The sequence below is a fragment of the Myxocyprinus asiaticus genome, chromosome 25 (assembly GCF_019703515.2).
Source record: "Myxocyprinus asiaticus isolate MX2 ecotype Aquarium Trade chromosome 25, UBuf_Myxa_2, whole genome shotgun sequence".
Taxonomy (NCBI): Eukaryota; Metazoa; Chordata; class Actinopteri; order Cypriniformes; family Catostomidae; genus Myxocyprinus; species Myxocyprinus asiaticus.
The window spans coordinates 787,289-910,851 of NC_059368.1; the positions used below are offsets into that span (position 1 = coordinate 787,289).

Consider the following 123,563-nt stretch of genomic DNA (forward strand, 5'->3'; position numbering starts at 1 on the left):
CAGTTCCGCGCAAAGTCATGAAAAGTCGATCATGACCGCTTATGTGTGCCGTCGTAACAATGACGTCATTCGGCAGAAACAGACTGTATTTTTGTATCGTTCATCAAATAATTTAACATTGTGCAGAAGAAAAACACTAGTTACAATAGTGTGTAGCGTCTTACCTTGTTCTTAGTGCGTTACGTCGGTCAGATCTGATTATCTCCGTCAAGCAAAACACGCTCACAGATTACACGGTGCTGTACACGTGACCTGAGCGAGACTCACGGACAATGGACCGCCCACTTTCCGACAAACCCCGCCCCCAACATCACTACACCACGCACTGCGTTTTTATACATTGTCAATGTAAACAATATATTTGAAATTGTAACGTTGCGTTTGTTTGTTTCGCTACATTTACACGGAACTTTCCTCGACGCGATGACATCGTTTCAGTCTGCTACATGAACGACTTCTCAACTGTCCAATCACAGACCAACAGGTCACCCTCGTAGCCAATCCTGTCACAGGAGGCGGGACTTGTCGAAACTCTGAAGAGGGCGGAAAAGTACGCTGTCTATTTGTCTCAGGGGATTTCCCTTATTTGGGCAGAGTGGGCGGGTCTGTCTGCGGAAGTGGGATTGCGTCATTATCCATGTTGGATTTGCATTGGTTATCGAAACGATCACTTAGATATACAGTAAAACGTGACTGTATTGTACAGTAGAACATTGTGTTTCAACCGCAACACGTCGTGCACGTCAAACCTGCAGAAAGCCAAACAGCCTCAGAGTCACTTGTGTTATGTAATAATGTAACACTATCTGAAGGCAAATTTTGGGGCAGAGTTCTCACATGATGCCGTTACATTCAGTGATGTAGTAGTGAGGCTAGGCCTAAATTCAGTTCACTGTTGCATAAAATGTGTAATTAATTTTCTGTTTGTTTATATGTTCTATTTATTACTACTAGTAATATGGGTAACACTTAATTATGAAACAAATGCATAATACAAAATAAACTGCTGAGCTTTGTATGACATAATAGTGTGCAGTTATGTTCGTGTTATTATAAAATAACTATAATCTGATAATCAGTGGCGTAGCCAGAAAATAACATATGGGTGGGCCACAATAAAATTTTTAGAGGGGGTGTACCTCTTTTTATGCTCACACCTATGTAGGTGTAGGAAATGAGGCAGTTCTATACCTCTCCCATCATTCCAAACAGCACCAGGTTCTGCCACTACCAGTCTGTAGGAGCACAGGGGGTCTTTCCACCTTCCATCCTTAAAGAGCTAAAAAAAACGACCTCCTGGGTCCAGTCCCATCTCTCCGCTGTCCTCTAATCCCTGGGTATCCCGGGGGATGTTGTGGATTATGGAATAGCTGGTGGAGTTCAGGGCGCCCACTTGTGTGTGTGTGGTCGTCTCGTGCCGCCACCGGCAAGCAGCCCATGTCACCCATGCCTAAATCCGCCACTGAACAGAGGCTAGCAAGGCTTTTGCTCCATCAAATGACCACTTAAAGGGAACTTTTGGGCTAAGTAGGTTTGACAGTTGGGTATTTTTTAGAAGAATATTTCAGCTCTGTAGGTCCAATCAATGCACGTAAGCGGTGGCCAAAACTTTAAAGCTCAAAAAAGCACACAAAGGTAGCATAAAAGTAATCCATAAGACTCCAGTGGTTTAATCCATGTCTTCAGAAGTGATGTGATAGGTGTGGGTGAGAAACAGTTCATAAGTTATTTTTACTATAAATTCTCCTCTGTGCTCAGTAGGGGGCAATATGCACAAAAAATGTGAATCGCAAAAAAAAAGAAGCAAAAAACAAACAAAGTGAAAGTGAAAGTGGAGATTTATAGTGATTAAGGAATTATATTTTGATCTGTTTCTCACCTACACCTATCATATCTCTTCAGAACACATGGATTTAACCACTGGAGTCTTATGGATTATTTTTATGTGCTTTATGGAGCTTCAAAGTTTTGGTCACAATTCACTTGGCATGACGGTGGGTAAATGACAAGAGAATTTTCATTTTTGGGTGAACTACTCCTTAAAGATACATTTGTTCCTTATCAGTTTCTTGATGCTCTTTGTGCACATCATGACAATGTCAAGTACTAATTTAACTAAATCAGTTGTCCAGTTATCTTTTCTAAATAAAAAAAATCATACAACCTCAAAACTATTCCTTGCTTTGTCATTTACTGGCAGATTAACACTCTGATGACGTTTCTAGATGATTTCACTGACAGTCAATTAGATCACATTGCCATTTATTTATTCAATTATTTTATCGTATTTAATTTTCTCAGTTTTACAAATTTGTTACGATTTGTTTAAGAACAGATTTTCAGGGGGCCTGGGTAACTCGAGTAAGCGAGTACTGACGCTGACTATCACCTCTGGAGTCGTGAGTTTGAATCCAGGGTGTGCTGAGTGACTCCAGCCGGGTCTCCTAAGCAACCAAATTGGCCTGGTTGCTAGGGAGGGTAGAGTCAGATGGGGTAACCTCCTCGTGGTCGCTATAATGTGGTTCTCGCTCTCAATGGGGCGTGTGGTAATTTGTGCGTGGATGCCGCGGAGAGTAGCATGAGCCTCCACATGCTGCGAGTCTCCGCGGTGTCATGCACAACGAGTCACGTGACAAGATGCACGGATTGACGGTCTCAGAAGCGGAGGCAACTGAGACTTGTCCTCCACCACCCGGATTGAGGTGAGTAACCGCGCCAACACGAGGACCTACTAAGTAGTGGGAATTGGGCATTCCAAATTGGGAGAAAATAATAATAATAATAATAATAATAAAGGTTTTCACATATTAGAATTTTCAAAGTCAGAGAATAATCGTTAATATTCTGGGTAGGCATGAGACCAGTTAGGCCCACCCGTGGCTACACCCTTGTACATAAGTGCTTGTTTTTTGTTTTTTGTGAAGCTACCATGATGTGCTTTGTTCTCCATTAAGTGGGATATTTTATTCCAACTAAGAAATATAAATAAATCCTGATATAATGTGAAATATCACAAGAAAAAAAAAGACACTTTTGTCAGTAGTAAAAGGCACTGAACAACTCAGTACACTTGGCCATCATCTGCAAATAACATCAAAATCCAGCACAGGCGCAGTCAGTGCAGTCAGTATTTTTAACAGTTTCATTGCATAAGATGTTTGCCTGAATAAATATGTTAATATTTTCATATAGAGAAATATAGGTTATTTACAGTGCAAATTATGTCTCGAGCTGTTCGCACATCAGCATTTCAGTGTAATGCTAGAAATGTCCCGCCTCCTTATCTGACACGGAACATATGATTGGTTGGAAATATCCCCTCGCGGCTGAAATTAGTGTTCTGACTGGTTGGCTGCAGCATCACTCTGCAGTTTGAAAAGTCTGGTGGCCTTGTTTACGTTCATTGTTCATGTTTAGAAGCCAAAAGACTAACAGTCAGAAACATTTTGTAATGTGTAACTGGGTCATTCCTTCTGTTGCAGTACATTTACATGTCCTCATCATATGTCTTAATATACTGGACAAACATTAAACACAACTTTATGAAGACTGAAACCATTTTAGTTTTTTTTCATCATAATGTCACAATTAAATAAGCACATTTAATTGGTTTGAGCTGATTTTGATCATTTTGTCATGTTCCGAATGATATGCACGAACATCTACAATAAAAAACTAGCAATTTAAAGTAGATTCAAAGCGTTTCTTTATTTTAACTTTTTTCTAGTCCTCATTCTAGTCTTATTTTGTTTTCTAATATGTATAAAAATGTTGCCGACAACATTGTGTTCTTGGAAATATTGGTAGTCAGTTTTTCCTGTGTCCTCAATATCACTTTCCATCCTGTTAGTCTTTTAAAGTGCCTGAGCTTGACCAGAACATATTTAATAAAGTCTGCTTTACGCTGTAAAATTAATGTTTTGAGAAGTTGTGTAATGCAAGAATAACATTTTTGCTGAACAAAAGAAATGAAAGTAATTGCCTCAAAACACAAGGTGTGGAAATCACTGCTGAAAGTTTCCCATTAAAATAAACAATATTTACCGCACAAATTAATTGTGTTCAGTCAATATATTAACTGAGAAATCTGTGCTCAAATCTTCAGGTTCGCTCTATAGAAAATATAAATAATTCTGATAATTACAACACAAGCAGATTCACAGTTACAGGATTTAAAAGGTACTGCCGAACAGAAATGGCCCAGTTGTACAAGTGTTTTGTTTTGCTTTACAATTTCATTCAAAAGTAACCAACTGTAATAAGCTAGACTGTTTAATTTATGTAACATAGTGTATAACTCATGAGCAGCACACCAGATATTTGAGATCTGCTCACTTTTCTACATTCCGAAAACTGCAAGAAGCCTCATTGCTTCAGTTTATTGTTACATTTGTCACTGATAATCCAAACAGACCCATTTATAACGTGTAATATGTGATTGATCCACCTCACAGGAGTGATGTGTTTCACTGTGTGTTGTTCTCCTTCTGCCCTAAACATCAGATCTCCATGGAGACGTTCCATCACAGTCATTTCAATATAAACCCTGACACATTAAATGAATGCCACAGCTGCAGACGGCCCATCCACACAGGTTCAGTCCCAACAAGTGTACAGCCTGATCAGGTGAGGGTGATGCATATAATGTCCAGAAGTGCTTGAGTGATGGATGATAAAGGAGAATGAATGGCACTTTCTTTTGCCTTATTGATCATCACATCTACAGGACACACAGACAATAAATGCACAATTCAAATTTCACTATGGATTTCGCTATATGATTTCACTATGCATGTCACTATATATAATTTCACTATGCATTTCACTATATAATTTCACTATGCATTTTACTATATAATTTCACTATGCATGTCACTATATAATTTCACTATGCATTTCACTATATAATTTCACTATGCATTTCACTATATAATTTCACTATGCATTTCACTATATAATTTCACTATGCATTTCACTATATAATTTCACTGTGCATGTCACTACATAATTTCACTATATAATTTAACTATGCATTTCACTATATAATTTCACTGTGCATGTCACTACATAATTTCACTATGCATTTCACTATATAATTTCACTATGCATGTCAATATATAATTTCACTATGCATGTCAATATATAATTTCACTGTGCATGTCAATATATAATTTCACTGTGCATGTCACTACATAATTTCACTATATAATTTCACTATGCATTTCACTATATAATTTCACTATGCATGTCAATATATAATTTCACTATGCATGTCAATATATAATTTCACTGTCCATGTCAATATATAATTTCACTGTGCATGTCACTACATAATTTCACTATATAATTTCACTGTGCATTTCACTACATAATTTCACTGTGCATTTCACTATATAATTTCACTGTGCATGTCACTACATAATTTCACTGTGCATTTCACTACATAATTTCACTATGCATTTCACTATATAATTTCACTATGCATTTCACTATATAATTTCACTATGCATTTTACTATATAATTTCACTATGCATGTCACTATATAATTTCACTATGCATTTTACTATATAATTTCACTATGCATGTCAATATATAATTTCACTGTGCATGTCACTACATAATTTCACTATATAATTTAACTATGCATTTCACTATATAATTTCACTGTGCATGTCACTACATAATTTCACTATATAATTTCACTATGCATTTCACTATATAATTTCACTATGCATGTCAATATATAATTTCACTATGCATGTCAATATATAATTTCACTGTGCATGTCAATATATAATTTCACTGTGCATGTCACTACATAATTTCACTATATAATTTAACTATGCATTTCACTATATAATTTCACTATATAATTTCACTATGCATTTCACTATATAATTTCACTATGCATGTCACTATATAATTTCACTATGCATTTCACTATATAATTTCACTATGCATGTCAATATATAATTTCACTATGCATGTCAATATATAATTTCACTGTGCATGTCAATATATAATTTCACTGTGCATGTCACTACATAATTTCACTATATAATTTCACTATGCATGTCAATATATAATTTCACTATATAATTTAACTATGCATTTCACTATATAATTTCACTATATAATTTCACTATGCATTTCACTATATAATTTCACTATGCATGTCAATATATAATTTCACTATATAATTTAACTATGCATTTCACTATATAATTTCACTATATAATTTCACTATGCATTTCACTATATAATTTCACTATGCATGTCACTATATAATTTCACTATGCATTTCACTATATAATTTCACTATGCATGTCAATATATAATTTCACTATGCATGTCAATATATAATTTCACTGTGCATGTCAATATATAATTTCACTGTGCATGTCACTACATAATTTCACTATATAATTTCACTATGCATTTCACTATATAATTTCACTGTGCATGTCAATATATAATTTCACTGTCCATGTCAATATATAATTTCACTGTATAATTTCACTGTGCATGTCACTACATAATTTCACTATATAATTTCACTGTGCATTTCACTACATAATTTCACTGTGCATTTCACTATATAATTTCACTGTGCATGTCACTACATAATTTCACTGTGCATTTCACTACATAATTTCACTATGCATTTCACTATATAATTTCACTATGCATTTCACTATATAATTTCACTATGCATGTCACTATATAATTTCACTATGCATTTCAGTATATAATTTCACTATGCATTTTACTATATAATTTCACTATGCATGTCAATATATAATTTCACTGTGCATGTCACTACATAATTTCACTATATAATTTAACTATGCATTTCACTATATAATTTCACTGTGCATGTCACTACATAATTTCACTATATAATTTCACTATGCATTTCACTATATAATTTCACTATGCATGTCAATATATAATTTCACTATGCATGTCAATATATAATTTCACTGTGCATGTCAATATATAATTTCACTGTGCATGTCACTACATAATTTCACTATATAATTTAACTATGCATTTCACTATATAATTTCACTATATAATTTCACTATGCATTTCACTATATAATTTCACTATGCATGTCACTATATAATTTCACTATGCATTTCACTATATAATTTCACTATGCATGTCAATATATAATTTCACTGTGGATGTCACTACATAATTTCACTGTGCATGTCACTACATAATTTCACTGTGCATGTCACTACATAATTTCACTGTGCATGTCACTACATAATTTCACTGTGCATGTCACTATATAATTTCACTATGCATTTCACTATATAATTTCACTATGCATTTTACTATATAATTTCACTATGCATGTCACTATATAATTTCACTATGCATTTCACTATATAATTTCACTATGCATGTCAATATATAATTTCACTATGCATGTCACTATATAATTTTACTATGCATTTCACTATATAATTTCACTATGCATTTCACTATATAATTTCACTATGCATGTCAATATATAATTTCACTGTGCATGTCACTACATAATTTCACTATATAATTTAACTATGCCTTTCACTATATAATTTCACTATGCATGTCACTATATAATTTCACTATGCATTTCACTATATAATTTCACTATGCATGTCAATATATAATTTCATTGTGCATGTCACTACATAATTTCACTATATAATTTAACTATGCATTTCACTATATAATTTCACTATGCATGTCACTATAATTTCACTATATAATTTCACTATGCACTTCACTATATAATTTCACTATGCATTTCACTATATAATTTCACTATGCATGTCACTATATAATTTCACTATATAATTTAACTATGCATTTCACTATATAATTTCACTATGCATTTTACTATAATTTCACTATATAATTTCACTATGCATTTTACTATATAATTTCACTATGCATGTCACTATAATTTCACTATATAATTTCACTATGCACTTCACTATATAATTTCACTGTGCATGTCACTATATAATTTCACTATATAATTTCACTATGCATTTCACTATATAATTTCACTGTGCATGTCACTATATAATTTCACTATATAATTTCACTATGCATTTCACTATGCATTTCACTATGCATGTCACTATATAATTTCACTATGCATTTCACTATATAATTTCACTATGCATGTCAATATATAATTTCACTATGCATGTCAATATATAATTTCACTGTGCATGTCAATATATAATTTCACTGTGCATGTCAATATATAATTTCACTGTGCATGTCACTACATAATTTCACTGTGCATGTCACTACATAATTTCACTGTGCATTTCACTATATAATTTCACTATGCATTTCACTATATAATTTCACTATGCATTTCACTATATAATTTCACTATGCATTTTACTATATAATTTCACTATGCATGTCACTATATAATTTCACTATGCATGTCAATATATAATTTCACTATGCATGTCAATATATAATTTCACTATGCATGTCACTATATAATTTTACTATGCATTTCACTATATAATTTCACTATGCATTTCACTATATAATTTCACTATGCATGTCAATATATAATTTCACTGTGCATGTCACTACATAATTTCACTATATAATTTAACTATGCCTTTCACTATATAATTTCACTATGCATGTCACTATATAATTTCACTATATAATTTCACTATGCATTTCACTATATAATTTCACTATGCATGTCACTATATAATTTCACTATGCATTTCACTATATAATTTCACTATGCATGTCAATATATAATTTCACTGTGCATGTCAATATAAAATTTCACTGTGCATGTCAATATAAAATTTCACTGTGCATGTCACTACATAATTTCACTGTGCATTTCACTATATAATTTCACTATGCATTTCACTATATAATTTCACTATGCATTTTACTATATAATTTCACTATGCATGTCACTATATAATTTCACTATGCATGTCAATATATAATTTCACTATGCATGTCACTATATAATTTTACTATGCATTTCACTATATAATTTCACTATGCATTTCACTATATAATTTCACTATGCATGTCAATATATAATTTCACTGTGCATGTCACTACATAATTTCACTATATAATTTAACTATGCCTTTCACTATATAATTTCACTATGCATGTCACTATATAATTTCACTATGCATTTCACTATATAATTTCACTATGCATGTCAATATATAATTTCATTGTGCATGTCACTACATAATTTCACTATATAATTTAACTATGCATTTCACTATATAATTTCACTATGCATTTTACTATAATTTCACTATATAATTTCACTATGCATTTTACTATATAATTTCACTATGCATGTCACTATAATATTTCACTATGCACTTCACTATATAATTTCACTGTGCATGTCACTATATAATTTCACTATATAATTTCACTATGCATTTCACTATATAATTTCACTATGCATTTCACTATATAATTTCACTATATAATTTCACTGTGCATGTCACTATATAATTTCACTATATAATTTCACTGTGCATGTCACTACATAATTTCACTATGCATTTCACTATATAATTTCACTATGCATTTCACTACATAATTTCACTGTGCATGTCACTATATAATTTCACTATATAATTTCACTATGCATGTCAATATATAATTTCACTGTGCATGTCACTACATAATTTCACTATATAATTTAACTATGCATTTCACTATATAATTTCACTATGCATTTTACTATAATTTCACTATGCATTTTACTATATAATTTCACTGTGCATGTCACTATATAATTTTACTATATAATTTCACTATGCATGTCAATATATAATTTCACTGTGCATGTCACTACATAATTTCACTATATAATTTCACTATGCATTTCACTATATAATTTCACTGTGCATGTCACTACATAATTTCACTATGTAATTTCACTATGCATGTCAATATATAATTTCACTGTGCATGTCACTATATAATTTCACTATGCATGTCACTACATAATTTCACTATGCATTTCACTATATAATTTCACTATGCATTTCACTATATAATTTCAATGTGCATGTCACTATATAATTTCACTATGCATTTCACTATATAATTTCACTATGCATTTCACTATATAATTTCACTGTGCATGTCACTACATAATTTCACTATATAATTTCACTATGCATTTCACTATATAATTTCACTATGCATGTCACTATATAATTTCACTATGCATTTCACTATATAATTTCACTATGCATTTCACTATATAATTTCACTATATAATTTCACTGTGCATGTCACTACATAATTTCACTATGTAATTTCACTATGCATGTCAATATATAATTTCACTGTGCATGTCACTATATAATTTCACTATGCATGTCACTACATAATTTCACTATGCATTTCACTATATAATTTCACTATGCATGTCACTATATAATTTCAATGTGCATTTCACTATACAATTTCACTATGCATGTCACTATATAATTTCACTATGCATTTCACTGTATAATTTCACTATGCATTTCACTATATAATTTCACTATGCATTTCACTATATAATTTCAATGTGCATGTCACTATATAATTTCACTATGCATTTCACTATATAATTTCACTATATAATTTCACTATGCATTTCACTATATAATTTCACTGTGCATGTCACTATATAATTTCACTATATAATTTCACTATGCATTTCACTATATAATTTCACTATGCATGTCACTATATAATTTCACTATGCATTTCACTATATAATTTCACTATGCATGTCAATATATAATTTCACTGTGCATGTCAATATATAATTTCACTGTGCATGTCAATATATAATTTCACTGTGCATGTCAATATATAATTTCACTGTGCATGTCACTACATAATTTCACTGTGCATGTCAATATATAATTTCACTGTGCATGTCACTACATAATTTCACTGTGCATTTCACTATATAATTTCACTATGCATTTCACTATATAATTTCACTATGCATTTCACTATATAATTTCACTATGCATTTTACTATATAATTTCACTATGCATGTCACTATATAATTTCACTATGCATGTCAATATATAATTTCACTATGCATGTCACTATATAATTTTACTATGCATTTCACTATATAATTTCACTATGCATGTCAATATATAATTTCACTGTGCATGTCACTACATAATTTCACTATATAATTTAACTATGCCTTTCACTATATAATTTCACTATGCATGTCACTATATAATTTCACTATGCATGTCACTATATAATTTCACTATGCATGTCAATATATAATTTCATTGTGCATGTCACTACATAATTTCACTATATAATTTAACTATGCATTTCACTATATAATTTCACTATGCATTTTACTATAATTTCACTATATAATTTCACTATGCATTTTACTATATAATTTCACTATGCATGTCACTATAATTTCACTATATAATTTCACTATGCACTTCACTATATAATTTCACTATGCATTTTACTATATAATTTCACTATGCATGTCACTATAATTTCACTATATAATTTCACTATGCACTTCACTATATAATTTCACTATGCATTTCACTATATAATTTCACTATGCATGTCACTATATAATTTCACTATGCATTTCACTATATAATTTCACTATATAATTTCACTATGCATTTTACTATAATTTCACTATATAATTTCACTATGCATTTTACTATATAATTTCACTATGCATTTCACTATATAATTTCACTATGCATGTCACTATATAATTTCACTATGCATTTCACTATATAATTTCACTATATAATTTCACTATGCATTTTACTATAATTTCACTATATAATTTCACTATGCATTTCACTATATAATTTCACTATATAATTTCACTGTGCATGTCACTACATAATTTCACTATGCATTTCACTATATAATTTCACTATATAATTTCACTGTGCATGTCACTATATAATTTCACTATATAATTTCACTGTGCATGTCACTACATAATTTCACTATGCATTTCACTATATAATTTCACTATATAATTTCACTATGCATTTCACTACATAATTTCACTGTGCATGTCACTATATAATTTCACTATATAATTTCACTATGCATGTCAATATATAATTTCACTGTGCATGTCACTACATAATTTCACTATATAATTTAACTATGCATTTCACTATATAATTTCACTATGCATTTTACTATAATTTCACTATGCATTTTACTATATAATTTCACTGTGCATGTCACTATATAATTTCACTATGCATGTCAATATATAATTTCACTGTGCATGTCACTACATAATTTCACTATATAATTTCACTATGCATTTCACTATATAATTTCACTGTGCATGTCACTACATAATTTCACTATGTAATTTCACTATGCATGTCAATATATAATTTCACTGTGCATGTCACTATATAATTTCACTATGCATGTCACTACATAATTTCACTATGCATTTCACTATATAATTTCACTATGCATTTCACTATATAATTTCAATGTGCATGTCACTATATAATTTCACTATGCATTTCACTATATAATTTCACTATGCATTTCACTATATAATTTCACTGTGCATGTCACTACATAATTTCACTATATAATTTCACTATGCATTTCACTATATAATTTCACTATGCATGTCACTATATAATTTCACTATGCATTTCACTATATAATTTCACTATGCATTTCACTATATAATTTCACTATATAATTTCACTGTGCATGTCACTACATAATTTCACTATGTAATTTCACTATGCATGTCAATATATAATTTCACTGTGCATGTCACTATATAATTTCACTATGCATGTCACTACATAATTTCACTATGCATTTCACTATATAATTTCACTATGCATGTCACTATATAATTTCAATGTGCATTTCACTATATAATTTCACTATGCATGTCACTATATAATTTCACTATGCATTTCACTGTATAATTTCACTATGCATTTCACTATATAATTTCACTATGCATTTCACTATATAATTTCAATGTGCATGTCACTATATAATTTCACTATGCATTTCACTATATAATTTCACTATGCATTTCACTATATAATTTCACTGTGCATGTCACTACATAATTTCACTATATAATTTCACTATGCATTTCACTATATAATTTCACTATGCATGTCACTATATAATTTCACTATGCATTTCACTATATAATTTCACTATGCATTTCACTATATAATTTCACTGTGCATGTCAATATATAATTTCACTATGCATGTCACTATATAATTTCACTATGCATGTCACTATATAATTTCACTATGCATGTCACTACATAATTTCACTATATAATTTCACTATGCATGTCAATATATAATTTCACTATGCATTTCACTATATAATTTCACTATGCATGTCACTATATAATTTCACTATGCATGTCACTACATAATTTCACTATATAATTTCACTATGCACTTCACTGTATAATTTCACTATGCACTTCACTGTATAATTTCACTATGCATTTTACTATATAATTTCACTATGCATTTTACTATATAATTTCACTATGCATGTCACTACATAATTTCTCTATATAATTTCACTGTGCATTTTACTATATAATTTCACTATGCATGTCACTACATAATTTCTCTATATAATTTCACTATGCATTTCACTGTATAATTTCACTATGTATTTCTCTATATAATTTCACTATGCCCGCTCCCCTTTCCTGAAACCAAAAATATTACTATTTGGAAATTATCCCATCCTGGCTGAAATGAGTGCTCTGATTAGTTGTTCAGCTCCTGTATCAGTTCAGTGTGTTACTGGTGACCAACAGTAGAGGGCAGAAGAGATTTACCGGACACAGTGAGTGGCTCTATTGCGTCGTTTCCGGCCTCTTCTTCTCCTCCTGCCTTTACCGTTCCGCCTCCTTTTGCTGATGTTGATTAAAACAGTAGTTATTTCTGTCATCCAGACATGTGACATTTCATTTAGATGCAAGAAACAGCACGGGCAATCAAATAAATCAATAAATCAATCAATACTCACTGCTGATTTCTCAGGTGATGCCGTCTGCGCCTGAGTGTCAGAAAGTACATTAGATTAATGAAAGAAAAAAAAACAAAATAAAACAATGAAATCATAACAGTTCGTCAGTCTCTCGTACCTGCACTCACAGGTGCGATGCTCTTGAAACGACAGCAGCACGTATTCTCTGCTTCTCTCTGCTGGAGTTATTCTCAACAACTGATGAGAAACACACAGACAGAAGAAACATGACTAATCAAACATGCACTACTAAACTGCTCTCTCATAAGAATCTTTAGAATGTCAGATTCATTTAAATACAGTGGGGTGGCAAGAGTCGAGTAAGTGGTGGCATCCAGTAAGTTTGTCTGACCGGGTGGGTTGTTGTTTGGGTTTGTCTACTGAAGCAGAATGCCGCCGTGTCACGGGTGGAAAGTTCTTATGGATCTTGCGTGACACAAACGGGTTAAGCCATTGTGCACAGACTCCAGGATGCGAGCGGGGTCCAAGTTGGGGTGGCAAAGCTCACTTTAGGGTGGAAGCTGCCACCCCATGCCATCCTTCTGGCCCCACCCCTGGTTTGTTTGGACAATACACGTATATGAAGCTTTCCTAAACCGTCCTCTCCCTCTTATATGAAGCATTGGCCAGTTCGATTTATTTTAGTGTATCAGTTTGTTCTGAGGATTCATGTACATGAACCGTATTAAAGGACAATTCATTTGAGTTTCATGCAGAATACCCTACTAAGTATTATTTCACATTGCAGTGTTCATTAATGCCTAAACGATCCCAGCAAAGGGAGAAAACGCAACAGGTTCCAAAACTAATGAGCCAGATGAAACCCTAAAAAATGCAACAAATGTGATTTGAGAGCTGCGAAGGGTATGATTATCAGTGAATAATGGCTTGAATTTCAATATGTTCCTCACTCAAAGCTATCGAGTGATTTCAGAAGACTTGGTATATGCCAAACGAGTCATATGAACTACTTTTATAATATTTTTTTGGAGCATGACGGTACAATATAAATCATAAACCATTTTAGTTGCATGGAAAACAGAAGCTCAGACAGTCACATTTTGTGTTTTAGTATTTTTTTCATTTTTGGGTGAACTATCCCTTTAAATATTGCAGTTAAATGTATGCATGAAGACGTGATCTGTTCTTGCCTGTATGGTGATGTTGCGTGTGCTGGTGGGGTAGCAGGTGAGTTTTTCATCATTACAGCAGCCAGAGCAGCGCAGCAGCGGCACACAGCCGGGACTGTAAATGTGCTCCACTCCTCCTGGATACTCCTGCTCCACATCCACCATACGCTCCATAGAGCGACACTGACTGCGACCCCATGCCTCATGAAACAACATCACTAGAGCCACAGAACAATCGACAGCATAAACATTACATACAGTTGATAAACTAGGATTATGGTGAAAATTATTTTGGCTTTGTTTTTATACTTCCACTATGACCAAATAATTAAGCTTTTCCTGCTATAGAGCTCAACAGTATCCAGACTGATTTCACAAAAACAGGAGGATTGAGTGTTTTGTCTGCTAAAATTAGTGTATGCTCTCTGAATGAACCGTCTGATCTGCTGCTCCCAGTGTCTGAAGCTGGTACTACAGTTGCAATGCACCGCGCTTACACAAGAACTTACTCCTTTGAACGTAAAGGGGCACATTGCGTCCAATTTTCTAAAACATTTGAGCAGTGTACTCCTATACTCCTAATCCTAACTATATGGAGACAAAAATACAACCTAGTCTCATAGAATGAACGGCAGTATAACCAGTGACTTTTACATGCTGTGTTCTACGTTTCTCGGCAGTTTCCTGGTGAAATGAACACTAGAGGCGCTACAACAACTGTGCATGAGTAAAACAGCTGAATGTGAGGTTATAAACACTTATTTTACTATTACTCGCACACTGCTGTTATCGAAACACTTGTACTGTAACACATCATATGAAAAAGTACTTATTTTAACGCTTGTATTACAGACTCACCTACATTTACACATTTATTCCAATGTGATTAGCTTCCGCGGTAGCTCATCTGATAGAGTTTAGACTTTAAGCCCAGCCAAACACGCAAGCTGACTCTGTCAGAAGGTGAGGGGAGACAAAGGGACCCAAACGCAGAGGGAAACAGTCAATGAGTTTATTAACAACAACATTTGTAAACAAGGACAGGCGCACCCGGCACCGGCTGCAGTGATGAGCAAAGTCAAAAGCTATAGCCGCTCAGCAGGCTAAGGAATGAGTGTGTTAGTATGATGAGTGCATGCATTGTGGAAGTCAGGAGCAATCCAAAGAGAGTTTGTTGAAGCTGGTGTGATGTGAAGCAAAGCTCAGGCGAGTTTCTCCCCTGACATGCAGGCAAAGACCGAGGAATCCTCCTCCAAGGGAACTGGGTGACAATACAGGTGAAGGTGAAGACAAACAGGAAGGTAACCACACCTCTAGAGACAGACAACCAACAGACACATGAGCAATCGTCAACTAAACAAGTGAGCACGTTTAACACTTGACAGCAAACAATAAACTGGCAAAGAAAGAGGGGAAACACAATGAATAAGTAGGGAGTGCAATCAGTGAGAAGCAGGTGGAACGGGCAAGTAAATCATTGCCACGATCTGCACCTCCCCGGGAACGATCAGCGTTCCCATGGAAACGCTGATCACACATGCCAGCTCCACCTGTGAGACACGAGGGAGAGAAAAAAAAACAAACAACAGTATGACGCGAAAGTGTCATAGAGGCAACACAAAATGACATGGCTGCTTCAGAAAATGTGCTTTTCATCTTGCATTTGACACTATCGATTAGGTTTAGGTTAAAGTTTTATGTTAGGGAGGTACTTTTAACTCATCTAATATTCACCTTAAAAACCTCGTCTGATTCCAACACCATTTCGCTTGCTATTAGCGCCCCCCGCTGGACATTTCACTGGGAAACTGCAACAAAACGTGTAATGAAGCACGTAATTTCATTTTGCAAAAATGTTGCCACTGTCAAGTAATGTTCATGAGATCAGGCTGCGGAAATAGGTTTCTTTCACTTCTTTGCAAATGTAGTATATGGGATATGACGTAAAAAGGCACAGCGTGGGTGATTTTTGAGGCATTAAGACATGGTGGCACTTGACAGGAATTCGCACCAGGGGGCAAAAAATCATTTATAACAAAGGATTCCAGGATTATCAAGTTGAGATGATTTTTAGCAATAGTGTCTAAATCTTTCAACACAGACCTAACATGAGCTCTGCAATCACACCCTATATATGCTTCGGTACTTAAAAAAAAAAAAAAAAAAAAAAAAAAAAAAAAATACACTAGTGTCAATCCTGAAGGAAATTCCATCAGTAAGAGATGTTACCATGGCAGCAGCCAGACATTTGAGTATTGGCATGAAGTCTGATCCATATAGCAGCTTATTGTCCACTTGGTCAGTGAACGGACTGTGGTTGGTCCAGGAGTGTGCCGTCTGAGGATGAGACCTCGCTAAATTAAATACGGTATATAGTAGCATTACAGCCTAACAGACAGTAGATGTGTTTTCTGTTAAAACAAACAAACAAAAAAATACTTCCAGAAACTAGGCTGCAGTGGGCACTTTCTGTTGAGCTCTATTACAATAAATGTGATACTTAAGGACAATCACTGCATACAGTGGCATGCAAAAGTTTGGGTTTAGTTTCTGTTGCTGTGAATAGCTAAGCAAGCAAAAGATGGCCTGATTTCCAAAAGGCTTGAAGTTAAAGATGACACATTTCTTTAATATTTTAAGCACATTTTACTTTTTTATATTCATCTTTTACAGTTTCAAAATAACAAAAAATGAAAAGGGCCCGAAGCAAAAGTTTGGGCACCTACATGGTCAGTACTCAGTAACACCCCCTGGCGAGTATCACAGCTTGTAAAAGCTTTTTGTAGCCAGCTAAGTGTCTTTCAGTTCTTGTTTGGGGGATTTTCACCCATTCTTCTTTGCAAAAGGCTTCTAGTTCTGTGAGATTCTTGGGCCGTCTTGCATGCACTGCTCTTTTGAGGTCTATCCACAGATTTTTCATGATGTTTAGGTCGAGGGACTGTGAGGGCCATGGCAAAACCTTCAGCTTGCACCTCTTGAGGTCAGACCATTGTGGATTTTGAGGTGTGTTTAGGATCATTATCCTGTTGTAGAAGCAATCCTCTTTTACAGATGGTGTGATGTTTGCTTCCAGAATTTGCTGGTATTTAATTTAATCCATTCTTTCCTCTACCAGTGAAATGTTCCCGTGCCACTGGCATCAACACATGCCCAAAGCAAGATCGATCCACCCCCGTGCTCAACAGTTGGAGAGGTGTTCTTTTCATGAACTTCTGCACCCTTTTTTCTCCAAACATACCTTTGCTCATTGCGGCCAAAAAGTTATATTTTAACTTCATCAGTCCGCAGGACTTGTTTCCAAAATGCATCAGGCTTGTTTAGATGTTCATTTGCAAACTTCTGATGCTGAAATTTGTGGTGAGGATGCAGGAAAAGTTTTCTTCTCATGACTCTTCCATGAAGGTCATATTTGTGCAGGTGTCACAGTGCACCACCACTCCAGAGTCTGCTAAATCTTCCTGAAGGTCTCTTGCAGTCAAACAGGGGTTTTGATTTGCCTTTCTAGCAATCCTATGAGCAGTTCTCTCTGAAAGGTTTCTTGGTCTTCCAGACCTCAACTTGAACTCCACCGTTCCTTACGAACTGAGGAAATGGCTACCTGAAAACGTTTTGCTATCTTCTTATAGCCTTCTCCTGCTTTATGGGCATCAATTATTTTAATTTTCAGAGTGCTGGGCAGCTGCTTAGAGGAGCCCATGGCTGCTGATTGTTGGGACAAGATTTGAGGAGTCAGAGTCTGTATAAAGCTTTGAAATATGCATCACCTGGCCTTTCCAAACGATGATTGTGAACAAGCCACAGTCCTAACAAGCTAATTAAGGTCTGAGACCTTGGTAAAAGTTATCCGAGAACTCAAATCTCTTTGGCGTACCCAAACTTTTGCATGGTGCTCCTTTCCTTTTTTTCACTCTAAAATTGTACAAAATAAAAATAATACACTAATATTGCTTAAAATTTTGAAAAGAATGTTTCATCTTTACTTTATGCCTTTTGGAGATCAATTCATCTTCTGCTCACTTAACTATTCACAGCAACTGAAATTTTGACCAGCGGTGCCCAAACCTTTGCATGCCACTGTATATATATATATATAATTTTACATATAAAATAGTCTTACCTTTGGAGTTGGGATTGCCCAGAATGGTTGAAACCTGTTTTAAAAAATTTAATTGAGACAAACTCTATGAAAGAAAACTACACAGGGTAATTCAAATTTTTGTTTTTGTTTTTTTACAATGTATACGTCATAGACAACAAGAGATGAGGCATTTAAAAAGCATTTGAGATTAAATGTGAGCTTTTTTGTTTCCTCAACTTAAAGAGGATATGTATGATTTATTATGACTGGTCAGTGGCGGCATTCTGTGGTCATATTTGTGTAATGATAATGATGCTAAATTGACTGTTGTCTCATAGTTGTGCTAGTTTCATATCTGTCGTATCGGGTGATTCTAACGAAATCTGTCCAAAAAAAAATAAAAATAATAAAATTCATATTTAACCCCAAATCAGTAAAAATGAAATTATATAATGCATAAAGAATGTCAAATCTACATTTTTTTTAATGCACAATCATTTTTTGCATTATGACATTATTTTCAGGACCCTTTAGCACATTTAATATATATTTGTTTTCATGTATTTCTTCCGGTATCCCTTCACCTCCCTATCTCCACCTTATATTTCATATTGTGAAATAGTTAATTGGACAGCACACCAAATCTGTTTACCACAGTGAACTCATGAAAATAAGAGAGAAAAGAAATGCAAGGCAGTACTGCTATGATGCATAAATACTTTACAGTTAAAATAATATATAACTTTTTAACATTGCGGTAATGAGAATATCATAATGACCATTTTTATGCTTTGTAGAATAAGGAGAATTGAGGGGTAAAATGTGTGTAAATAATGTCACAAATAAAAAATGTAAATGGGCTTAAAAATAGGCTTCATTTTCTATACACAAAATATAATTTCTGATTGGTTTCTTTTGATTTTGGAGTAGGAAAATTTTTCACTTAGACTCAATATAGTATGCAAACTCAATATACCCATTTATTTTTTTAAATAGCCATGTGACAAGTGGGACAGTGTGCAGTCATAATTGCAAAGTAAACTGTGAGAGGACCTTATAAAAGCCTGACACAACAGAAGGCTCTTGTTTCACCCAGTCAGGTTTAAAGATGATTGTATATTATTATCTTTCACATATTTTAGGTTAAAAGTGATTGTTTCACCCTTTTAAAACACGGCAGTTCATTTAATATATAATTTAACTCAATATGAGCAGTATGCATTAGCACGTAGAGTGTTTCAATCAGGTCTGGCTCATTTTCATACAGACCAAAAAACTGTGGGCAACAGCTCTGAGGCCGGCGCATCTGTTCTGAACTACAGCACGTTTATTTTTGTAAGCATGGACATGCAGACTGCGAGAAAGGCACGTCTCACTGAGTCCACATGAAACGCTCTGAGCGGCAGAAAATGGGTGAAATTATGGGGAAGATCGCAGTCGGTTCGTGCTACAGAGTGAGATCACCCGACTGTGTTTGTGCACTGAACCAAACCTGACTCGAGGGCCCGGGATGTTAGCTAGTGGGCAAACTTGGCTGCCGTCCATTGTCAGGGCGATTTGTCCGCCTACATGTTGGAGCTGTACATTAATTAGGGTGCATGGAGTCTCAGATCTCCATAAGAGAGGTGCGAGAGGGGGCCGAAACTAACTTTAGCCAAGAGACGTGCAACTGCTCACTACAATAATGAGGAGGCTTTGGGTTTCATTTATTTATTGGGCAAAACTGCCTTACAGCTAGTGAGGATTCTGATTGGTCAGTGGAAAATAAAACTCTGCCATCATTTACTCACCCTAATGCCGTTTCAAACCCGTATGCTGCTATTTGTTCCGTGCAATTCAGTGGGAATTAAATAACTTAAGGAATATTCTGGGTTCAATACAAGTTCAGCTCAATCAGCAGCATTTGTGGCATAATGTTGATTACCACATAAATTAATTGACTCGTTCCTCATTTTCTTTAAATGTGTGTTCCAGTGAGACACTTACAATGGAAGTCAATGGGGTCAATAATCTGTTAACATTAAAATACTCACTGTTTCAAAAGACACAAGACATAAACAATATGTGTGTTAACATGATTTTACTGTCATACACTTACTAACCACATCTGTGGAAAGTTATAGACAATTTTACAACTTTGTTGCCATGACGATGTAACACTGCAAACCCTAAAATGACTGTAAAAATGACAATTTAAACAACTTTACAGCTGAAATAATACACAAGTTTTAACAGAAGAATTAATGTAAGTGCTTTTATAAAATTATAAGCTTCACATTTCTGTCTTTAAACCCTCCAAAAATTGACCCCATTGACTTCTATTGTAAGTGTCTCACTGGAACACACATTTAAAGAAAAGGAGGGATGAGTCGAAACATTTTTTTGTGGTAATCAACATTATGTCACAAATGCTGCCAATTGAACTGAACTTGTATTGAACCTGGAATATTCCTTTAACTCAGAATAGAGAATTTAATTATTATTTTTTAAATCAAATATAGCCTAATATATAACATTGCGTTGATATTTTTGGACTTTGAGGATGCATGGAGTTTTAAATTGTTCTTTTACATCTTTTTAAACAATTATGCCTAATACAATGACAAATTGTGCGTAATAAAAATTATGATAATTTTTGGCACAATATTTCCTTTTGTTATTTCTATTTGTTTATGTAAGTGAAACAAACAAACAAACAAACAAACTAGTAGCCTATAAAGAAGAGTGAAAGTGCAATGAGCCGCTTGGACAAAAAATAAAAGCTTGCCAGTATTCTTTACATACTATTACAATTAACGCTTGTGTACCATTTTTACATATTCTTTCTCACTGATTTATAAATAAGCAAAATCAACTATTATTCCATTAGGAATAATTATTCCAAGGTTTTTATCCTTTTAAATGTGTCAATTTTTGTAAAGTTTTTCTTCATTCCATTTTTGGGCATTTAAATGGACTATTATAGGCATACTGAATAAATTTGTCATGTTAACAATATAATTGTTAACAATTGCCTAAATACCGTTACTATTGTCAATACAATAAAACTATGGTAATTTACTCTAGCCAAAAAATAATACAACTAAAATAAAAGTGCATATATCTTTAATATTGTTTTTTTATGTCAGTGGCTAATTAAAGAAGTTAAACACAATGACAAAGGTTCTGTAAGCACTGTTTAAAGCAAATATTAATTTATAATGGTTTAACACTACTAACTAGAATAACTGTATTAGGTGGTATTTTGGTGGAAATTGTTTACTAAGGTAAACGTCTGTAAGGGTGCCTTTGGGAGACATCTCATTACCTGTATGTACAGCAGTAATGCAGCGATGAATCTCTTCATGTCGAGCGGGCAGAACACATCACCCGAGCCACTCTGCTATGTTAATCCACTGCAGTGACACACTGTCTCCAAAGTCCACTGCATCTTCTTTTATCCACCAGTAAACAGCCCTTTAATGAGATGAGGCAAGAGTTATAGGTAAGTCAAGACACTCCACAGGTGTTAAAACACTCCAAAACGAGTTGTTCCACAACTTTTCCTTGTTGGCAAACGTTTTAAGGTTAGTGGCCTTTGTTTTGAGTGAGTCACCCCACCCTCTGTGCCTTTCCCTCAGCCCCCCAAAAACCTCTAGTTAGGCCCACCACATGATTCATGCTGTGTAATTGGGTCATCAGGGATGTGAAAGACTGCACTGACTGCCACTTTCACCAGTACAACTGAATCTCATGAAACCTGTCAAGAGCATGGCCTAGTCAGATTTTACTTCAAAAACTAAAGGCAAAAAAATCACATTTGCATTTTAAGAAAATGACCCCTAGGTTATTTTATAGGACCATTAAGATTTTTTGTATTGTGACATTATTTTCATACTTTTAATAATAATTCCAGTCACATTTATTTTACTACTGCAATTCTAAAAACATCACATTCTCAATACTGTAAAGGGAAAAAAAAGATAAGTTATTTAAATTGTAAAATATTTAGACATCAGTATTTCTGCTGATTAAAAACAAACAAACATTGTATTTCAATAATAGTAAAAAAATTAAATAAAAAAAAAACAAAAACAAACAAAAAAAAAAACCCCCGACTGTATTCCTATAAGAATCTAATGAGAGTCACATTTGAGAATGAGAACTACTTAAAAAAAAAAAAAAAAAAACATTTCACCAATGACAGTTTGGAGGCAAAATTTAATTTCTAATTATTTTCCTTTGACTTTACAGTGAAATATGACCTGGGCAAGATTCACTCTATGCCTTTATATAGGTAGATAGAATTCCAGACTAGTATGGGTCAGGCTCTTTCATCTTCAAATAAGTAAATAAATATTTCAGTCGTATTGACACAAAACTCATCCTCCTAAAATTCATACCAGTTAACCCATAACCCCAATCATGACATGTTGACAAAACATGCCAGCCAGAGTCGGTTTAGTGCGTTGTGTTGTTTGGAACAGCAGCTGGTGATGCACTGTGAGATTTCATGGATTCAGAAAAGGCTCTATACATATAAGAGAATTCAGGACAAATAGGCTTGAATGACACAGAGAGGGGCTTGTGCTGCCTTCATGTCATGTCAGAATGATCGTATTTACAAGATGAGCGCACATGAACAATGTTGTCATTTCCAGTGGGAAACCTGGGATTTTCTTTGAGGCCCAACTTGGAAAGTTGGGGGAAGAGTCAATTAAATAATCATCGCAAAATCTAATTGGTATTGATCATTATTAGTTAGAATTGTACATGGTGACTGTTCAATTTAGTTCGTACACATTTCATGTAAAGCTAATGCTGATGAAAAATAAAGCTTGCTAGATCTATTAATTTAATAATACAAATCGATAATTATATCATTCATTTGTACAGCGCCTTTCAAGGACCCTAGGATGCTTCACAAAGCATAGGCAAAAAAGAAACAATCACGTGAAAGGAAACAGATGCTTGACAGAGCAAAGGCAATGGGAAACAATCACATGATGTAGTAAATATAAAAACGTCCCTTTTTCAGGACACTGTATTTTAAAGAATTTTGTACAAATCCAAATAACTTCACAGATCTTTATTGTAAAGGGTTTAAATAATGTTTTCCATGCTTGTTCAATGAACCATAAACAATTAATGAACATGCACCTGTGGAACGGTCATTAAGACACTAACACCTTACAGATGGTAGGCAATTAAGGTCACAGTTATAAAAACTTAGGACACTAAAGAGACCTTTCTACTGATTCTGAAAAACACCAAAAGAAAGATGCCTAGGGTCCCTGCTCATCTGCGTGAACGTGCCTTAGGCATGCTGCATGGAGGCATGAGGACTGCAGATGTGGCCAGGGCAATAAATTGCAATGTCTGTACTGTGAGACGCCTAAGACAGCGCTACAGGGAGACCGGAAGGACAGCTGATCGTCCTCACAGTGGCAGACCACGTGTAACAACACCTGCACAGGATTGGTACATCTAAATATCACACCTGCGGGACAGGTACAGGATGGCAACAACAACTGTCCGCGTTACACCAGGAATGCACAATCCCTCCATCAGTGCTCGGACTGTCCGCAATAGGCTGAGAGAGGCTGGACTGAGGACTTGTAGGCCTGTTGCAAGGCAGGTCCTTACCAGACAACACCGGCAACAGCGTCGCCTATTGGCACAAACCCACCTTCACTGGACCAGACAGGACTGGCAAAGTGCTCTTCACTGATGAGTCGTGGTTTTGTCTCACCAGGGGTGATGGTCGGACTCGTGTTTATCATCGAAGGAATGAGCGTTAAACCAAGGCCTGTACTCTGGAGCAGGATCTATTTGGAGGTGGAGGGTCCGTCATGGTCTGGGGCGGTGTATCACAGCATCATCGGACTGAGCTTGTTGTCATTGAAGGCAATCTCAACGCTGTGAGTTTCAGATTTCAAATAGGTTTTAAAGGTCTGGAGAGATACTGGGGGAGAATGTTTGGGAGGTGACAGGCTTGTGCTGTGAAACTATATTTCCCATCATTCTCTGTAGCACAAGAATATCAATACCAAAAGCTTAAAGCTTAAAGCTTCCTGTGTTTTTCAGTTAGTGAAAGAGAGAATGAAATATTAAATTGTCCAAAATGTCCATTCTATTTCTGACCACTTCTCTCCCTAAAGAGCACTTAGATCGTGTAATCAACTTCTCTTATCTGTCCCTTGATGTCGCTGCAAAACTAAGGGTGGTTGGGCCTTCTCCCAAACTTTGGAACAGCCTGCCCTTTCACGTGAGGTCTGCTCCTTCACTAGCTAGTTTTAAATCTGTTCTTAAATCTTATCTGTATTCTCTGTCTTTTGATAATTCTTAGCTTAAGTGTTATGGTTTAGTTACACAGACTGTATTCTGTTTATTGCGCTTGTTGTTTATTAATGTTGTCACTTGCGTATCTGCTCCTGGATTTTTTTTCTTGACATGTTTTATATTTTACTGTATAGCACTTTGGTGCAACACTGTTGCTTTTAAATGTGCTCTAGAAATAAATCTTGACTTCCAAACTATCGGAACTTCCCAGGAGGACTTGAAAGGTATCAAGATGAAGTTCAGAGATGTAGTTAGTCCTCCTGACATAATACAGTGATAGATGGTGGCCCAACTCTCAACCATTGATCTCTTAAGTTTGTTTAAATGAAGAACTTGACACCAGTGGCGATTTCTCAGGGCCAGCAAAGCTGCCTTTGCTGGCGTAACATGCCTAATAAATATTTTTCCATCCTTTCATTCTCATTGACATTTTTGCCTATGTATTTTCAATTGCTTTCAACTCCTAATTAATCTACAAACGAATAGCAAAAACATTTATCCAATCAAAATGTATTCCTTGATGCTTGCAAGCAAAGTGGGACGACTGTTTCACAAATCGCATGCCCAAAGCCATGCTCATTAGCCGAAGCAGCGCACGATTCTTAGCTCTATCCTGTCAGGCCTTCAGAATTTCCACAGAATCCCTCAACACTGCAGTGAATAGGCATCTAAAGTCAGATTGTCAGATTCATCAGCCAATCAGATTGATTTATTTGTTCTTGGTAGGTGTGGTCTTTAGGATATGTCCCAGTCCAGGCTTTCTAGCTGGCCTTGAGTGATGCAATCACGCTTTGATGTACGCAATTTGAAAGTGAAGAGTGCGAGATCTTGCTGACGAGTCGGCTGTCATCACTACTGGTATTGCCGTTGAGAAAGGGATTCTTATGGATTTAAAATCCTAAGTTCTGCATGATCGTGCAATTAATTAAAGAGGAAAGGACTAATTTTCACTTCAAGTAAATTGGTAAATGCTTTTTGCATTGTTATAGCAACATCAGGAGTTTAAGTGTAAATTAGGCTGCTTGAACATGACAGTGTCAGATCAAGTTTTGAAAAGTAACTGTGTACCCTGACAAAACATAATTGAATGCAAGCAAAATTTTAAATCTCAAATATTATTAGAGATTTACTTTTTCTTGGCATTACACCTCCTTGGTTCTGGCTTTCGTGCATGGACGTGTTGTTAAAATGTCAATTGGTATTACTAGTTGACTGCCACGTAATGTATGATAGGCATACGATGTCTTATTCATTGTGAAACTGTGTTTTGCCTAGACTTAAAATGCACGGGCCACGGCTGCTTGACACTAATCTCTGAGCGTGTCTGCCATTTAACTGGTGTTTCCCTCTCAGCTATCTGACTGAACAGAGATTCCCCAGGATCACACTGACACAAAGATTATTCTCTAGTGAGATTCTAGCAGCTGTGGAATGGAGGAGGTTTCTCCACTGGCATTTGGCTTGAAGTCAGTGACGTGATAAGACTGCTTTTAAAAACTCGCACAAAGAATGCTCACGCATGTAAACGACCACCACAACAAAAGGAGAATTTGTTCACACATTGACAGTCCAGACACAACAGTGGTTAAGCTCCTGAAAGTACAAAACCATAGTCTACACAACATGCTATATTCAATGTCTTCTGTAAGCTTTGCAGTCCCAGATTTGACAAGAGAACAAGCATTGCTTTCATGTGTGCTGTAACCAAATGTGACATGCCAATGGAAAATGCACAGAGGACAATTGAGAGTTGCAATCAAGGATAAGACTGGTTGAATTTTCAATCATGACTTCGTTAGTCTGTTTCCTTAAAGCTGTGCTACTTTAGATGGAGCCAAAATCATAGACTAGTTGCCCTTTCAGGAGCTCTACAGCCATGGGGTCTTATGAACTGTATGCTGGAAGAACAGCATTCAAGTTTGGGGATGACATGACTATTCAATAAGACATACGTTTTATTTTAGGACATCGTGCTCATTTGTACGAGTAATAGTTGACCTGGAGACATCAAAATTAACTAGGTACAGATGTAGTATGTGAAAATTAGATGGCCAAAGACAAATGCAGTTCAATCTATTGTAAATAGAGTAAACATGCCCTTGTCAGGGATAAAGGCAGCCAACATGTGTACTGTTAAGGGTTCCAGCATGGTAGGAGTCAAGCACTGAAGAGAGAAGTACTAAAAGCAGGTAAGGCGAGGGTGTAATGTTCCATCACAGACCCTACATCTTAGCAAATGTCATATTTATCAGTGCAGATGTAGAAGTTACCACTACCAAAGTAAAAAGACCAATCTGAAAAGTTACCCCTCCCAGAAACCAGGTACTAACTCCTTTTACTCCCTACTGTAAGTTTAATGACAAACAGGTGACTAGCTTAACCAGGCAGGGTGGCATAGATCAAAGTTATAACAAATCCATAAACAAGAGTCAAGGTCTCAGGCAATGGCACACTGCTGTACTGCAATGGATGAAGATCTGACCAAGAAAAAAAATGGATTAACCAAGCGGTTAATTAGAACAAGCAATATTAAGGGTTCAGGCATGCTTTGCTAGGTTAGATGGGGATCATACGAATTGCTGCAGAGGAGCTAGTGATGCTGGATCCACAAACGTGAACTTCTTCACAATAAAGCACTTATAGTGGGTTGGGAACTGAAGACCAGAGGAGCCATCCACAGGAACCAGTGTGGTGAGGTAGTGGTCATCCTGGTAGGGGCATCTGGAAGGCACAGTAACAGTCAGGGCTAGCTCAGAACAGACCAATTACACAAATGCTGGAGTTATACTCACCCATTAACTAGAAGGTCCCACTGAGGTAGGCTGAGAGGATCAGGAGCTGATGTCGCCCAGTAATGTCCCAGCATCAGGACAATATTGGGGTCAGTCCTCTCCAAAAGGTGCACCAACATACACAGGTTGTCGTAGGACTTTGACAGGGTAATCAGCATCACTGTAGTAGGATGTGTATGCAGCATCCTCTGCAGGACAAAATTTTATAAACCCTGGTTACACTTTCAAGATAGCCATCTAGAGAAGCAGTACATTACCTTCTGCACATTCTTTAGTGACACATTGTCCATTTGCCAGGTGAAGCCCCACTCTGAGGGGTCCAGGAGCAGCTACAGGTGGTGGAACAGTGTTGACCTCCACAACCAGAGCTAGAACAGCAGTGCCAGAATACCTACATGGAACAAAGTGGTCCAATCCCCACTTCATAGGATGAAGTCATTCTGTTCTCATACACCACATCCATTGTCCTCCTGCAAACAGCAACAACATGGTTAACATCCACTCATTTCTGGTGCTTTTAGCAAGTCTAAAAAGCACCAGTACCAACCATCATGCTTGTGCCACAAGCAGTGACAGGGAATTGATAAATGGCAAAGGAAGGTGTAGACCCAACTGGAGCACAAGGTGGGCCATTTCCACAAAGCAGACAGACTGTATCCAGACTTGAAGACAGTGTAACATCTCTAGCCACCACAACCACAAACTGGCCATCTCGAATACACTGGACAGTCACTGTTTCAAGTGAGAGAGCAAGTTACCACAGAGAATCCGTTTAATAAAAACGGCTTTAGTCACTCAGCGCCCTTACATGCTTTCCCATAGTAACACTGCTGTCCATTAAAGAAGCAGTTAATAGCTTCACACTCAGCAGCACCAATACCAGGTTGTCCACATTGGATCTGCTCATAATCAGCTACAGCACACTTGTCAAGAGGCTTGGCCTGTGCCACTGGCTGCTTGAGAAAATGGTTGTAGAGTCTGCTGGAGGACTGAAGCCTGAGGATTCTGGGCTGGACCACACTCTTTTCATCGAGTCTGCTGTTGCAGAGCCTGTTGAGACAAAAACTGTTGATCACTTGGCTGGAATGCACTAGCCTGAGGACTCTGGGCTAGAATCCCCCCCTTGTGGAGCAAGCTTGTTGTACTCGCTGTTGAGGTAAAAAATGATGACTTGGCTGGAACACAACATCTTGAGGATTCTGGGCTAAAATCCTTCGAGTTTGCTGGAGGACTGAAGCTTAAGGATTCTGGGCTGGACCCCACCCTTGAGTTTGCGGTTGCAGACCCTGTGGAGCCAAAAACCGCTGATCACTTGACTGGAATACAAGGCCTTGAGGATTTTGGACTGGATTTCCCCCTTGTCGTCAAGTCTGCTGTTGCAGAGCCTGTCGAGTCAAAAACTGTTGATCACTTGGCTGAAACACAAGAGCTTGATGACTCCGGGCTAGAATCCCTCCTTGTTGTTCACTTTGCTGGAAGACTGAAGCTTGAGGAACCTGGGGCAGATTACTCCACTGTGGAACAGCATGACAGAAAGCCCAAAACAACACACAAAGTGCCAAAAGATGAAATGTACTCATACTTTCTGCCATTACTCCACTACTGAACACATCAGTCAAGTGGATCCCTTTTTGAATCCTGCAGAGTGCAGTTCATTAACGATGTCACTCCCTGTTCAATTAACAGTCTTCATTCATCAGACTGGGCGTTTACAAATAAGGTGATACTAATTGATTCTAAAAAGTTAACCTGAAGATTTTGTGTGGCCACATTTAGTCTAAATAACATGTTAATCTTCACACAACTTAATTAAAACAATTCACAACAAATTATGAAACGTACAGAAGCCAATATGTAGACCAAAGCATATGTATATCAGTAAAAGATTTACTAAAGTATTTTTATTTAGTTTATAAGTCACCTTTTATTTAAATATTACATTTACTATAATGTGCAAGACATATTTACCCACTTAAAGTACTTTTAGTAGTAAGAATGTGCCCTGCAGTATTTTCTCACGATGATGGCAAAGGAAGGCGTGGAACCAACAGGACCAGAAGGTGATTCATTTCCATCAAAAATATTATCATAATCAAATTCATCTGATTATTTTCTGCTTTTGATGTCAAAATGTAAGCGGGTTTCACCCTGGGCGCCATACAAGCTAGAACTGCTACTGTTAAAAACAGAAATAACACATTTTTAAATCTTTATAAACTAACAACATCCCTACAAATGTTTTAAAGTTCTAAATTTTAATTTCTAATTATCTACAATTCTGAACTCAGCCCCTGAGTTTAACGGGACAGTTCACTCAAAAATGAAAACTCTCACATCATTTACTCACCCTCATGCCATCCTGAATGTGTATAACTTTCTTTCTTCTGCAGATTATTACACAAATTATTGGAGATTATTCTTTGACTTCAAATATATATTTAGAAAATAGTAAAAAAAAAAAAAGGAGGCATGAATTCGGATTTCTGAAAGTGTGAAAGAACTGTTTGAATGTGCCGCTTCTCTGTTGTTAACGAAAATTTGGTAAAAAAAAAATTGGACGAAAACTTGGCCCATCCATTTTTATTGGGGCCCACCCAAAAATAAGTTCCTGGCTACGCACTTGTATTTCAGTCCTTTTCACAATAATTGTTTACTTCCGGTCATATATAAATACATATTATACATGCTTTTTCTTAGGGTGGCACTGATGTTTCAGTGATTGACATTGCTATTTTATGTAACAACATAAAAGTAAACTTGTGGAGGTGAGGGCGTGGTCAAGCGCCACTCTGGGGTGAGGGAGAGCGGTAAGGATATCCACCTGCGATGAATTGTGACTAATTACCATTTCCATGTTCATAGTGAGAGTCGGGGAAGATAAAAGACGACCCAGTCCACCGAAAGGCAGAGAGAGCACGGCTGAGAAGTTTCACTGGTGCACTTTAAGCGAATGTGTTTATTTTCTGTTAATAAAAAGTGACATTCCTGAGTTGGAATCGCCGTGTCCTGCTTCCTCATTTTGACCCAAATATGAATTTCTGCTACAAAACTATAGCAAGTTTAACACATGAACAGTATGATATGACTATTGTCATTTGGGTGTACTAGTGAAATTATATTGTGCATCTATTTAGACTCAATAAGTGGCTGAGAAAATATATACAGTATGTGTTATCAATGTGTAACTTATGTGTAGATCATGTGTATCTTGTGTTATGCATAGCTCAATATGTTTTTGACAGCCAGTTGTGTCTCATGAAATTTCAGTGTGAAAGTAATGAATCCTGTTGTAGATTTGTAGCATTATCTCTTTGTCCCCACTCACCTAGCCCACTACATTTTTGAACTGTTGCCTTCTGCTGGTGCTACTGAGCACCAGAACCATCAGGCACAGGAGCAGTTTTTTCCCTCAGGCTATCCATCTCATGAACAGTTAAAACTGCCCCATTGGGAGTCGTTTGGCACCATGCCAGGTTCAGACGCGTTAACGGCGAGCTCTGCGCACTTTGCAAGTTTGAATACTTTTTGTGTCATAAACCGGTGAGATTCGATACATCCTGTTTCATAACTGTTCTATGAAGACATTATGTCAAAGAATTCAAAATCCTCAGGCTCTGGAGACATTAAAAGACACTTACGTGCTCAAGCTGATACCCCTGACAAGGCCACAGACCAGGGACTCAGTTTGGCCATTGAGGTGAAAGAGATTCAGCGTCAACTGTTGAACACGATGGCAATGCTGACGAAGGTCATTGCTGACTTGGAGGATCTTGCTGTAATACGTCGATCGATCACTGCCATGGAGACGGAATTCGCGGTGTTGGTTACAAGAGTGGGGGATGTCGAGAAACAGATCAAACAACGTCCGAACTGTTGGAATTCCTGAGGTCAAAGAAGGCCAAGATATGGTGAAATTCCTAGACGAACTATTCTCGAGTCTGCTAGACATAACAGGCCATAAGCTGGAAATCGAGCGAGCTCACAGAGTTCCGGCTCGGAGATCTGCTGAGAGAGACAGGCCCGATCAATTCTGGCCAAATTTCTGAGATCATCCGATAAAGATCTTGTGTTACGCAAGGTGAGGAGTAAAGGAAGGCTTTCTTGGAAGAACCACAGTATTATCTTGTTCCCAGAATTTGCGAATCAACGCAAACGTGATCAATTCAAGGAATGCAAGAAACACTTACATCAACGGAAGGTCGCTTTTGAACTGATGTTCCCGGCCAAACTGAGAATAGATGCTAAGGATGACTGTAAAATATTTACATGCCCACAGCAAACGATGTCCTTCATAAAGTCAGTGGAATGAGTGGGTCATTGTGCGATGCTCTCGATGCAGCCGAGTGGTCCTGACTCACTGAACATTCTCTTGACTGTCTGAGAAAGCTGAGCACCTTTTTTGTTTCTTTTTGTGTTGGTTCTGCCTAGCAGCTGGAGTTTGTTTTGTGGAATAACACTCCTTTGGGACAGTTTGTGGAAGAATCTGCACTTCTTTGTGCTTATGCCTCCTATTGGGTGGAGTTTGTTTTGTGGAATATTTCTTTCAAACATTGGTGTGATTAGGGCATTTGTTGCACTCATGTAACAGCCGAGTGGGCCTGACTCACTGAATATTCACTTGACTGTCCGAGGAAACTGAGTGCCTTTTTGTGCTGGTTCCGCCAAGTGGCTGGAGCTTGTTTTGTGGAGGAACACAACTTCTGGACAGTTTTGTGGATGAATCTACACATTCTTTGTGCTTATTCCGCCTATTGACTGGAGTTTGTTTTATAGATTATTTTCTGTTGTGTAATTCTGTCTCAAAAAATTTGTATAGAAGCACCAGACTTGAGCAATCCGACGGCAAAGTTGAAGCAGGGACTGTCGTAAGCGTACATGGACTGTTTGAGTTTAGAAGGATGGACGCCGGTTGGTGTCGTCATGTGTGGGATTAATGCACATGTTTTGTTTTTTTTTTGTTCTGGGGGATGTTCAGGGGTTGATTGTTGCACCAATGTTTGAATGTGGTCTTTATAATTTTATTTTTTACACACAATCTATTTTTTCTCATATGTCAAATGTTAATATGAACGGACCGTCTCTCTCCATGTGGAATGTGAATGGGTTGGGGCACCCCATAAAAAGAAGGAAGGTTATTTCTTAAACGTAATAAATATGATATAGTGTTTCTTCAAGAAACGCATCAAGATATGGGGTTTTCTTTAGTGCTGGCTCAAGTAAGAGCAGTGGAGTCATTACACTGATAAGTAAACATCTACAATTCAAATGTCTCAAACAGATTAAAGATAAATTAGGAAGAGTCATTATTGTTTTAGCACAAATTCAGGGGCAAAGTTTGATTTTGGCTAATATTTACACACCTAATGCTGTTGATCAAGGCTTTTTTATAGATCTTGAAGGGATGTTGCAAGCTGTTGGCACCCCTCATGATATAATATTGGGAGGAGACTTTAATCTTTTGATGGACTCGGTCCTTGATCATAGTGAAGCAAAAGTGTGTAAGCCCCCTAGAGCAACACTGATGCTTCACAGGGTGTGTACAAATCTTGGTCTTACAGATATTTGGAGACTTTTGAACCCATCCAGTAGGGACTATACATTTTTTTCATCAGTCCATAAGATTTATTTTAGAATAGATTTTTATTTTTTTTTTTTATATCTAAGTCCCTCATATCATCTGTTGTGGATTGCTCAGTTGGAAACATCTTAGTCTCAGATCACGCCCTGGTGCATTTAGAGGTGTTGCCACATATGGAGAAAAAGAAATCATATAGTTGGCATCAATGTTTATATGGAGATCAACTGGTCCTCAGTATCCTCTGTGGGCATGGCTTGGGAGGCACTTAAAGCGGTTCTTAGGCGTCGGATCATACAGTATGCCTCATTCATCAAAAAATCCAAAGCACGAGAACTCGTGAAGTTGGAAGGGAATATTAAAAGTGCTGAGGCAGAGCTGAAGTGCTGAATGTCATCTGATGGCCTCAGAGAATTGACTCGATTGAAATACAGATATAATACTATTTTGTCACGGAAGGTGGAGTTTTCGCTATTCAGGGCAGGACAGTCATACTTTGAGTCGGGGGACAAAGCAGGAAAACTTCTTGCTAGATATATAAAGCAGAGAGAGTCTTTTTCTACCATTCCCTCTGCTGGTGGTGAAATATTTACCTCAGCCACTGCTATTAATAATGCTTTTAAAGAATTCCATCTTGATCTCTATAGCTCCACGTCTTCGTCTACTGATGAAGATATTAGAAATTTTGTGGAACCATTCGAACTCCCTAAACTGACGGCTGAGCAAAAAAATTCTCTTGATTCTGAGATAATCTTGGAGGAGCTGGGCAAGGTAATAAAGGCCTTGCCTATAGGCAAGGCTCCAGGGCCAGATGGCTTTGCCACTGAATTTTTTTAGATCTTATGCTACAGAACTGGCTCCACTTTTGTTAGAAGTTTATACGGAATCATTCAAGAATGGAAAGCTTCCGCCAACCATGACATAAGCCCGGATCAATCTGATTCTTAAAAAGGAAAAAGATCCAAGTGAGTGTAAGAGTTACCGTCCAATTTCCCTGATCCAGCTGGACGTAAAAATATTGTCAAAAATTCTGGCTAACCGATTAAATAAAGTCATGACATCTCTTATACATATAGATCAGGTAGGGTTTATTCGGGGCCACAGCTTTTCTGATAACATTAGGCGTTTCATCAATATCATGTGGTCAGTGGCGAATGATCAGACTCCGGTCACTGCCATCTCACTTGACGCCGAAAAGGCGTTTGATATGGTAGAATGGGATTATCTTTTTAAGATTTTGGAAATATACGGGTTCAGGAATACTTTTATTGGATGGATTAAGTTACTTTATAGACATCCGGTAGCGGTGGTACAAACAAATGGATTAATTCAGATTATTTTACTCTGGATAGGGGCACCCGGCTGGGTTGCCCTCTTTCCCAATTATTGTTCTGTCTTGCCTTGGAACCATTAGCAGTCACGATAAGAAAGGAAGATGAATTTCCAGGGGTGGTGGTGGGAGGTATGGCGCATTAGCTTTTGCTTTACGCAGATGATATTTTATTATTCGTCTCCGACCCCATTGGATCTATGCCTTGCCTCCACATAATTATTAATTCCTTTTCTAAGTTCTCAGGATACAGAGTCAATTGGTCTAAATCCGAAGCTTTGGCTCTGACAGTGTGCTGCCCAGTAACAGCTTTCCAGCCAGGCGCCTTCCAGTGGCCCAAACAGGGCATTAAGTGTTTGGGCATTTTATTCCCAGCAAATTTGTCTGATTTAGTTAGAGTTAATTTTGACCACTTAATAAAAAGGTTTGAGCGCGATGTGGGCAGGTGGGCTTCATTACATTTATCTATGATTGGGAAGGTTAATGTTATTAAAATGAACTGTATTCCAAAATTTAACTACCTGCTACAGTTTCTCCCTGTAGATGTCCCTCTCTCTTATTTAAAGCAATTTGATAGCATAGCGAAGTCCTTCATTTGGAATGATAAGCATCCTAGATAACATTTTAATAAGTTACATAGGCCGATTGACAAAGATGGGCTAGGCCTACCCAAGATTTTGTTTTATTATTATGCATTCAGTCTTAGACATTTGGCTCATTGGTCACTTCCACCTGAGAGAGCCTTTCCCTGGTTTTGTATTGAACAGGAAGTTCTTGACCCTATTTTGCCATTGCAAAGCCTTTCTATCAAACTAACCGGAGAAGATATGTTACACCCTGTTATCTCGCATTTTCACTCGGTATGGACAAAAGTGTCCAGAGTGTTTAATTCGGACATTTATTTAAATGTTGCCTCAAGCATATGGCTGAACCCTAAATTATGTTAATAAGTCCCCTTTCTTCTGGTCAGAGTGGATTGTGAGGGGGGTTACTGTACTCGGTGACCTATATATGAGTGGAGTGTTGAGATCTTTTGAAAATTTGGTTCAACATTTTGGGATTCCCAGATCTCAGTTCTATAGGTATTTACAGCTGCGCCACCTGCTCTGTATTGTTTTTGGGAGTAGCACACACACCCCTAAAGCGGCAGATACTCTGGGAGTGGTGATTACTGCTTTTGGAAAAGGTCATGAGGCATCAGTGTATTACTCCCTGCTAATTCAGAGTCTGGGAGACAGAGCTTTAACTTCCATCAAGAGATTATGGGAGAAAGATTTAAACTTGGTATTGGAGCAAGGAGTGTGGACTAGGATTCTAAAAAATGTCAAGTCTGTATCTAGAGATGCAAGGGTGCACCTTATGCAATTCAAGATTTTACACAGATTCTATTGGACCCCCTCTAGATTGTATAGGCTTGGTCTTAAAGACACACCCACCTGCTGGCGATGCCAATCAGAAGATGGAGACACAACCCATGTTTCTTGGGGGTGTGTTAAGATCCTAGAATTTTGGTTGAAGGTTCAGAGTTTTATATGTGACGTTTTAGGCACTCAAATTTCATTCTGCCCCAGACTCTGTATTTTGGGTGATGGGCCGGTCATAAATTTGGGGGATAAAAATATAAACAATTGGGTTCTGACCAGTATTGTGATTGGAAGTCAAATTATTTTAAGGGGATGGAAGTCAGATGGAGTGCCCTAATTTCCGGAGTGGTGTGCAGAGATGGGAGGGTGGCTGCTTTCGAGGAGATTTCAAGCAGAAGGCTGGGGGTTCGGAATTCGTTTGATAGGAAGTGGGGCAATTACTTGGGGGACTCTCGGGGAGGAGCTGTGGAGAGCGATGTTTGTTTTTAATTACATACGATTATATTTTCTTTTTTTTCTTGTGTGTATTCTATTTGTGGCCACAGGGGTGTTTGTTGGGGGGTCAGGGTGGAGTTGGTGATTGGGGAGGGGTATTAGGGGGGTTAAATGTTAATTCAATGTATAGATGTGCTTTGTTATGTCTATGAATCAATAAAAATATTAATTGAAAAAACAAACTGCCCCATTGAGCAATAATTCATGTGCAATACACGGCTTGGTCTATTTCTATCCAACATGTCACACCTCTTCTGCCATTACATTCCCTTGCTACTGTATATACATATTGTCCATTTCTATATACACACACACACACACACACACTATATTTTCTATTCACTTCATTTTTATCATCGCGGTGTTGTTGCCGTATTGTTTGTGCACTAGAAGCTTCCATCCCCAAGACAAATTCCTTGTATGTGTAAGCATACTTGGCAATAAAGCTCATTCTGATTTATGAAAAGTAAAAGCAAAGCAATATATTTTGCAATTGTTTTGAAAATTGTACACTGGGCATTTGTGATATACACACAGTACGTTCTGGTTCTCTGAAGACCCAAGTATGTAGGAGTGTTTAGGAACAATCCCAGGCATAAGGGTTAAATAGTTTAATACAAGTCACAATTTATTGCGACGTGTACTGGCTTTTAGCGGACCTAAAGACTACACTGAAGATTAGAGGAATGTTCATAATATAACCATCAACACACATGTCTACTAGAAAATAGACTAGTAATTCAACAAATTTATCTGGCACAATACAATGTCAATCAGTTATGGTGACAAAAAGGGTGGCAACATGTTCTCAGAGCACATACACACTAGGGAAAGCTTCAACTAATAGGAACTGAACCAAGTGTATTCAAACTTGCTTACACCAGCTTTCCACTCAGTCTCTCTTGGGATGTCCAAGACAGTCAAGAGAATTGGTTTGCGTCAAAGGTTATGTAAATGAACCAGTTGAAAGACACAGATTCAGTTAGTCAGCCCCTGTATAGAATTGTTGATTTCATCAAGTCTTACATTTGAAGTAAGATGTTTTGGTACATGGAGCTGTTTGATCACTGTAATATAAATTTTTTTTTTTATTGGTTCATAAGGGTGGTTCTGGCATCTGTGGAAGTCCAATGTTTTTGTAGACAAACACAGCAAGTTGAGCCCCTTTAATTGCCAATTTCTATGTACCATAAACGTTCAAAGCATAAAGCAAACATGTGAATGATGGATCACAACTGACAAAGCAAACGGTGCATTCGTCACCATGCAGTGCAACTTTGACCCTCTCAGCTTTATGATAGTGAGGTTGAGGACAGTGGAGGGAACCCCCCCCCCCAAAGAATTCAATGTATACTTGATCCTGAGGAAGTCTTAAACGGTTTATAGTAACACCTTGGTTTGAGCACGTCCCTTCTGTACGGTCAGCTGCACTTGGAGCAAACTCACAGGAGATAAGCATTTTGGTTATCAATTGCATAACCTTCTGTACTAATTGGCACACTTATAATGGTCATAGTATTGCTTGCAACCTCAGTGACTTGTTACACCCCACCTCATTAAAACAGCTTAGACAGTTGTTCTTGTCTAGCAACTTTAATTTACATAAAGAAAAATGCCTCCACTGGAAACAACAGCCTTCTCAACAGTCTCAACAACACCCCTTTCTGGAATACAAGAAGGCAGAGGTTAAAGTGGTGTACAAGCTGGGGGGGGGGGGGGGGGAAGAGAAAGATAAAACCCCACAGTAAAAATACACCTACTTTGCCTGAAGCAGCTCTGCTCACAGGAGCCAGAGGGAGAGGGATGGCACACAGATGTACTACAGTGGATGAAGACCTGAGCAAGAAGGGGATTAACCATAGCATTCAGAAGAACCATTAAGGGATTAGAGGTGTTGAAGGTTGGTAGTCATACCATTCCCTGCAGAGGAGCTAGTGATGCTGGATCCACAAACGTGAACATCTTCACAATGAAGCGCTTGTAGTGGGTTGGGAACTGAAGACCAGAGGAGCCATCCACAGGAACCAGTGTGGTAAGGTAACGATCATCCTGGTATGGGCATCTGGAAGGCACAGTAACAGTCAGAGCTAGCTCAAAAACAGACCAATGACACAAATGCTGGGGCTATACTCACCCATTAACTAGAAGGTCCCACCGAGGTAGACTGAGGGGATCAGGGGTTGATGTTGCCCAGCAATGTCCCAGCATCAGGACAATATTGGGGTCAGTCCTCTCCAAAAGGTGCACCTCAACATACACAGGTTGTCGTAGGACTCTTGTGACAGGGTAATCAGCGTCACTGTAGTAGGATGTGTACGCAGCATCCTCTGCAGGAGGACAATGTTTTATAAACCCTGGTTACTTTCAAGACAGCCATCTAGAGAAGCAGTACATTACCTTCTGCACATCCTTTAGTGACACATTGTCCATTTGCCAGGCGAAGCTCCACTCTGAGGGGTCCAGGAGCAGCTACAGGTGGAGGTGGTGGAACAGTGTTGACCTCCACAACCAGAGCTTGAACAGCAGTGCCAGAATACCTACACTGGAAGAGAAGCCTGGACAACAAACAAGGAGCTTGTAGCACAAGTCAGAGAGCATGCAAGCTAAAGCATAGATCACCTACTCAAAGTGACTGTCCCTTGTGATGGAACCAAGTGGTCCAATCCCCACTTCATAGGATGAAGTCATTCGGTTCTCGTACACCACATATCCATTGTCCTCCTGCAAACAGGAACATGGTTAGCATCCACTCCTTGCCAAGCAAAGGAAGTCTAAAGCACCAGTACCCACCATCATGCTTGTGCCACAAGCAGTGACAGGGAACTGGTAAATGGCAAAGGTAGGTGTGGACCCAACTGGAGCACAAGGTGGGTCATTTCCACCCAACAGACGGACTGTATCCAGACTAAGTGAAGGCAGTGTAACGTCTCTAGCCACCACAACCACAAACTGGCCATCTCGAATACACTGGACAGTCACTGTTTCAAGGTAGAGCAAGTTACCACAGAGAATCAGTTTAACAGGGAAAGCTGTTCATTGGCTCAACACGCTTACCGGCTTTCCCATAGTAACACTGCTGTCCATTGAAGCAGCAGTTTATAGCATCACACTCAGCAGCACTGATACCAGGTTGTCCACATTGGATCTGCTCATAATCAGTTACAGCACACTTGTCAAGAGGCTCTGCCTGTGCCACTGGCTGCTTGGGTGGAAATGCTTGAGAAAACTGAGTTTGCGGTTGCAGGGCCTGTTGAGCCAAAAGACGCTGATCACTTGGCTGGAACACATGTTGAGGATGCTGGGCTAAAATCCCTCCTCGGGTTTGCTGGAGGACTGAAGCTTGAGGATTCTGGACTAGATTTCCCCCTTGTCGTCGAGTCTGCTGTTGCGGAGCCTGTTGAGCCAAAAAACGCTGATCACTTGGCAGGAACGCAAGAGCTTGACGACTCCGGGCTGGAATCCCTCCTTGTTGTTCACTTTGCTGGAAGACTGACGCTTGAGGAACCTGGGGCAGATTACTCCACTGTGGAACAGCATGACAAAAAGCACAAAACCACACACAAAGTGCCAAAAGATGAAATGTACCCATACTTTCTGCCATTACTCCACAACTGAGCTCATTATTCAAGTGGATCCCTTTTTGAATCCTGCAGAGTGCAGCTCATTAACGATGTCGCTCCCTGTTCAATTAACAGTCTTCATTCATCAGACTGGGCGTTTACAAATAAGGTGATTCTAATTGATTCTAAAAAGTTAACCTGAAGATTTTGTGTGGTCACATTTAGTCTAATTAACATGTTAATCATCACACAACTTAATTAAAACAATTCACAACAAATTATGAAACGTACAGAAGCCAATATGTAGACCAAAGCATATGTATATCAGTAAAAGATTTACTAAAGTATTTTTATTTAGTTTACATGTAACCTCTTATTAAATATTATATTTAGTATAATTTGGCAGACATATTTACCCACTTAATGTACTTTTAGTAGTAAGAATGTCCCCTGCAGTATTTTCTCACAATGATGGCAAAGGAAGGCGTGGAACCAACAGGACCAGAAGGTGGTTCATTTCCATCAAGTAGTTAGACTGTATCTAGGCAATAATCCAAATTAGCATAATCAAAATCATCTGACTATTTTTTTGCTTTTGATGTCAAAATGTAAGCGGGCTCCGCCCAGGGCGCCATACAAACTAGAACCGCTACTGTTAAAAAAACAGAAATAACACATTTTTAAATCTTTACAAACTAACAACATCCCTACAAATTTCTTTTTTAAAGTTCTAAATTTTAATTTCTAATTTTCTACAATTCCGAACTCAGCCCCTGAGTTTAACGGGATAGTTCACCCAAAAATGAAAATTCTCACATCATTTACTCACCCTCATGCCATCCTGAATGTGTATAACTTACTTTCTTCTGCAGAACACAAATGAAGGTTTTTAGGGAATATCTCAGCTCTGTAGGTCCATACAGTGCAAGTGAATGGTGATCAGAACTCAGAAATCAAAAAGCACATACGATCATAGTAAAAGTAATCCATTCAACTCCAGTGGTTAAACGAATGTCTTCTAAAGTGATACAATTGCTTTGGGTGAGAAACAGATCAATATTTAAGCAGTGGCATAGCCAACGGTGGGCCTGGGCCCACACAAATTATTGGAAATTATTCTTTGACTTCAAATATATATTTAGAAAATAGTTAAAAAAAAAAGCATGAATTCGGATTTCTGAAAGTGTGAAAGAACTGTTTGAATGTGCCGTTTCTCTGTTGTTAAGGAAAATTTAGTAATAACAATTTGGGTGAGAACTTGGCCCATCCATATTTATTGGGGCCCACCCAAAAGTAATTTCCTGGCTACGCACTTGTATTTCAGTCCTTTTCACAATAATTGTTTACTTCCGGTCATATATAAATACATATTATACATGCTTTTTCTTAGGGTGGCACTGATGTTTCAGTGATTGACATTGCTATTTTATGTAACAACATAAAGTAAACTTGTGGAGGTGAGGGCATGGTCAAGCGCCCGTCTGTGGAGAAGGAGAGTGGTAAGGATATCCACCTGCGATGAATTGTGACTAATTACCATTTTCATGTTTATAGTGAGAGTCGGGGGAGATAAAAGATGGCCCGGTCTATAGAAAGGCAGAGACAGCACGGCTGAGAAGCTGTTTGTGTGGTTGAATTGAAGCTTCACCATTGAGCTTTAAGTAAACGTCTTTATTTTCTGTTAATAAAAAGTGACATTCCTGAGTTGGAATCGCTGTGCCCCGCTTCCTCCTTTTGACCCAAATACGAATTTATGTTACAAAACTATAGCAAGTTTAACACATGAACAGTATGATATGACTATTGTCATTTGGGTGTACTAGTGAAATTATGTTGTGCATCTATTTAGACTCAATAAGTGGCTGAGAAAATATATACAGTATGTGTTATCAATGTGTAACTTATGTGTAGATCGTGTGTATCTTGTGTTATGCATAGCTCAATATGTTTTTGACAGCCAGTTGTGTCTCATGAAATTTCAGTGTGAAAGTAATGAATTTTGTTGTAGATTTGTAGCATTATCTCTTTGACCCCACTCACCCAGTCCACTAATTTTTGGAACTTTTGGCTTCTGGCAGGCGCTACAGAGCACTGAGCATCAGAAACATCAGGCACAAGAGCAGTTTTTTCCCTCAGGCTATCCATCTCATGAACAGTTAAAACTGCCCCATTGGGAGTCGTGTGGCGCCATGCGAGTTTCAGACGCGTTAAAGTTTTAATACTTTTTGTGTCATAAACCGGTGAGATTCGATACACCCTGTTTCATAACTGTTCTATGAAGACAATATGTCAAAGAATTCAAAATCCTCAGGCTCTGGAGACATTAAAAGACACTTACGTGCTCAAGCTGATACCCCTGACAAGGCCACAGACCAGGGACTCAATTTGGCCATTGAGGTGAAAGAGATTCAGCGTCAACTGTTGAACACGATGGCAATGCTGACGAAGGTCATTGCTGACTTGGAGGATCTTGCTGTAATACGTCGATCGATCACTGCCATGGAGACGGAATTCGCGGTGTTGGTTACAAGAGTGGGGGATGTCGAGAAACAGATCAAACAACGTCCGAACTGTTGGAATTCCTGAGGTCAAAGAAGGCCAAGATATGGTGAAATTCCTAGACGAACTATTCTCGAGTCTGCTAGACATAACAGGCCATAAGCTGGAAATCGAGCGAGCTCACAGAGTTCCGGCTCGGAGATCTGCTGAGGGAGACAGGCCCCGATCAATTCTGGCCAAATTTCTGAGATCATCCGATAATGATCTTGTGTTACGCAAGGCGAGGGGTAAAGGAAGGCTTTCTTGGAAGAACCACAGCATTATCTTGTTCCCAGACTTTGCGAATTCGACAAGAGAGAAACGTGATCAATTCAAGGAATGCAAGAAACACTTACATCAACGGAAGGTCGCTTTTGAACTGATGTTTCCGGCCAAGCTGTGAATAGATGCTAAGGATGACTGTAAAATATTTACATGCCCACAGCAAACGATGTCCTTCATAAAGTCAGTGGAATGAGTGGGTCATTGTGCGATGCTCTCGATGCAGCCGAGTGGTCCTGACTCACTGAACATTCTCTTGACTGTCTGAGAAAGCTGAGCACCTTTTTTGTTTCTTTTTGTGTTGGTTCTGCCTAGCAGCTGGAGTTTGTTTTGTGGAATAACACTCCTTTGGGACAGTTTGTGGAAGAATCTGCACTTCTTTGTGCTTATGCCTCCTATTGGATGGAGTTTGTTTTGTGGAATATTTCTTTCAAACATTGGTGTGATTAGGGCATTTGTTGCACTCATGTAACAGCCGAGTGGGCCTGACTCACTGAATATTCATTTGACTGTCCGAGGAAACTGAGTGCCTTTTTGTGCTGGTTCCGCCAAGTGGCTGGAGCTTGTTTTGTGGAGGAACACAACTTCTGGACAGTTTTGTGGATGAATCTACACATTCTTTGTGCTTATTCCGCCTATTGGCTGGAGTTTGTTTTATAGATTATTTTCTGTTGTGTAATTCTGTCTCAAAAAATTTGTATAGAAGCACCAGACTTGAGCAATCCGACGGCAAAGTTGAAGCAGGGACTGTCGTAAGCGTACATGGACTGTTTGAGTTTAGAAGGTTGGACGCCGGTTGGTGTCGTCATGTGTGGGATTAATGCACATGTTTTTTTTTTTTTGTTCTGGGGGATGTTCAGGGGTTGATTGTTGCACCAATGTTTGAATGTGGTCTTTATAATTTTATTTTTTACACACAATCTATTTTTTCTCATATGTCAAATGTTAATATGAACGGACCGTCTCTCTCCATGTGGAATGTGAATGGGTTGGGGCACCCCATAAAAAGAAGGAAGGTTATTTCTTAAACGTAATAAATATGATATAGTGTTTCTTCAAGAAACGCATCAAGATATGGGGTTTTCTTTAGTGCTGGCTCAAGTAAGAGCAGTGGAGTCATTACACTGATAAGTAAACATCTACAATTCAAATGTCTCAAACAGATTAAAGATAAATTAGGAAGAGTCATTATTGTTTTAGCACAAATTCAGGGGCAAAGTTTGATTTTGGCTAATATTTACACACCTAATGCTGTTGATCAAGGCTTTTTTATAGATCTTGAAGGGATGTTGCAAGCTGTTGGCACCCCTCATGATATAATATTGGGAGGAGACTTTAATCTTTTGATGGACTCGGTCCTTGATCATAGTGAAGCAAAAGTGTGTAAGCCCCCTAGAGCAACACTGATGCTTCACAGGGTGTGTACAAATCTTGGTCTTACAGATATTTGGAGACTTTTGAACCCATCCAGTAGGGACTATACATTTTTTTCATCAGTCCATAAGATTTATTTTAGAATAGATTTTTATTTTTTTTTTTTATATCTAAGTCCCTCATATCATCTGTTGTGGATTGCTCAGTTGGAAACATCTTAGTCTCAGATCACGCCCTGGTGCATTTAGAGGTGTTGCCACATATGGAGAAAAAGAAATCATATAGTTGGCATCAATGTTTATATGGAGATCAACTGGTCCTCAGTATCCTCTGTGGGCATGGCTTGGGAGGCACTTAAAGCGGTTCTTAGGGGTCGGATCATACAGTATGCCTCATTCATCAAAAAATCCAAAGCACGAGAACTCGTGAAGTTGGAAGGGAATATTAAAAGTGCTGAGGCAGAGCTGAAGTGCTGAATGTCATCTGATGGCCTCAGAGAATTGACTCGATTGAAATACAGATATAATACTATTTTGTCACGGAAGGTGGAGTTTTCGCTATTCAGGGCAGGACAGTCATACTTTGAGTCGGGGGACAAAGCAGGAAAACTTCTTGCTAGATATATAAAGCAGAGAGAGTCTTTTTCTACCATTCCCTCTGCTGGTGGTGAAATATTTACCTCAGCCACTGCTATTAATAATGCTTTTAAAGAATTCCATCTTGATCTCTATAGCTCCACGTCTTCGTCTACTGATGAAGATATTAGAAATTTTGTGGAACCATTCGAACTCCCTAAACTGACGGCTGAGCAAAAAAATTCTCTTGATTCTGAGATAATCTTGGAGGAGCTGGGCAAGGTAATAAAGGCCTTGCCTATAGGCAAGGCTCCAGGGCCAGATGGCTTTGCCACTGAATTTTTTTAGATCTTATGCTACAGAACTGGCTCCACTTTTGTTAGAAGTTTATACGGAATCATTCAAGAATGGAAAGCTTCCGCCAACCATGACATAAGCCCGGATCAATCTGATTCTTAAAAAGGAAAAAGATCCAAGTGAGTGTAAGAGTTACCGTCCAATTTCCCTGATCCAGCTGGACGTAAAAATATTGTCAAAAATTCTGGCTAACCGATTAAATAAAGTCATGACATCTCTTATACATATAGATCAGGTAGGGTTTATTCGGGGCCACAGCTTTTCTGATAACATTAGGCGTTTCATCAATATCATGTGGTCAGTGGCGAATGATCAGACTCCGGTCACTGCCATCTCACTTGACGCCGAAAAGGCGTTTGATATGGTAGAATGGGATTATCTTTTTAAGATTTTGGAAATATACGGGTTCAGGAATACTTTTATTGGATGGATTAAATTACTTTATAGACATCCGGTAGCGGTGGTACAAACAAATGGATTAATTCAGATTATTTTACTCTGGATAGGGGCACCCGGCTGGGTTGCCCTCTTTCCCAATTATTGTTCTGTCTTGCCTTGGAACCATTAGCAGTCACGATAAGAAAGGAAGATGAATTTCCAGGGGTGGTGGTGGGAGGTATGGCGCATTAGCTTTTGCTTTACGCAGATGATATTTTATTATTCGTCTCCGACCCCATTGGATCTATGCCTTGCCTCCACATAATTATTAATTCCTTTTCTAAGTTCTCAGGATACAGAGTCAATTGGTCTAAATCCGAAGCTTTGGCTCTGACAGTGTGCTGCCCAGTAACAGCTTTCCAGCCAGGCGCCTTCCAGTGGCCCAAACAGGGCATTAAGTGTTTGGGCATTTTATTCCCAGCAAATTTGTCTGATTTAGTTAGAGTTAATTTTGACCACTTAATAAAAAGGTTTGAGCGCGATGTGGGCAGGTGGGCTTCATTACATTTATCTATGATTGGGAAGGTTAATGTTATTAAAATGAACTGTATTCCAAAATTTAACTACCTGCTACAGTTTCTCCCTGTAGATGTCCCTCTCTCTTATTTAAAGCAATTTGATAGCATAGCGAAGTCCTTCATTTGGAATGATAAGCATCCTAGATAACATTTTAATAAGTTACATAGGCCGATTGACAAAGATGGGCTAGGCCTACCCAAGATTTTGTTTTATTATTATGCATTCAGTCTTAGACATTTGGCTCATTGGTCACTTCCACCTGAGAGAGCCTTTCCCTGGTTTTGTATTGAACAGGAAGTTCTTGACCCTATTTTGCCATTGCAAAGCCTTTCTATCAAACTAACCGGAGAAGATATGTTACACCCTGTTATCTCGCATTTTCACTCGGTATGGACAAAAGTGTCCAGAGTGTTTAATTCGGACATTTATTTAAATGTTGCCTCAAGCATATGGCTGAACCCTAAATTATGTTAATAAGTCCCCTTTCTTCTGGTCAGAGTGGATTGTGAGGGGGGTTACTATACTCGGTGACCTATATATGAGTGGAGTGTTGAGATCTTTTGAAAATTTGGTTCAACATTTTGGGATTCCCAGATCTCAGTTCTATAGGTATTTACAGCTGCGCCACCTGCTCTGTATTGTTTTTGGGAGTAGCACACACACCCCTAAAGCGGCAGATACTCTGGGAGTGGTGATTACTGCTTTTGGAAAAGGTCATGAGGCATCAGTGTATTACTCCCTGCTAATTCAGAGTCTGGGAGACAGAGCTTTAACTTCCATCAAGAGATTATGGGAGAAAGATTTAAACTTGGTATTGGAGCAAGGAGTGTGGACTAGGATTCTAAAAAATGTCAAGTCTGTATCTAGAGATGCAAGGGTGCACCTTATGCAATTCAAGATTTTACACAGATTCTATTGGACCCCCTCTAGATTGTATAGGCTTGGTCTTAAAGACACACCCACCTGCTGGCGATGCCAATCAGAAGATGGAGACACAACCCATGTTTCTTGGGGGTGTGTTAAGATCCTAGAATTTTGGTTGAAGGTTCAGAGTTTTATATGTGACGTTTTAGGCACTCAAATTTCATTCTGCCCCAGACTCTGTATTTTGGGTGATGGGCCGGTCATAAATTTGGGGGATAAAAATATAAACAATTGGGTTCTGACCAGTATTGTGATTGGAAGTCAAATTATTTTAAGGGGATGGAAGTCAGATGGAGTGCCCTAATTTCCGGAGTGGTGTGCAGAGATGGGAGGGTGGCTGCTTTCGAGGAGATTTCAAGCAGAAGGCTGGGGGTTCGGAATTCGTTTGATAGGAAGTGGGGCAATTACTTGGGGGACTCTCGGGGAGGAGCTGTGGAGAGCGATGTTTGTTTTTAATTACATACGATTATATTTTCTTTTTTTTCTTGTGTGTATTCTATTTGTGGCCACAGGGGTGTTTGTTGGGGGGTCAGGGTGGAGTTGGTGATTGGGGAGGGGTATTAGGGGGGTTAAATGTTAATTCAATGTATAGATGTGCTTTGTTATGTCTATGAATCAATAAAAATATTAATTGAAAAAACAAACTGCCCCATTGAGCAATAATTCATGTGCAATACACGGCTTGGTCTATTTCTATCCAACATGTCACACCTCTTCTGCCATTACATTCCCTTGCTACTGTATATACATATTGTCCATTTCTATATACACACACACACTATATTTTCTATTCACTTCATTTTTATCATCGCGGTGTTGTTGCCGTATTGTTTGTGCACTAGAAGCTTCCATCCCCAAGACAAATTCCTTGTATGTGTAAGCATACTTGGCAATAAAGCTCATTCTGATTTATGAAAAGTAAAAGCAAAGCAATATATTTTGCAATTGTTTTGAAAATTGTACACTGGGCATTTGTGATATACACACAGTACGTTCTGGTTCTCTGAAGACCCAAGTATGTAGGAGTGTTTAGGAACAATCCCAGGCATAAGGGTTAAATAGTTTAATACAAGTCACAATTTATTGCGACGTGTACTGGCTTTTAGCGGACCTAAAGACTACACTGAAGATTAGAGGAATGTTCATAATATAACCATCAACACACATGTCTACTAGAAAATAGACTAGTAATTCAACAAATTTATCTGGCACAATACAATGTCAATCAGTTATGGTGACAAAAAGGGTGGCAACATGTTCTCAGAGCACATACACACTAGGGAAAGCTTCAACTAATAGGAACTGAACCAAGTGTATTCAAACTTGCTTACACCAGCTTTCCACTCAGTCTCTCTTGGGATGTCCAAGACAGTCAAGAGAATTGGTTTGCGTCAAAGGTTATGTAAATGAACCAGTTGAAAGACACAGATTCAGTTAGTCAGCCCCTGTATAGAATTGTTGATTTCATCAAGTCTTACATTTGAAGTAAGATGTTTTGGTACATGGAGCTGTTTGATCACTGTAATATAAATTTTTTTTTTTATTGGTTCATAAGGGTGGTTCTGGCATCTGTGGAAGTCCAATGTTTTTGTAGACAAACACAGCAAGTTGAGCCCCTTTAATTGCCAATTTCTATGTACCATAAACGTTCAAAGCATAAAGCAAACATGTGAATGATGGATCACAACTGACAAAGCAAACGGTGCATTCGTCACCATGCAGTGCAACTTTGACCCTCTCAGCTTTATGATAGTGAGGTTGAGGACAGTGGAGGGAACCCCCCCCCCAAAGAATTCAATGTATACTTGATCCTGAGGAAGTCTTAAACGGTTTATAGTAACACCTTGGTTTGAGCACGTCCCTTCTGTACGGTCAGCTGCACTTGGAGCAAACTCACAGGAGATAAGCATTTTGGTTATCAATTGCATAACCTTCTGTACTAATTGGCACACTTATAATGGTCATAGTATTGCTTGCAACCTCAGTGACTTGTTACACCCCACCTCATTAAAACAGCTTAGACAGTTGTTCTTGTCTAGCAACTTTAATTTACATAAAGAAAAATGCCTCCACTGGAAACAACAGCCTTCTCAACAGTCTCAACAACACCCCTTTCTGGAATACAAGAAGGCAGAGGTTAAAGTGGTGTACAAGCTGGGGGGGGGGGGGGGGAAGAGAAAGATAAAACCCCACAGTAAAAATACACCTACTTTGCCTGAAGCAGCTCTGCTCACAGGAGCCAGAGGGAGAGGGATGGCACACAGATGTACTACAGTGGATGAAGACCTGAGCAAGAAGGGGATTAACCATAGCATTCAGAAGAACCATTAAGGGATTAGAGGTGTTGAAGGTTGGTAGTCATACCATTCCCTGCAGAGGAGCTAGTGATGCTGGATCCACAAACGTGAACATCTTCACAATGAAGCGCTTGTAGTGGGTTGGGAACTGAAGACCAGAGGAGCCATCCACAGGAACCAGTGTGGTAAGGTAACGATCATCCTGGTATGGGCATCTGGAAGGCACAGTAACAGTCAGAGCTAGCTCAAAAACAGACCAATGACACAAATGCTGGGGCTATACTCACCCATTAACTAGAAGGTCCCACCGAGGTAGACTGAGGGGATCAGGGGTTGATGTTGCCCAGCAATGTCCCAGCATCAGGACAATATTGGGGTCAGTCCTCTCCAAAAGGTGCACCTCAACATACACAGGTTGTCGTAGGACTCTTGTGACAGGGTAATCAGCGTCACTGTAGTAGGATGTGTACGCAGCATCCTCTGCAGGAGGACAATGTTTTATAAACCCTGGTTACTTTCAAGACAGCCATCTAGAGAAGCAGTACATTACCTTCTGCACATCCTTTAGTGACACATTGTCCATTTGCCAGGCGAAGCTCCACTCTGAGGGGTCCAGGAGCAGCTACAGGTGGAGGTGGTGGAACAGTGTTGACCTCCACAACCAGAGCTTGAACAGCAGTGCCAGAATACCTACACTGGAAGAGAAGCCTGGACAACAAACAAGGAGCTTGTAGCACAAGTCAGAGAGCATGCAAGCTAAAGCATAGATCACCTACTCAAAGTGACTGTCCCTTGTGATGGAACCAAGTGGTCCAATCCCCACTTCATAGGATGAAGTCATTCGGTTCTCGTACACCACATATCCATTGTCCTCCTGCAAACAGGAACATGGTTAGCATCCACTCCTTGCCAAGCAAAGGAAGTCTAAAGCACCAGTACCCACCATCATGCTTGTGCCACAAGCAGTGACAGGGAACTGGTAAATGGCAAAGGTAGGTGTGGACCCAACTGGAGCACAAGGTGGGTCATTTCCACCCAACAGACGGACTGTATCCAGACTAAGTGAAGGCAGTGTAACGTCTCTAGCCACCACAACCACAAACTGGCCATCTCGAATACACTGGACAGTCACTGTTTCAAGGTAGAGCAAGTTACCACAGAGAATCAGTTTAACAGGGAAAGCTGTTCATTGGCTCAACACGCTTACCGGCTTTCCCATAGTAACACTGCTGTCCATTGAAGCAGCAGTTTATAGCATCACACTCAGCAGCACTGATACCAGGTTGTCCACATTGGATCTGCTCATAATCAGTTACAGCACACTTGTCAAGAGGCTCTGCCTGTGCCACTGGCTGCTTGGGTGGAAATGCTTGAGAAAACTGAGTTTGCGGTTGCAGGGCCTGTTGAGCCAAAAGACGCTGATCACTTGGCTGGAACACATGTTGAGGATGCTGGGCTAAAATCCCTCCTCGGGTTTGCTGGAGGACTGAAGCTTGAGGATTCTGGACTAGATTTCCCCCTTGTCGTCGAGTCTGCTGTTGCGGAGCCTGTTGAGCCAAAAACGCTGATCACTTGGCAGGAACGCAAGAGCTTGACGACTCCGGGCTGGAATCCCTCCTTGTTGTTCACTTTGCTGGAAGACTGACGCTTGAGGAACCTGGGGCAGATTACTCCACTGTGGAACAGCATGACAAAAAGCACAAAACCACACACAAAGTGCCAAAAGATGAAATGTACCCATACTTTCTGCCATTACTCCACAACTGAGCTCATTATTCAAGTGGATCCCTTTTTGAATCCTGCAGAGTGCAGCTCATTAACGATGTCGCTCCCTGTTCAATTAACAGTCTTCATTCATCAGACTGGGCGTTTACAAATAAGGTGATTCTAATTGATTCTAAAAAGTTAACCTGAAGATTTTGTGTGGTCACATTTAGTCTAATTAACATGTTAATCATCACACAACTTAATTAAAACAATTCACAACAAATTATGAAACGTACAGAAGCCAATATGTAGACCAAAGCATATGTATATCAGTAAAAGATTTACTAAAGTATTTTTATTTAGTTTACATGTAACCTCTTATTAAATATTATATTTAGTATAATTTGGCAGACATATTTACCCACTTAATGTACTTTTAGTAGTAAGAATGTCCCCTGCAGTATTTTCTCACAATGATGGCAAAGGAAGGCGTGGAACCAACAGGACCAGAAGGTGGTTCATTTCCATCAAGTAGTTAGACTGTATCTAGGCAATAATCCAAATTAGCATAATCAAAATCATCTGACTATTTTTTTGCTTTTGATGTCAAAATGTAAGCGGGCTCCGCCCAGGGCGCCATACAAACTAGAACCGCTACTGTTAAAAAAACAGAAATAACACATTTTTAAATCTTTACAAACTAACAACATCCCTACAAATTTCTTTTTTAAAGTTCTAAATTTTAATTTCTAATTTTCTACAATTCCGAACTCAGCCCCTGAGTTTAACGGGATAGTTCACCCAAAAATGAAAATTCTCACATCATTTACTCACCCTCATGCCATCCTGAATGTGTATAACTTACTTTCTTCTGCAGAACACAAATGAAGGTTTTTAGGGAATATCTCAGCTCTGTAGGTCCATACAGTGCAAGTGAATGGTGATCAGAACTCAGAAATCAAAAAGCACATACGATCATAGTAAAAGTAATCCATTCAACTCCAGTGGTTAAACGAATGTCTTCTAAAGTGATACAATTGCTTTGGGTGAGAAACAGATCAATATTTAAGCAGTGGCATAGCCAACGGTGGGCCTGGGCCCACACAAATTATTGGAAATTATTCTTTGACTTCAAATATATATTTAGAAAATAGTTAAAAAAAAAAGCATGAATTCGGATTTCTGAAAGTGTGAAAGAACTGTTTGAATGTGCCGTTTCTCTGTTGTTAAGGAAAATTTAGTAATAACAATTTGGGTGAGAACTTGGCCCATCCATATTTATTGGGGCCCACCCAAAAGTAATTTCCTGGCTACGCACTTGTATTTCAGTCCTTTTCACAATAATTGTTTACTTCCGGTCATATATAAATACATATTATACATGCTTTTTCTTAGGGTGGCACTGATGTTTCAGTGATTGACATTGCTATTTTATGTAACAACATAAAGTAAACTTGTGGAGGTGAGGGCATGGTCAAGCGCCCGTCTGTGGAGAAGGAGAGTGGTAAGGACATCCACCTGAGATGAATTGTGACTAATTACCATTTTCATGTTTATAGTGAGAGTCGGGGGAGATAAAAGATGGCCCGGTCTATAGAAAGGCAGAGACAGCACGGCTGAGAAGCTGTTTGTGTGGTTGAATTGAAGCTTCACCATTGAGCTTTAAGTAAACGTCTTTATTTTCTGTTAATAAAAAGTGACATTCCTGAGTTGGAATCGCTGTGCCCCGCTTCCTCCTTTTGACCCAAATACGAATTTATGTTACAAAACTATAGCAAGTTTAACACATGAACAGTATGATATGACTATTGTCATTTGGGTGTACTAGTGAAATTATGTTGTGCATCTATTTAGACTCAATAAGTGGCTGAGAAAATATATACAGTATGTGTTATCAATGTGTAACTTATGTGTAGATCGTGTGTATCTTGTGTTATGCATAGCTCAATATGTTTTTGACAGCCAGTTGTGTCTCATGAAATTTCAGTTTGAAAGTAATGAATTTTGTTGTAGATTTGTAGCATTATCTCTTTGACCCCACTCACCCAGTCCACTAATTTTTGGACCTTTTGGCTTCTGGCAGGCGCTACAGAGCACTGAGCATCAGAAACATCAGGCACAAGAGCAGTTTTTTCCCTCAGGCTATCCATCTCATGAACAGTTAAAACTGCCCCATTGGGAGTCGTGTGGCGCCATGCGAGTTTCAGACGCGTTAAAGTTTTAATACTTTTTGTGTCATAAACCGGTGAGATTCGATACACCCTGTTTCATAACTGTTCTATGAAGACAATATGTCAAAGAATTCAAAATCCTCAGGCTCTGGAGACATTAAAAGACACTTACGTGCTCAAGCTGATACCCCTGACAAGGCCACAGACCAGGGACTCAATTTGGCCATTGAGGTGAAAGAGATTCAGCGTCAACTGTTGAACACGATGGCAATGCTGACGAAGGTCATTGCTGACTTGGAGGATCTTGCTGTAATACGTCGATCGATCACTGCCATGGAGACGGAATTCGTGGTGTTGGTTACAAGAGTGGGGGATGTCGAGAAACAGATCAAACAACGTCCGAACTGTTGGAATTCCTGAGGTCAAAGAAGGCCAAGATATGGTGAAATTCCTAGACGAACTATTCTCGAGTCTGCTAGACATAACAGGCCATAAGCTGGAAATCGAGCGAGCTCACAGAGTTCCGGCTCGGAGATCTGCTGAGGGAGACAGGCCCCGATCAATTCTGGCCAAATTTCTGAGATCATCCGATAATGATCTTGTGTTACGCAAGGCGAGGGGTAAAGGAAGGCTTTCTTGGAAGAACCACAGCATTATCTTGTTCCCAGACTTTGCGAATTCGACAAGAGAGAAACGTGATCAATTCAAGGAATGCAAGAAACACTTACATCAATGGAAGGTCGCTTTTGAACTGATGTTTCCGGCCAAGCTGTGAATAGATGCTAAGGATGACTGTAAAATATTTACATGTCCACAGCAAACGATGTCCTTCATAAAGTCAGTGGAATGAGTGGGTCATTGTGCGATGCTCTCGATGCAGCCGAGTGGTCCTGACTCACTGAACATTCTCTTGACTGTCTGAGAAAGCTGAGCACCTTTTTTGTTTCTTTTTGTGTTGGTCCCACCTAGCGGCTGGAGTTTGTTTTGTGGAATAACACTCTGTAACACTTCTCAATGGAAGGAGGAGGCAAGAAGCAAGGTTTCCTGATTCAGGTATGTGTTTAATTGAGCACCCTGTCGCTTACAGTTCCACACACTTAACAGTTTCACAAACAAATAGTTCCTTAGGTCGTGTCACTTCATTACATCAATTGCATAACATATCACGCTGTGGCCTTTCTTGTGCCAATCTCTCTCTCTCTCACCGCATCTACAGGTGGTGTGGCCCTTTTATGCCACTCTCCCCGTGCTCACTGAAATTAGAGACAGGTGTTAGACATAATTTAGCTCAGGTGTAAGTGCCCTTTCCGCTTTCTCTCTCTCCGGAGAAATGCTTGACCACGCCCCCGCTGCCACACACTCCTTCGGGACAGTTTGTAGATTAATCTGCACATTCTTTTTGTTTATGCCTCCTTTGTTTGTTTGTTTTGTGGAATATTTCTTGCAAATCATTAGAGTAATTAGGGCATTTGTTATACTCAGGTAACAGCCGAATGGGCCGGCTCACTGAACATTAGTTTGACTGCCCGATGAAGCTGAACAGCTTTTTTTTTTTTTGTGCTGGTTCCGCTAGCGTCTGGAGCTTGTTTTTTGGAGGAACATACCTTCGGGACAGTTATGTGGATGAATCTACACGTTCTTTGTGCTTATTCTGCCTATTGGCTGGAGTTTGTTTTATAGATTATTTTCTGTTGTGTAATTCTGTCTCAAATTTCTATATAAGCACCAGACTTGAGTAATCCGATGGCAAAGTTGTAGCAGGGACTCTCATAGGCCTACATGGACTGTTTGAGTTTAGAAGGATGGACGCCGGTTGGCGCTGTTATGCGCGGGGTTAATGCGCACGTTTTTCTTTTTTCTGTTTTTGTTTTGTTCTGGGGGATGTTCGGGGGTTGATTGTTGCACCAGTGTTGGAATGTGGTCTTTATAATTTTATTTTTGACACACAATCTATTTTTTCTCATATGTCAAAATGCCAAATGTTAATATGAGCGGACTGTCTCTCTCCATATGGAATGTGAATGGGTTGGGGCACCCCATAAAAAGAAGGAAGGTTATTTCTTTTCTTAAACGTAAGAAATATGACAGTGTTTCATCAAGAAACGCATCTTTCCCCTCATGAAGCTGAAAAATTTGGGGAGATATGGGGTTTTCTTTAGTGCTGGCTCAAGTAAGAGCAGGGGAGTCATTACACTGATAAGTAAACCTCAACAATCCAAAAGTCTCAAACAGATTAAAGATACATTAGGAAGAGTCATTATTGTTTTAGCAGAAAATCCGGGGCCAACAGTTGATTTTGGCTAATATTTACGCACCTAACGCTGTTGATCAGTGCTTTTTTATAGATCTTGAAGGGATGTTGCAAGCCTTAAATCTTGGTCTTACAGATATTTGAAGACTTTTCAAAACCATCTAGTTGGGACTATACATTTTTTTCATCAGTCCATAAGATTTATTCTAGAATAGATTTTTTTGTATATCTAAGTCCCTCATTTCATCTGTTGTGGATTGCTCAATTGGAAACATCTTAGTCTCAGATCACACCCTGGCGCGTTTAGAGGTGTTGCCACATACGGAGAAAAAGAAATCATATAGTTGGCATCAATGTTTATATGGAGATCAACTGGTCCTCCGTATCCTCTGTGGGCATGGCTTTGGAGGCACTTAAAGCGGTTCTTATGGGTCGGATCATACAGTATGCCTCATTCATCAAAAAATCCAAAGTATGAGATCTTGTGGACTTGGAAGGGAGTATTAAAAGTGCTGAGGCAGAGCTGAAGCGCAGAATGTTGTCTGATGGCCTCAGAGAATTGAGTCGATTGAAATACAGATATAATACTATTTTGTCGCAGAAGGTGGAGTTTTCACTATTCAGTGCAAGACAATCATACTTTGAGTCGGGGGACAAAGCAAGAAAACTTCTGGCTAGATAAAAAAAGAAAGAGTCTTTTTCTACCATTCCCTCAGTGAAATCTGCTGGTATTCTTACCTTGGCCATTGATATTAATAATGCTTTTAACGAATTCTATCTTGATCTCTATAGTTCCACATCTTCGTCTACTGATGAAGATATTAGAAATTTTGTGGAACCATCAGAACTCCTTAAACTGATGGCTGAGCAAAAAAATTCTCTTGATTCTGAGATAACCTTGTGAGGTAATTAATGCCTTGCCTACAGTCAAGGCTCCAGGGCCAGATGGCTTTGCTGCTGAATTTTTTTAGATCTTATGCTATAGAACTGGCTCCACTTTTGTTAGAAGTTTATATGGAATCATTAAAGAATGGAAAGCTTCCGCCAACCATGACACAAGCCCGGATCAGTCTGATTCTTAAAAGGGACAAAGATCCATGCAAGTGTAAGAGTTACCATCCAATTTCCCTGATCCAGCTAGACGTAACAATATTGTTAAAAATTTTGGCTAACCGATTAAGTAAAGTTATGACATCTCTTTTACATATAGATCAGGTAGGGTTTATTCGGGCCACAGCTCTTCTGATAACATTAGGCGTTTCATCAATATCATGTGGTCAGTGGCGAATGATCAGACTCCGGTCACTGCCATCTCACTTGACGCCGAAAAGGCGTTTGATATGGTAGAATGGGATTATCTTTTTAAGATTCTGGAAATATACGGGTTCAGGAATACTTTTATTGGATGGATTAAGTTACTTTATAGACATCCGGTAGCGGTGGTACAAACAAATGGATTCATTTCAGATTATTTTACTCTGGATAGGGGCACCCGGCAGGGTTGCCCTCTTTCCCCATTATTGTTCTGTCTTGCCTTGGAACAATTAGCAGTCGTGATAAGAAAGGAAGATGAATTTCCAGGGGTGGTGGCAGGAAGTAAGGCACATTAGCTTTTGCTTTACGCAGCTGATATTTTATTATACGTCTCCGACCCCATTAGATCCATGCCTTGCCTCCACAGAATTATTAATTCCTTTTCTAAGTTCTCAGGATACAGAGTCAATTGGTCTAAATCCGAAGCTTTGGCTCTGACAGCGTACTGCCCAGTAACGGCTTTCCAGCCGGGTGCCTTCCAGTGGCCCAAACAGGGCATTAAGTATTTGGGCATTTTATTCCCAGCAAATTTGTCTGATTTAGTTAGAGTTAATTTTGACCCCTTAATAAAAAGGTTTTCAAGCAATGTGGACAGGTGGGCTTCATTACATTTATCTATTATTGGGAAGGTTAATATTATTAAAATGAACTGTATTCCAAAATGTAACTACCTGCTACAATATCTTCCTGTAGATGTCCCTCTCTCTTATTTCAAGCAATTTGATAGCATAGCAAAGTCTTTCATTTGGAATGGTAAGCGTCCTAGATTACATTTTAATAAGTTACATAGGCCGATTGACAAAGATGGGCTAGGCCTACCCAAGATTTTGTTTTATTATTATGCATTCGGTCTCAGACATTTGGCTCATTGGTCGCTTCCACCTGAGAGAGCCTCTCCCTGGTTTTGTATTGAACAGGAAGTTCTTGCCCCTATTTTGCCATTGCAAAGCCTTTCTATCAAACTAACCGGAGAAGTTACACCCAGTTATCTCGCATTTTCACTCGGTAAGGACAGAAGTGTCCAGAGTGTTTAATTCGGACATTTATTTAAATGTTGCCTCAAGCATATGGCTGAACCCTAATGATGTATTAATAAGTCCCCTTTCTGCTGGTCAGAGTGGATTGTGAGGGGGGTTACTACACTCTGTGACCTATATGAGAGTGGAGTGTTGAGATCTTTTGAAAATTTGGTTCAACACTTTGAGTTACCCAGATCTCAGTTTTATAGGTATTTACAGCTACGCAACCTGCTCTGTATTGTTTTTGGGAGTAGCGTACACCCCCCTAAAGCGGCAGATACTCTGGGAGTGGTGATTACTGCTTTTGGAAAAGGTCATGAGGCATCAGTGTATTCTTCATTTGTCCCTTAACCCTTCTGGTTTGTGGGTCGCTGTATGGTTGAGTTGAACACCTTCTTCCTAGATTTCTGTCGGTCATGGGCGAGCATCTGGGTTGTGGTGAAGTTCATGCTAGCCCGCTCCGGGATGTTATCCACCCATTTCTTTTTCTGTCAGCCTCGTCTTCTGTCTCCAGGCACTGTCCCTTTAAGAATGGTCTTTGACAGACCATCGCTCCTAGTGACATGTCCATACCACCGCATCTTTCTTCTTTTTACGATGGCCAACAGGTCTTCATAATGGCCTTGTGCCTTAATTCTTCTTTGGACCTCTTCGTTGGTGATGTGGTCCATATATGAGATGCCCAAGATTCTACGATAACATCTCATCTCCACGGTCTTGATTTTTCTTTCTAGTTCTGCTGTCAGCGTCCATGTTTCGCAAGCATACAGGAAGATAGACATGACCAGTGCATGCAGTAGCTTGAGTTTGGATTTGAGACTGATTTTACTGTCTCTCCAGATGGGCTTGAGTTTGGCAAGCACAGCTGTTGTTAGTGCTGCCCTGTCAAGGATTTCAGGCCTGGACCCCTCTTCACTGATGATGGCACCCAGGTACTTGAACTGGTGGACCTCTTCCAGCTTTTGTCCATTCACTAAGATGTTCTTAGTGATGGGTTGGGTGGAGTTTGTCATGATCTTGGTTTTCTCCATGCCATATCTGGTTGATTTTTTATCCAGGAGGTTCACTAGATTTGCCAGCTCCTCTTTGCTTCCTGCCAAGCCATCGATGTCATCGGCGAAACGGAGGTTGGTGATGGTACGCCCTTCAATGCTGACAGTCCCATGGTGGTCCTCGAGGGCATCGGTCATAATACGTTCCAGGAATATATTGAAGAAAAAAAAGGAGATAGGAGGCATCCTTGACGGACACCGACAGTCGTGCGGAACCATTTTCCAATTTGGCCCTGGAGTAGAACGGTACTGCTAGCTTTGGTGTACAGCTGTTGAATGGTCTCTATTAGCTTCCTGCCCATGTTGTAATTTCTCATGGTGGCCCAAAGAGCTTCATGCCAGACTCAATCAAAAAACTTTTTGAATTCCATGAAGACGTGGTAGATGTTCTGCTGGCGTTGTGTGTACTTTTCGCATAGAATCCTTAAGTTGAAAATGTGTTCTGTAGTGCTACGACCACTGCGAAATCCAGCCTGTTCTTCTGCTATGATTTCTTCTGCCTGTGGTCTTAATCTGTTGAGTATGACTTTGAGCATCACTTTGCTGGTATGGCTTATAAGGCTGATAGTTCTATAGTTCTGGCAGAGCTGTAGGTTGCCTTTTTTTGTGAGAGTTATGATGAGTGACTGTGTCCAGGGTGTCGGCCACATTCCAGTCTGCCAGATCTTGTTGCAGATTCTGGTGAGGACCTCTACTACCGCTTCTCCTCCACACTTAATTAGCTCTGCGGGAATGTTGTCAACACCTACTGCTTTTCCGTCCTTCAGAGACTTGATGGCTGCCTCCACTTCTTCTCGCAGTATTGGGTGATCATCCTCGTTCGTTGATTCTTGACTAGTTAGTATGTTGGGATCTCCGCAGGCCTGGTAGTTGTAGAGGTCAAAGCAATACTCTGTCCACCTATTTATTATGTCTTGCTCTTCTGTCATGCATTTCCCCTCTTTGTCCTTAATGGTACTCACTCTTGCCTGCTTCTCTTGCATCAAGTCCTTTACTAGCTGGAATGCTTGTCTGCTGTTGTTATTGTTTAAGCAGTCTTCTATTTGTGTGCACTTATTCTCTATCCAGTCTTCTTTAGCCTTTTTCATTTGTCTTCTTATTTCATTGCTGATTTTATTGTACTCTTTTGTCCTTGTGGTGTGTCTAACAATCTTCAATTTCCTCCTGTCATCACACAGTTCTAGGATCTTGTCTGTGACCCAGGGTTGTGACTTTTGGTGCTGTTTCCAAAGTATTTTAGTGGCTGTTCCTATCATGATATCATCCAGAACAAGCAGTGGAGCAAACTTCCCTCTGATGGTGGCTTGGAAGGCTTCTGCAATGCTAGGGTCTCTTAATTTTTCTAGGTTAAATTTCAGCCAGGTGTTTTTTGGCTTTCTGACCTTCTTCAGCCTTACTCTAAAGGTTAGTATCACCAAGTCATGGTCACTTCCGACATCAGCACCAGGAAACGTCCTCGTTTTAGCTCTGCTGATGCCAGATCAAAACCGATTCTGGACCAGGATGTAATCAATCTGGTTGTGATGGGTTACACCAGGTGCATGCCATGTCCAGCGTCAGGAAGCCTTGTGCTCACCCAGCGTGTTGGCAAGGACCATGTCATCATATCTGGCAAACTCCAGAAAGAGTAGTCCCCGCTCGTTGGTTTTTGCATTGCAAGACGGGCCACAGGTGTCTTTCCAATCCTTTAGGGTGTCAGTTCTTACTTTGGCATTCCAATCTTCCTGGATGATCAAGATGTCCTTCTTTTTCACATTGTCCATGATATTTTGGAGTTGGGTGTAAAACTCTTCTACATACTCATCATCATAGTTTGATGTTGGGGCATATGCATAGGCGGATGGACATTAGCCTGCTGGTAACTGGGCAGCAGCTAAGGACTGCATTCTTTGCATTTTTACGGACCAGGAAACCTACTACGTTGACTCGTTTGTCGATTTCTCCACTGTAGTATTGAATTGAATGCATGGCCTTCTTGTGCTATTTGTTCACAGAAGATCTTCCATCTCACTTCACAAAGACCCACAATATGCGTATCTTTTCAACTTGTGTGTGAGTTCCTGCATTTTTCCTGCTTGGGCAAGTGTTCTTACATTCCATGTAGCAATGGCAATGTTCTCTCTGCCGCGAATTGTTCCACCAGTAGCTGACTTGTCACCATCGACATGGTAGAAGAGGAATGGCGCGGCCCTTGTTGACACGGGTGGTGGCCGATCCGGTATGAAAGAAGATGTGTTGCTCATTGTCATGCAGTGTATCTTGGGCAGAAGTCACCTGGTGGTGCCCAATCCTCTTCGGGCCGGACCACAGCCGATATCCTCCCACTCGGAAGCTCGACTTGGTCCTGGACACGAGGCCATTGAATCCATCTGGGGAGACATCCACCCTGACCGTTGACTTAATTCCGCCCAGCGGTGCCATGTCAGCACCACCCCCTCACAGTCATTTAGCTAGCCAGCTGAAGCCGTTTTCCAAGGGTTGGCACTTGGAGCCAGAGGTGAGAGATTTAGGGGATGAGCGAGGACCAGTGCACCCGTCCATCCTCAAGGGATGCAGCTGTCAGGCAAACAAAGTTACTACCTCTGCCCAGAGCCCCCTAACCCCCTAATAGTAGTGTATTCAGTGTATTACTCCCTGCTAATTCAGAGTCTGGGGGACAGAGCTTTAATTTCTATCAAGAGATTATGGGAGAAAGATTTAAACTTGGTATTGGAGGAAGGAGTATGGGCTAGGATTCTAAAAAATGTCAAGTCTGTATCTAGAGATGCAAGGGTGCACCTTATGCAATTTAAGATTTTACACAGATTCTATTGGACCCCCTCTAGATTGTATAGGCTTGGTCTTAAAGACACACCCACCTACAGGCGATGCCAATCGGAAAATGGAGACACATCCCATGTTTCTTGGGGGTGTGTTAAGATCCTAGAATTTTGGTTGAAGGTTCAGAGTTTTATATGCGACGTTTTAGGCACTCAAATTTCATTCTGCCCCAGACTCTGTATTTTGGGCGATGGGCCAGTCATAAATTTGGGGGATAAACACACAAAAAAATTGGGTTCTGACCAGTATTATTATTGGAAGTCAAATTATTTGAAGGGGATGGAGTGACCTAATTTCCGGAGTGGTGTGCGGAGATGGGGAGAGTGGCTGCTTTCGAGGAGATTTCAAGCAGAAGGCTGGGGGGTTGAATTTGTTTTAAAGGAAGTGGGGCAATTACTTATTGTTTTGGGGGGACTCTCGGGGAGGAGCTGTGGAGAGCGATGCTTAGTTTTAATTATATATGATTATATTTTTTTTTTCTTTGTGTGTATTCTATTTGTGACTACAGGGGTGTCCGTTGGGGGTCAGGGTGGGGTTGGTGATTGGAGAGGGGTATTAGGGGGTGTTAAATGTTGATTCTATATATATATATGTTGTGCTTTTTATCTGTTATATGTCTATGAATCAATAAAAATGTTAATTGAAAAAACAAAACTGCCCCATTGAGCAATAATTAATGTGCAATACACAGCTTAGTCTATTTCTATTTATCCAACATACCACACCTCTTCTGCCACTACATACCCTTGCTTCTGTATATAACAGATTTGTGTACTGTACATACATATATTGTCCTGTTGTGCATTTCTATATATACTTTTTCTATTCACTTTGTTTTTTATTTCATTTTATTATCTGTCTTGTTGCTGTATTGTTTGTGCACTGGAAGCTTCTGTCACCAAGACAAATTCCTTGTATGTGTAAGCATACATGGCAATAAAGCGCATTCTGATTTATGAAAATCAATATATTTTTTGTTGAAAATTTTACACTGGCCATTTGAGATGTACAGTTAAGTGCTGGGTCTCTAAAGATCCAAATATGTATGAGTGTTTGGGAAAAATTCCAGGCATTTAAAGGGTTGAATAGTTTAACACAAGTCACATTTTATTGTTATTTGCCTAACTGCACTGGCTTTTAGCAGACCTAAAGACTACACTGAAGAAAAGGTATGTTCAGAATATAACCAAATCAAAACAAGTCTACTAGAAATGTACTATAAATTCAAATCTATCTGGCACAAAACAATGTCAATCAGTTATGGTGACAAATAGGGTGGCAACATGTTCTCGGAGCACATACACACTAGGGAAAGCTTTGACTAATAGGAACTGAACCAAGAGTGTATTCAAACTTGCTTACATCAGCTTTCCACTCTCTCATGGGAGGTCCAAAACATTCCAGTGAATTGGTTTGCTTCCATGTTTCACATAAGATTAACCAGTTGACATGCACAGATTCAGTTATTCAGCCCCTGCATAGCACCTTTGAACTCATTGAGTCTTTCCAAGTTTAGGTACTTGGAACAGTTAGATCACATTTTTAAAGGTGATAAGAAACTTGTGACAGTACTAAAACTAGTCAAGTTTCTTTTCAGTTTAGTAGCCCATCATTTAATTTATTGGTGCATAAGGGTGGTTCTGGCAGCAGTGGAAGTCAAGAGTTTGATGTAGACCAACACTGCAAGATGATCCGCTTTAAAATGTGTACACTGTAAATGGTCCAAGCTTTAAGCAAACATTTGAAAAGGTACCACTACTGAAGTCAAATTGTGCATTTATCACAGCAGTTTAAATTGGTGTAACTTTGCCCCGCTCAGCTTTTCATGGTAGCAAGGAGGAGGATGTCAGTGGAGAACCCCCTCCAAAGAGAACTCCATGTACACTTGACCCTGAGGAAATCTTGAACTGTTTACAGTAACTACTTGATTTGAGCATGTCCCTTCTGTTCTGTCAGCTGCACTGAGCAAATTCAAAACACAGGAGACAATAGGCATTTCGGTTAATTACATAACCATCGGTACTAATTGGCACACTTATAATGGTCATGGTATTGCTTGCAGCCTCGGTGATTTGTGGTTACACCCCACCTCATTCAAATGGACTGGACAGTTGTTCTTGTCTGGTAACTTTATTAATTCACAAAGAAAATGCCTCCACTGGAAACCACAGCCTTCTCAAATGTTCTCACCAACATCCCTTTCTGGAATACATGGCAGAGGTTAAAGCAGTGTACAAGCTTGGGGGGGGAAGGAGGAGAGGAAGCAAACCACAGTAAAGTAATACATCTACCTTGCCTGAAGCAGCTCTGCTCACAAGAGCCAGTGGAAGAGGGATGGCACACTGATGTACTACAGTGGATGAAGACCTGAGCAAGAAGGGGATTAACCATAGCATTCAGAAGAACCATTAAGGGATTAGAGGTGTTGAAGGTTGGTAATCATACCATTCCCTGCAGAGGAGCTAGTGATGCTGGATCCACAAACGTGAACATCTTCACAATGAAGCGCTTGTAGTGGGTTGGGAACTGAAGACCAGAGGAGCCATCCACAGGAACCAGTGTGGTAAGGTAACGATCATCCTGGTATGGGAATCTGGAAGGCACAGTCAGGGATAGCTCAAAACAGACCAATGACACAAATGCTGGGGTTATACTCATCCATTAACTAGAAGGTCCCACTGAGGGGATCAGGGGTTGATGTTGCCCAGCAATGTCCCAGCATCAGGACAATATTGGGGTCAGTCCTCTCCAAAAGGTGCACCTCAACATACACAGGTTGTCATAGGACTTCTGTGACAGGGTAATCAGCATCCTCTGCAGGAGGACAATGTTTTATAAACCCTGGTTACTTTCAAGACAGCCATCTAGAGAAGCAGTACATTACCTTCTGCACATCCTTTAGTGACACATTGTCCATTTGTCCCACTCGGAGGGGTCCAGGAGCAGCTATAGGTGGAGGAACAGTGTTGACCTCCACAACCAGAGCTTGAACAGCAGTGCCAGAATACCTACACTGGAAGAGAAGCCTGGACAACAAACAGGGAGCTTGTAGCACAAGCCAAAGATTAGCATGCAAGCTAAACCATAGATCACCTACTCAAAGTGACTGTCCCTTGTGGGGATTGGACCACTTGGTTCCATCACTTCATAGGATGAAGTCATTTGGTTCTCATACACCACATATTCATTTGTCCTCCTGCAAACCAGCAACATTGTTAGCATCCACTCCTTTCCAAGTAAAGGAAGTCTAAAAAGCACCAGTACCCACCATCATGCTTGTGCCACAAGCTGTGACAGGGAATTGGTAAATAGCAAAGGAAGGTGTGGACCCAACTGGAGCACAAGGTGGGTCATTTCCACCCAACAGACAGACTGTATCCAGACTAAGTGAAGGCAGTGTAACATCTCTAGCCACCACAACCACAAACTGGCCATCTCGAATACACTGGACAGTCACCGTATCAAGGTAGAGAGCAAGTTACCTCAGAAACAGTTTAATATGAACAGCTTGACATTGGCTCAACACCCTTACCCACTTTCCTGTAATAGCACTGCAGTCCAAAGCAGCAGTTAATAGCTTCACACTCAGCAGCACTGATACCAGATGGTCCACATTGGATCTACTCATAATCAGCTACAGCACACTTGTCAAGAGGCTCTGCCTGCACCACTGGTTGCTTGGGCAGAGGAGCCTGAGAAAATGGAGTTTGCTATTGCAGAGCTTGAGGTAAAAACTGCTGATCACTGGGCTGGAACACACTACCTTGAGGATTCTGGGCTGGAATCCAACATTGTGGAGTTTGCGGTTGCCAAGCCTGTGGAGTCAAAAAGCGCTGATTACTTGGCTGGAATTCAAGAGCTTGATGACTCTGGGCTGGAATTCCTCCTTGTTCACTTTGCCGGAAGACTGAATTTTGAGGCACCTGGGGCAAATTACTCTACTGTTGAACAGTATGACATAAAGAACAAAACCACATACAAAGTGCCAAAAGATAAAGCATACCCATACTTTCTACCATTGCTCCACAACTGATCTTATCATTCATGTGGGTCCCTTTGATATTTGTATACTTGATAGATTGAAGCTTTTACTTGATGGCCCCTCCCTGTTCATTAACAATCATGGTTCTCCAGACTTGCACAAGTGGGAGTTTACAAGTTGACTGTTATTGGTTCTCTGGAGATAACTCATTGGTGATTTTTTAAGAATTGGATTTTTCACAATAAAGATACATAAGAAAAAAACATGCAAGATCTGGGCTTAATTTAATGAAAACAATGTATCTTAGCTTTAAGAGCGTTCTCTACCAACAAGGTTACAAATTTATTTCCTTTTTTACATGTTTCCAAACTGCCATCCAAACTCTGAATTACTAACCTATCTGGTATGGCAGAACATCAGGAATTTCAGACCCTTACTGTCTATATATGCTGCAGAGCTCCTGGTCTAAACTCTTGTCAAATCATGTCTGGTCTTCAATCAACAAAAGAGGGATCATGTCACACCCCTCACTCCACTGGCTATCTGTTGCTGCCCGCATCAAATTCAAGGTTTTGACTTTGGTTTTCAGGACAGCGAGTTATGCTTCCGACTCGCTACTCCAGTTCTATGTCCCCTCACTCCCTGTGATAAACAAGCAGCATCTGGAGGTTCCATCGCAACAAGGTACATAGTTCCTTTCCAGATCAATCGCTTTGTTTCTCTGTGGTGGAAGGAGCTTTCAACCTTCACCCAATCTGTTAAGACCATCTCAGCATTGATGAAATGGCTGAAACCCATCTCTTCCATGAGCATTTAACCGGTCCATCAGCAACTCCTCACTTTCTTCTGCTTTAGCTTCTTTACTACTCTAGATACTACTGGAACTTGTCAGTGCAATACTGCAGATATCGTTGGCTTTTGTATGACAAATTGCTTATGGTGCTCATTTGTATGTCACTTTGGATAAAAGCATCTGGTAAATGACAACATAAGTATAGTCCCCTGATTTGCAATCTTTACACAAATTAATTAGTGGGTTGAGTCATAAGCTTTCCAGGGTCAGTGGACTGTTTGGAGGTGGCAGACATACAATTTCCCCTGTGGCCAATCCTGGCGAAGTCTACCTTGTTGCCAGAGATGATGTGGAGTGCAGGGGTGTAAATTCATTGAGTAATTATACTTCATTGCTATACTTATTTAGAGGGATTTGGTCTTAGTGCAATTTAAATTGAATACTTACACTTTCAATTACATTTCCACAGAAAAATGCCCAAGAAAACTGTTGTTGAATTTGCTTTTGCAGAGCCTGTTGAGCCAAAAACTGCTGATCACTTGGTTGGAACACAAGAGCTTGATGACTTTTAACTGGAATCCCCCTTTGAGGAACTGCGTTGCATATAGAGCAAAACACAAAGTATCTTAACACAAAGTTCCAGTTTCCACCCATTTCTACACAAATGAATGTGAGTGAAAAATAGCTTGCATTTCCTTTTTTACTTGTACCCTTTTCATTTAACAATCATTACCTAACAGCTGTAGGCAATGAAGAATTTAATTCCAGATTTGATAATTTTCTTGTAGGTAGGAACCTATTTAAAACCTACAATAGCAGTTGTTCATATACACATCTGGCATTGGTGGGTTGTTTTAATATACATCACACTGCATGTAAAAATCAACAGTATTTATGCAAGAAAGCCCTGGCATGTCTTACACGCTCAAAATACTAATTTTAAAGATTACCGTTGACTGCACAAAATAACATTTGGGAATATGAATTACTTCATTGTGTAATTTATGAAGACATTTTTTGGCAGAGACCTCTGTGGGCAGGGTTTTGTACATAGCTACACTGAATAGTTTAACTTCACTCTTCCACAGTATTAAGTGCAGCATAATGGTTAAAAAAAAAAAAAAAAAAAAAAAAACACACTTCTAGACAAGCAGTTTAACAGGTTTTAATCACTCCCTGCCTTGAGAAATTTGTGTTAGTGTGTGACCATGCCTTTAGGTTTGGGGGAACCACAAAGTATACGAGCATGTTTCATCCCATTGTGGAACTAGTACTTGAGCAGTTACTAAAAATCAATTTGTGGAACATTAACGGTTTATTAAATTCCAATCATAATTTTGCCACCAGAGAAATTTTATTTAAAGAAGCTTGGACATAAGCATGTGACTCTACGGCAATGACGCCTGAACTTCTCGCAACTAAAGCAGAGCCAACTCTTAACAATGGATGACTTTAAAAGATTGTCAATTATCCTGTTTTGTGGAAAACTCCATATGGACAAGATGTGCTCAGATTTGTAAGAGATCGAAAACAGGAGAGCAAGAGCAAAGAGACTGCTTTAAATGCTACCCTCAGCTGTACTTTGTTAGTTGCGTTTTCATACCTTTGCAAGATCATGTGCACTTTGTATAAATGTCACTTGAAACCAGAGTATGGAATTTTCCAACACCAATTCATTGGATAATACAATGAAGGCAAAAGGTTCACTTATAGCCTTGATGCAAGAACAGCTTTCAGTGAAGCCTTCAAAAAGGGCGCAAAAATCTGTGCAAATGAGGTAAGTAGTGCAAAGTAGTAAAACGTCAAAGCACGGAACAGAATGAGCAACCAATCAAAATACACAACCATGGAATGCAAGTGATGAGCAACTTCTCTGGTCTTAATTTTTCCCCAAGCCACAGTTTGCCAAAGCTTAACTTAAAGGCAGATTTAGATGCCTCATTTCTGGTTGAGCATTTCCCCCCTTCTCCATAAAGGGGATCCTGCACAGCAGCATTTGTCCAGCTACACAATTCAATTTGAGAGTCTACAATGCAACAAGTTAAAAACCAGACTTCAAATATATCTTGTATTGGCTGTATGATGCCCATTTCTTGATAATCAGTTGGTTTTGACTCATTCCACTTCCAAATCAACTACCACCTCAGCAGGTACTACAAAGTTTCCTGGTTCAGTTCAAGTTTTAGGAACTAGGTCATATGGTGATGGCTGAAATTAGTTGTAGGAAAAGTGCCTGCAGTCTACACTAGACCTTTAAGTGCAGGTCTATTTTAGTGCCAGTTTTGACCTCTGAATATGGACCAAGCTATGGAGTACCTTCAAATTATCCAGTAAAACACTACTCAGATCACTGCAAGAGTTAACTTCACTAGGCAGGTACAGAACAAAGAAAAATTCTATGCGAAGTAATCCATTAAGTGTCCCAAAACATCAGGATGCTATGGTACAGAACTTAATTGCAACTCAAGATGCAAACAGAACTAATGTGTGCAATACAGCAATAGTAAATCAGAAGCAAAATTAGAGCCAATACAGAACTAGAAAGGACTGACTCAAGACATTAAATGTTGATCTTGTTTCATGAGGTTTATTAAAAAAAATTGAGTTCACAGAACAAAGTTAATTTCACCACTAGAAACCACAGCTCCCTTACTGTAGGTGGCCTTAACATAGACATCCCTTCCTGCAAAAAAAAAAAAAAAAAAAAAAATTAAGATGCAGAGTTACCAAAATAGTTGCATATGAAATACTCACTTTGCCTTGCGCAGCTCTGCTCACAGGAACCAGTGAAAGAGGGATGGCACACTGCTGTACTACAGTGAATGAAGACCTGACCAAGGAGTAACCATAGCATTAATCAGAACCATTAAAAGCAAAGCATACACTACACGACTTGCAGTCTGATCCCTTAGAGTCTTGTTTTCAGTTGTGCTGGTGCACACAACTCAGGACTGTTGTCTAAATCAACAGTGCAACCATTTGTCCCTGAATGAGGCCAGGTGTACACTGGTATCAAGGAGTTTGTGTGATCAGATCGACACGTCACCATTACACCTGGTCATCTGTTTGGACCACTTTTGTTCGGATATGATTTCATGAAATCACTCTCCTCGGTCACTACCACACACATGAGGTTTAATGTCAGAGTTGAAGCGAATTACTTGTAACAAGGTTTGGGTTAACGCTGCTCCTATCAGGGTCACCATTGACAATTCATGCATTCACTTTTTGAAGTTCCAGTTGTATTCCCCCCTGATGCTAAAAATCTGCCTTTAGCTTCATCCAGTTTCAAATGGCACATCAAACATACACCTTTTAAACCCTCTGAAAGGGTTCAGTTCCCTCTTATGCTCCCTTGACACAATTTGCTTTGGCTCATTGGGCAGTGTATATGCCCGATGACAAGAGGTCTAGATATAGTTTTGAAAACAGTCATGCCTCTGGTAGTCTTGGCATGTGCACAAGCGGTCACCAATTATTATTTTTTTTTTAAGTGTGTGTGGGAGGGGGTCCAAGCCATGTAAATGTACACTACGTTTCAGCATTCAGGTGTTGAAGTTTGGATGGCAGTACCGTTTCCTGCAGAGGAGCTAGGGATGCTGGATCCACAAACGTGAACATCTTCACAATGAAGCGCTTGTAGTGGGTTGGGAACTGAAGACCAGAGGAGCCATCCACAGGAACCAGTGTGGTAAGGTAACGATCATCCTGGTATGGGCATCTGGAAGGCACAGTAACAGTCAGGGCTAGCTCAAAACAGACCCATGACAAATGCTGGGGTTATACTCACCCATTAACTAGAAGGTCCCAATGAGGTAGGCTGAGGGGATCTGGGGTTGATGTCGCCCAGCAGTGTCCCAGCATCAGGACAATATTGGGGTCAGTCCTCTCCAAAAGGTGCACCTCAACATACACAGGTTGTCGTAGGACTCTTGTGACAGGGTAATCAGCGTCACTGTAGTAGGATGTGTACGCAGCATCCTCTGCAGGAGGACAATGTTTTATAAACCCTGGTTACTTTCAAGACAGCCATCTAGAGAAGCAGTACATTACCTTCTGCACATCCTTTAGTGACACATTGTCCATTTGCCAGGCGAAGCTCCACTCTGAGGGGTCCAGGAGCAGCTATAGGTGGAGGTGGAGGAGCGGTGTTGACCTCCACAACCAGAGCTTGAACAGCAGTGCCAGAATACCTACACTGGAAGAGAAGCCTGGACAACAAACAGGGAGCTTGTAGCACAAGCCAAAGATTAGCATGCAAGCTAAAGCATAGATCACCTACTCAAAGTGACTGTCCCTTGTGATGGAACCAAGTTGTCCAATCCCCACTTCATAGGATGAAGTCATTCTGTTCTCATACACCACATATCCATTGTCCTCCTGCAAACAGCAACATGGTTAGCATCCACTCCTTGCAAAGCAAGTCTAAAAAGCACCAGTACCCACCATCATGCTTGTGCCACAAGCAGTGACAGGGAACTGGTAAATGGCAAAGGAAGGTGTGGACCCAACTGGAGCACAAGGTGGGTCACTTCCACCCAACAGACGGACCGTATCCAGACTTAGTGAAGGCCACGTCACATCTCTAGCAACCACAACCACAAACTGGCCATCTCTTATACATTGGACAGTCACTGTTTCAAGGTAAAAAAAATAATTACCTCAGAATTGGTCTAATATGAACAGCTTTACATTGGCTCAACACCCTTACCCACTTTCCCGTAGTAACACTGCAGTCCATCAAAGCAGCAGTTAATAGCCTCACACTCAGCAGCACTAATACCAGGTGGTCCACATTGGATCTGTTCATAATCAGCTACAGCACACTTGTCAAGAGGCTCTGCCTGCACCACTGGCTGCTTGGGCAGAAGAGCCAGAGGAAACTGTTCTGTTTGCGGTTGCAGATCTTGAGGTAAAAACTGATCACTTGGCTGGAACACATCTTGAGGCTTCTGGGCTGGAATCCCTTCTGGAGTTCGCGGTGTCAGAAAACGTTGATCACGTGGCTGGAACACAAAAGCTTGATTACTCTGGGCTGGAATTCCTCGTTGTCGAGTTCGCGGTTGTTGAGTTCGCGGTTGTTGAGTTCGCGGTTGTTGAGTTCGCGGTTGTTGAGTTCGCGGTTGTTGAGTTCGCGGTTGTTGAGTTCGCGGTTGTTGAGTTCGCGGTTGTTGAGTTCGCGGTTGTTGAGTTCGCGGTTGTTGAGTTCGCGGTTGTTGAGCCTGTGGAGTCAAAAACCGTTGATCACTTGGCTGGAGCACAAAAGCTTGATGACTCTGGGCTGGAATTCCTCCTTGTTCACTTTGCTGGAACACTGAAGCTTGAGGCACCTGGGGCAAATTACTCCACTGTGGAACAGCATAACAGAAAGAACAAACCCACACGCAAAGTGCCAGAAGATACAGCATACCCATATTTCCTGCCATTGCTCCACAAATGATCTCATAATTTATGTGGATCCCTTTGACGTTTTTATACTTGATAGATTGTAGCTTTTAATTGATGGCCCCTCCCTGTTCATTAACAATCATGGTTCTCCAGACTTGCACAAATGGGAGTTTACAAGGTGACTCTTATTGGTTCTCAGGAGATAATTAATTGGTGATTTTTTTTTAAGAATTGGAATTTTCACAATACGTAATAAGAAAAAACATGCAAGATCTGGGCTTTATTCAATGAAAACATGTATCTTAGTTTTAAGAGCATTCTCTACATACAAGGTTACAAAGTTATTTCCTTTTTTACATGTTTCCAAACTGTCATCCAAACTCTGAATTACTAACCTATCTAGTATGGCAGATCTACATATTTCAGTTTATCTACATATGTTCTGTTTAACTTGTCAGATCTTAAGAACTTCTTGTGAACCCAGCCAACCCATCTGTTGACCACAAGCTCACAATTTATCTTGGTTCAACAATACTCATGCCAACCGGGACAGCCAGGAACCTGGGACTAGTGTTTGATGACCAGGAAAATTTCACTGCCCGCATCTCTGTTGCCCGGCCATAAAGGTTTGTGCTTTAAAACATCAGGAATTTCAGACCCTTTCTGTCTATATATGCTGCAGAGCTCCTGGTCTAAACTCTTGTCAAATCATGTCTGGTCTTCAATCAACAAAAGAGGGATCACGTCACCCCCTTCACTCCACTGGCTATCTGCTGCTGCCCGCATCAAATTCAAGGTTTTGACTTTGGTTTTCAGGACAGCGAGTTATGCTTCCAACTCGCTACTCCAGTTCTATGTCCCTTCACTCCCTGTGATAAACAAGCAGCATCTGGAGGTTCCATCGCAACAAGGTACATAGTTCCTTTCCAGATCGCTTTGTTTCTCTGTGGTGGAAGGAGCTTTCAACCTTCACCCAATCTGTTGAGACCATCTCAGCATTGATGAAATAGCTGAAACCCATCTCTTCCATGAGCATTTAACCAGTCCACCAGCAAAAGGCACTTAGTTAAAAAAAAATCCTCACTGTGTCTTCTGCTTTAGCTTCTTTACTACTCTAGATACTACTGGAACTTGTCAGTGCAATACTGCAGATATCGTTGGCTTTTGTTTGACAAATTGCTTATGGTGCTCATTTGTATGTCACTTTGGATAAAAGCATCTGGTAAATGACAACATAAGTATGGTCCCCTGATTTGCAATCTTTACACAAATTAATTAGTGGGTTGAGTCATAAGCTTTCCAGGGTCAGTGGACTGTTTGGAGGTGGCAGACATACAATTTCCCCTGTGGCCAATCCTGGCAATGACAGATGTTGATTTCAATGAAGTCTACCTTGTTGCCAGAGATGATGTGGAGTGCAGGGGTGTAAATTCATTGAGTAATTATACTTCATTGCTATACTTATTTAGAGGGATTTGGACTTAGTGCAATTGAAATTGAATACTTGTACTTTCAATTACATTTCCACAGAAAAAACAAAAATGTAGTACTTTTTACTCCTCACAATTTTATTTAGCCTTGAAAAGTACCAGTTACATTTTTGCAGATCATTTTCTTTCATCTTACTGACCTGAAGCTGCCATTTCACTGCATCCGACAAAATACAGCAGAACGGAAGTCAGTCATTTCGAACAGTTGTATGGAGGCTATGTGGAGTTCCAAGCATCTAGGGAATTTTCAGAGCCAATTGGAGCTTTGGATGCATTAAAATATTTCAACTTGTGCAACTAGATTGTTTGACCACCTGACCGGATGTGATGTATTCATTCAAAACTAGGAGTGCAAAGAAAGAACTTTCAGTTTCTTAACCTTATTCTAAAGGCCTTCTTCCACAGATTGGACAGCTATTAAATGTAGAAGTCAGAAACTCATTCATGTTAAAAATACAGTCACAAAAGGATTTGTAATATGTACATCTGTCCTTTCTGTACTTACAAAACCTCCACATAAATCATACCGATGGGTTTATCCCTTTTTGCTGAATTATTAGGGGCCATGCACAGGTGCTGTGGCCCCTATTAATTTGTTTATTTATTTTGGCTATGAGTCTATGGCAGCCCAATGCACCATACAAAATTGATTTTGGTACACTTACAGGGAGTATGAATAACCCCTGGCAAAATGTTAGGTCTCTAGGACCAACACCACACCAGTTCAAAACCTTAACTATTAATGCACAGCTTTTGAACCAATTAGTTTCTTTGGCCCAGAAAGAAATTTGTATTGCTTCTGCACTTCATGGTAAGGGACCCTTTACACAAACTCCCAAAACTGTCCACCAGCTTTGATTGTGACCTGTATCATTTAAACATGTCACATCCTACAAACTTTGCCCAATTTACCCAGATAGGTCTTCAGACAGAGCCACACAGGACTCCCCCCCCCCAGCCCCCCCCCCCCGGAGTCTAGCAATGCCCATGACCAGCACACAACACATATGCAGGTGATCAATGCCAACATGTTCATATAAATTAATAAGTAATGCCATTAGAGCCTAAAGGGCTTCATTTTAATAGCTGCACACAAATTCACACCAGACTGTATCATGTATATTGGTTTAAAGAGGTTTATTATAAAAGCCATCAAGACATGACCAGAGTAACTTCACTAGAAACGGTTTCCCACTAGAAGTGGTCTTGACATGAACACCCCTTTCTGTTAAAAGGAAAAAGTAGTGAGAGCAGGAAGGGTTAAAGTTCAGCCAAAAACATTAAATACTCACTTTGCCTGGTACAACTCTGCACACAGGAGTCAGCAGAAGAGGGATGGCACACTGCTGTACTACAATGGATGAAGACCTTGAGCAAGAAAAGGATTACCATTACATTTATTGGAATAGGCAATCTTCAAGGTTCAGGTATGTTTAGAAGATTAGGCAGGAAGAACACCATCTGCTGTAGAGGAGCTAGTGATGCTGAATCCACAAACATGAACATCTTCACAATCAAGTGCTTGTAGTGGGTTGGGAACTAAGAACAGAGAAGCCATCCACAGGAACCAGTGTGGGGAGGTAAGGGCATCTGGAAGGCACGCGTGTGTCAGGGCTAGCTCAAAACAGACCAACTAAAACACTTGGGTACACTAATCCATTAACTAGAAGGTCTCACTGAGGTAGGCTGAGGGGATCAGGTGTTGAGGTCACCCAGCAATGTCGCAGTATCAGGACAATATTGGGGTCAGTCCTCTCAAATATGCACCTCAACATACACAGGTTGTCGCAGGACTTTTGTGACTGGGTAATCAGCGTCACTGTAGTAGGATGTGTACACGGCATCCTCTGCAGAACGACAACAATTAACTAACACCCGTTATACTCCGAGGAAACCATGTAGAAAACCAGTGCAATACCTTCTGCACAACCTTTAGTGACACATTGTCCATTCACCAGGCGAAGCTCCACTCGGAGGGGTCCAGGAGCAGCTACAGGTGGATGTGGAGGAACAGTGTTGACCTCCACAACCAGAGCTTGAACCACAGTGCCAGAATACCTACACTGGAAGAGAAACCCGGACAAAAAAAAAACCACACCACACACATTAAGCTTGTTGCACGTGTCAAAGATTAGCATTTAAGCTGAAGCATAGATCACCTACTCAAAATGACTGTCCCTTGTGATGGAACCAAGTGGTCCAATCCCCACTTCATTAGGACAATGTCATTCTGTTTTCATACACCACATATCCATTGTCCTCCTACAAAACACCCAACATGGTTAGCATCCACTCCTTTCTAAGCAAAGCAGGTAAAACTTTACAAACACTCACCAAAATGCTTGTGACACAAGCTGTGACAGGGAATTGGTAAATGGCAAAGGAAGGTGTGGACCCAACTGGAGCAGAAGGTGGGTCATTTCCACCCAACAGACGGACTGTATCCAGACTTGGTGAAGGCAGTGTAACATCTCTAGCCACCACAACCACAAACTGGCCATCTCGAATATACTGGACAGTCACTGTTTCAAGGTAGAGAGCAAGTTACCTCAGAATCAGTTTAATATGAACAGCTTTACAGTCACTCAACACCCTTACCTGCTTTCCCATAGTAATACTGCTGTCCAAAGCAGCAGTTTAGAGTCACACTCAGCAGCATGGATACCAGTTTGTCCACATTGGATCTGCTCATAATCAGCTACAGGGCACTTGTCAAGAGGCTTTTGTGCTGGACTCCACCCTTGAGTCTGCAGTCGCAGACCCTGTGAAGTCAAAAACTGCTGATCACTTGGCTGAAACACAAGACCTTCAGGAGTCTGGGCTGGAATCCCTCCTTGTTGTTCACTTTGCTGGAAGACTGAAGCTTGAGGCACCTGGGGCAAATTACTCCACTGTGGAACAGCATGGCAGAAAGCACAAAGCAACACATAAAGTGCCAAAAGATGAAGCGTACCCATACTTTCTGCCATTGGTCCACAACTACTAGCAGTTTTCAACTGTTGCCCTTTATTCTTTTCTTTTTTTCATTTTTATTTTTTTTCATCAGGTTCCCACTTTTAATGATGATCCCTCCCTCTTCATTAACAATTATGGTTCTACAGACTTGTGGGATCTTACAAGTTGATCCTCATTGGCTCAAATGTCTTATTTTGGTGTTTTTTGAAAATTCATTAGATTTGACATATTGAACACACACACACACAAAGGCACAAACTATGGACTTTGGGTTGCTTTCATTGGACTCAGGGTAGCAAGGAGCCTTTTTAGTATCACCTTGGTAACTGCCTAGCAAGGGTAGATGGTCAGTATGTTCATCTTTAGTCCATTTTTGTCCATTCCTTGCAATCAAGACTGGTGTTGTAGACCTAGAATAGTAATTAATCTGTGCTTGACCTAGGCTAAGGCAAGTAACATTCAAATTGACACAGGTAGACCTAGGGTCAAACTGGGGCAAGGAACTCTCATGTTCCTCAGACAGTTACTGAAGTTATCCCCAAAATGAGTTCAAGGAAATGAAAATAATTCATATGATGCAATTTCAACCAACCAATAATTTCAATAGAGTTATCCCAGAATACTTAACCGAACCATCTTGAGTCAGGTGGCTGACACTAGAGAAAGTTCAGAAGATTTGAGGCTGTGGAAAGAGGGTTAGGTTTGAAATCCAACTCCGTTTATAATCAAGCAGAAATCTATCTAATTGGATTTCTGAAAACTCTACTGGACCTATCTGTCTGAAATTCTCATTGGTCAATGGAAACATCTGAGTGTGTTGCAGCAAAGGTAATTTTCGCAGTTTGACAGAGTGTCACTTTTGCACACCCTTGTGCTTTTCCTTATCCTCATCCCTTATGAAATAAGTACATTTTCTGACATAGCATAAACTCAATTGAGTGGGCAAAGGAGTACATGGTAAAACTCATTGACAGCATCTAGTTCTTTACAAAAACTGACTTCAGTCTTTTTTTTTCACATTTTTTAAACATTTTATACAACCCAGGTGTAAATAGCACCTGCCAAACAACAGGGCTATTTGCATCCCCCTAGTCTGATGGTACCACAGGAAATTATGACAGAGTGTGAGAGGAGAACACGGATGCCATGCGAGAAGCAGACGTGTGAGACACGAGCTCTGCGAACTTTGTTAGTTTTTTTAATTATTAGGTTGGCTTGAGAAAGCCAGTTATGATATTCCAGTATCAGACTTCCAAATAGGCCTCATGTCTCTTTGACTTCCATTCAAGGTATGAAAACTTTCTCCTGTAATAACTCTTTTAGAGGATTCAAGCTACATCCTGTAACTCCACCACTCATACTTTCTATCACTCCATCACTTTCTTTTTATATCTTTACATCACTGTTTTTATTCTTTCTTTCACTCCATCACTTTAACCCCCTAGCAACTGCATACAAGCTAGCAACCATTTAGTGCACCCTAGCAACCAAAACCAATTGACTGCCATTCAAAATGTCTTAGATGGATATCTCCTGATCAGAATGTCTTACAGATATGAGAGTTGGCTTGTTTGAATTGGGTCAGCAATCAGTCTTCAAGTATCATCATGGAAACTACTTAGCCACACCCTAGCAACCAAATACCATTGACTTCCATTCAAAATCACTAAGATGGGTATCTCAGGATCATAGAGACTTCTGGTTTCATTCATTGGACTCAGGGTAGCAAGAAGCCTTTTGAGTATCACCTTGGTAACTGCCTAGCAACCAGATGGGGATACCCTAGCAACCAAGTAACAAATAACATATCTCTGCACCAGAACATCGTAGAGACATCCGGGTTGACTTATTTCACTCAGGATGGCAAGGAGCCATGTTTAGTATCACCATGGTAACTTTCTAGCAACCAGATGGGGTTACCCTAGCAACCAAGTCACATATCACATATCTCTGCACCAGAACATTGTAGACACTTCCGGTTACGTTCATTGGACTCAGGGTAGCAAGGAGCCTTTTGAGTAGCACCTTGGTAACTGCCTAGCAAACATATGGGGTTACCCTAGCAACCAAGTAACAAATCGCATATTTCTGCACCAGAACATCATAGAGACTTTGAGTTGCTTTCATTGGACTCAGGGTAGCAAGGAGCCTTTTTAGTATCACCTTGGTAACTGCCTAGCAACCAAATGATCTATCTATCTATCTATCTATCTATCTATCTGATAGACTGAATGGTCTTATAATCTTTAAACTTTTAAAACTACTACTTAAACTTATAACTACTTCAAACTTCAAACCTTCAAACTTCAAGCTTTTACAACTACTTCAAACTTTCAGGCTTTCTCAAGCCAACGTAAAGTTTGTCCACAAACTTTTCAATCTAGATTTCATGTTATAATCCGGTGAGATTCGATACAACCAGTTGCATACTTGCTCTGAGGTAAACATGGCAAATAAGTCAAAATCCTCAGACTCTGGAGACATTAAAAGACACTTACGTGTTCAAGCTGAGGCCTCTGACAGGCCTGCGGACTGGGGACTCGATTTGGACGGCACGTTGGTAGATGAAATTCAGCGTCAACTGTCCAACATCTCGGTAATGCTGACGAAGGTTGTTGCTGACTTGGAGTTGATTACAAGAGTGACAGAAGTTGAAAGACGTATCAATTATCTTGAGTCATCGGAAAGGGAATTATCCACTAATCTGCCCACGTCCAAAACAGATTTGGAATTAATTTAGGAAAAAAATTGAATATTTCGAAAATATGAGCCGAAGGAATAACATACAAATTGTTGGAATTCCTGGGCATGAAGAGGGCAGAGATATGGTGAAATTCCTGGATGAGCTCTTCCCGACATAAGTCATAAACTGGAAATCGAGCGAGCTCACAGAGTCCCGGCTCGCAGAACTGCTGAGGGAGACAGGCCCTGATCGATTCTGGCCAAAGTTCTGAAATCATCCAATAAAGATCTCGTGTTGTGCCAGGTGAGGTGCAAAGGAAAGATTTCTTGGAGGAATCACAATGTTTTCTCGTTCCTGAACTTTGTGAATTCGACAAGAGAGAAACACGATTGGTTCAAGGAATGTAAGAAACTCTTACACCAACAGAAGATTACTTTTGCATTTATGCATTTGGCAGACATTTTTATCCAAAGTGTCTTACAGTGCCCTTATTACAGTGACAGTCCCCCTGGAGTTAAGTGCCTTGCTCAAGGACACAATGGTGGTGGCTGTGGGGATTGAACCAACAACCTTCTGCTTATCAGTTCAGTGCTTTAGTCCACTACACCACCACCACTCTGAACTTTTGCACTGATGTTCCCAGCCAAACTGAGAATAGAAACGAAGAATGGTCACAAACTATTTACATGTCCAAAACAGGCACTCTCTTTAATAAATACATTGGAGTAAGCCGTTTGATGTTTCTTATATTAGTGGACTGACTCACAGTTCAGGAACTCTATTATCTGAGGAAGCTGGGTGCCATTTTTGTTTCTTTTTGCACTGGCTCCACCTAGCGGCTGGAGTTTGTTTTGTGGCATGACTCCAAGAAACTTTTGCATTGACGGAAGATCGTTTTTTACACTGAAGTTCCCGGTCAGATTGAGAATGGACACTATGGATGACCGCAAAATATCTACATGCTCACGTAAAGGACGTCTTTTATAAACTTGACAGACTGAGTAAGTTATGGTGTATTTTTATTTTTTTATTTTATTTATTTATTTATTTTTTTGTGCAGCCTCCGAGTTAGTTTGGCTCTTGATCATCCGAGGAACCGGGATGCCGGTTTTGTTTTTCATGCTGGCTCCACCTAGCGGCTGGAGCTTGTTCTGTTGAATAACACTCCTTTGGAACAGCTGTGGATAAATCTGTTCGTTCTTTGTGCTTACGCCTCCTGTTGGCTGGAGTTTGTTTTTGTGGAGTATTTTTAAGGGACATTAGAATGATTACGTCATCTGCTGAACTTATAACAGCCTGCTCACTGAACAATTGTTTGTCTGTCCGAGGAAACTTAAAGGCTTTATATCAGCTGGAAGTTGTTTTGCGGAGGATCACACCTTCGAGACGGTTCTGTGAATGAGTCTACATGTTTTTTCTGTTATTCTGCCTGTTGGCTGGGGTCTGTTTTACAAAGTATTTTCTGTCATGTAATTTTGCCTCACAAAATTTGTATAGAAGCACCAGACTTGAGCAATCCGATGGCAAAGTTGCCGCGGGGACACTCGAATGCGTACACTGACTCTTTGAGTTTAGAGGGATTGACGCCGGTTGGCGCTGTCGTGCGCGGGGTTAATGCACACATTTTTCTTTTTTCTGTTTGTTTTGTTCGGGGGGAAGTTCAGGGTTTGATTGTTGCATTAATGGGGAATATTGTTTGTGTAATCTTGTTTTTGACACACAATTTATTTTTTATTATATCAATATGTCAAATGTTAATATGAATAATTTGTCTCTCTCCACATGGAATGTGAATGGGTTGGGTCACCCCATAAAAAGAAGGAAGGTTATTTCTTTTCTTAAATGTAAGAAATATAATATAGTATTTCTTCAAGAAACTCATCTTTCCCCGCAGGAAGCTGAAAAATTTGGTAAGATATGGGCTGGACATGTTTTCTTCAGTGCTGGCTCAAGTAAGAGCAGGGGAGTCATTTCATTAATAAGTAAACATCTACAATTTAAATTTCTCAAACAGATTAAAGATAAATTAGGAAGAGTCATTATTGTTTTAGCAGAAATTCAGGGGCAAAGCTTGATTTTGGCTAATATTTATGCGCCTAACGTTGATGATCAGGGCTTTTTTATAGCTCTTGAAGGGATGCTGCAAGCTGCTGGCACTCCTCATGATATAATTTTGGGAGGAAACTTTAATCTTTTGATGGACTCAGTTCTTGATCATAGTGATGCAAGGGTGTGTAAGCTCCCTGGACTATTTTTGGGAGTAGCACACATCCCCCTAAAGCGGCAGATGCTTTGGGAGAGGTGATTACTGCTTTTGGAAAAGGTCAGGAGGCATCAGTGTATTACTCCCTGCTGGTTCGGAGTCTGGGGATGGAGCTTTAGCTTCTTTAATATTTGAATTTGGTATTTGAGGAAGAAATGTGGACTAGGATTCTAAAAAATGTCAAGTCTGCATCTAGAGATGCAAGGGTTCGCCTTATGCAATTTAAGATTTTACATAGATTTTACTGGACCCCCCTCTAGATTATATAGGCTTGGTCTTAAAGACACACCCACCTGCTGGCGTTGTCAATCAGAAGTTGGAGACACAACTCATGCCTTTTGGGGGTGTGTTAAGATTCAAGATTAATAGAGGGGGTTAAGTATTGATTCTGTTTGTATATGTTCTTGCTTTTATGTGTTAATATAGGAATCAATAAAAAAATGTAAAAAACATGTTGTTTTGTTAATGTAAAAAAAAATGTTCAAAAACTGTTGCTCTTAAATCTAGTTGAAAGTTAAAGTTTGTGAAAATGCTAAATGAAATTATAAATGTTTTAAAAAATAGTTGGTAAATGTAGTTTATAGTCACAGAGTGTGAGATTAGTGACACTGCAGTGACATGGAGAATAGAGAGGGTGTGCATTTTTTGCACAAGCGAGTTCGAATCTGCCTTTTGTCCCACTCTTCTACCCATCCTGTTTCCACTCTTAACAGTTCCTTTACTACTACTTATAATAATAAATAAAGATCAATATAAATGTCTCAGTGATTTAGTCATGGTGAAGTTCGGGGAGTTCAGAGAAGGGTTTGGTCTTCAGTGGTGGGGTCTGTCGGGCGCACACATTCGCTTCATGTTCCAGGGCACAAGGGCAGATAGCTCTCTCTCAGCTTGGCATCGGTCATGTCTAAATTGTATTGCTCCTTTTGCAAAAGTTTCAAGAGACTTTTAGGGTTAGGGCGAGGGTTAAGGTTAGGTTTAGGGATAGGTGTAGGGTTTCTGTGGGACTCCAAATAAACATATTTAAATTGGGGTGCAATTAGGATTTCATTCCAGAGCCCTGGCTTCAAAATTTACATTTTTAATATTTTCCACCAGATGGCACCATTTTTCTCATGTTTAGCCTATGGAGCAAATACATGCTTTTCCCCTATTTTCTGTATTATAGAGCACTGCAGGCCAATTGAATAAATGATGCAGCTAAAACTGTGTGGGTGTGTTGGTATGGATGTCAGAGTGTTTTGTATGTGTGTACTGAGAAATGTGTGTGTGTGTGTAAAAAAAAAAAAAACAACAACAGTGGCATTATGTAAACAAACTGGCATTTAAAGGGTTAAAACCCTAATAATGAATGAATATTTGGTAGTTATGATCGGCACTGATGTTGGTTAAAAAAAATCTAAGTCAGTGAAAGTGGAAAATAATATTAATATATAATATTTTTATGCCAGTTTTTTGTCGTGGACATTTTTGTCCTCAGTTCCTGATTTTTATATATATCTGACACTGCACAAAAATAATAATGCATCAAAATCAATGTTGTTGCTAATCATTGACATATCCCAGACTGTGATTTTATATTCCCCTTAGCATTTAGTATATGGAAAATAATTTGTGTTGTTTTTCCATTAAAAACAACAGTGGCATTATATAACAAACTGGCATTTAATGGGTTAAAATCCTGAAATTGAATGAATATTTGGTAGTTATGATCAGGAGGACTGATGTTGGTTAAAAAAAAATGAACTCATTGAAAGTGGAAAATATTTATGGCAGTTTTTTGACACAGACCTCTGAGTAACTTTGTTTTTTATTGATGCACAAGGGGTTATCAATCAACAAAACAACAGAAGAACCCAAGAATATTTTTGGAATGTTTATTCTTTTAGAAACCAAATAAATACACCTTTTCAACACACTGAAAGTTTCAAAACCTGTGGTTAAATATAATTGATAATATATATTGGATTTATTTTCTCTTGACATCTATCAAGTTACCTTCCATGTCCTTTGCTTGCATTAGAACAGACACAGATGTTTAAAAAAAGAAACTGACCTAAATTTCATGCATTACCGAGAATAGCAGAAATTGTTCAGGCCAGGTAAATGGCATGCTCTGCCAAGAGTTTTACAAAAAAAAGCTGAAGTGGCACATTTCTCTCTCATTTCCTTTAACGTTTCTATTTAAAGATTTTTGTACAAGACCACTGCTACATTCACAACCATATATTAGTACTGCAGAGGCCTGCAGATGATCTGTTATGATGCTGATCGCCCTCTAGTGGTTTTGTCCCAGTCTTCATCTTAAGTGCAGCTGACAAGTCTGATGGACTTTAGATTATTACAGAACAAGAAACATGAAAAATGTGTCATTTCTGTTGGTAATATGCCGTAAACATAAAAGAGCATCTGTGAATGAGCAGACAGACAGAGGACGTACAGAGTGTGGTTCATTTCTCGGTGGAAAAAGCCCTTTTCATCAGAGGTGGGGGGGTTTTTCCTGCCTCATAAACTAAATCAGGTGGGGGGTTACTGAGACAGCACCAGTCCGGGATGCGGCCCGTCTGGTTGTAGTAGTCTCTGGACACAGACCGACTGCCCAAGATATCTTGCAAAGCTCCAAATATAGCACCTACATGGGAAAACAAAAAAAAAATCACATTGGCATTAAATCGTATTATTGCATAAAACACATCATGAACTGTTATAAAACATATTTCTGTTGCATGAAAGCAATCTGACCTAACTTGTAGAGATGAAACACTGTTGATAAAGTATAGTTTGCTTGTTAAAGTTTAATGCATTGCTCATAGCTGCTTGTCTCTAATGCACAGCACTCAGTCAGCACATTAAATGCTGAATATATAAAAACTAATATAATCGAATCTAACCTGAAACTAGTCTACCCCACTAATCGACTGGTTGTTGGACCACTAGTCGATCATAATACCCAATCTCTAGTGGAACGGAACTGGTTCACACCAAGCGTGAAAACAGCCCAGCAGGTATGAGTAGCTCTCTTTTATGCCTCCCTCGCTCACCTCCTAACCAGGCAGTGCAGTTGGGTTTTGCTGGTGGGCTGTGGATACGGAAGCTCTTGGTAGCTAGAGCATCTCTGTACTTCGGTTTCTCCACCAGTGTGCGGATCTCAGCCAGCAAGCGGTGCAGGAACCCAGGTAGCATGGCCGTTCCACCGATTATCACCAAGTTCTCTGACAGAACCTTACGAGTGTCAATGGGACACTGAAGAAAACAACAAAAAACAAGATGAATGTTGGGAACACTGATGCTAGGGTGTTGTGAGTGGTTGCTAGGATGGTCCGAGTTGTTTTTAACATGCTGTTATGCAGTTGCTAGGGCATTGCTAAGGTGGTCCGAGTTGTTGTTTAAAGGAATATTCCGGGTTCAATACAAATTACGCTCAATCAACAGCATTTGTGGCATAAAGTTATGATTTCACAAAACACAAAACATAATTTTGATTCATTCCTCGTTTTCTTTAAATGTGTGTTCCAGTGAGAAACTTACAATGGAAGTCAATGGGGTCAATTTTTGGAGTGTTTAAAAAGGCAGAAAGCATCTACATTAATTCTTGTTAAAAACTTGTGTATTATTTGAGCTGAAAATTATTTTATTTTTTTCTCCCAATTTGGAACGCCCAATTCCCAATGTGCTTTTTTTTTAAGTCCTCGTGGTCGCGTAGTGATTCGCCTCAGTCCGGGTGGCGGAGGACGAATCCCAGTTGCCTCCGCATCTGAGACCGTCAACACGTGCATCTTATCACGTGGCTCATTTAGCACGTTGCCACGGAGACATTGCACGTGTGGAGGCTTCACGCCATCCACCGCGGCAACCATGCTCAACTCACCACACGCCCCACCGAGAACAAACCACATTATAGCGATCACGAGGAGGTTAACCCCATGTGACTCTACCCTCCCTAGCAACCGGGCCAATTTGGTTGCTTAGGAGACCTGGCTGGAGTCACTCAGCACGCCCTGGATTCGAACTGAGCTAGTGAGCTAGCGAACTCCAGGGGTGAGCTGTTAAATTGTTAAAACTGTCACATTAGGGTTTATGGTTTTACGTCGTCATGGCAACGAAGTAAAATTGTCTATATCTTTCCACAGATGTGGTTAGTAAGTGATTTCATCACACTAAAATCATGTTAACACACATATTGTTTATGTCTTGTGTCTATACTTTTGAAACAGTGAGTATTTTTATGTTTACAGATTATTGACCCCATTGACTTCCATTGTAAGTGTCTCACTGGAACACACATTTAAAGAAAAGGAGGGACGAGTGTTAATCAACATTATGCCACAAATGCTGTCGATTGAGCTTAACTTGTAACACGGAATATTCATTTAATGTCTCGAGTGAAAAGGGTCTCTGTGATTTCTGTTCTCTAGATCTGGAGTTCCTTCTCCTCCAATGTAAGTCTATGGGGTTTTTCAGGTGTAAATGGTAAGTGTGATCTGTTAGTAAAGTATCAGCACACTTCTCAACAACACACATGATTTGAGGTATCATCCATGTCTAGACCACTTACACAGAACGTTTAGGCGTTTGTTTAAATTACGCATGAACAACAGTAACAGTGATGCTTGTCTAAGAAAACACCACTAACAAGTATCACATTGTTTAAAAGACTGAAACTTTCATAAACACTTCTAAGACAGTGTCGGTGCAAGTGTGCGATGCTAAATGGATGATATAAAATCCCTCTGTCAATTCCATCATCAGATTTAGCACTGCCTTTAACTGTACATGTGTTCGGATGTGCTTGGACAAGATGTGTGTGTAGCCGCAACAGACAATAAGCCGATCTGAAGTTCTAACGTTTGGTACCTTAACCAAAGTGTCGAGCAGCAGAGTGGCAATGGATTTCTCCTCGTTATCCTGTTCAAACAACATCTCAGCCACAGAATCTCTGGAAAGAGAGTCAAACACGTTCAATTTAGAATCACTCAGAATGTGGGTCAGATTAATACACAAAACCTTGTAAGAGAGATCATCCCAGTTTACACGAGAACGCTCGGAGACAGAACACAGACAGACACTGAACTTGTGATCTCACGAGTGAAATTTGAGTTTACTAAAAGAAAAATAATATCTGGTGTGCTGGTGTTTACCTGATGGAACCTTTAACATGAAGAATCGTTTGGCCATCTAATGGATATTCTACATCTGGAGGAGGAGCAGGTCTCTGATGGGGCAACAAGATCTGACTGTAAATATTCGGACACTTAGTAGTCCCTGAGGTACAGTCTATTGCACACGGCTGGCTTTATGCAAATTACAGAAGTCAGGGTGCACACATTTTTTAAAGGAACTTATTAGCATGTAAACAAGAAATGAAAAGTAAAATGGTACATTCTACTTTGTTTTTAAGTTACCTCTGCAACATAATTGTGGCAGGGAGGAGGGCGGGGCCGGGTCGTGATGCTGCACACCCAGCTCCTAATCAGGCTAATCAAGCCCTCAAGAGGGATAAAGGCGACCGGAGGCGGCAGTTCTCGAGAGAGAGAGAGAGAGAGAGTGTTACAGGCAGCTGTCCTGTATGTGTTTGTGTCTTTTTGTTTTATTAAAAGATAATTTATATCGCCAAGCTGGTTCTCGCCTCCTCCCCAGTGTAACGAAGTTCAATGGAAAGGAGGCGGTGAGAACCGGCTTGACAATATAAATTATCTTTTAATAAAACAAAAAGACACAAACATAAACACATACAGGACCAGCTGCCCGTAACACTCTCTCTTGAACTGCCGCCGGTCGCCTTTATCCCTCTCGAGGGCTTGATTAGCCTGATTAGGGGCCGAGTGTGCAGCATCACGACCCGGCCCCGCCCTCCTCCCTGCCACAATAATCTTAGCATTTATTACTTTAGGATGAACACACGATGTCTTCTGTTTTCTGTAAAGCTGGTCGCAGGGGCACCACTGCTGTGCAAGAGTTTGTTTTGTTATTGTGGTATAATCTCAGACAAACCCACCCCTAAACGGCACATGAAAACAAAAAGATACGTGCCTGTTCACATTACATGTCGGTCTCTTCTTGTCTGAAGTGGACCAGACCTCATGCTGATACTCAAAAGTCTGGCAATACTACATGTGTAGTCAACTCCTGATGGTTTAAGAGTGTGAAAGCATGTCTAATAAGGTTTCAAAGCATGTTCTCTCACCTCAGCTGATCCATCTATGTTAAATTTGGCCTCCTGGATCTTCATGCCTCTCTGCAAGTCGCTAACAAAACACATCCGCACTATATACACACACGACAAATACAGTAAGTTATTCAAAAACCACCAAACATGAGACAAATGATGTGCATGAGGAGTTCAATGTTCTGCTGACCTTTAATATCCTCCACAACGTCCTCCGAAACAGCATCTGTGACATCAAATAAAAGACAGTGGGTCAATGACGTGACGCTCATTATTTTAGTCCACATTACAAATGCAATTCACACAAAACAATTACTTAAATACACCTCTTCTATGAACATGTTTTCAATTACTGATTTCAAAGTCAATTTGATATTTTTTCTGGGGCTTAAAGTCAAAAATGTGATGTGGTGCAACCGTCCGGACACAGTAAAAACAATTCAAAGTCTCATTAAAAGCTGAAATTCTTTGGCATGAGTTGTGCTAAATAATCTTTTATTATTATTTCTTAACAAAAAATGCAGTGAAACTTTTTTATTTTAAAAATGGATTAATATTTGAAAAACACAAAGTCATGTGGTGCAACCAACATGTAGGTAGAAATGTTGTCATGTGACAAAAATCATAAAATAGGGAAGATCTCTTTAAACCCACAAGACTGTGTGTGATGATTTAACCTCATGAGACCCTCGTGTGACTGCTGTGTGCATATTCCATTTCCCTTTTTGATTTGCAATTATTAGCACATAATAACAAGAAAAAAGAAAAAAAATTCTAGAGCAAATAGTTTTCTTAAAAATTATGTCCTCATATATGGACAGCGGGACTAAGTTGTGAAATTTTAAGTAATATCAAGCTATAGAAAGTCCGATTTGTTTAATCAAATATAATAATTATGTACCAGGAGTGTTAATTATTCATGTTTTTGAGATGTTATAGACATTACATTCTGATTTAAAGTAATGTCCAGCATCATCCAATCACTGTCAACCATGTTAAAATAAAATGATACATTATAAATTCTGAATCTATGTACTGATTATCATTGTCTCATGTCTGTCAAACATGTTGAGTGATCCAAACATCATCTGCAGCCTGAAACTGAACTTTTGATCAGATTTTAGGAGTGAATGCACTTAACTGCATAGAGAGCTATAGGATGCTCCCTTGCTCCCTATTTAGTGAATGATTTAACCTCCAGTGTGCTTTCTGTCTGCACTGGTCTCAGAACAGTTTGAAATGCACCTTATTTTCAGCCTAACTCCATATAAAGCCTCTGAAAGACACATTTTCAGCTTTTGGATACTTGCATTGATTCTCAATAATGCACAGTGAATTTAGGATTTTTATGGAAAGTTAGTCCTATTGGCCACGTACGTGGACATTGTGTTTAACAGCGTGTGGTTTCATGATAAATCGATGTGATTTTTAAAATGCATATCGGATGAAACTAGAGACTCTAATCTTTTGACTCAAACAGGTTTCAATGTGAAAACTTGAGCTGGATTCTTACCAGATGTAGTTTTATTGCTGTTTCTCCGAAAGACAAACTCGCCTAAGGTTGGCACCATGTTGTTTTGTCACATGACTCGGTGCGCTGAAAGTTTAACTCTTTAATGACAGCCTAGAGTCTCCTGAACTTTTATCATATCATTAAATATCAATATTTTGACATTCTAATGAAAAGGCACATTTGGTTCAGGTCATTTGGTGCAACCATGAGAAAACTTCTTGATATTCTTGACTTTAAAATTTATGATATATGTCAAAAATATTTATTGAGTTGTGCACATTTGTCTCATGTATTCAAAGTGCAAGGAAACTATTTTAATACATTTTACTTGATGGTTGCACCACATGACATTTTTAAGTCATTAAATACATTTTTTTGTACAAAACGCTATAAATGTTTTTCAAACTCAAAGATTAGATGTTTATGAACTTGACACATGTGTTTTGAAATATTTCTTATTTTTATCACCTCGGACAACCTTATTTGTCAATGACCCCATACTGTCAAACTGCAAACTACAAAACACACCTCACATACATTCATCAAAATTGTATTGGGGAATAGTTCTGGGACAATCTGCACATTTTTCCAAAAGTTAACTGGATATATTTATATAATATACAGTGGCTTAAAAAGGCCACACATAAAATGTACACGTTATTGATTTAGATTACAAAACATCAACGCAAGATAGCAGGACAGTGGAGCGGCAACTGTGAAAAGAAACCTGGAATAATAGTCTGACAGATACTGTATTTCAAACACACAGATATTTCTTACTAATAACGGAGGGCAGATTGAGGCCTGTGCCAGCGTCTGTGTCAACCGTGCACTGCTCGGACAACAGACTGTGCAACTCCCTGCAAAAGCACACAAAAAATAAAATGTGTCACACACACAGCATTAGTTCAGCGGAGAACACAGATGTGACATTCTATATGGACTTACTTATGAATGGCTTTTCCTCCCATTGGCAGCGCTTCCCAGGCTGACAGGATCGGAATCCCTTCATAGATCTAATAAACCGTTAAGGTCATGTTTTCACATCCAACCGCATCAGATGATACGGTGCTCATGGTCACTTTAGACTTTTGAAAATAAATATTGTCTGATAACACTGTAGTAGTTACATCTGTGTTCAAATTTCATTTGCTACAACAACTAAAAAGCTGTTTGGCTATTGATTAACATTAATCAAAGTGACATCAGCTGAAAAGGAAAGTTATTTCAGAGGTGGACATATTTTTTGTTCTTTAGAGTAACATGCACTGATAAATCATTCACAATAAGACCAGGGACACATGTTAGGAAAGTAAACAAGTCCATTTTCATTTCATGTCGACTTGTGGCAAAAGTCAGAAATGGATACTGGTAACACCAGAGTCTCGGTGTAGCCACAATCCATCACGAGAGCAGACTGAACGCCCAGAGTCATAACAGACATCAGGTGACTCGGACCAAACAGCACCGACGGAACCTACAGCAGACACAAATACTCGGTTTAAACATATCGTAGAGGATCTGAGCTGTGATGAGGCTGTATTTCAGATTGCAGGATGAGAGCAAGACGGAGTTTTACCTCAAAATGTTTGAAGAAGACTTTGGAGAGTGTTTCTCTAAAGTGCGATGGACACAGGATGGATTCAATGATCACCACACGACGATCACGAGGATTCACAAGCAAATGCCTGAAGGGAGAAATCAGTATCATGAGTTCAGACACAATCATGAGAGAGAAGCACAAATAAAACCCGTCTACATCATGTGCTTTTTACTGCAGGTATGACCAAGGGAAAGATTCACCCAAAAATGAGAATTCTCTCATCATTTACTCACTCCTGTCATCTCAAACTTGTATTATTTTCTTTCTTCAGTGGAACACAAATAAAGATATTTGAACAGAGATAAGATGTCTATTTGTCCATACAATGCAAGTGAATGGTGACCAGAACTTTGAAGCTCCAAAGATCGCATAAAGGCAGCATTAAAGTAATCCATAATACTCCAGTGGTTTAATCCATGTCATCTGAAATGATCCAATCGATTTTGGGAGAGAAACAGACCAAAACGTAACAAATTTTTCACTGTAAATCTTTTTTTAATTTTTTAATTTTTATTTGGAATGCCCAATTCCCAATGCACTCTAAGTCCTCATGGTGGTGTAGTGTCTCGCCTCAATCCGAGTGGTGGAGGACGAATCTCAGTTGCCTCCGTGTCCGAGACTGTCAATCCGTGCATCTTATCACGTGACTTGTTGAGCGCGTTACCGCGGAGATATAGCGCATGTGGAGGCTTCACGCTATTCTCCGCGGCATCCACGCACAACTCACCACGCGCCCCACCGAGAGCGAGAACCACATTATAGCAATCACGAGGAGGTTACCCCATGTGACTCTACCCTCCCTAGCAACCGGGCCAATTTGGTTGCTTAGGAGACCTGGCTGAAGTCACTCAGCATGCCCTGGATTCGAACTCACAAACTCCAGGGGTGGTAGCCAGCATCTTTACCACTGAGCTACCCAGGACCCCCCCACTGTAAATCTTGACATCAGCAGTCTCCTTGGCGATCATGATTTCAAGCTCGATTACACTTACTAGCATCATTTTGCGTTCTGTGCATGCATCAAGCACTAGGAACTGTAATCAAGCTTGAAATCACTATCATGCCTGAAGACTGCGATGACAAGATGTACAGTGAAAAAGGTGATACATTTTGGTTTGTTCTCACCCAAAGCCAACTGGATCGCTTCAGAAAACATGGATTAAACCACTGGAGTTGTATGGATTACTTTTATGCTGCCTTTATGAGCTTTTTCAAAGTTCTGGTCACCATTCACTTGCATTGAATGGACAAACAGACTAGATCATATCGCCATTAAAATAATTTTATTTATTTTTTCGCAGAAGGAAGAAAGTCATCCGAGTTAGAGACGACATGAGGGTGTGTCGTGCCGGAGTAGTGGTGGTGGCGGCGCAGTGGGATAAAGCACAGAACTGGTAAGCGGAAGGTTGCCAGTTTGATCCCCACAGCCACCACCATTGTGTCCTTGTGCAAGACACTTAACTCCAGGTTGCTCCAGGGGGAATGTCCCTGTAATAAGTGCACTGTAAGTTGCTTTGGATTAGTCTGCCAGATGCATAAATGTAAATGAGTCAAATGAGAGAATTTTTGGGTGAACTATCCCTTTAAACAAATATCACTAAAACGCATAGTATCTCTCCTACCTGAAGTACAGCAGATGAATGAACTCCTTCAGAATAGCATACAACTCCTCTGTGTTGATGTTGTACTGGACGACACAAACAGCCTGAAAAAGCGGGAGACACATTTATTTAACTTAGAAGCACTTTCCCTGGAAGACACTTGAGGAAAAAAGCCAAATCTGAAATCTCTTAAGATGAAGCGTATTAACAACCTTGCTCCAGACTCACCTTCTGAGATCCAGGGTGTTTAATTTCACTGGGAATGATGAACCTCGGCCCCGTCTCTCCAGCAAAACCACATCTACACATCACAAACAGGAAAACAGAACAAAACCTTTCATCATTCTGCACCAAAGAAATAACCAGCGTGCCAAAGAATCAACTACACATTAAGGTCTTATTTATGCAATATGTCCATAAACATGGTAAGACATTTGTAAATAAATAATAAAAACTCTGCAGACATGCTCAACATACTCGGTTACAGGATTCCTTTTAATATAGCCTACATTTTTACATTCACCAAATAGCAATTCATATACTGTATAATGCAAATAATTAAGCATATCATTTGGTAATATAATGACAACATCACATGGAAGTACCATGATGATACTGAATGATTGCTATATTCATGTATAACGGCAGTTATAATTACTCAAAAATAGTAAATTACTTCTCTAAAATTACTTTGATTACTTTAAAATAATTTTGACTGAGCATAATGTCGATTTCTGCAAAAAATAATTTCAACTCGTCATAATGCTGATTACCGCAAAAAATGATTCCGTCTCGTCATAATGCTGATTACCGCAAAAATGATTTCGTCTCGTCATAATGCTGATTACCGCAAAAATGATTTCGTCTCGGCATAATGCTGATTACCGCAAAAATGATTTCGTCTCGGCGTAATGCGGATTACCGCAAAAAATTATTTCGACTCTGCGTAATGCGGATTACCGCAAAAAATTATTTAGACTCTGCGTAATGCGGGTTACCGCAAAAAATGATTTCGACTCTGCGTAATGCGGATTACCGCAAAAAATTATTTAGACTCTGCGTAATGCGGGTTACCGCAAAAAATGATTTCGACTTTGCGTAATGCGGATTACCGCAAAAAATGATTTCGACTTTGCGTAATGCGGGTTACCGCAAAAAATGATTTCGACTTTGCGTAATGCGGATTACCGCAAAAAATGATTTCGACTCTGCGTAATGCTGATTACCGCAAAAAATGATTTCGACTGGGAATAATGTCGATTACCACAAAATAAATATTTGACTCGTCCCCCCTTTTCTTTAAAAAAAGCACAAATGTGTGTTCCAGTGAGACACTTACAATGGAAGTCAATGGGGTCAATAATCTGTAAACATTAAAATACTCACTGTTTCAAAAGTATAGACACAAGACATAAACAATATGTGTGTTAACATGATTTTACTGTGATAAAATCACTTACTAACTGCATCTGTGTAAAGTTATAGACAATTTTACAACTTTGTTGACATTACATCGTCATGGCAACAAACCCCATAACTGCTGTAAAAATGACAATTTAAACAACTTTACAGCTCAAATAATACATGAGTTTTAACAGAAGAATTAATGTAAGTGCTTTCATAAAATTATAAGCTTCACATGTTTGCCTTTTAAACCCTCTAGAAATTGACCCCATTGACTTCCATTGTAAGTGTCTCAGTGGAACACACATTTGTGCTTTTTTCTTTTTTTTTTTATTTATTTATTTATTTTTTTTAGGAAAATGAGGGACGAGTCTAAATTAATTTTTTTGGTAATCAACATTATGCCACAAATGCTGTTGATTGAGCTTCACTTGCATTGAACCCAGAATATTCCTTTAATTATATTCACAATAATGTTTGTATTTCCTTCTTGTTCATTGTTGTTATCCCATCAGCTGTCACAGAAAAGCAAACAGGGGTACATAATATAAACAATTCATGTTTACAATTTATACTACACCAAAAATATTATTTTAGAAATTTGTGTAACCCAAGTAATGTACTTAATACTAAATATTCAACTTAATTGTAACTATAATCTAAATGCAAGAATTTCGATTGTAATACGTTCCACTACTTCTCACTTAAAAACGTTATTAGATTACAGTAACTAATTACTTTGTAATCAGATTACACCCTACACTGGTACTACTATTGTACATAGTAGTTCTATATGATACATTTTGATTAGTGAAACATAACTCAGCTTCACTATTTCTGTGCAAACTTCCAGTTGTTTATTCAACACGTATGCACATATATGTAGTTATGTGATGAAAACAACACATTTATTGTACTCACGACAGAAGAGCTTGTTTATTTTACACTCCCTCAATTAAGTCACTTACTTTGTGTACGCCGCTCCTATATCAATAACCACTGCTGTCTTCTCTCCTCCACTGCCCAAGCCTTCAAACAAGGGCATTTTAACGCTTATAAATTAATAAAAAAAATATCAGAAATAGAGATGATTAATAAATAGATCCAGCGCTGACAATCACAACAGGGCGGGGTCCTTCACAATGACTGCCCTTCATATGCCTGAATAAAAATAAACAAAAATATCAAAGTCCCTTTAATACAATTTTAAAAATATTATCCAACACGTATATTATATACATTTACATACACAAAATAATTTTTATGTATTATACGAAATAATATGTACTGTAATGGGTGTGTGCTGATCTAAGATCAGTTTTTCACACGTTACTCACCGCTGAATCACACGGGATTTAAGTGCGTAAAACTGAACCCAGATCAGCTCTTAGAGCCGAAGGCGCCTGTGCAAGTGTTACAACATAAAAAACAATCCTAAAACCTTTAAAGGAATGTTTAGGGTTCAGTCGACACGTTTAATCGACAGCATTTGTGGCATAATATTGACTACCACAATTATTTGAACTAGTCCCTCCTTATATATATATATTATATATATAAACTCTCACAATTACACTTACAGGCACTTACAGTGGAAGTCAATGGAGCCCAATCTATAAACATCAAAGTACACACAGTTTTAAAATTATAGCGATATTGCATAAGTAGTGCACATATTAACATGATTTTAGTGTGATAAAATCACTTACTAAACTTTTCTGTGTAAAGTTATATCCAGTATCCGGATCATAGGGTTTCACACAAAATTCATATTAACACACATAATGTGTACATCTTGTCTATACTTTTCCACTTATTTTGCCACCTAGCTGATCACTAGTTCAATACTGCTTCAGCTCCACCCGCTGGAGCTCCACGTGTTACCAGTCAGTGTAATTGCCTTGGTGGACTGTTGAACTCCATGTGGAGTGCTTTGAATGTGGCTTGTGATCTCCTGTCCTTTTAGTGTTTTTATCTCTTGAAAGTGTTGCGTTTGTGAATTTATAACAATTACTTCCAAGCCACTTCCTAGAACAGTTCTTCCAGTTACTTACAAGCCTTCCTTCCAATAACCTCCAATACCTTCTATAACATTTAAGGACTCATCACGTTTGGCCTATAAACTTCATGCGATATCTAATTATGCTGCTGGATCAAATAAAAGATCAATGAGACTGTGAACTGGATTTAATGTGTTTTAATGGACACACTATCCTGGTAGTACTCCAAAATTACCAATACCCACCTCCAATATTTTACACAGTGTGTATTTTAAAGGTTATGGACTGGCACCATGCACTTCCATTGTAAGTGCCTTAATGTAACAACAATATATATATATATATATATATATATATATATATATATATATATATATATATATGATTTTTTTTTTAAGCGACAGGTCTAAATTAGTTTTTGTGGCAATCAACATTATGCAACATATGTTGTTGATTGAGCTTAACACGAAATATTCTTTTAAAACTTTTCAAATGTATAGACTACCCTTATATATATATAAAATTTAACTTATAAGTGATAATTTAGCATTGTTTTTATAAGATATAAAATATATAACATATATTTTTCATATATTAGGCCCGTATATAAAAACTAAAAATTCATTATTTTGATATTGTATTATTTCTGGTTTATTTTTAACGTCCAATATAAAAATGATGATGATGATCATAAAAATAATATTGACAAGGATGATGATGATGATCTTCAAAAAAATGAAAATTGAAAATAAATTTTAATTGCATAACAAAATTCCATCAAAACTGAATTGTGTGATGTTTAGCTAAATTAAATTAATAAACCGTAAAATATGTAGTTTATTTGATTAAAGATAACTCAGTTATACTCGATATGAAATTGAAATGCGTAAAAATAAAAAATATATTTTTTTCTTGAGTGTTCAGCTTCCTAAAAGAAACGACTAGCTATTTTTGTTTAATAATTATAATTATAATAATTAATAATAATAATATAAAAAATAATCATAATTTTGGACGTGGGCGGGGATATCTGTTTTGCAGTCTCAAATAGGTTTTAAATATGCTAATTAGCTCGCGGGTGAAGTTTTCTGCGCTGTCTGCCGCATGGAACTCATCTGCAGACAGACGCGCAGTCGACTGCGCATAAGGCCATGACTGCGCGTCTGTGTGTCTGCAGATGAGCGCTAGGGGAAACTTCAGCTGATATCAGCTGACACAAGCAGACAGAGAGACACTGACATCTTATAATGCATCTTAAGAGCGGATACGAATGATGCTAATTGTGCCATTGCATTAGAGTTGAGATCAGCAGCACAACATTCATGCACCGCAGGTAAAGATGATGCATTTATATACAGCGTATGTGTGCATCCGTGTGTCATTCTGAGTGCGAACGTGCCATTATGTTTGTTTACTAAATATTAAAGTTGTCCATATGATGAGTCGCGTTTTTGCATGTTGTAGCACATGACTCAACAATCTTGCCCTGCTTCGGGTGAATGTATTGCGCTGTCAAATACTGACAGATAATTTGCCTCACACAGAAATTACGCAGCAAATTGTAATTTTGTCATATGCAACTGAGATGTTCAGTGCCAAAGAAAATTACAGGTGTGCATGCACGCAATTATGCATGTTATATCTTATTGTATAGTCTTGTGCCTGTAATGATGCTTGTTAGGGTTAGTAATGCATAGACATTGTTTGAAAACCTATTAATGTGTAACATAGTAGGGCGCATTGTCTTGGAGAATAAGCTGTGTGCTATTTTTAGTCACTGGCAGAGAATTGCAGTGGTTTCTTGTGTGTCAGGTTACCACTGCAGATTTATGAGAGTGTATGGAAGGTTAAAATAACAAAACAAAAATATAAGATGTAGTACATAGACTAATCCTAATACATATAAATGCACTAATGCTAGAGATTGATTGATGTTGTTTATTAAAATTATTTTATGACAGATACAGATACAGTTTGTTTTTAAGTGTCTAATAACCAATATATGGAACCAATTTATAATTCTGGTTTTTATTTTATTTTATTTTTTTTATTTTTTTTGTGCTTTTTGCTTTTTGACAATAATAACAACAACATTAGAATACAGCAATAAAAGTTATAAATATTTAATGACAATAATAATTTCTCTTAAAATGCTATATCAAACATAACACATTCATCTTATTGGCTGTTACATAAAAAGTTGAACAATTTATGCAAACAAACAACAAATGAAAAAATTAATGGAATTTTCCAGGTTCAAGAAAAGTTAAGCTCAACGAACAGCATTTGTGCCATAATATTGATTTTCACAAAAAAAAAAAAAAAGAAGAAGAATTTTCAGCTTGTCCCTTGTTTATTTTAAAAAAGAAAAGCCAAAATCAGGGTTACAGTGAGGCACTTACTATGGAAGTGAATGGGGCCAATCCGTAAACATTAAAATACACAGTTTACAATACACAAGTATAGCCACAACACATTTATGTGCATTAATATCGATTCTAGTGTGATAAAATAGCTTACCAACTTCGTTGCCATGATGAGGCAACACCGTTAAACCCTGTAAGCAATTTTATCACACTAAAATCATGTTAACACATTTAATGTTTACATCTTGTGGCTATATTTTTTAAACAACGTGTATTTCAGTGTTTACGGATTAAGTGCCTCACTGTAACCCAGACTTTTAAATAAACAAGGGGCGAGTCAGATATATACAGTATATTTTTTTGGAAATCAACATTATGCAACAAATGTTGTCAGTCGAGCTGAACTTTAACTGAACCCGGAATATTCCTTTAAGTTATTTTGGATGTGAAAACTGTGGTTTCCTCTTGAATGCATAGTGCTGTAATGTTTGGCTTTATTTTATGTTAATTTAGAGTCCACCAAATGCTGCTATTTATCTGGAGACCTGATATTAAAGAACCAATAACCCATTTAGTAGAAGATTTTTTAATGGAGGGAAAAATATTGGTCAAACCAGTTATTATCATAAATCAAATTATAATAAACCAGTCTATCTCTAACCAAATTATGCCTGTGTGCCTCCAGACTCCAAATTTGACATATGTTTTTGAAATTATGCTACAGCACACACATTTCAGATCTGTCTTCTTCAAGCTTAATGCCCAAGTGACGGATACGCCATGTCAAATGGTGCAACACTCCAAAGTCTCCTGTTGGCTGCGCTGTGTCTATCAAGCTGGGCCGCTCCATTAGAGAGCACCGTCACATTGGATGGCACGTGCTGCGATGGACAACAGCTAAGGATGCTTGAGAACCAAAGAGAAGATAAGGGGACAAGACCTCTACAAAAGGACAACAGAAAATGGGAATCAGTTACGTCATCATCTTCATCATCTCATCTCCCATCATCGGTGTCAGACTCAAGCGATAATTCATTCAGCCGTTCCCCAATCACCGCCAACACATCTCTGACCATTACCAGTGTAGACACATTCAGACAATCCAACACTGACCTCCATACAGGTGTGATCTCCACTAAACTACCACAGTCATCTTCTCCAGATGGTCCTGGAAGCGTTGAGGAGGAAGCAGTTGTAAACAGCAGTGCTCGAGAAGGGTTGGGCAGAGTGACAGCTGTTGGAAATGAGGACAGACAGTCAGGGGTGGGTGAGCGAGCAGTCTGGTCTTACGCTCGATATCAGAAACACTCTGTAGACGAGCAGCAGAGCTCAACGATTCCGGCCTCAAGACAATCGGTTGTGGATCATTTGCTGGTGACTACAGATGGGGTGTCTGTCACACAGGCTACGGCAACCTCTTCTACCATTGATCTAGAGAGAGATGAGCCCGTTAGATTAATCTCAGAGTATGTTGAAGCATCTAACAGGTCGTCTGCATTTACAAAAGGAAAGAGTGGGAACATCCAGCCAGGAGGTTTAGATGATAAGGGGACGGTGACACCACAAACTAGAACTCCTCTACAGAAGGACGACATAAGATGGATCACCGAAACTCCTTCAGACCCAACCGATGGTTCATTCTGGTTCTCTCCATTGACCACTAACCCAACCACACCAGAAACATCTTTAACCATTACCAGTGGAGACTCGCTGGGTGGGTTAGATCTCCAGGAGAACACACCTGTGTCTGGACTCCGTCAGCTGGATCTGACCTTTAGCTCCAGATTAGTGGATCCTTCTGATACCTGGACAGAGCCAGTTCACCTGCAGGGAGGTGAGTGAAGTACACAACTGCTTTAAATGTCATGTACTTTAATGCAAAATATCCAAATGATCACCATCAAATGAGGCTTTACTCCTTTCATGGGACTGTGATAATCATTTGCCTCAATTCTGATTCACAGTCTCCATAGTTTGCAATCAAATTACTGTCTAATTAAAAAATATATTTGACAAAAAAAACGGATTATTTTTTATTTTTATTTATACATTTTTACTATAAATCTCCACTTTCACTTTCACATTCTTCTGTTTTTGGTGATTCGCACTCTTCGTGCATATCACCCCCTAATGGGTAGGCAGGAGAATTTATAGTAAAGAAGAACTTAAGAAGAAATTATCTGTTTCTCACTCACACCTACCATATCGCTTCTGAAGACATGGATTAAACCACTGGAGTCTTATGGATTACTTTTTTGCTGCATTTATGTACTTTTTGGAGCTTCAAAGTTCTGATCAGCATTCACTTGCATTGTATGGACATACAGAGCTGAAATATTGTTCTAGAAATCTTCATTTGCGTTCTGCAGAAGAAAGAAAATCATACACTGGGATTTGGTTTTCCTTTATCAGGATATGGTCACGGTGTAAGCATAAACAGATTGGCACACATAGATTTTTGCTCTTTACCCTGATTTCGTGTTGCATGCAAACAATGTGTGCAATATGTGCAAGTTATTTATGCAGGAGTTTATGCTTTGACATCAAAAGCAGAGATTAATCCAATGATTTCAAGTCTCATGTAAATGTGGTTTTCTTTGTTCGACTTTTTTTATTAAGCAGACTTTTGGTAGTTACCAGCATATTGGTGTGCATGTAAATGCACTTAATGTTGAGAAACTTAATGTTCTTGTGAAACTCTAGATGAATAAATGTGCGATTACTGGGGTCTTTTTCTCAGGAGAAACATCAGCAAAAGTCTCCAGTTGCTCTCCATTCAATTTCATTTCATTGCTGATATCTCTTTCGCCCAGGAATGAATACGTACAATTGTCTCAGCAGGGCTTCAGTTGAAAAACAGGCTGCTATACCCCAACAAACTTATTTCATAACTAGTTTGCATTTGTAGAACAGCAGAGAGTGGCCGAGACAGACTCGATTTTACATGCTCCACTTTGAAACCCAGTGGGGTCTGACAGCAGCCTAATTACTTTCTATTTTGAGTCACACTTGAGACTGCTAAAAGAAACTTCCACAGGTTCTACTATTTGATGTAGAAGCTTTCATGAATTATTCATTCATAACAGGTCTTTACAGCTCTGTGTTGTTACTTAATGCTCTTGGCTCACAATGTCTTACCAAAGTGATGTAAATACATTCACCCTAGCAAACATCTAGAACACCCTAGCGACCATCTAGAACACCCCAGAAACCACCTAGAATACCCTAGCAACCACCTAGAACACCCCAGAAACCAATGAGAACACCCTAGCAACAACATAGAACACCCTAGCAAACACCTAGAACACCCTAGAAACCACCTAGAACACCCTAGCAACCACCTAGAACACCCTAGCAAACACCTAGAAAACCCTGGCAAACACCTAAAATACCCTAGCAACCACCTAGAACACCCTAGCAAACACATAGTACACCCTGGCAAACACCTAAACACCCTAGCAACCACCTAAAACACCCTAGCAACCACCTAGTACACCCTAGCAAACACCTAGAACACCCTAGAAACCACCTAGAATACCCTAGCAAACACCTAGAACACCCTAGCAAACATCTAGAACACCCAAGAAACCACCTAGAACACCCTAGAAACCACCTAGAACACCCTAGCAAACACCTAGAAAACCCTGGCAAACACCTAAAACACCCTAGCAACCACCTAGAACACCCTAGCAAACACATAGTACACCCTGGCAAACACCTAAACACCCTAGCAACCACCTAAAACACCCTGGCAAACACCTAAAACACCCTAGCAACCACCTAGAACACCCTAGCAAACACCTAGTACACCCTAGCAAACACTAGAACACCCTAACAACCACCTAGAACACCCTGGCAAACACCTAAAACACCCTAGCAACCACCTAGAACACCCTAGCAAACACCTAGTACACTCTAGCAAACACTAGAACACCCTAACAACCACCTAGAACACCCTAGCAACCAACAAGAACACACTAACAACCACCTAAAACACCCTAGCAAACACCTATAACACCCTAGCTAACATCTAGAACACCATAGCAACCACCTAGAACACCCTGGCAAACACCTAGAACACCCAAGTAACCACTTAGAACACCCTAGCTAACACCTAGAAAACACTAGCAACCACCTAGAACACCCTAGCAAACACCTATAACACCCTAGTTAACACCTAGAACACCATAGCAACCACCTAGTACACCCAAGCAAACACCTGTATGTGTAGTCAGGGAGACTTGGTAATGCTTGTTTGGTAAATCTGTCAAAAATTCAGAGATTAAAGGAATATTTTGGGTTCAGTACAAGTTAAGATCTACAGTATGTACAGCATCACAGACAATAACGTTGATTCGTCCCTGAGTTTATAAAAACAAAAGATGGTGTTTACATTAATACACTTACAATGGAAGTCTATGGGGCAAGACACTGCACTGAGATAAACATTAAAATGTTTTAAAGTATAGCTACGAGACATTGCTAACTGGACTTGTTATTGTAAAGTTATTTCCAATACAAACTCCTTATGACCAAACATCACCTCATGGTCACGGCAGGAGTTGAAATATTTGATATAACTTTACACAGACAAGAATAATTAACAATTTTATCACACCAGTCTAAAGATAACATGTATAATGTTTAAGTCTTGTAACTATACTACCGAAACAGCGTGTTTTAAATTTTTATTCCAGTGCAATGTCTAGTCCTATAGACTTCCTTTGTAAGTGCACTACTGTAAATACAATTTTGTTTGGTTTTACAAATTGAGGGACAAATAAAAATTATTTTGTGTGGTAACCGACAGCATGTCACAGATGCCAATAATATTAAGTTGTATTGAACCCTGGAAATTCCTTTAAGCACTTGGCATGCTTTTCAAATGAAGCCATGGCCCAAAAACAGAGCTGTAAAATATTAAAAATAAATAATTATATATATATATTTTTTTTGGACAAAAATCACAGTAGACTGGTGAAAGAATTTTGCTGTATATTTACAGAACTTTTTTCCTGGCACATGCAATTTACTGGACAAAACAAGTGTCGATTGTGTTTTGGCTACGCTGCTTATTAATGTCTTGTAAACAGGTGTCTTTTCCTGTTCTACTTCCTTTTTTGCAGAGGAAGTGAGTGTTCTTTCCTCATCTCAGGAGGTGGCTACAGAGGCGACCATGTCCTCTGAAGATCTGCCGCTGATATTTGAGCCGTTTGAGGATGCCTCAGCACCGGTGTCCGAACCGTCTGTCGCCATGGCAGCAACAGCTGTAACCGTGGGAGACCCAGAGCTTGAGAAAATGATGTCTATGGATACAGGCCACGCCTCTGATGCCACTCTCTCAGGAGTGCTGAATTGGCCGCCAACATGGCAGACGTCTGGAGATCAAAAATCTGATGCCGTCAGTCCATCAAATATGCTGGTCAGCGGTCCAGTCACAGAATCTGATGAGCCAAAAGAGCATGATGAAAACACACAGAGTGAGACTCTTGAGTTTATACAGCATGAAATTGATTAGTTCAGTGGTTCAGTTTCAGTCAAGTTTGCCGCGGTGAAAATACATGCAATCACCAATGTGTGCAGTTAATTTCCTTCGCCCTTTTATCCTTTTGTGGTGTCAGCTGTGCTCATGTAAACAAAGATGACCTCACGTGGTCATAAGTGCTAATAAATTAGCACTTAAATTTTGGTCTGTTCCTCACACAGTGCTATAGTATGGCTTCAGAAGACTTGAAATATTCTGCACAACTTATATATGGGCGAGTTTTATTATGGTTTTGTGTGCTTTTGCAGCTTGACAGTCACTGTGTTTCACGATTGAAAAACATCATACTGGTTTGGAATGACAAGGTTGAGCAAATGACGACAGAAATTGTCATATTTGGGTGAGCTATTACTCAAAAATATTAATATTTCATTCTTTTTCCGGATGTTTAATAAGTATACACCAGTAGGCCTAATTAGAATGTTTTATTTATGTAACACAAAGTACAAAATAACAAAACAATGTAGGCCTAGTCACAAAAAGTTCATTTATATTATAATGTTTCAGTAGAGTGTAACTTTTCATTACACACATCAGCTTTTTTTTTTTTTTTTTTTTGATAATTATTTTTCGTAACATTAAGCTGAAAGTAAATACATTTAATGTTTTTTAGAACAAACATTTTTCCCATCAGATTATAGGGCGGGAGACATAACAGTTTTTCCAATTTCAAAAACTGTGACAAAAAACAAAAACAAAACTGAGGACCACTGCATTATTTATTAAACTTGTGTTATTGCTTGTTACTATTATGAAAATCAGTTAAACTAGAAAAGGAAAGTTAGAGTGCTCTGATTTTTGATAAAACCTTGTCTGAAAAGTTTTAAATAGTTTTCAGTAGTTCAATATGTTAAAACAAATATACTGTTGATAGACAGACAGATGAATGGATGGATGGATGGACGGATAGATAGATAGATGATACAGACAGACAGACAGACAGACAGACAGACAGATAGATAGATAGATAGATAGACAGACAGATAGACAGATAGATAGATAGACAGACAGGCAGACAGGGAGATGAATGGATGGATGGACAGATAGATAGATAGATAGAGACAGACAGATAGACAGACAGACAGACGGACAGATAGATAAATATAGACAGACAGACAGAGAGATGGATAGATAGATAGACAGATAGATAGACAGGTGGACAGATGGACAGATAGATAGAGACGGAAGGACGGACGGATGGATGGACAGACAGACAGACAGATAGATAGATAGATAGATAGATAGATAGATAGATGATACAGACTGACAGACAGACAGACAGACAGACAGAGAGATGATAGATAGACACAGACAGGCAGACAGATAGATAGATAGATAGATAGATGATACAGACTGACAGAGTGACAGACAGACAGACAGACAGACAGACAGAGAGATGATAGATAGATAGACACAGACAGGCGGACAGACAGATAGATAGATAGATAGATAGATACAGACTGACACAGACAGACAGATATAGATAGATAGACAGACAGACAGATAGACAGATGATAGATAGATCAGACAGACTGAAAGACAGACAGATGTCAACATTTTCAAGCCAACAGAATGAAACACTTCAAAACAAGGTGAAATGATTTTTTGAAATGTGTTCTGGTTGGTCCTGCAAGTGATGACATCACAAAGAGGTCGGTTACCCAGCAACCTCTGACTGAAGCCGTTCAGTTACCAGCATCAAAACCAAAGACAGACACAGAAGATGTTGAATCTAGAGGTTTGTTCATATGTGTTAAACAGCACTAACACTCATCACTATAACACTGTATACAGAATAAAACATTCTGTCTTTTAGAGGAGACTGATGAAGACGAGGAAGTTGAGGAGATGAATTCTGATGAAGAGGAGGAAGAGAGTGAAGAGGACCTGACAGAAACCTCCATCTCAACCCCCACACGCGCCTCCTACAGCCTCATACCTCCTCCTCCAGTCTGGGTGCAGCGGAACCAGGGACTGGGTGAGAATTATTATTATTAAATATATCAATATTAGTGTCACATGTTAAAGGAATAGTTCACCCAAAAATGAACATTCTGTAATCATTTACTCACTCTCATGTCATTCCAAACCCGTATGACTCTCTTTCTTCTGTGGAACACAAATGGAGATGTTCATCAGAATGTTCACGCTGCTCTTTTCCACACAATTGAAGCATACAGTGAGCAGATATTTTAATGTACACAAATGCGAATGACATTTGAAAGTTGCTGAAAGTATGAAAGTTCAGCAAAACTAACCTTTAATTGTCTTTTTATTTATTTGTAGTGCGGAGCTGGGTTGAACTTATAAGAGAAAAGGTGAGATTATTTACAACAAATATTTATTTTCAACCCTTTAAATATCTTGCGAGTAACCTGTAAATGTTGTGTGGTGTCTCTTCTCCAGGCCGGCTATGTGTCTGGTATGTTGGCACCGGTTGGCATCGGAATAGCTGGTGCTCTTCTGTTGGTTGGCGCTCTGTACAGTATCAGAGTGATTCATCACAAACGGAGAGACAACTTTAAACATCAGAGGAGGAAGGTAAGACAGAGAAACTTAAAGGGAAAGTTCAGCCAAAAATGAAAATTCTCTCATCGTTTGCTCACTCTCATGTCGTTCCACACCAGTATGACTTTCTATCTTCTGTGGAACACAAAAGGAGATGTTTAGCAAAATGAAGGCCTTGTTCACCAACATTTTGCTTAGTTTCTCCATTTGTGTTTCACAAAGGAAAGTCATTGAGGTTTGGAACAACATGAGGGTGAGTAAATAATGAGAGCATTTTCATTTTTGGATGAACTATTCCTTTAATTGGACATTAAATGGGTCATATTCTACACGTTTGTTGCATTATGTAAGGTTGCTGAATATTGAATTAGAGTTGAGATGTAAATGTGGACAGTTATATGGAAGCGCGCTCATGGTTGTGATGTCATATTTCTCAACCAGACGTTTTAGCAGTTTAGTTTTAATAAATATTCTGGATATGAGTGGAGATGAAGTTTTAAGTTCTGGAAGTTACAGTATTTTTCCATACTAGTAAATAAAACTCTTATTTCAAAAGAGCAAGAAAATGCTGGTATATTCCTCTTTTGTCCATAACTTTGAGTGCATGTGCAGCTCACAGGTGTTAATCTGTCACTTGATGTTCATACATTTCAGCCGCCCAGAGAAATTCGGAGCGGGCCTGACAATGCAATGCTTCTGGCTGACAGCTCAGAGGATGAATTCTGATGAAGACACACAAACATCACTGCGAAAGGCATTTAGAAACCGTATGTGCTTCAGCCCAGATACAAACAGCTGTGGTTTGTAGATTCACTGCTTGCCACACAAATAGTGCCGCAGCACATCAGTATATACTGTTGGCCTACAGTAAATACATTAAACATTATACACTGAACATTACAACTGCAAAACTGCACTTATTAATTAATTAATAGTTTTAAATGTTCAAAAATATACATACTTGACTGTTGTTTATTCATGCCACATTTTATGAAGGCATTTAAACTCATGCCCTAGAACATATTAAAGGAATATTCCGGGTTCAGTACAAGTTCAGCTCAATCGACAGCATTTGTGGCATAATGTTGATTACAACAAAAAAATGCATTTCGACTCGTCCCTCCTTTTCTTCAAATCTGTGTTCCAGTGAGACACTTACAATGGAAGTCAATGGGGTCAATAATCTGTAAACATTAAAATACTCACTGTTTCAAAAGTATAGACACAAGACGTAAACAATATGTGTGTTAACATGATTTTACTGTGATTAAATCACTTACTGACCACATCTGTTGAAAGATATAGACAATTTTACAACTTTGTTGCCATGACGACGTAACGCTGTAAACCCTAAAACGACTGTAAGAACGACAATTTAAATAACTTTACAGCTGAAATAATACATTCGTTTTAACAGAATTAATGTAAGTGTTTTTATAAAATTATAAGCGTCACATTTCTGTCTTTAAACCTCCAAAAATTGACCCCATTGACTTCCATTGTAAGTGTCTCACTGGAACACAGATTTAAAGAAAAGGAGGAACAAGTCAAAATTAATTTGTGGTAATCAACATTATGTCACAAATGCTGCTGATTGAACTGAACTTGTATTAAACCCGGAATATTCCTTAAACATGTGTGTCAACATTTTCTGCAAGTTACTCAGCCTGCTTTGGTGTAATATCTTTGAAACTATTAAACACCAGGCATGTTATAATTCAATTTATCTCAGTGTTTCTCAAACTGTAGTACACAGACTATGGAAATTTACAATACTTATACACTGTTGGCCAAAAGTTTGGAATAATGTTCAGATTTCGCTGTTTTGGAAGGAAATTGGTACTTTAATTCAACTGATCACAAAGTATAGTCAGGACATTACTGATGTAAAAAACAGCACCATCACTATTTGAAAAAAGTCATTTTTGATCAAATCTAGACAGCAGCCATCACTCCAACACCTTATCCTTGAGTAATCATGATAAATTGATCATTTGGTACTAGAAAATCACTTGCCATTATATCAAACACAGCTGAAAGATATTTGGATCGTTAAATGAAGATTAACATTGTCTTTGTGTTTGTTTTTGAGTTGCCACAGTATGCAATAGACTGGCATGTCTTAAGATTAGATCAAAAATGGCACAAAAGAAACAGCTTTCTCTAGAAACTCATCAGTCAATCATTGTTTTGAGGAATGAAGGCTATACAATGCTTGAAAGAGATTTCATACAAAGGTGTACACTACAGTCTTCAAAGACAAAGGACAACTGACTCTAACAAGGACAGAAAGAGATGTGGAAGACCAGATGTACAACTAAACAAGAGGATAAGTACATCAGAGTCTCTAGTTTGAGAAATAGACGCCTCACATGTCCTCAGCTGACAGCTTCATTGAATTCTACCCGCTCAACACCAGTTTCATGTACAACAGTAAAGAGAAGACTCAGGGGTGCAGGCCTTATGGGAAGAATTGCAAAGAAAAAGCCACTTTTGAAACAGAAAAACAAAAAGAAAAGGTTCGAGTGGGCAAAGAAACACAGACATTGGACAACAGATAATTGGAAAAGAGTGTTATGGATCTTAACCCCATTGAGCTTTTGTGGGATCAGCTAGACTGTAAGGTGCGTGAGAAGTGCCCGACAAGACAGTCACATCTATGGCAAGTGCTACAGGAAGTGTGGGGTGAAATGTCACCTGAGTATCTGGACAAACTGACAGCTAGAATAACAAGGATCTGCAAAGCTGTCATTGCTGCACGTGGAGGATTTTTTCATGAGAACACTTTGAAGTAGTTTAAGAAGTTCTGAACATGTTTTTCAAATTGTAATAGTAATTTATCACATTATTAATGTCCTGACTATATATTGTGATCAGTTGAATGCCACTTTGGTGAATAAAAGTACCAATTTCTTTCCATAAGAGCAAAATCTGTACATTATTCCAAACTTTTCACCGCCAGTGTGTGTATGTATATATATATATACTGTATAAATACTCTCAGATCAGCTTTGCAACATTATAAACATTTCAAATAATATTTTTTATTTATCTGAGCTACATTACATCTAATATTAAATGTAAAATGCACCACTGATGCTTCTTTTAAATGTCATTATATGGGGGAAAATTCAATCTCTACTCACAAAACATCATGAAATGTTCATGTACTGTATATACAGTCTGTAGGATGTTTTCACTGTAAATATATAATTGTCACAATGCCAAATGTTTTAATTTTGTTATGACAATCAGACAATGTGCAGTTCAAAATGAACTCTTTACATGTGCCTCTGTAATGTGAATCTTGTTTTAATTAATTATATATCTGAACTCTAATTGGAAATAGTTTATATTGTTATGGTATTTTTGATTAATTGCATTTTAAAAATATTTTTGTCAAAGTTGTGAAATAGATCTTGACCCTAAAAGGGTGTTCAGTATCCTATACAGAGACATGTGAAACCATGAAATAATTCACAGTACATCACTGTAAATAAAACAAAAATAATGATTTATTTTGGAGTTTTTCTTTCTGTGTTACATAAAAGATCATATTGGGATATTTTACGGTTAAGCAAACTGTCAATGCAAACAAGAGGGAGAAATATGATGAAAAAAATTGACATGCAAAATCTCAAACACACACACACACAAAAAAAGTAATTTAGGAAGAATGGTCACCAGTGCTGCAAAAACAGCCACTTGCTATCAGAATAAACTCTTGAACCTTCAGCTGTAAAACTAGTCCTGGTACTGTTGTTCAAAGCATATCTGAATGATTTCCGTTGATGTCACTCTCTTAGTCAAGGGACAGTTCTTCATGATTTTATAAAATGGTTTAATTTCCATGGATGACCACAATGAGTGCGGACGATACCAACATGACAAAACACAAATCAGATGTCTGGTGTTCAGGTCGGGATGGTGTAATAATGTGTGGACAGAAACTATCAGAGTGAACCTCATGAAAACATATAGTCATATTTCATCCTAAAATCAACAGAAAGAAATAAGAATTACATTTTGCATAAAGACATTTATTTTTTTTTATGACAAATTAACCCATTACTGTAATGCAAAAATTCACTCTTATTACTGAAGGATTAAAACCAGCATAAATTAAAGGCAGTAACAACAAATACTACCATGATCAGGGGCGTCATGCACCTATTTTTTTATTTATATATATATTTTTGAAGGGGGCACCAAGTTCAGCCACCGCAGCTTTCTCCCATTGAAAATATGGAACCCGCAGCTACCGAGGAACCATATAAAACCGCCTTTCGTTACTTAAAATTTGTATAATGAATGACATGGACAGAATTCACATTGAAATAAGATAATAAGTCGCTGCTTTCTTTTAATATAATGAAAAAAGAATACAAAGATGCTGCAAATCTGTCAAATGCATTTCAGCACCAAAGTAAATGAACAGCGACCAATCAAAAAACATAAATATAATCTAGATTAGACTATAAAAAACAGATTGACTGCTCCAACATTAACTGCACTGAATTTGATGAAATTAATTAGTTTTTATTACCACAACACCGCGCTTTCCCTTGGTGCTGTTTGACTTTCCCCGTGAGCGTGATCTCCGAAGCAGCTACTGGATGCTGCGTGCAGCGGAACATTGGACTTGACTGGACTTGGACTGACATGCATATGAAGCTACAGACATTTTTCTGCACGCAATAATCATTTAATTTAACTATCAAAGGTACAAATACGTTTTTGGAAGTACAAATTATCCATTCAAAATCTCAGAAATCTAAGGGGACACTTCCCCCCCTCAGTCTAAATGGGCATGACGCCTCTGACCATGATGTATTAATACTTTTACATTTAAATAATATTGTTCTTTTATACAATAATGAGAAATTGAAACTGTGTTCAATTTTCATGAAAATGTCACAATGTAAAAAATCATAATGCTCTTCCTAAAAAAAAAAAAAAAAAATTATTTTCTTTATGCAAAACATAATTTCTTAATTTGGGTGTTAAATATGACCAGGACATGTTCTAAACAGGTTTCGTGAGATTCACACAGAAAATTGCTGAATTTATTTGAATAAACTCTTATTCTATACAATATTTATAACCAGCCAAGCAGAGTTAGGTCGGAAAAAGTAAGCCTGGCCACATGATCTAATGTTATGAAAACAGGTTTAAGAACAGATCCAAATTTAACCCTAAAATAACGAGTTTCAAGAAATATGATCTTGCTTTCAGGCTAGTTTAAGATCTTAAATATTCTGTAAACCTCATTCTACTGTAATACATCACTTGGGTATTGAAATGACATCAGCCATTATATTATTTGACCACTACTAATCTAATCCTGGAATACTATGGGTTGTTCAGTGGCCGATTTGATGCTGATACTGTATATACGCAATAGAACAACTGAAAGATTTAATACAAGTTCAGCTCAATCAGCAGCATTTGTGTTATAATGTTGATTACCACAATAATTAATTTCGACTCCTCCCTCCTTTTCTTTAAATGTGTGTTCCAGTGAGACACTTACAATGGAAGTCAATGGGGTCAATGTTTGGAGGGTTTAAAGACAGAAATGTGACGCTTATAATTTTATAAAAGTACTTGCATTAATTCTGTTAAAACTCATGTATTATTTCAGCTGTAAAGTTTTTATTTTTAAGGAATTACGTCGTCATGGCAACAAAGTTGTAAAATTGTCTATATCTTTCGACAGATGCGGTTAGTAAGTGTATGACAGTAAAATCATGTTAACACACATATTGTTTATGTCTTGTGTCTTTTGAAACAGTGAGTATTTTAATGTTTACAGATTATTGACCCCATTGACTTCCATTGTAAGTGCCTCACAGATTTGTGCTTTTTCCTTAAAGAACAGGAGGGGCGAGTCCTTTTATTTTGTGGTAATCAACATTGTCACAAATGTTGTTAATTGAGAAAAGAAGCCTGAATTGTGGTTGTTTTGTCTCACTCACTATGATAAGAGACTGCAGTACTCAGTACAAACACACAGAGGGCAGTACTGCTCCTGTGATTCTGCATGACTCTGTCTGTACAAGGAAATTATGTTATTTATGCCACAGTTCTCTTCACATCACACTAAACAAACAGCATACATCGAAGAAGCACAATATGGCTTATACATTTAAAATTTCATGTCAAAATTGTATTACCACTGATTAGACCACTTGCTATGTTCTCAGCATCAGCTTTAGAGTCTGATAATGTTGTCATACAGTGTAAAATAGTGACAAATGCACAAAATACTTTTATGACAGTAACACTCATTCAGTCTTGGTCCTAAAGACACTGTATAAGGGAGCATTTGAACTTCAAGTGAGTCCAGATAATCAACTCATACGGCATGTTTTTTTATACAATTAATAAGATACAGAATACTTATTTACAAAGTTTTATTTTTCTCAGTAAGAATTGTTATAAGAGAAACAATGATGACATGTTTTTGTACTTTGTATGTATTTGAGGAAGAAGTCTTGGGAGGACCCAGACTCAGCAGGGGGAGCCCATTCTCATTTAAATAAATGTCCACATGCCAAATATTATCTAGTTAATGCACATAATATTTGTAACGCTCTAGTAACCACCCAGAACACCTAATAAAACACCTTAGCAACCGTCTTGCAACACCTAAGCTATCACACAGCACCCTTGCATAGTGACAGTGTAAATAGAGCTGAAAGTGTGACCCATATGCTTTGCTCTAAAGATCTGGAATCAGATATGCTTAATACGTTACTTCATCATTAATCATCCAGTTCTGGTGACAGGACACTGCGAGGAACACTAGTGTGGCATTGCTGGGAATGCTGTTCGATCACGGATTCTCGCCTTTCTATTCCATCCTGTTTCTTCTTTTCACACACACACTATGTCATGAATAAATGACTGTTCATGATTCCAAATTTGTTGTCAAGCCCAAACACAATCCTAATGTGTCAATATTTTGTGGGAAGGTCTATTGCACCAGGTGTAATCTAAAGCAAAGAGTCATTTTAGTGGTTGCTAGGTGGTTGCTAGAGAGTTCTAGGTGGTTGCTAGGGTGTCCTAGGTGTTTGCTATTGTGTACTCAGTGGTTGCTAAGGTGTTCTAGGTGTTTGCTTGGGTGTTCTCAGTGGTTGCTAGGATGTTCTAGGTGTTTGCTATTATGTACTCAGTGGTTGCTAAGGTGTTCTAGGTGTTTGCCATGGTGTTCTAGGTGTTTGCTAGGGTGTTCTCAATGGTTGCTAGAGTGTTCTATGTGGTTTCTAGGGTGTTCTAGGTGGTTGCTAGAGTGTTCTAGGTGGTTGCTAGGTTGTGATACGTGGCTGCTAGGGTGTTCTATGTGTTTTCTAGGGTGTTCTAGATGGTTGCCAGGGTGTTCTCGTTGGTTGCTAGGGTGTTCTAGGTGTTTTCTAGGGTGTTCTAGATGGTTGCCAGGGTGTTCTCTTTGGTTGCTAGGGTGTTCTAGGTGTTTGCTAAAGGGTGTTCTTGGTGTTTGCTAGGGAGTTCTAGGTGTTTGCCAGGGTGTTTTATGTGTTTGCTGTAGGGTGTTCTAGGTGGTTGCTAGGGTGTTCTGTGTGTTTGCCAGGGTGATCTGGATGTTTGCTAGGGTGTTCTAGGTGTTTGCCAGGGTGATCTGGATGTTTGCTCTAGGGTGTTCTCGGTGGTTGCTAGGGTGTTCTCGGTGGTTGCTAGGGTGTTCTCTTTGGTTTCTGGGGTGTTCTCAGTGGTTTCTATGGTGTTCTAGGTGGTTGCTAAGGTGTTCTATGTGTTTGCTAGGGTGTTCTAGATGGTTTCAAGGGTGTTCTAGATGGTTTCAAGGGTGTTCTATGTGTTTGCTAAGGTGTTCTAGGTGGTTGTTTACAATCTCAAGTGAAAAGAGTCTGAATGACATTCTACTCTCTAGATATGACTCGAGTCCCTCCTACACTGTAAGTCTATGGGATTTTTCGCCTGATTTTTCATCTGGCCAAATGTTTTTGTTCAAATCACTATAAGCAAATGTAATAGTGATTCTTGACTTGGCAAAAACCACTAATGTTTTCCCATGGCAGTGTTTACTGTGAAATGTCCACCATCGACAGACAATGTACAGGGTGTGCTGGAGGTGATCATGCCGTTTAGAGACAAAGACGTTTGGGTTTGAGAGATACAAAGAGAAGAGGAGGAGACAGACAGATAAAGAGTAAAGATGCTCCGCTGGCACAATCACGACTCCTCGCTGTCTGATCATCCCGGGGCTTTTTTGACGGGCGCCAACACAGCAGGCGGAGAGACAATCGGGCAACGACAGACTCAGTGCGCAGTAGACAGGACAAATAAGACAAGAGTTAGATGGACAAAAAACACATAGGTGGAATCCAGACAGAATTTAAAGGGAAAAAAACAGGGGTGCATGATGGTTAAACTGTCAATTTGGGAACGTAAGTGAGAAAAACAAAGGTGAGACTTCCTAAATGAAGAAGAAACTGTGAATAAAAGGGTTGAGTGAAATGAACAGGTGTCAGAGACACAGAAGTTTGGAAAAGAGGCTGTCAGATGAAGAGATGAGAAGATTTGAGTGGTGCAAGAGAGGAAAATATAGAGAGGAAATAAGGAGGAAAACACCTTCCTCAGCTCTGTTTATCATAACTACAGATTACAGTTTTTGCAAACTCATCCAAATCAACCATCTGCTGGAGTTTGATAAGCCTGTGAGAGCCAAGGGAAAGTTTAGGGTGAGCTTGAGGGAAAATTACATTTAAGGTGATTTATGCAACCGGGCACTGACCATTAAACTGTCACTTAAGGTGTCTTTACACAGCTGAGTTAAGCCTGCTCTGTGCCTGCTCCAAATTCTGTGTAATGCTGCATAAAAGCCAGACTAAAGCCTGCTCTGATCCACCTCAGCCCCAAGTATCAAAGGCAGTTCTGATGCTGCTTTGGTTCTGTGTAAATGAAATGCAGCATCAGAGAAGCCTTAAACTTTGTTGTTGTCATGATCAGCGAGCATACATTTCATCATTTAGTCTCATATGTAAAACTAAGTATAATTTCATATTTTAATTCATTTCATATTTCTATATTCATAATTTTATATTTAAACATTAAAGGTGCTGTAAGCAAATTTTAATGGAAAAGTATGCAAAAAAATGTTCCTTCTCCCTGAAAGATATTAATGAAATAAGTCTCCTGAGATATCTCACCGGTCTCTGGGACAGCTGTAGACTTTGTAAACAGCAAACAAAAATGTGTCGCTTTTCACCTGTCAATCATTTTGCTCGTTCTCATAGTGTTGTATTTGAAGCGGATCATTGAGGCTGTGATTCATAATGTTTGTCAGTTGAGGGTGTTATTGTGCCACTGTTGAATTTGACAGCCACAGGAACAAACAATGCTGCTCTTTTGCTCAGTTTTGGTCTCAAAATTATCTTTGGAGGGCGGAGTTTTGAAATGAGGGGGCGTGGCTAATTGAACGGCTCAGTCACGTGAAAGCTTCAGAGTGCTAAAATCACTTACAGCACCTTTAATTTCATAGCATTATTCATGCAGTTGTAATTGCTGTGTAAATGCATTTATGCCACCTCTGAGCAGCATTAAACAGTCTGTGTAAATACACAGAAATGCCAGTTCAGATGCAGCTTCAGTGCCACCTTTGAGTGTACAGATGGCTTTAGAGAGAGAGACAGATGTTTTGTTCTAATTTGTTTAATTTATTTTTATAGTTACTACTGTTATTATTCTTATTTCATTTTCTTGTCAGTGTTTGTTGAGTGCCTACATGCTTTGTCTTTATTGTATGTAACAGTAATCATGCCAATTAAGTACTTCATTTAAATTGAATTGAAAAAACTGACAGCGAGTGCATGGCAGAAGGACAAGTAAATAATCTCATTCAATTGTCTCAATCTTTAACCTTAGTGTGTCCACATGTTAAGTCTCCCATGTATTGCGGTTGTACAGAGATGGTTCCACCCCTAAAAAACTAAATTGAGCCCAAGACAAAAAAAATGCCCAAAACGGCAATTGCAAGTGGGGTGGCCAGGCTTCGGTCCATCCCTGTCACCCCCTAGCTCCGCCACTGTATTAAACATGATTTTTTTAAAATGAAGTTGAAATAATGCAGATGGATGGCTTCAACAGAAGAATATACTGTACCATCAATTAACAACCTCAGAGTTCACAGTAGGTCTGTCTTTAAAAATTTGTAATTTATCGTTAAAAATCAATTTGCCTATAGAGAAAATGAATGGGATTTTTACTTCCGGAACCAGACTGTTGCACTCTATAGCAGGCATTAGAGTAAACTCTGTTTGTCTACGGTAGGTTTTCTCTTTCAGGTCAACTGCTGTAAAGGCAGAGCAACAGTTTTAAGAGAATTTTGCTTGAGCAAGTTACATCCTGTAAACATATTTTGGACTTTGAAAATGCATTTGAAAATGCTTGGCAAGCAATCACTAACATAACTTCATCACACTCTTGAGTACTCAAGTTTATTACCACCAGTGACGCAAGAGCACACAGTACAAACAATGGAGCCGCAAGTATTTTGCTTTGGCCAAGCATTCACATCTGTGTTTGTACACTTGTGTAGAGTTTATTTCTAATTCGGTTTTAGAGTCTAAGCTGTCCGTCCTTTCTCGGGTGTCTTCCTTCTTTCAGCTTAAATCTTTTGGGGGAAGAAATTGGGTCTGTATTGTGTCTGATTGAAATGGGGGGTGTTCGGGTCATGGGATAAGTGGGGGTGTGTTGTGATTAAGCAAGACCGGTTGGATCATTTTACAGCCGACAGACCCTCGTCACCCCCTCCAGTCTGCTGAACAATGAGGATTAAACCTCTCTTGTTCTTAAACTCTGGAAATGGCTGCACGACAAAGACCGCGTTTCTCCCATCGAGCTCAGCTGTGAGATGAGCCGCTTCCAGAGGTCCATCATCAAATGAATCCCACAAGATTTCCTGTACATCACAGAGCGAGACGTTCATGCAAACACTCATGATGAGATATAATAGACATTTTAAGAGGTATAGAAAACGCATCATGGAACCATATATTTAAATAATGATCTTTATCTTCAGCGAGTGCATTGAATCTTCTAGGACCTGTAATACCTCCTCCAGGCCAGATTAATCCAAGTAAAACTCTCACAGAGCTCAGAATCACATTTCTAACCAGCATCACTCGCTTTGACGTGCAGCAAAACACCTCGACATGAACGTTCACATTCAAAAGGAGCCATTGCATCATTTACAGATGAAACATGTGGACACAAAACCTGGAAAATTACCTAAAAAAGCCAGAGAGGAACATTTTTGGATTTTTGCTACTTTGGCAGAAAAAGGGCACATTTGCCTTTAAAAAAAAATAAGTTTGCACGATGCAAGGGTCTTGAGATGTGTTTCTGAAAACTGAACTAGTACTTGGCTGGAAAACACTTTACACAAATGCAGGTGCGAATGCTTCATGTGTTACAGTGATTTACTTATATTCTTCATCACCCTTTTCAAAGGTTTAATCCCTGTAATGCACAGGCTCTCGTGGCTCATTGCTTTAGTAATTTACAGGATATTCAATATTGCAATTTTGTTGCCATGACAACGAAATCCTGTATTGAATATAACTTTACACAGATAAGGTTAGTTAAAATATAAATCATGTTATAAGGAATGATATTTACATCTTGTGGCTATACTTTTGAAACGGTGTGTATTTTAGCATTTATGGATTGGCCCCATTCACTTACTGTACATTGCAAGTGCCTTACTTGCAATAGGGGGGAATGTAAATATATATATTTTTTGGTGGTAATCAACTTTATGCCAGTAATGCTGCTGATTCAGCTTAACTTGTATTGAACTCTGAACATTCCTTTTAGCAAAAAGAAAACAGCTATTTTTGGGCTGAACTCTGATCATTGCAAACTCTGAAATCGAAGGCATACATTTTTATCCCCTTAAAATGGATCATCGCCGTGTAAAACATGTTTGAGAAAAGAAAACAAAAGGAGTCTGAGGAATCGAGTCTTGTGGTGACCCCAGCAGTGGAGTGAAGCAACATTAGGCTGATAAAAGAGCTTCTCTTCTGTGTGACTGCATGAAAAAGAGCAGAAAGAAAAGGGTTTTCTCACCTCTGCCGATCGACCTGTCAAATCCAATCAGAGTTTGGGCTCTGTGGAGTCCCGTCTCGTGACAACAGTCTCCACACTCTTCACATCAGATCTGAATCATTCAGGACAGGACACAGAGAGGGTGCAAGGGGTGTGAACTACTACTAACACTCCAAACCACTCGAAATTTATGTGGGAATGTGGGTGAGCAAACTGACACAGAATTAGAAAAGTTCCCCTAGTCCACCTTTACAACTACTGTATATGAGAATGTAACATTTAATAAGTTTTAGTTACTACTATTATTCAAAACAGCTTTTAAGGCATAGAAACAGATAGCTGATCAACTACCAATGTCCAGAATTTTGGTCAAAATAAGCACTCTTAACAGGTGTTTAAAATTAGATTTTGACATGTGTTTGCCCGTACAAAACTCTCCGGGACAGTGCTAGGGTGTTCTGGGTGTTTTAGGTTGTAATTACATAAACATGCTAATAATGCTAGTTCAACCAAAATGATACTGATAATGCAAAGCATAGTAATGTGAAATCAAAACAAAGTTATCATCAACTAAAGTTAAGGATTCTGTCTTTCTGAATAGACATAGCCGCCTGAATTTACATTGTACTTTTTTGACAATCTAAAAAAAAAGGAAGCCGCTCAGTGTTTCTTCTCTGAGAATGTGTTTAAGCTACCAACTCCACAGCCACTTTGAGTATCTGGGGTCTCCTCTGTGGGAGACCACCGTCTATTTTCAACATGTATCATCGCCGTCCCAATCCTCTCTCAGGCAAACATTTACCCGTCAGTCCAAACAATGCCCGGCTCCTCGCAATTAAACCGTAGTTTCAGGAGGAGATCCGTGCAGCAGTAGTCTAATGGCATTACTGTTGGGACGATTCACCCACTCAATAGTCAACAGGATTTCACGTCTTACTGAGAGAGCAACTGCTTTTCCGTGTTGCACGTATTACAGGGCTTAAGTCGGCTTTAAGACTCGGGTTCATAGATTACTGCAGAATAAGAGGGGGAGTGACGGGCACCGGACGGGCTTGTGCTTTTGGCCGTATCAGGTGTCCTGGAGTGTCTGTCTTTTCCATAATAACACTCCAAAATAATAAAACCCATAAACCAATCCTGAGTGTTTGTATTGTGAGTAAGGTACAAAATGTGCTTTTTATCTGGTCGCAGTGTATCAAGATGGGTGTGCGAGGGGGCTTTTTACCCCAAATACTATCCTTTCAATTATTGAACACTTTTGATTTAATCACCTTGTACAAACCATTGTTTCATCTCATAATAAATGTGATCATTTCAGGGATTCTTATTACCTACTCAAATCTGCAACATTTCCAAAGTTATTAAATATTAGATCAAATTGTCTCAAAATCAACCTTTAGACATTACACACAATGATCTCATGGATCAGGAATATTTTGCAAAATGACAAACAGGTGTTTAGAAAAGTGCTGTGGAAGTTTGTGTTGCTATTTAGTGTTTTGGGAGAAAATCAAATCAAATGTGCCTTTTTACCCCAGGGGGCTTTAGCCCTGTTGTACCTGTATTAAAAATGATTTGCGCAAACATTAAATTCATTTTTTTACTCACCCTGATGTTGTTTCAAACCCGTATGCTGTTTTTCCCTGTATAAGAATCTTCTCACAGCTCTTTATCATATAACGACAGTTCAGTGACCACGTCTGTCAAGCTCCAAAAATGTGATAAAAATGTCTGTTCTACAAAATAATAGTGTGATAAAATTGCTTATCCACTGTAAAATTGAATTAGTTGACCTTACTAGTTGGCAATCAGTTTGCATGCATTTTCTAAGTAAATATACTTATTTGGCTCAAGTAAACTGAACATAATTTTTTAAGTACTTTTAACTAGTTACATGTAAGCTTAACTCATCTATGATTAAAGTATCATTGCTTTGATTTAATTATTTAAATTGGGTTATAAAATGTCTTATACAGAATTAGTGAAATTATGACTAGACTCTAGGTTAGCCGTATGGCACACTGGACTCTACTCAGAACATCTTAGCACACATAAATCTGCAGTTTTGTAAAGTACAAATGAGTAAAGGCTTAAATTTAATGAGCTCCGAGTTCACCAGAGGTAACACTAATCAACCTCATGGTGACTTCACAAAAATCACAACTATCAACAAAACAACAACAACAGTCACAAGAATTCGTTTATATATATATATATATAATTTGAGATTACTGTATTTACAGTGTAGGTTTACTGGTGTTGCATCGTCATGACAACAAAGTTGTAAAGTTTCTATATCTTTCCACAGATGTGGTCAGTAAGTGATGTGTATCACAGTAAATTCATGTTTACACACATATTGTTTACGTCTTGTGTCTATACTTTTGAAACAGTGAGTATTTTAATGTTTACAGATTATTGACCCCATTGACTTCCATTGTAAGTGTCTCACTGGAACACACATTTAAAGAAAAGGAGGGACGAGTCGAAATTGATTTTTGTGGAAATCAACATTATGCCACAAATGCTGCTCGATTGAACTTGAACCCGGAATATTCCTTTAAGTTCATGGTCACCTTTATCATTCTCTCATTTGTTCATGCATTTTTCAGAGTGATGCTGTTTTCTGCAAAAAAAACTAGATCTGATATGGTTACTCTACACCGGTTTTAGTATGGTTGTTCTCGTCTTGATGCTCATCAGTGATTGTAGCATATTAATGTGTGTGTGTGTGTGTGTGGGGGGGGGGGGGGGGTCGGCTATTCAAAAGCTGGCTTTCTGAATTGTTGGTCTGGAGGGATTATAGCTGCTGAATGGAACATTTAATTAAAAAGGATAAAGAGACAGAAATATACTAAGAGTTACAAGAGAAGAGTGAGAGAGAGAGCACTTAAGAAAAGGCAAAGAATTCAACAGAAAATATGTTGTTCAGCATCACTACTGCATTCTGATGCAACTTTAGAGAAGACATCAAGCTTTACTGATTTGATCAAACCTCTAACAGTAAGTATTAAACATTCAGTGGCATCCTGCAGTGTTTGTGCTCCACACAACCAAACCTTAAATCATGTGTTTCTTGACAGTCTTGTTTATTGAAATGAGTTTTTTTTGTACTGCAGGTTAATTGGTTTGTGTTTTGTCTGCTCCCTTATACACACACACACACACATACACACACTCACACACACACTCCACACACACTCACACACACACACACACACACACTCACTCACACACACACACACACACACACACTCACACACTCACTCTCACACTCACTCACACACACACACTCACACACACACACACACACACTCACACACACACACTCACACACACACACACTCACACACACACACACTCACACACACACACACACACACACACACACTCACTCTCACACTCACACACACACACACACACACACACACTCACACACACTCACACACACATCCTCTCTCTCTTTCGGGTCCAGGTAAAGTTCTGTCACCCCACCCACCCACAGACAACCTCCAGTGCCAGTATCTCCCCTTTAGAGACTGCTAACAGGGCTTTCGGGACACCTGTGGGGTCCAGCATACGCTTCTTCACATACATGGATGAAGATGTTTATTTCATTTCACACACATGTAAAGCTCACTCTTTAAATGACTTGACTTCTTCTGCTGGACTGGCCAGGGAGGCAGATAATGTGCACATCATTGTTCAACAGAAGCTGTTTAATACTCACAGATAAATTATGTATAATGTAAAAAAGAACCTTAAGACTCAAATTTACTCTGTACAAAAATGCATTTAAAATAACATGTTCATCTATAGCATGTCTATAGGCTACTAATACAGCACTAAATCAACTAAATAAATGAGCTCAATATTATTTTATATGGAATAATAAGTGGTGTTTTGGCCAGGTGTAGTTCTTTAGATAAAAAAGCATCTGAAAAACATAAAACACATGTAAATAAATGAAAGTCTATGTCTATGTAGCTAAAATAAACTACACAATATAAAAGGAGAAATGAGTAGGAAAAAAACATTTAACAGTAGCATTTGGATTAAAAAAAATAACAATGAATAAATCGCATGCATGCTATATAATATCTATAGGCTAGTGAGAGTGGATATTAAATATAGATTTGTATTTTTTCTCATATTATAGTCTGTTATGTTATATAATAATTAGTCTGCACAGACTGCTGAAAGTGAACTGGATTGAGCTGAGCTTTTCAAACACAATGCGAGCCTTTATTTTATTCTCGTGACGCAGAAAATTAATCAGCTCGAACGAGACGCTGCGCTCAACAGCGTCCTGTAATCATGCGAGCGCGTGCCGTCCGGATTATCTAAAGGGATAATTAATTAATTATCGAACGGATGTGAAGCGATCGGTAAAGCACGTCTGTGTTTTCTAGTAACAGATTGAGGCGGGTGGCCGTTATGTTACACACACACACACACACACACACACAAACCACAACAGATAAACTGTCTGAACTAATATATATATATATATATATATATATATATATATATATATAGCGCCTATACAGTATATAAATTATATATATATATATATAGAGAGAGAGAGAGAGAGAGAGAGAGAGAGAGAGAGAGAGAGAGAGAGACTCTTTTTACATTTACTAAAAGAACTGTATTCATCCCAACGCTTTTTTTTTTTTTTTCATTATTGGTCTATTACTAACTTCAATAAAATGAATTCTTTTTTTTTTTTTTTACTGTCTACATACAGCAGGTCTATAGCCTACTGTTAAACTAGATGCGTACAGCTGTAAATATCTATCCCTTAAAAATAACTTTA

The 123,563-nt window shown here is 38.8% G+C and overlaps 7 protein-coding genes, 1 long non-coding RNA gene and 2 pseudogenes across 10 annotated transcripts in view; 1 reads left to right on the plus strand and 9 right to left on the minus strand.

The window, feature by feature from the left end:
* Positions 1–426, minus strand: part of LOC127416335 (CLOCK-interacting pacemaker-like) — a 14,739-nt gene extending 14,313 nt beyond the window's left edge. Inside the window, exon 1 of the mRNA XM_051655641.1 lies at positions 165–426. The gene's annotated coding sequence lies outside the window, so the exon portion shown is untranslated. The remainder of the gene's footprint in view (positions 1–164) is intronic.
* Positions 427–3,829: 3,403 nt separating this feature from the next.
* On the minus strand, positions 3,830–14,311 carry LOC127416358 (uncharacterized). Its single transcript, XR_007893095.1, has 4 exons — positions 14,236–14,311; positions 14,118–14,147; positions 13,927–14,004; positions 3,830–4,720 (listed from the first exon to the last, which is right to left on the minus strand). It is a non-coding gene; the product is annotated as an uncharacterized LOC127416358 (long non-coding RNA).
* Positions 14,312–15,220: 909 nt separating this feature from the next.
* pgfa (placental growth factor a) lies at positions 15,221–22,885 on the minus strand. The gene is made up of 3 exons (XM_051654347.1): positions 22,633–22,885; positions 19,365–19,398; positions 15,221–15,465 (listed from the first exon to the last, which is right to left on the minus strand). Exons 1-3 carry the CDS (start codon positions 22,669–22,671, stop codon positions 15,221–15,223), a joined length of 318 nt encoding a protein of 105 aa, XP_051510307.1. The 5' UTR covers positions 22,672–22,885.
* A 5,190-nt stretch (positions 22,886–28,075) lies between these two features.
* Positions 28,076–29,627, minus strand: LOC127415569 (zona pellucida sperm-binding protein 4-like; annotated as a pseudogene).
* Positions 29,628–29,802: 175 nt separating this feature from the next.
* Positions 29,803–49,679, minus strand: LOC127415570 (zona pellucida sperm-binding protein 4-like). Its single transcript, XM_051654348.1, has 10 exons — positions 49,575–49,679; positions 40,257–40,725; positions 39,993–40,180; positions 39,826–39,923; positions 39,600–39,757; positions 39,337–39,529; positions 39,117–39,264; positions 38,963–39,038; positions 38,805–38,866; positions 29,803–29,952 (listed from the first exon to the last, which is right to left on the minus strand). The coding sequence occupies exons 1-10, from the start codon at positions 49,677–49,679 to the stop codon at positions 29,803–29,805; spliced, it is 1,647 nt and encodes a 548-aa protein (XP_051510308.1).
* A 134-nt stretch (positions 49,680–49,813) lies between these two features.
* Positions 49,814–59,718, minus strand: LOC127415571 (zona pellucida sperm-binding protein 4-like). Its single transcript, XM_051654349.1, has 10 exons — positions 59,102–59,718; positions 51,639–51,741; positions 51,274–51,466; positions 51,010–51,197; positions 50,843–50,940; positions 50,617–50,774; positions 50,354–50,546; positions 50,134–50,281; positions 49,980–50,055; positions 49,814–49,884 (listed from the first exon to the last, which is right to left on the minus strand). Exons 1-10 carry the CDS (start codon positions 59,716–59,718, stop codon positions 49,814–49,816), a joined length of 1,845 nt encoding a protein of 614 aa, XP_051510309.1.
* Positions 59,719–69,781: 10,063 nt separating this feature from the next.
* Positions 69,782–72,601, minus strand: LOC127415573 (zona pellucida sperm-binding protein 4-like). The gene is made up of 10 exons (XM_051654350.1): positions 72,558–72,601; positions 72,205–72,397; positions 71,887–72,106; positions 71,622–71,809; positions 71,458–71,555; positions 71,229–71,386; positions 70,966–71,158; positions 70,749–70,896; positions 69,930–70,005; positions 69,782–69,858 (listed from the first exon to the last, which is right to left on the minus strand). Exons 1-10 carry the CDS (start codon positions 72,599–72,601, stop codon positions 69,782–69,784), a joined length of 1,395 nt encoding a protein of 464 aa, XP_051510310.1.
* A 2,604-nt stretch (positions 72,602–75,205) lies between these two features.
* On the minus strand, positions 75,206–77,022 carry LOC127415574 (zona pellucida sperm-binding protein 4-like; annotated as a pseudogene).
* A 6,792-nt stretch (positions 77,023–83,814) lies between these two features.
* On the minus strand, positions 83,815–95,394 carry LOC127416328 (actin-related protein 10-like). Its single transcript, XM_051655631.1, has 13 exons — positions 95,207–95,394; positions 93,063–93,135; positions 92,856–92,938; positions 91,210–91,318; positions 91,000–91,107; positions 90,579–90,646; positions 90,411–90,490; positions 88,308–88,343; positions 88,136–88,215; positions 87,090–87,163; positions 86,806–86,887; positions 84,993–85,194; positions 83,815–84,583 (listed from the first exon to the last, which is right to left on the minus strand). Exons 1-13 carry the CDS (start codon positions 95,281–95,283, stop codon positions 84,402–84,404), a joined length of 1,254 nt encoding a protein of 417 aa, XP_051511591.1. The 5' UTR covers positions 95,284–95,394; the 3' UTR covers positions 83,815–84,401.
* A 2,068-nt stretch (positions 95,395–97,462) lies between these two features.
* On the plus strand, positions 97,463–110,165 carry LOC127416311 (serine-rich adhesin for platelets-like). Of its 3 annotated transcripts, XM_051655596.1 has the most exons (7): positions 97,463–97,571; positions 99,329–100,438; positions 103,731–104,084; positions 105,966–106,127; positions 106,436–106,467; positions 106,556–106,690; positions 107,312–110,165. In XM_051655596.1, the coding sequence occupies exons 2-7, from the start codon at positions 99,385–99,387 to the stop codon at positions 107,381–107,383; spliced, it is 1,809 nt and encodes a 602-aa protein (XP_051511556.1). In that variant the 5' UTR covers positions 97,463–97,571; positions 99,329–99,384; the 3' UTR covers positions 107,384–110,165. The 3 variants fall into 3 exon arrangements, with proteins under 3 accessions (XP_051511556.1, XP_051511558.1, XP_051511557.1); XM_051655597.1 differs by lacking the exon at positions 97,463–97,571 and having other exon boundaries at positions 98,499–100,438; XM_051655598.1 differs by lacking the exons at positions 106,436–106,467; positions 106,556–106,690; positions 107,312–110,165 and having other exon boundaries at positions 105,966–106,425.
* The last annotated feature ends 13,398 nt before the right edge of the window (positions 110,166–123,563 follow it).

Excerpts from the sequence above, each read along its gene's own strand:
- pgfa (XM_051654347.1), bottom strand. The coding sequence starts at position 22,671 with ATGAAGAGATTCATCGCTGCATTACTGCTGTACATACAG. Across the intron at positions 19,399-22,632 it reads CATTACTGCTGTACATACAG|GTTTCAACCATTCTGGGCAA; the intron begins GTAATGAGATGT and ends TTTTTAAAACAG. Across the intron at positions 15,466-19,364 it reads GGGCAATCCCAACTCCAAAG|TGATGTTGTTTCATGAGGCA; the intron begins GTAAGACTATTT and ends CTGTGGCTCTAG.
- LOC127415570 (XM_051654348.1), bottom strand. The coding sequence starts at position 49,679 with ATGCTTATCTCCTGTGAGTTTGCTCCAAGTGCAGCTGACCGTACAGAA. Across the intron at positions 40,726-49,574 it reads TAAGACTTCCTCAGGATCAA|TGGAGTAATCTGCCCCAGGT; the intron begins GTATACATTGAA and ends GCTGTTCCACAG. Across the intron at positions 39,039-39,116 it reads TAGCTCCTCTGCAGGGAATG|GTCTTCATCCACTGTAGTAC; the intron begins GTATGACTACCA and ends CTTCTTGCTCAG.
- LOC127415571 (XM_051654349.1), bottom strand. The coding sequence starts at position 59,718 with ATGACCGATGCCCTCGAGGACCACCATGGGACTGTCAGCATTGAAGGG. Across the intron at positions 51,742-59,101 it reads AAAAGAAGAAAGATGCGGTG|TGGAGTAATCTGCCCCAGGT; the intron begins GTATGGACATGT and ends GCTGTTCCACAG. Across the intron at positions 49,885-49,979 it reads GCAGAGCTGCTTCAGGCAAA|AAAGGGGTGTTGTTGAGACT; the intron begins GTAGGTGTATTT and ends CTTGTATTCCAG.
- LOC127415573 (XM_051654350.1), bottom strand. The coding sequence starts at position 72,601 with ATGGCAGGAAATATGGGTATGCTGTATCTTCTGGCACTTTGCGT. Across the intron at positions 71,810-71,886 it reads GTGTTACTACGGGAAAGTGG|TGACTGTCCAATGTATAAGA; the intron begins GTAAGGGTGTTG and ends ACCTTGAAACAG. Across the intron at positions 70,006-70,748 it reads TAGCTCCTCTGCAGGAAACG|GTCTTCATTCACTGTAGTAC; the intron begins GTACTGCCATCC and ends CTCCTTGGTCAG.
- LOC127416328 (XM_051655631.1), bottom strand. The coding sequence starts at position 95,283 with ATGCCCTTGTTTGAAGGCTTGGGCAGTGGAGGAGAGAAGACAGCAGTG. Across the intron at positions 90,647-90,999 it reads CCGAGACTCTGGTGTTACCA|ATCTATGAAGGGATTCCGAT; the intron begins GTATCCATTTCT and ends ACGGTTTATTAG. Across the intron at positions 87,164-88,135 it reads ACATAGATGGATCAGCTGAG|AGACCTGCTCCTCCTCCAGA; the intron begins GTGAGAGAACAT and ends TTGCCCCATCAG.
- LOC127416311 (XM_051655596.1), top strand. The coding sequence starts at position 99,385 with ATGTCAAATGGTGCAACACTCCAAAGTCTCCTGTTGGCTGCGCTGTGT. Across the intron at positions 104,085-105,965 it reads GCATGATGAAAACACACAGA|AGGAGACTGATGAAGACGAG; the intron begins GTGAGACTCTTG and ends TCTGTCTTTTAG. Across the intron at positions 106,691-107,311 it reads TTAAACATCAGAGGAGGAAG|CCGCCCAGAGAAATTCGGAG; the intron begins GTAAGACAGAGA and ends CATACATTTCAG.